General features: G+C 39.3%; 4 protein-coding genes across 8 annotated transcripts; 2 read left to right on the top strand and 2 right to left on the bottom strand.

Moving 5' to 3' along the window:
- The first annotated feature begins 12,221 nt into the window (after nucleotides 1-12,221).
- Nucleotides 12,222-57,348, top strand: wwk (anoctamin 8 white walker). Its single transcript, XM_028316123.1, has 24 exons — nucleotides 12,222-12,340; nucleotides 13,482-13,587; nucleotides 18,867-19,005; nucleotides 19,739-19,855; nucleotides 20,126-20,232; nucleotides 20,306-20,409; nucleotides 20,478-20,559; nucleotides 20,952-21,104; nucleotides 22,604-22,721; nucleotides 23,370-23,425; nucleotides 24,371-24,445; nucleotides 25,345-25,477; nucleotides 25,899-26,068; nucleotides 27,478-27,675; nucleotides 30,789-30,920; nucleotides 41,836-41,967; nucleotides 42,697-42,771; nucleotides 42,965-42,971; nucleotides 43,588-43,660; nucleotides 46,189-46,279; nucleotides 47,212-47,337; nucleotides 50,491-50,605; nucleotides 51,228-51,364; nucleotides 52,585-57,348. Exons 1-24 carry the CDS (start codon nucleotides 12,225-12,227, stop codon nucleotides 52,675-52,677), a joined length of 2,655 nt encoding a protein of 884 aa, XP_028171924.1. The 5' UTR covers nucleotides 12,222-12,224; the 3' UTR covers nucleotides 52,678-57,348.
- Nucleotides 57,349-57,680: 332 nt separating this feature from the next.
- LOC114361160 (uncharacterized) lies at nucleotides 57,681-64,153 on the bottom strand. The gene is made up of 3 exons (XM_028316125.1): nucleotides 63,914-64,153; nucleotides 58,728-62,368; nucleotides 57,681-58,048 (listed from the first exon to the last, which is right to left on the bottom strand). Exon 2 carries the CDS (start codon nucleotides 62,332-62,334, stop codon nucleotides 58,759-58,761), a length of 3,576 nt encoding a protein of 1,191 aa, XP_028171926.1. The 5' UTR covers nucleotides 62,335-62,368; nucleotides 63,914-64,153; the 3' UTR covers nucleotides 57,681-58,048; nucleotides 58,728-58,758.
- A 1,233-nt stretch (nucleotides 64,154-65,386) lies between these two features.
- Nucleotides 65,387-71,214, bottom strand: LOC114361136 (uncharacterized). Of its 3 annotated transcripts, none has more exons than XM_028316083.1 (3): nucleotides 70,646-71,214; nucleotides 69,863-69,982; nucleotides 65,387-69,289 (listed from the first exon to the last, which is right to left on the bottom strand). In XM_028316083.1, exons 2-3 carry the CDS (start codon nucleotides 69,972-69,974, stop codon nucleotides 65,631-65,633), a joined length of 3,771 nt encoding a protein of 1,256 aa, XP_028171884.1. In that variant the 5' UTR covers nucleotides 69,975-69,982; nucleotides 70,646-71,214; the 3' UTR covers nucleotides 65,387-65,630. The 3 variants fall into 3 exon arrangements, with proteins under 3 accessions (XP_028171884.1, XP_028171885.1, XP_028171886.1); XM_028316084.1 differs by lacking the exon at nucleotides 70,646-71,214 and adding an exon at nucleotides 70,070-70,591; XM_028316085.1 differs by lacking the exon at nucleotides 70,646-71,214 and adding an exon at nucleotides 70,083-70,591.
- A 176-nt stretch (nucleotides 71,215-71,390) lies between these two features.
- LOC114361138 (regulation of nuclear pre-mRNA domain-containing protein 2) lies at nucleotides 71,391-92,918 on the top strand. Of its 3 annotated transcripts, none has more exons than XM_028316088.1 (15): nucleotides 71,391-72,033; nucleotides 72,359-72,506; nucleotides 72,818-72,947; nucleotides 73,396-73,571; nucleotides 75,301-75,475; nucleotides 78,815-78,955; nucleotides 81,665-81,784; nucleotides 82,496-82,621; nucleotides 82,874-82,938; nucleotides 83,948-84,061; nucleotides 85,579-85,660; nucleotides 86,222-86,314; nucleotides 88,201-88,301; nucleotides 90,238-90,319; nucleotides 92,150-92,918. In XM_028316088.1, exons 1-15 carry the CDS (start codon nucleotides 71,747-71,749, stop codon nucleotides 92,668-92,670), a joined length of 2,361 nt encoding a protein of 786 aa, XP_028171889.1. In that variant the 5' UTR covers nucleotides 71,391-71,746; the 3' UTR covers nucleotides 92,671-92,918. The 3 variants fall into 3 exon arrangements, with proteins under 3 accessions (XP_028171889.1, XP_028171888.1, XP_028171887.1); XM_028316087.1 differs by having other exon boundaries at nucleotides 82,493-82,621; XM_028316086.1 differs by having other exon boundaries at nucleotides 82,484-82,621.
- The last annotated feature ends 37,465 nt before the right edge of the window (nucleotides 92,919-130,383 follow it).

Genomic DNA, 130,383 nt, shown 5'->3' with positions numbered 1-130,383 from the left:
CGATAACCGGTGTATTTTGTATGGATTTGACAGATTTTTGTCGTTTGTTAAAGTCAAAGTAAGATGGTGCAATTTAATTTGTCACAAACATTTTTTTTTTTATTATGAGTTCTGCAACTTGGCAATCTGTGTTAACACAATAAGCCATTCACATGAGGTATCTTGATCTTGTCTTGACAGCAGAAGGAATTCCTATGAATCCCTTTCATCTGGTATCACCAAATCTCACTGCAAGTGTGGGAACACTATGCCGTTTCAATCTGGAGCGTGTGATACTTCCTGTGCCCACCAGTTTCGATGCCAGTTCATTGTTCGTTCGTTTCAGCCAAATGACGTCAACTGCTGGACAAAGGCCTCCTCCAAGGTTTTCCACAATGCACGGTCCTGCGCTGCCCGCATCCAGGCTCTTCCCGCGACCTTTACGAGATCGTCGGTCCACCTAGTAGGAGGCCTGCCCACGCTACGTCTTCCAGCCCGTGGTCGCCACTCGAGAACTTTTCTGCCCCAACGGCCATCGTCTCTACGAGCTATGTGCCCCGCCCACTGCCAGTTCATTGACGTGGTTGATATTCTCGTCTGATAGCTTGCGGTGTATTTAGCGATCTCTTGTTTGACGGTGTCGAGCTTCAGGTCACAAACCTTGATAAAGAGAAACATTGTGATTGTCGGCAGGTGCGTGTCGGCGGCGGCGGCGCTGTGNAGGTGTGAGATAGGAATAGGTGTTTGATGTATTACGTAATTTAAACTCTATTTGTACACAGGTAAGGTTTTGAATATTTTAATTTTTGTTCTCTCTCATCCAGCTCACTCCTTGTTGACTAGCCGGTAAAAAACCAGTTTTTATTCTTCCGACAGGTTTGTTTTGGTTTGTTGTCACGCGTCCGTGATAATTGCATAAATAAAAAATAGAAAAAAAATTGTAAATATTTTTATGAAATTGATATCTTTTAAATACGCCAACTTTTAAGTTGACAGTCCTAAGCCTGTTGAAGTATGAAGGGAGGATATCAATCAATCAACAACCAGCAAAAACATTATTATTAAATTTCAAATTGCATTATTAATACTACGAGTGGATCTTTTCAAAGAAAATTGTATTTTAATACGTGGATTAGTCCGCACTAGTCGCGTCAAGTATGGTAAATTACTACGTACTAAGTGGAACAGGTATTTGGATCACGTATTAATAAATACTTGGAATAGGTGCACCTAGTATCAAATTTACCTAGTATAACCCATCTCTAAGTGGACCTCTTGCAGAGACTATGGGCGTCTTCAGCTTTCTCGCACTTCTGATTTGAAGGCGCCTTAACGACCTGGTGAATGACGTAACAATACGTCACCAGCTCACCTCCAGCTGCTTGTAGTGCTGCTCCTGCTGCTGGGCCGCGTGCAGGTGCTGCATGATGTCCATCTGCGACTTGAACTGCTGCTGGTGCGCCGCCTCCAAGCTCTGCTGGAGGTGCTGGATCACCTCCAGCTGCATACACAGCCTTGGGAGCGGCGAGTGGAGGCCTAATTGGAGACTGAATGATCTGATGATCATCTAATGAGGTCTTCATGGCTGGCGAAACTATCGGCAACAGGAGTAGACTATGTCCATCTGGATTTGGACCATACCCACACGTAAAGTCCGGTCGCCGAGCAGATAGAATTTCGTCCAACAATGACCCCAAGCTACCCGACCGAGTAATTATATTGCTGTCATGCCCGCACGCTCACTGCGGTCGCCCGTCGCACAGTCGCGACAGCAATATAATTACGCGCGAGCGATAAGGATGGGTAGCTTGGGGTCATTGGACGAAATTCTATCTGCTCGGCGACCGAACTTTAGTAGATGTCGTAAGAAGCGACTTGGGGAGAAATATGCGAACATCAAGTGGATAGAGAGTTTTCCTCCTGGAGTGGAGAGGAGACTATGGGCGTCTTCAGCTTTCTCACGCTTCTAATTTGAAGGCGCAATGACCTGGTGATAATGACGTAACAATGTTTCATCGACGACATCGTAAAGGTAGCAGGGAAGCGCTGGACGCAGGCCGCTACCAATCGATCAACGTGGAAAGCATTGGGGGAGGCCTATGTTCAGCAGTGGACGTCCTATCGCTGAAATGATGATGATGATGATGAATGCTTCACCAGCTCACCTCCAGCTGCTTGTAGTGCTGCTCCTGCTGCTGNGTGAGTCTTCTATCAAGATGCATACCCAAATATCTGGCATCTTCGGCCTGAGGAATTTCCTCGTTATAGAGTTTTATTGGGGGACAAGTCTGCCTTCTCAGGGTGAAGGTCACATGGACAGATTTTCCTTGATTGACCTTAATACGCCATTTATCCAGCCATTCCTCCACCTTATGGATGTGGGTTTGTATGTTGGCTGACGCCGTGCCGGGATCCTCGTGAACTGACAGAAGGGCTGTGTCATCTGCATAGGTGGCAGTTATAGTATCAGCATATATAGGAAGATCCGCGGTAAAAAGCAAGTACAGGACTGGTCCCAATATACTCCCTTGTGGTACTCCTGAGAGTATTTCATTTAGATGAGTAACTTCGCTATTGAATTTCACCTCAAAGCATCTACCGTATAGATATGACCGAAGAATCGGAAAGAATGAGTGAGGCAGCAGTTTTTTAAGTTTGAAAAGAAGTCCTTCGTGCCACACTCTGTCGAATGCCTGGCTGATGTCCAGGAAGACAGCAGAGCAGTATTGTTTGCATTCTAGCGCTCGACTTATAGTATCCGTAATACGGTGTATCTGCTCGATGGTTCCATGTTGCTCTCGGAAACCAAACTGGTGGGGAGGAATAACTTCCGGTAGATGAGGGCGCATCCTGTTTAGCAATATTTTTTCGAGGAGTTTACCCAACACAGGGAGCAGGCTTATGGGTCTGTAGGAGCTTGCTTCGTGGAGAGGTTTGCCTGGTTTGGGTATCATTATAACCTGCGCAATTTTCCACTGAGCGGGGTACACCGCTAGTCTTAGACAGGCATTGAAGATGGCCGCGACGTGGGTAATGCCCTTTCTGGGCAGCTGCTTTAGTAGTTGTGCGTCGATTGAGTCGTAGCCTGGCGTTTTTCCCTTCTGTAGTCTCAGAATCTCCCGCCATAGTTCGTTAGGGCTTACACTTTTTAGTGGTAAGCTCATCTGTAGTGGTGCGTCTAGGTATTCAGAGAATTCTTTGTCGTGTCCAAGGTTTTTGCTTGGTAGGGGGATGAAAATAGTTTTTAGGTGCTCAGCGTACACTTGGGCCTTTTCAAGTTCTGTTTTTGCCCACTTGCCATCTGGCGCTTTTATGGGTGGTATGTGTTCTTTCGGTCGTTTAAGCTTTTTTGTTATCTTCCATAGTGAATAGTTAGTATCTTTGTTAGGAGTGACTTCAGCCAGTTGCTTTTGTAGACGCTCGTTTGCTGCCTGGGAGATCATGTGTTTGAGTTCCTCAGAGGCCTTGTTGAAAGCTTTTTTGTCACAGGGGTATTTTGTAGAATGCCATTTTTTTCGTAGCAGTCTTCTTTCATTAACCTTATCTTTTATGAGTTTGGAGTAGCGGGCATATAGTAGAGAGTAGAGGGCAAATACAGAATCAAAATATCAGAATCCATCAAATTGAATTTGCCATTGAACAACACAGATAGCGTTGAAACAGCTATAGAAACTCTTAATAAGCTTATTCACTTAGCTGTCAAAGAGTCTACACCCTTTCTAAGTCCGAAAGCAACACAAAATGCCCGCTACTCCAAACTCATAAAAGATAAGGTTAAAAAATTACACAAATTAAATTGTCGCTCTTGCTTTTAACTGGAGGAGTAAAGTAAAGCGGGTGATTTACTTCTCAAGCAATATCTTTCGTTATATCTTGTTGAGGAAGTTCCCGGGAAACTAGAATAAAAAAAACATTCTCTCGCCTTTCGCTATATCAAGCTCTACTCTCTACTATTACTACCTTACTCAGAATTCAAATAAAACTACGATAGTGGAACTGAATGTTCATGGCGTGAGAAGAGAATACAATACAATCTTGAACGCTTACGATATTATTTTGCCACAATCGCTCACGTCTGTCTTTGGGGTCGAAAGAGAGGGAGAAAAAGAGCTAAACGTACACAATCGTTTTGCAAAGTAAACCATGGATTCTTCAGAGTAATGACACGTTCAAAACGGCTAAGATATGAACCTACTTTACGTTATCCTTCTTTGTATAGACAGCATGTTTCCTCATGGAGCGTCAGGGTTCGTTACCCTCATACTAATCCATACATCTACCCATAAATAATGTTACAACTTGAATGAGAATGGGGTTACGTTCCCTTTTATTGCCGTATAAAGTTTGCAACTTAAGAACCAGTTGTTATTTTACATAATAAAGTCTTATCTAGAATTAGCAGGTAAAATCTGTGCTGAAAGTTCATGCAAGCGTAGTAAATCGGATAAAGATTTACGAGCACTTATTTGATCCAATCTGTATAAAAAAACATAGGTTTGTGAATGAATCCAAAGCCCCAATGTCCTCGGGTGCCAGTTGATTGATTGAATCAGAATCGAGTGAGATTTTCTACATGACGTACCTTTCGTGAAGTCTACAACTCCCTAGACTCCTTCAGTCAGCCTTTCTAGCTACCTTTATTTTTTTTTTATCCACAACGAGGAAGCTTTTGGCCTGTATCTCACCTGATGGTAAGTGACGATCAGGCCGAAGGTGGAAGCGAGCTTCACCCGGAAACCTCAACCTTATCGCTTACTAGCTTCTGCCCTCGGCTTCGTTCTCAAGGATTTCGATAAAAAGTACTGTAACTAACTACAGTATTTTGTGCTATTCTGATGAATAATTTACAAAGTTTTATCAAACTCGTTAGTCGTTTGTCTTGTAGTTTTTGCGCGAAGGAGCCTTCACAAACATCTATCCATCTTCACAAACTATCGCGTTTATAATGCAGACATGCATGATGATGATGATGATGATGATCAATCTTAGTCGTCCACATTTTGACTCGCAACAAAATACTCCTTATAAGGCTTAATATTTTGCAAATCTGAAAGTTTTTTGTACCAAGAGCAAAATGCTAAATCGCGGACCAACAGAACGACTTACCAAAACTATAAAAGTCCCTTGATGTTTTACTACGCAACCTTAAAACATTAACCTTGTGCGTTTTACTCTGAAATAAGGTTGAGGACCCATGGGAGCCATTATTCTACACTTAGTGCGGACGGGTCGCCCTGGTAATATGAATCTATGAATTCTGGATAATCCCTACGGACTTGGCTACAAAGGGAGGACAAGTTGAAGGTACGGACGACAGCCTGCACATCAAGCTAAATACATGGGCATCTTATCTCGTTGTAATACAGGCTATTTTGCTACAAAAATGTATAGTCTGATGTAGGGTAAACCAGAGAGTGATTGCCCACTGGTAGTGATTGCCCGCTTTAAGAATAATATTGTCAGGTGCTGACTTTGAATCACTCTAGTTATATTTTAATTTACTAAGTAAATGGCTCCGAGATCAATGTACAGTAGATTTAAAATTTACAATAGGAAACACTAAAAAAAAATATTTATGGCGGATTTTGTCAAGACGGGTGAAAATGTTACTCAAACAGGTTAAGACTTTAACAATTTTACTAAGGAATTACTTGCTTAGAGGTTAAATTTTTTTGCAAGTTATTTAATATTCAAGTAATGGTGTATAGTCATGATGAAATTATAAGTGTTTTCTCCATTATCAATGAAAATAACTGATAAAATTTGATTTCTAACGGTCATTTTAACGGTGGGTAATCACTGCACGTAAATCTGTATATTTTTAGTTATTGCCCACCATCATTTCAGTTATTGCCATATGTTAATGTATAGTTATTGCCCAGGGCAATTATTATTAGAGTGTTGCCACCATGCAGTAGTAGTGTTTAAGTTACTCATTGCTAGACTTGTTTTGCAATTTACAGGCATAAATATTGAAATGGCTTTTAATGTTTCATTTTCAGTATGCCAAAGACTCCAAAAGTTCAATATAGCATAGAAAATTTGCAAAAAGCGATCGAAGCTGTTCAAGATGTATCCAACAATTTATCTACAAGATAAATTGCTGAAAAATATGGTTTGGCTTGAAAAAATTGATAAAAATTCAAACGCAAATACAAAAAATGAAAATCCTACGTTAAATCTACTAGTGAAAATGTTAATTGTAAGGAAATAGATGCAACTTTATGGAAGAATAACCAACAGCTAATTGAACATTCTGAGCAACCACTTGAACTGATATCAAAGAAGATAAAAAAATAAATACATATAAAATTCAAATATTTGCGTCATCTATGTTTTGAAGTAGATGATTCTGTCTCTACCGATTCTGACTCATCAACATCAGCTCAAGAAATATTTGATAATATAAGGCCAAACGCAATTTATTTTGAAATTATTATGAAATTTTGAAGACTGTACTTCTAGAATTTGTTTAATGTTTTGTTTTGTTTATTTAAAGCCTATTTTGTCATTTTAAAATTGATTATTTTGTTTTAAGATACTGGGCAATTACTGTGCTTTGATGTGGGCAATTAGTGTAAGTAATGGGCAATGACTGTACTTTTTGGAGGATTTTAAATTTATTTCAATATTTTCTAAGTTACGTAAGTTTTAACTGAAAACTGTTAATATTCTATTTAACAGTTTATTGAGTTATAAGAAAAAAGTCATAAATGGTCGATAATTAAAATACTTTCTTTAATTTTTCATCTCAATGTGTTTGAAATCTTTAAGTGGGCAATAGCTATACGGTTTACCCTACCTACTCGTATTAGATAGACGGAATCACAGAATCGAATGAAATCAAATTGCTGGGTCTACGTTTTAAATGACCAAGGGCAAGGCCAAAGCCAACAGTCTGATTTGACTTTCATTGGGTTAATTAAGAAAATTAATCATTTAAGAGCTTAAAACCTCCTAAAGTGACTGTAGGTTCTTTCTACAAGGCTTCTTAAAAGACAATAGTGACTGAGTTTCTTGCGCTGCTTCTTCTCAGCACTGGTCCATTTATTGTCCCGAAGCAATGGCAGGGTTAATACTGGGACGTGTAAAAGTGCTTTTTAAAAGCCTATTTGCAAAAATAAATTAGTTTTATTAGTTTTTTAAGATATATAGTCATTATGTCGATTAAGACGATTTTAATTTATAGTGGGTTCTGCCCCCGGATTCTTTTTGTCAAGTCTTGTTTATGGTCGTAATTTGGCAGTTTGCAGAAGGAAAGACGCCCTTTCACATCGCCACAATATTTTTGGTGTATAGCAATAAATCCACGTCGTCATAATTATGTTTCCGACGAATGATAAAATAGCGTGCTATATCATGTAGAATTATCGTAAATATGTACCATATGAAACCATTATGCCAAAAGCCATTTGAAAATATTCTTTGAAACCTTCAAACAAACTTGGCATGCCTTTTCGAATTCTAGAACATAAATTGTAACAAAAATAGAAAGCCCAGTTTAGTTCGCGTGACTTCTAGCCAAATTCGGTAAACAATTTAGATGTTGATTCGACTGAATTTACCGGCTCAATAACTGAAGGTTGTGTAAAATTGCTAATATATCACCATGTTTCTTTAGTAATAGAAAATTACTAGGCCACACGCAGAAAGCTCGTTAGAGTAAATAGGAGTAAATACCTAACTAATATACCTCTAAAATATTTTTTAATGTCGAGAATTCGTATTATTTAATTATCATTGACGGGTGCTACAATATACCTCAATTTCGAATCTCCTATATTTCGGCACTGTTGCAAGCGCCATTGCATGATCACGGAGCGGAGTAACCAAGAGTAATTGAGGATTAGGCGAGTGAGACTCGAAATTAAGGTACTTACATGGTAGCAATCCCGTCAATAATAATTTTATTATTCTGTTAGTGACCATGAAAGTTTAAAACAATATATTCGTATTATCTACTTGTCCGATTTAGGAATAGGAAAATACATTCTTGAAAAAAGGTTACGCACGAGTGTAACTTCCTTCCAGAGATTGTACGGTTCCCAAGGGGGTATAAACTTCCCGCATTTTTGCCAAACCAGCGCTTTTGGGTAGGTAAGAGCATGCGCCAAGAATCCCTCTCACCACCAAATTACTGGCAATAAAATATGTTAAGATATTGCAGGTACAGTGCCAGAATAAGGTTATTTTTGTTACAAAGTCGCCCCTATTACAACTTACATAAGGTGCTTCTTTTAACCCTGATGTGCCACCATCTGACAGTGTAATGAGTGCACTCGACAAAAGAAAGAGCGTCGCTGCTCCCCTTGGTGCTACACAAAAGTGTACCTAAATAGGTCGACAAACGAGTCAAACGATGTCATTAAGGTCGTGATTCCGCCGGGGTCCTCTTCAAATGGGAAGAACTCCAGTTTAAGTAGGCACTTAGCCAGTTGCGTGGAGTTGGAATACGCAATCCAAGTGGAGTGTGTGAAATGTGTATTGACAGCCTAATGGCACCAGTGGAGCGGGGAATCACCTTTTACATTTCATCAATATAAATTAGAAATCTGTGCAGAACAGCAGACGTAAACAGCTTCCAAAATCTCCACAATATTATGCGTTGTTTCAAAGTTTCTGATGAAAAACATCTTCTTGACCCTGCTGTATGAATAGCGACGCAGAATCTTAGAGACGATGCGTGAGGAGTAAAGCTCATAGCAGACTTATCAACTCGGAAAGAGATCAACACCGTATCGCATTTCACGAGCTGTCATCGCCTTTCGCGCGTGCAGATAAATGTGCGTTGCAGTATTCGCTGGGTGCGAAGTATAAGGTGGGGGAACCACGAAACGATCGCAGCGCGCGTCATGGCCAAAAAAAGGAACTTTCTGTGGCGGACGCTGTCACTTTTTACTAGCGAGATTTACGTTTTTAGTAAAAAAACATGAGTCACGAAGCTTGCTGCGTAGTTAATTGCAAAAACAATGGCAGAAATAGTGATAAAAAATTCTACTCCACAGGCAAGTTGGAAACGAGAACAATGATGTCGTGTGTGATTGGTCGGAATCCAGTTTTTATGATTAATTTGGCCATGTTTAACTGAAAATACATAAAAGGATGGATTAACCGCCTCGAGTTAATATGGTTACGATCCCTCTCCGGGTTCATAAATGTGCGACATTTATGATGCTTCAATGTTAGACTTACTTTGCTGTTTCCCGTACTAAAACAATCAAAATTAAATCAGGAAAGACGAATTTCCCCTACAGATTTTGAACTTTATTTATCTTTACTCGACGCCTTTATATCTTTATTTGACGCCTTCCCCAACGGACTAATATCAAGGGAATTATATCTAATCCGAGCCTTCAACCCTTCACAAGGCGAACGGGCTATTAATGTCAGCCTTTGTTTGTATGAAAGAAGGCGAACCTTTTGTAATAAGTTTCTAGTGCTGCGGCCGAAGACTTGCGGCTACACGCGAGGCCTTTAGTTGAAAGAAAGGGGAATCGATATTGATCCGTACGATATTGGATTTAGAATTTGAAATCATTTATCAAAGAGAAAGAACCAAAGCTCAAGCGACGTTCTCTCCGAACTTCTACTTGCATAGAATTTGGTTAAATTAATGCCCTCTTTCTGGAAGCAGCCCAAATAATTCTGCTGGAATAGCGCACACGGTAAACTAGACTTAGTCCTCAATTAAATTAAATTCCTTAGGTGATTTTCTTGGAGTCAAATTCAGAGGTAACCTTCACCGGGGTTAAGTAATTGAACGATTGAGTAGGTGTGGCAAGAGTGATCACTTTGCCGGCAGGTCGAGTAAACTGACCCATTCATTTAGTCTTTGTGCCCCTGCACAATGAGGATTTATATGGATTACCAAAGTTTAGTTCGCACTTTATAGACCGATGACCACAGGAAGATAGGAAGCAGAGGTTGGATGAACCTGACATTCAGCCACGAGTTTTTATACCTAACTAGTTTTTAATTAAATTGTTTTTTAACTGGCAAGATAATAAAGCTTACATGAATCGTGACGTATTTTGAACGTTCATATTGAAGAAAGAAAAGCCGCAAAGCGACCAGTGTCATCCCAATTTTATTTCTTTGCTCGTCTTCTAAGCTCCGAGGCGCGCGTGTTCACAAAGCGTTTAGTTTATGCTGATAAATTGACTGATTTAGTTCGCCAATCCATAAAACTTGTCATTAAACTCTGGCCATTATGAAGCTAACAGCTGTATATCTCCACAGGCCTCCCAGACAGTATGCTACTATGGCTGCTGCAGAAACTTCGCGGCAGTCGCCCCAGGTTGCGCGTGTGTGTGCGTCAACACGCCAGCTCGCAATGTTCCGCGTTCTACATAACAGCTGATGACGATGTGTGAGTAGACAACGTCTCCACAGCGGGGCTACTCCGGAAAACATTATCCAAAGTTTCGAATGTTACCCCTCTCACACAAAGCGAGATGCCAGCATAAGCGACGGTGACAGACAAACCAGGAACTACGTAAACTGATTCGGAGTAACCCCCGTGGCTCCTCTGATAGTATGCTGCTATGGCTGCTGCAGAAACTTCGCGGCAGTCGCCCCAGGTTGCGCGTGTGTGTGCGTCAACACGCCAGCTCGCAATGTTCCGCGTTCTACATCACAGCTGATGACGATGTGTGAGTAGACAACGTCTCCACAGCGGGGCTACTCCGGAAAACATTATCCAAAGTTTCGAATGTTATCCCTCTCACACAAAGCAAGATGCCAGCATGAGCGATGGTGACAGGTAGACCAGGAACTACGTAAACTGTTTCGCAGTAGTCCCCCTGGTCTTCCAGACAGTATGCTGCTATGGCTGTTGCAGAAACTTCGCGGCAGTCGCCCCAGGTTGCGCGTGTGTGTGCGTCAACACGCCAGCTCGCAATGTTCCGCGTTCTACATAACAGCTGATGACGATGTGTGAGTAGACCACGTTATCCACAGCGGGACTACTCCAAAAAACGTTATCCGAAGTTTCGAATATTGCCATCCCTCTCACACAAAGCGAGATGCCAGCATAAGCGACGGTGACAGACAGACCAGGAACTACGTAAACTGTTTCGGAGTAGTCCCCCTGGTCTTCCAGGTCTGCTATGGCTGCTACAGAAACTTCGCGGCAGCTGGCCGAAGTTACGCGTGTGTGCGTCAACACTAACGAGCAGGGTTCCGCGTTCTACATCACAGCTGATGACGATGTGTGAGTAGACAAAGACAACGTCTCCACAGCGGGGCTACTCCGAAAAACGTTATCCGAAGTTTCGAATGTTGCCATCACTCTCACACAAAGCAAGATGCCAGCATGAGCGATGGTGACCGGTAGACCAGGAACTACGTAAACTGTTTCGCAGTAGTCCCCCTGGTCTTCCAGACAGTATGCTGCTATGGCTGCTGCAGAAACTTTGCGGCAGTCGCCCCAGATTGCGCGTGTGTGTGCGTCAACACGCCAGCTCGCAGTGTTCCGCGTTCTACATTACAGCTGATGATGATGTGTGAGTAGACCACGTTATCCACAGCGGGACTACTCCAAAAAACATCCGAAGTTTCGAATGTTGCCATCACTCTCAAACAAAGCGAGATGCCAGCATAAGCGACGGTGACAGGTAGACCAGGAACTACGTAAACTGTTTCGCAGTAGTCCCCCTGGTCTTCCAGGTCTGCTATGGCTGCTGNCTATGGCTGCTGCAGAAACTTCGCGGCAGTCGCCCCAGGTTGCGCGTGTGTGTGCGTCAACACGCCAGCTCGCAATGTTCCGCGTTCTACATAACAGCTGATGACGATGTGTGAGTAGACAACGTCTCCACAGCGGGGCTACTCCGGAAAACATTATCCAAAGTTTCGAATGTTACCCCTCTCACACAAAGCGAGATGCCAGCATAAGCGACGGTGACAGACAAACCAGGAACTACGTAAACTGATTCGGAGTAACCCCCGTGGCTCCTCTGATAGTATGCTGCTATGGCTGCTGCAGAAACTTCGCGGCAGTCGCCCCAGGTTGCGCGTGTGTGTGCGTCAACACGCCAGCTCGCAATGTTCCGCGTTCTACATCACAGCTGATGACGATGTGTGAGTAGACAACGTCTCCACAGCGGGGCTACTCCGGAAAACATTATCCAAAGTTTCGAATGTTATCCCTCTCACACAAAGCAAGATGCCAGCATGAGCGATGGTGACAGGTAGACCAGGAACTACGTAAACTGTTTCGCAGTAGTCCCCCTGGTCTTCCAGACAGTATGCTGCTATGGCTGTTGCAGAAACTTCGCGGCAGTCGCCCCAGGTTGCGCGTGTGTGTGCGTCAACACGCCAGCTCGCAATGTTCCGCGTTCTACATAACAGCTGATGACGATGTGTGAGTAGACCACGTTATCCACAGCGGGACTACTCCAAAAAACGTTATCCGAAGTTTCGAATATTGCCATCCCTCTCACACAAAGCGAGATGCCAGCATAAGCGACGGTGACAGACAGACCAGGAACTACGTAAACTGTTTCGGAGTAGTCCCCCTGGTCTTCCAGGTCTGCTATGGCTGCTACAGAAACTTCGCGGCAGCTGGCCGAAGTTACGCGTGTGTGCGTCAACACTAACGAGCAGGGTTCCGCGTTCTACATCACAGCTGATGACGATGTGTGAGTAGACAAAGACAACGTCTCCACAGCGGGGCTACTCCGAAAAACGTTATCCGAAGTTTCGAATGTTGCCATCACTCTCACACAAAGCAAGATGCCAGCATGAGCGATGGTGACCGGTAGACCAGGACCTACGTAAACTGTTTCGCAGTAGTCCCCCTGGTCTTCCAGACAGTATGCTGCTATGGCTGCTGCAGAAACTTTGCGGCAGTCGCCCCAGATTGCGCGTGTGTGTGCGTCAACACGCCAGCTCGCAGTGTTCCGCGTTCTACATTACAGCTGATGATGATGTGTGAGTAGACCACGTTATCCACAGCGGGACTACTCCAAAAAACATCCGAAGTTTCGAATGTTGCCATCACTCTCAAACAAAGCGAGATGCCAGCATAAGCGACGGTGACAGGTAGACCAGGAACTACGTAAACTGTTTCGCAGTAGTCCCCCTGGTCTTCCAGGTCTGCTATGGCTGCTGCAGAAACTTTGCGGCAGCTGGCCGAAGTTACGCGTGTGTGCGTCAACACTAGCGAGCAGTGTTTCGCGTTCTACATAACAGCTGATGATGATGTGTGAGTAGATCTGAGCCTGCATCCAGCGCCTTCTTGCTACCTTTACGAGGTCGTCGGTCCACCTATTCATTCATTGATAGCTGACTGAAAAGACTGTTTTAAGATTACATGCCATGTCACACTTATCGAAGCTCGATTCGCCACTAAAGTCTATAAACATGGAGCATGGAACTACCTGTATAGGACCAGGTACTCCTGAACTTTAAAGTAAGGTAATAAAGTTCAGAATTCGATGGTAGTACAGAGTGAAGACATCGCCTAGGTTTCTAAAACTTATGTTATCAATTTCTTATTGCAGGCTGTTGCAAACCGCGGAAGAAGTGCATCTGCCCAAACTCCTCAAGCCTGAGTTTGGAGGTGGCTACAAGGAGTTCACAGTTCGCGACATGCACTGTTTCCAAAAGGTAACAACTATTTGCTAGATCTATTATAAACTCTTTTGTTCGATTTCAATAGATCAATGTCCTTCAATGGTCATGATAAAAAATTGCTAGCAAAAAGCGTAATTTACTTTTTTAACTCCCATTTTGTTTGTTGCTTAATGCATTGGTAACTACGCAATCAAATAAAAAAAATGTTATGAAAATAATGAGGAGCAAATACTTACCGTACTGAATTGAATAAATCAAATCACATTTCATAAATGAAAATGCACAAAATATTTAATACAATACATAAATGTACAGAGACGCAAAGATCTGTTCAATATTTCGAAATCTACGTATTACCAAATGAAAACGATCAAAAAGCTTTCGAAGCAAATTACGAATTTATCCAATAATATTATTATATTTTCCTCACAAATGTATAACATAACAACAGAATAAAACCTGCATTATCAATTTCCTAACCGAGGTTGAATTTCCCACACACCACCCCAGGGAAATGCGCCAGACATAAATGGTTATTACGCTTGAATATTTTATGACACTTGCAGAGGAATATAATGGTTTTCACTATTGCTGGAGGTGCTATTAGGGCTCAATTTAAAGATTATCTGGGCAGGCTTAATGAGTTTATTATCCAGTAGTAGAAGCCCGAATGTAGCTTATTTAAACTACAATAAAAAAGAAAGAGATTTTTGTAAATTAGTCAAGGGTAATCTCCTGAAACACGAGTTTTATTTACCCAAACGGGAAAGCTATTGGCCTAAGCTGCATTTCACCTGATAGAAAGTGATGATTAAACATTAAGGAAATCTCTAGTACAAGGGATAGGATTTGAAAAAGAAAAGCAAATTATTCTAGATGAAGAAAATGTTTTTAAGACTACATTTACATCACAACATAAGGTGCGATTGCGGTCAATTACGTTCTTTGTTCGGCTTAAAAAAGTAACCATCATAATTCAAGTTGTTTACATAGATTTTAGCAGGTTTTATCCTTGGCAATTAATTAACTAACCAAAGAAAGTAAAACCAACGAAAAACAACTTCAAGCTGAAACATAAACGCCGAATACGGTAATGTTGAACACTCAGCGTCAATCAGAGGTTAAATCAGGTCAAACAAATAGCTGTAATGGCCGTAGTTATTTCTGGAGAGTCTACTGCAGGTTATTTGCCCGAAATTGAGATAAGCATTTGTACAGTCTGCTTTGAGTATTAGATATAATCAGATTAATCTCAAAGTGGAAACTAATTTGATATTAAATTGACAGTAATTAGCGCTACAAACTTTAATATTCACGAAATAAAAACAGTATTCTTCTTCTTTTGTGCCGTTCCCATTTTAGCCGGGCTAGAATGCGCGCCGTATATACTTTATCAACGTCAAAATGTATAGGCAAAATCGATAAAATTACTTGATAACCGCTTATCGCGGCGTGCATCCTAGGCCTACAGGTCGCCCTACTCTTTCTAAACAAAAAAAACCGGCCAAGTGCGAGTCGGACTCGCGCACCGAGGGTTCCGTACAAACCTGCAAGGTTTACAAAGTTCGTTCATTACGACAATCGAGTCATAACTATTTTTTTTTTTCACGGGTTAAAGGCAATTAGATCTAAGTATTTGATATGAATTTCAACTTGATAGCTCTACGCGTTCATGAGGAAAAAAGTAATAAGTTTATATTTATTAAAAAATATATATTTTGTAATGTAACTAAAAATTTAAGGTTTTCGGAATTTTTCCTTTATGTGTGCTATAAAACGTTGCTTCATGCCAAATTTCAAGATTCTAGGTCGACTGGAAGTACCCTTTAGGTTTTGATTCCCTTGCGAGTACTTGCGAGTTTCAAAATATGCAGCTTAAATTGCTGTTTCTTTTGATTGCGTTGACATAGAAGTTTGATTTTGTTACAGCTTAAAGGTATTATAGACCTGAGTATTTGGTATGAATTTCAATTTAATACCTCTACGCGTCTATGAGGAAATGGGTAGTAAGTTTAAAATTATTAAAAAAATATATATTATGTGATGTAACTAAAAATTTATGGTTTTCGTAATTTTTCCTTTATCTATGCTATAAGACGTTGCTTCGTACCAAATTTCAAGATTCTGAGTTCACGGGAAGCACCCTGTAGGTTTTGATTCCCTTGCAAGTGTCGAAAATTTGCGGCATAAACGGCCATATCTTTTGATTGCGTTGGCTTAGAAGTTTGATTTTTTCACAGCTTCAAGGGACAGTAGACCTGAGTAATTGATATAAATTTCAGCTTCATACCTCCACGCGTTCCTGAGAAAAAGGGTCTTGACAGACGGACGGACGGACAACAAAGTGATCCTATAAGGGTTCCGTTTTTTCCTTTTGAGGTACGGAACCCTAAAAATGATTCACTTTTACGTTTTAGTATTTTTCGTTAATTCATGTATTAATTTATTTAAATATCTACGCAATCTTTAATAAATTTCTAATGCACTAACGATTTAAGGGCCATTGGCATCTCTCGGCCTTACAACGTCAATATTATTCTATACCGACTGTACCTACGACCTGCGTGACTCCATGGCGTGACCTCCTGAAATAGCTCATTAAGGCGATTAGAGTCCTCAATGACCTTGGGCGTTTGACCTTCACGCCGCGAGCAACACCCGCGTACCCCGCACCAAAAACTCCGATTTGACACCGATCAAAAATACACGGGCATAGGTAGATACAGAATAGAAGCTCTTTCTTCATACATTACTGCCTATTATTTTAAACTTAAATTGATGAACCTTGATGTCGGTGTCATTTAACTCAGGCGTAAAGGTATTTAATAAAAATAACAAAATCCATGAACATTTTGTACGGGATAAAATTTTATTTTATTTTTCGTAAATTTGGCGCGATACGCCACGCTTGAGTAGAATTTTTACTCAAATGTGACGTCACGCGACATTTCAACTCAATATAATACTGTAATTATTCGATTATGGAAAAAAATAAAAAATATGAGTCTAATATTTTCTAATTATCTGTCTGACGGACTAAATAGAATTTCGATTTCATTACCCAGTCATCATCCCTATTGGAACGCATTAGTACCTACCTAGTATTGTCTATGGCCTAAAAAAGCAAATGTTTCTGCTTTTGTCTATCACTTATGAAGAATAAACTGAAAATGTATTTGTCTTTTTATTAGAAATCCTTCATCAATGAGGGCTATCGTTTTTATACTTAACAGTTGGCACCCCTGGCGATTGACAGGACCTTACTCTACAGTGGCGCCATCTTGATGAGTGCAAATGCGATAGTCCCGCTACCACTTTAGCGCTCACAAGTTGGCGCCACTGTCTTCGCTACTAGCAAGTGACAGGACCTTACTCTACAGTGGCGCTAACTGGTGAGCGCTAAAACGATAGCCCTCATTGATTGAGTTCAAATTTCGGATATACGTGTAATTCGGGTGACAATGCAATATTGTGATGACATGGAGCTGATCTGATGGTAGAGCTGGAATGCCAGTGGCCCCATAGCAACTCCGGGAATAAACGATATTATTNCTCAATATAATACTGTATTTATTGACGTGGTTTTCGTTCAAATTTCGGATATAGGTGCATGTAATTCGGGTGACAATGCAATATTGTGATGACATGGAGCTGATCTGATGGTAGAGCTGGAATGCCAGTGGCCCCATAGCAACTCCGGGAATAAACGATTCCATCGAGTTTAGGCTCGTTTGATTCGTATTTATTTATTATTATCTATACTTATAATAAATCTGTAGAGAGGTCAATTCTGTACATGAAATATATTTTCAAAATAACTATCAGGGGGTAATTAGTGATCGATACTGATGCCAAAAATACAATCAGTAAAATTTTTGTCTGTCTGTATGTTCCTTATAGAAACAAAAACTGAAAAAAACTTTTACTGGGGTCAAAATTGGACGTTAGGGAGACCATGGCGAGGCCTATCGATGGTTGAAGAATTATCCATTGTTTTTGGGACACCCTGTATAAGCAAGTACCTAATNTCTGACTGCACGTACTCTATGAACAATTCTGACATAAAATCTATTGTCGAACAAAAGCTGGGTTGCACCATCTTACTTCAACTTTGACAAGCGTCAAAAGTCTGTCTAACTCCATACAAAAAACACCGGTTATCGCCAAAGCTACGGTCAAAGTTAGGTCACGTCAGGTGGTGCAACTTAGCCAAAGAAAAAATTCATTTTGATCGCTAATGTCAGTTTGTAGCGAGTGACACAACCTCCCCGTCTGAAGGCCAGCGGCCGACTGCCGCCCGCACCCCGCGAAGGCCCCCTCAACAGCAAAACGTTCGGAATTTATCAAAAGTAAAATTTATGAATGAAAGTAATGTTCGATTGAAAAACGCAACGTGTCATTTAAAGATTAAAGAATTCCCAATCTATTCGTGCAAAAATCTTTTAAATTAACACAGCCGTTTTGGAGGAGTAGGGAATTTAAGTAAAAAATCGATGTCCCGCATTTATTTTTTTAATCCAAAACAAAGAGACTTAGCGAAAATTCAAACGTCACAAATGTAGTCCTTGAACTGTTGTATAACATATATTTTTTTCAACTATTTCTGTCCAGCAGTAAAAGAGGAGTAGGCTTTACAAAATGCCCATTTGGCGCGGATTGAGGACACAAATCGCCTTAATTCAGCGTTGTAGGGCGGTGTAAGTTTCAGTGGCTCGGCTTGGCATGCAACTGTGTCAGTAGGAATCGCTTGAGATGCCAAATTGTTAGAGCTAATTCGGTTCATGAAGAAAATAGGCTTTTACGAATAATAATCTCTAATATTGCATGTAGGTAGGGATTACGGAATGGATTGTATGAAGCTATGATAATATCGGACTTGGTAGAAACTAGGTATTTTGATATTTTTTAGAACTGTATTTCACTGAGGTAAAGTGGCAACTGCTTATAAAAATAAATAATGGATATCTCACTTCTAAACTTAAATCTAAAGGAACTGAAATTCTGCTACCCTGTATACAAAGTTATTATTATAAATAATTAGGGCACTTGTACTTAATTAAAAGTCTACCACAAAATTGATTGTGAAATACAGTTGCATGGCGATCGAATTCAGCAAAAGCTCTGTCTAAATAGAATTACGTGCAGGGTATTGGTGAACCTGAACGTTTTCGCTGTATTTCTTTTCTAACTTATGCAACTCTAAAAGTAAGCATATCGAATAATACCCCTCAAATGAGATACTTTTCAGCTTTCGAAACCATTTGAATTATGTGCGATCCCCGTGTTATTAATGCTTTTTCCCATTTGCCCAGGGTTCCTCAGCGGCCGAGCTACTAAACTCACAAGAGCGTGGGGCGTTGGTGAAACATGTATTGGAGTCGGCGCGCGCAGAACCGGGCGATGAGCATGCTTTGGAACCGGCGCTGACGCTGCGGCCTGGACAGAGCATCGGTTGGTTTGCACCTTATTACTACGTAGTTAAGGCACAGAATGGTTTAAACGGAAGGGTCACTTCGCATTTTAAGAAATTGCGACTCTCAGGACTACGGAATAAAGTGCAATTTAGTTATAGGGCTCTGGGCGACGAGATGGGTTAAAGCATCGGTTGGTTCACATTTAGAGTAGTTTGCACCTTATTACTTGGTTGTTAAAGCACAGAATATTTGGAGCGTCAAGAAAGTTATTTCGAAAACACATTCAAAGGAAAAGCGAGTCTCAGTGCTATGCAATAAAGTGCAATTTGCTTAGAGCGCGTTGGTGTAACACGTATTGGAATCGGCACGCTCCAAACCGGGCTTTGGAACCAGCGCTTACGCTGCGGCCTGGACGGACAGAGCATCGGTTGGTTTAGATTGAGAGTATATTAGAAAAATCCTTCCTTCCTTTTCATCCAACAGACTGAACCAAGGCATTTTAAGATTTTGAACAAAGGCCTGCTGGAAAAATGCCTCCTCAAAGAATTTCCACAAAAACTAGCTGTCCGTATCCAGGCGGTTCCCGCAACCTTCAACATGGCGTCGGTCTACTTCTTCCGTAGTGCAGTTGCCACAAAATGTCTACCTTAATGGCCATCCCTTTTTCGCGCTGTATCTTGCTCATTGCTATTTGAGAAAAATATTTATTTCACACAAATAACAAAAGAAGTGGCACTTTTTTTAAATTTATGTATATTTTTCTTCATCAGTGCCAGCATGCGTGAGCAGAGGTGTGGTGGCCAGTATGTTCCCACTTCACGAACGGAACGCGCTGGAAAACCTTAGGAAGAAGTGGGTCAAGACTTTCTTCTCTCCACAACCTTTAGGTGAGAGCTGTTTAACCCTTCAATCCCTGCGAATCCTGCTTGGGGTTTGATGGGTTAAAATTTAGTTTGATCCATCTGAGTCATACGCTACACACTATTTAATATGTGTACGATCCGTATACAAAAAATGGTTAAGAAGGTTTTAATAAAATACCAACACCACTTATGTATTTACCCTACATTTTTTGAGCAAATAAATAATTTGAATTTTAACCCTATCACTACTAATATTATAAAATTACAAATCAAAACATTTTGTATGTATTTCAGATGAAATTAGCGAATACTTTGGAGTAAAAATAGCGATGTACTTTGCTTGGCTCGGACATTACACACAATCGTTAACAGTACCTGCAGTAGTTGGTTTTATTTTTTGGGTGAGTAATGAAATTTACAGGATTTTCGCACTTGGTCCTTCGAGCCGGATGTTTTAATTATTTTATGTTTCAGATTTGGTTGGGCACAGCAAATGAAAACTGGAAGGATATAGCTTATGTATTATTCTCACTGTTTAATGTGCTGTGGGCTTGTGTTTATTTGGAGACGTGGAAAAGGTAGCTTTTTTAACGCAGACATTACATTGTTAGAAAGGAGCGTAGTTATTAATGAGTTTTGTTTTCAGATACTCCAACGCTTTGGCTTACAAGTGGGGCACATTGGACCAAAGAGATGACTTGCTTGTTGAGCCTCGACCCCTTTTCGAGGTAATTTTGTTTGTATTTATTATGACATTATAATTACATATATCAACTTCGTAGTTGAAAGATCATCACTATCTTCCACCACTAACCAGACGGAGGTTAACATACCATTGTTACATTGTCGGCATTCCAGCTCAAGCGTTTCGCTGTCTTTTTTTATAATGCGAACAGCTAGGGGCGAATTCGATGCCAGCTGCTGTCTTTACCGAACACTATTATCCGGGCCTTTTCAAGGCAAGAGTGAATAGGGCAAGTACGTACCATCCTAGACTGCATCTCACTTAACATCAGGTGCGATTGCGGTCAAATACCTGCCTTGTTTTGCATAAAAAAAGATCTTTGCGTACGTCTGATATCGGAGTGACTTTGTATGGTATGTACTTATTTATTTACAGGGTGAAATGGGTACAAGCCCTGTAACAGGGAGGCCAGAGCCCCAATACGCTGCGTGGCGACGACGCGTGTGGCGCCACTGTGTGTCGTTGCCAGTGATGCTAGTATGCCTTAGTGTGGCCACTGTGGCCACCTTCGCCTTTCTGCGGGCTCAGGTAAGAAACATTCAAATTCTTTAGTATGTAGCGTAGGTCCTTTCTTGGGAAAAACAGGTAGACTGGTGCTTAGAAATCGTGGAAGAAACTCAAATATGGAACGCACCTTATTCCAAAATATCTCACCTTCCTCTTCCTCAAGCTTAGAATGACCACCGCTGAACTGGCTTGTCGCCACGTTCGCACTGCGCTCAGGTGAGTTGATACAGTGTGAAATGGGTACAAGCCTTGTAACAGAGAGGCCGGAGCCCCAATACGCTGCGTGGCGCCACTGTGTGTCGTTACCAGTGATGCTAGTATGCCTTAGTGTGGCCACTGTGGCTACCTTCGCGTTTTTGCGGGCTCAGGTAAGAAACATTCAAATTCTATAAATAAAGTATGTGTTTTTGGCCAAACTTAATGACGATAGTCCCGTGGAGGTTTGTGCTATTATTATGAACAGTGTTGAAGGTCTTATTAATAGGTAAATTAATACTGTAAACTGTTTGTATACCTATTACAAATAAATAAATAAATAGGTACAGCCTAGATACTTAAGCTCGTTTTCACCATCAATCTCTGATTTTTATGTGACGCCTATGGTAACACATAACAGGAATTTCGTTTTCATATGGGTCACTTAAAAATTAAGGATTGACAGTGAAAACGGGCATTAAACACATCTCAAATATAGCTTGCCCTACCACCACTTCGGGACAACATATCGGCTGGTGCTGGGAAGAAATGGCGGATGAAACTCAAACATGGAATGCACTTTGTTCCAAAATACCTCACATTCCTCCTTCTTAGATAACAAAAGAAACACTGCTGAACAAAGCTTACGTCATATCTAGTCATAGTCGGCCGTTTGGTGTAGTGGTTCGAAACGGACTACTATTCCGGAGGTAGCGGGTTCGATTCCCGCACAGTACAAACATTTGTGTTCATAAACATATTTGTATTGGACTGGGTGTTTTCTATGTATAATAAGTATGTATTTACAAAAAAAAAGTATTTAAGTATGTTTATATCCGTTGTCTAGTACCCATAGTACAAGCTTTGCTTATTTTGGGACTAGAAGCGCAGTGTTAAATGTCCAAGGATATTTATTATTATTATTATTTATTATATGATCGAGTTGAAAATCTAACCTAATTTTATTGAGTAGTATTAGGCCACGCCCACTCTACTCAGGAATTGGTAAAAGGCGACTAAGATATAAATAAGCGAACAGCAGACATCCCCAACCTGTGTTGCCAACTTTTTTTTTTAAAGATTATTCGTTAAAGTGTACTGAGTGTGTAGTTAGATTCTTTCCGGGAACTTCATCCTCCATTTGACCCTGGTAAAATAGGGTTCCGCACCTGCAGTGACATTTTCGAATAGAGAGAAAAAAGGATTTGTAATGTTTAGATGTTGTTACATCTTATCTCCTATGGCCAACAGGCCATAACCCTAAAATGTAGGACATGCAAATACTCAAATCTATTTTGTTTGTAATTTGTGAATTTTGTTCCCAGGATTGGTGGGAAACTAGGATAGTATATTTCACGTGGATACCACGGGCATTTCTAGCCATAATTATCGCAGTCGAGGAAGAAGTGTACGCCCGGATAGCAAGATGGCTCAACGATAAAGGTAACAAGTCATAAATAATAATTTTTCAACTTTTTGGTTTTAATTTTAACATCTTGACTATCTTTGTGAGAAAATTTTGAACTCTTTAGTGTGAGTTTAGTGTGATAAATTAATACAATATTAATGAAGACACCAGTTTATGTGTTGAATTTACGTAGTTTTTATGATGTATGGATTTTTGTATAGTTTTATAACTAAAGTTACTCATACACATTCTATTATTTACTTCAAAACTTTGTTTCCTTGCCACTATCCAAATGATATGATGTGTATGGGTAGCTTTTTATTAGGTATCCTGTAATGTCTCTGAATTAAAAAATAAATTCACAATTTATTCATAAAAGAATAACGTAATACTTTTTCTGCATGAAGAATAGTTACTGTCTTATAGTTAAACTAGCACATACCTTAAATAATAGAGTATGTTTCTAAATTAAAATATTAAATAGATTATTATCAGTATACATAAAAACCTAGTTTAATAAATAGACCACATATCGTAGTTATATGTTTAATACGTATAGTAGATGATAATACTATAGTGCCTTATATTTTCTCTTTACTGCTTACCAAACGGGACTGGATTATAAACAACTTCGAATTGTATTAAAATGGTAACGAAAAATCATGATCTCCCGCCATTCGCAGAAAACTATCGTCTCGAGACAAAGTATGAAAATCACCTGATTGTGAAAATTGCATTGGTTTGTATTTAAAAGCTGCCATAGACTAACACCATGCTCAGAGCTAAGCTTCAATCACGCTTTGCATACCATAGACAAAAGGAAAAAGGTTTTTAACCGACACATGGTAATCTATGGACATAACTTAAAAGCACTATGATGTATCTTGCAACTGCACGCGGTTTTGTTTTGCTTGCATGCAAAATAAAATGTTGAATAATAAAATAATGCGAATAAAACACAGACACCCGCATTGATACAGTTAACTCATATTTTATAACTATAGAAATTATTAGCTAAATAAATAGGTACTGTTGTTAGTTTTTGTAAGGGCAGTATAACACTGATGATTTGCAAGCGAGATTCAGAGCGAGTCGAGTCTCCCGAATGATTTGTCATTTAAATAGTGGATTTTTAATATTTTTCATAAAACCTGCTATTTGCTATGAGTGGATGATTTTTTCCATTATCAGCTGATCAACTGAAAGAACCATAATATTGCTGATTCATACGAATCTAAAATTATCCTTATAAAATACCTTCCTTTAAGTATTCGAAACTACATTTTAAGCATCCCAATGAGAAGCCATACATTTATAACTTCTCGCTCTCAGTCGATTAAAACTCGCTTGCAAAACTGTTAGTGTGTTAAAGAACTAGGTTGATGTTGTCATGATTATGTATTAAAGCATTTTCGTCGCACACTTAGTGACGTACACAACATTATCTAAATCACGTACACATTTATTATGCATCGCTTCTTCGTTAATGTATTGAAATAAATAAAATTAAAACGATAAATAAATATTATATTGCTTTTCGAATTTGATGTTAATTTGCAAACACTTAACCAACTGATAGAGTTATAAAACAACTGTAAAATCATCTTAGAACTCATCGATTCATTCATCACTTTACTTACCTATAAATATTATTTATTTAAACAAATTGTTTTTTCGTTTTCAGTTTCAATTCGTGAACTCTTTTATGAGCTTGTTCTACATCGCGTTTTATATTCAGGATATGGATAAGTTAAAAGAGGTATGTAAATGTACTAATTTCAGTATGAGAATTTGAGTTACTATAATATCTATAAAAGTATACGTTTTTGTAGCACAATAGCGCCTGTTCGTTCGTTCGTTTCAGCCGAATGACGTCCACTGCTGGACAAAGGGACAAGGTTTTCCACAATGAACGGTCCTGCGCTGTCCGCATCCAGGCTCTTCCCGCGACCTTCATCAGATCGTCGGTCCACCTAGTAGGAGGCCTGCCCACGCTACGTCTTCCAGCCCGTGGTCGCCACTCGACAACTTTTCTGCCCCAACGGCCATCGTCTCTACGAGCTATGTGCCCCGCCCACTGCCACTTGATTTTAGCAATTCTGCGAGCTATATCGGTCACTTTGGTTCTCCTGCGGATCTCATTTCTGATTCGATCACGCAGGGAAACTCCGAGCATAGCCCGCTCCATCGCCCTTTGATAAAAGCGGCTGTTATAAAAATATAAGTGACCACAATGTTAGGCCCGGTTTCCACCAAAGCTGAAAGATGTCTTTGAATAACCAATCTGTGGTGGAATCGTGTAAAGCAATCGTAATCATTTGACAGTTCATAACATACGATTATTCTGTCAAACGCTTTGTTTATCTGACTTTATCGTACCTTAAGAACTGTCAAATGATTACGATTGCTTTACACAATTCCACCGCTGATCTCGTCATTTCTCCGCTCAGCTTAGGTTTGGAAATCTGATTGGTTATTCAACCAAATCGCCTCCGCTTTGGTGGAAAGAGGGCCTTAAACCTTGATGTGCCATCTTGTTTACACGTTTGAACGCCTGCTTAAAAGAATCGATAGCGAAAATGTGTATTATCTAGTTGTATTACGTGCATTTTTTCATCAAAACTGTAATTTAATACATGTTTGTTGTATTTCTTTCAGCAACTAGCAGTGTTGCTAATAACGCGACAAGTGATAGGAAATCTGAAGGAATCGGCTTTGCCGTATCTTATTGAGAATTTGAGGTTGGCGAAGATTTGTATCGACGTTTTCGGAGCCTTAAGTCCCAGTAAAGGTAAGCAAATATAGCACCAACGAATTCAATAGTGGCGTAAATCGGTGTATTTTGAAATATTAACTTTGTTCTTAGTCATCATATCTTTGCTACATAATGATACTGTCCTTTTCACATTAGAGACCAAATTCGTTCGCGAATCACCTAGCAGTCATACGTCCGAAACACGCATGTAAAAATACACTATCCTTTCATCGCTTCTATTTTCTGAAGAAGTTCGCGTGAACAGAACAGTGCCGAAATATCGGAAACTCAAAATTAAGGTACATGGTAGCAATCCCTTCAATAATAAGTTCATCTAATTAAAGTACATTTTCCCTTATTAATCAATCATCCTTCATTGTAACTTTAATATGTAAACGGTATGATGAAACAAAAAAAAGCAATCAAGTTTGTCAACTTTATACCCAAACCTTTTCAGTGCCAACATCAGCACAGCTAACAGAGATGTTCGACAAAAAAACGGACTCTTCAGGAGACGCGCCCGAGAATAGTCTGATCAACGGCACCGACCCTGATCGAAGGGATTCTGAACCCATCGTCGGGCAGAAGGTCATACATCAGGCCGAGCTGGAGTCGCAGCTGTTTAAGGTGACGGGAATATTCCCTCTTCTCGTTCCCACCACATACAGATATGTAAGAAGACCGATTCGTCCGGAGACGCGCCTGAGAATAGTCTGATTAACGGCACCGACCCTGATCGAAGGGACTCTGAACCCATCGTCGGGCAGAAGGTCATCCATCAAGCCGAGCTGGAGTCGCAGCTGTTTAAGGTAACGGGAATATTCCTACATAATATAGAGATGTAAGAAGACCGATTCGTCCAGAGACGCGCCTGAAAACAGCCTGATTAACGCCACCGACCCTGATCGAAGGAACTCTGAACCCATCGTCGGGCAGAAGGTCATCCATCAGGCCGAGCTGGAGTCGCAGCTGTTTAAGGTAACTGGAATATTCCCACCTTTCGTTACCATCACATACAGAGATGTAAGAAGACCGCTTCGTCTGGAGACGCGCCTGAAAACAGCCTGATCAACGGCACCGACCCTGATCGAAGGGACTCTGAACCCATCGTCGGGCAGAAGGTCATCCATCAGGCCGAGCTGGAGTCGCAGCTGTTTAAGGTAACGGGAATATTCCCACCTCTCGTTCTCACCACATAGAGATATGTAAGAAGACCGCTTCGTCTGGAGACGCGCCCGAGAATAGTCTGATCAACGGCACCGACCCTGATCGAAGGGACTCTGAACCCATCGTCGGGCAGAAGGTCATTCATCAGGCCGAGCTCGAGTCGCAGTTGTTTAAGGTAACTGAAATATTCCCACCTCTCGTTTTCACCATATACAGAGACTAGCTTTCCTCCCGCGGCTTCGCGCGCGTGGACTACATTATCTACATATTTTACGGAACCCTATTTTCTTCCAAAATAAAATTTAGCCTATGTTACTCGTGGATAATATAGCTTTCGAATGGTGAAAGAATTTTAAAAAACGGTCCAGTAATTTTTGAGCATATTCATTACAACCAAACAAACAAACAAAGTTATAATATTAGTGTAGATGTAAGAAGACCCATTTGTCCGGAGACGCGCCTGAGAATAGTCTGATCAACGGCACTGACCTGATTGAAGGGACTCTGAGCTCATCATCAGGCAGAAGGTCATCCATCAGGCCGAGCTCGAGTTGCAGCTGTTAAAAGTAAGATCTTGTACAGGAAAACCCACCTTATCGTCATCGTTTTAAAGACCTCATCTGCTGGACAAAGGCCTCAAAGATCCTAAGCTCTCACATCCAGGTCCTTCCCGCGACCTTCATTAGCAAAAATTGCAAAAAAAACAATACACTGCTGTCAGCCATAATGTAAGGATGTTGTTTTTTAATTTTATTTCCTGAACTACGCACTTAGATGCTTGATAAGTTAAACTTGTTCATGGTTGGTTGTTATTTACAGTTTGTGTCATAGCTGGGTCGATAATGCCTACCTCTTTTATTTGTCCACAGTACGAAGGCACTTTCGCGGAGTACCTCGAAATGCTGACGCAACTCGGCCACGTAGTTCTCTTCTCATCTGCCTTTCCCTTGGCGGCGCTGTGCGCTCTACTTAACAACGCGGCGGAGGTGCGAGCGGACGCGTTCAAACTGTGCCACGTGGCGCAGCGGCCCTTCGGCGAGCGGATCAGCAACATCGGCAGCTGGCAGGTCAGTGGCCGGTGACGTCACACGCTGAACACGCGGCGGAGTGCGAGCGGACGCGTTCTAACTGTGCCACGTGGCGCAGCGGCCCTTCGGCGAGCGGATCAGCAACATAGGCAGCTGGCAGGTCAGTGGCCGGTGACGTCACACGCGGCGGAGTGCGAGCGGACGCGTTCAAACTGTGCCACGTGGCGCAGCGGCCCTTCGGCGAGCGGATCAGCAACATAGGCAGCTGGCAGGTCAGTGGCCGGTGACGTCACACGCGGCGGAGTGCGAGCGGACGCGTTCAAACTGTGCCACGTGGCGCAGCGGCCCTTCGGCGAGCGGATCAGCAACATCGGCAGCTGGCAGGTCAGTGGCCGGTGACGTCACACGCTGAACACGCGGCGGAGTGCGAGCGGACGCGTTCAAACTGTGCCACGTGACGTCACACGGTAAAATACGCACTTGAAGTCACTTATAGGGGTCCTATATTTATGATGTCACTTGTAGGTTATGTTCACACAGCTTATGACCGCAGTCTGTGGAGGAACACTATCAGTGGTCGCGATCCTTATCAGTGAGGGACCGAGGAAGAAAAGAAGAGAGTAGGTTATGTGTTGATTTTAAATGGAATATTATCAGTAAACGAAAATGTGCCGTTTCTTATTGAATTATAGACTATTTTGGCTCCATGACTGTTTCGATAAAGATTTGTAAATAGTTTCCGAATCCCTATTGTTTATGTTAGTCTGGTCTGTGAGCACGTAGAATTTTGTCCAATGACCCCAAGCTACCCATCCTTATCGCTCGCGCGTAATTATGTTGTTGTTGCTCTCGCACACTCACTGCGGGCGCCCGTCGCACAGTCGCGACAGCAATACAGTGTGAGTCACGTTAAAGTGTACATATGAAAATAGATGAAATTAGACCTATTTTTATCGACAAAAAAGAGGTCAAAAAATTTTTGAGTTTTTTTTTAAATTTTTTATAGATTTTTTTTTCTTCCAGTTACTTATTGTAAAGAAAACATAATAACTTTTAAACTAAGCGGTATATCTTAAAAAAATAAAAACAGTAATAATGCTAAATAACAGGCAATACTAAAAAAATACATAAAATACACAAAAAAGGCCAACAAATAATAAAAAAATTATACTTTTTGAAAAAAATCCGCTTAAAAATTCGTGTTTTTTTGGTTATTTGATAAATTTCTCTAAAAAATGCCCCTATAACCGGTAGTTTTTATTACTTTGTATTATTCTCTATCGTATTACCTTCGTAAAACGAAAAATCGCATGTCTCTATCCCTATCACAACGTTTGCAATGATCGTTTGAACTAAGCATCTCCGGGCGCGCCATTCAACGCTTCGTTAACAACAAAACTGAAAATGGCTCTAGATTTGTAATTTTGATAAAGACAAGTTAGATTTGAAATAAAAACAAAAGATTTCGAAGTAAAATAAGCATTTTAGTTAAAATTTAAATTGTCTCTACCTGTAGCGGAGAATAATGTTGTGGCAGGCCTTTGTTCAAACGATCATAACAAATGTTGTGATAGGTATAGAGACATGTTATTTTTGGTTTTACAAAGATAATACGATAGAAAATAATACAAAGTAATAAAAACCACCGGTTATAGGGGCATTTTTTGGAGAAATTTATAAAATAACCAAAAAAACACGAATTTTTAAGCAGATTTTTTTCAAAAAGTATCATTTTTTATTATTTGTTGGCATTTTTTGTGTATTTTATGTATTTTTTTAGTATCGCCTGTTATTTAGCATTATTACTGTTTTTATTTTATCAGGATATACCGCTTAGTTTAAAAGTTATTACGTTTTCTTTACAATAAGTAATTCAAAGAAAAAAAATTCTATAAAAAATTAAAAAAAAATCTCAAAAAATTTTTGACCTCTTTTTTGTCGATAAAAATAGGTCTAGTTTCATCTATTTTCATATGTACACTTTAACGTGACTCACACTGTATAATAGACAGTTTGACACCATACCCCAATAATTCTGAACCACAACTGTTTTAAAAAGACCTTACATTCAGGTCTTAAAAACTTAATTCATCTTAAATTACCTGTAAATTACGATTTTTGTTCGCATTGTAATTGAAAAGAGTAGTTTGATTGAGTTGACAAAATAGTGACGTCACTTGCTTGTAATGCCATACAAAATCTATGGGAGAGTTTCGTTTTGACAGTTTTAAAAAGTACGTCAATGAGGGCTATCGTTTTAGCGCTCACCAGTTGGCGCCACTGTAGAGTAAGGTCCTGTCACTTGCTAGTAGCGAAGACAGTGGCGCCGGCTGGTGAGCGCTAAAGTGGTAGGAGGACTATCGCATTTGCACTCATCAAGATGGCGCCACTGTAGAGTGAGGTCCTGTCAATCGCCAGGGGTGCCAACTGTTAAGTATAAAAACGATAGCCCTCATTGAGTGGTGGTGTCAACATGTCTATTACGCGCGACCGATAAGGATGGGTAGCTTGGGGTCATTGGACAAAATTCTACGTGCTCACAGACCGTGCTAGAAGTTTTTTTTTTCCCCTTTTTATATCTGCAATCGACTTAGGTCATAATCAGATGTTTTGTCTTGCTTTTTTGTTTGTGTTCATGAGGAGGGGTATTCCAGTAAATTCTCTCCCTCGGTTTTTACTAATTCACGTAGCAATCTAGTCCAGCCTTCCAATATTCAGTCCAAGCCACTAGCATCTTTGGTCCAACTGTAATATTTGCCATCTTTTCAGTCTTGTGGTGGTCTTGTGGGTTTGTTCCACAATTTCTCTAGCAAGTTGGTTTGTGTGATGTTTTAGCCTTTCCTTATATTTGGTACAGTATTTGCTCACCTCCTCCCTGACTGTCGGCATCTCCAAGTACTCGTGTATCTCTACATTTCTAGCGAACCATGGTGAATTTGAGATTGCCCTCAGTGTTTTATTCTGAAACCTTTGGAGGATTTCAAGGTTGGAATTACTGGCAGATCCCCAGAGTTGAATCCCATAAGTCCATATAGGCTTTATTATGCATTTATAGACCGGCATTTTGTTGTTTAAACTGAGGGATGATTGTCTCCCAATCAGCTAGCCGTGCTAGAAGTACTCGCAATATTTACGTACCGTTTTGTTTTCAGCACGCAATGGAAGCGATGGTGGGCGTGGCGGTGCTGGTGAACTGCGCGCTCATCGGGCTCTCGGGGCCCGTGCACCGCCTGCTGCCCGGCGCCGCGCCCGCGCACTCCGTGCTGCTCGTCGTGGCGTTGGAGGTCTTGTGCGCTTGTAATAAGAGCTATATTCCCACAGCAAGAAGCCGACGACAGCCAGCGCTCCGTAGCACTAGAGGTCTTTTGCCTTTGCAATATGAGCTATATTGCCATAGCGTGTATCTTACGGTTCGACGCCGCGCCCGGGCGCCCGCGCATTCGGTGCTCCTCATCGTGGCGTTAGAGGTCTTATGGCGTTGTAATATGAGCTATATTCCCATAGCGTGTAGCTTACTGCCAGATACTGCGCTCGTGCACTCCGTGCTCCTCATCATGGTACTGAAGGTCTTAGGACAGTGCAATACGTCCTATATTCCCACAGCGTGTAGCTTACTGCACGACGCCGCGCCCATGCACTCCGTGCTCTTCATTGTGGCCTTAGAGGTCTTGTGCCTTTGCAATACAGTCTATACTTCCACAGCGTGTCATTTCAATACGGCTCATATTCCTACAGCGTGTAGCTTACTGCCAGACGCTGCGCCCGCGCACTCATTAGGGGCATTAGGGGTCTTCTGGCGTTGTAATATGAGCTATATTCCCACAGCATTTAGCCTGTGTCAGCTAGTGCTGCTCTTCGTGGGTCTTATACCCTTGCAATACGGCCCATATTCCTATAGCCCGCAATGAGGCGATGGCGGGCGTGGCGGTGCTGGTGAACTGCGCGCTCATCGGGCTCTCGGGGCCCGTGCACCGCCTGCTGCCCGGCGCCGCGCCCGCGCACTCCGTGCTGCTCGTTCCATCGCCTGGTCGATCGACAAACCGGTCGGGTGTCGGATGTTCTCGGTCACGATCGGTCGCCGCTTCGAGCCGTCCATCCAGGCGATTTCGATCTTCGGCGCGGATCCAGCATCAGCCCAGAACATTCTTCCCATTTGCGGGTCCAGGACTATCGACGTGGGGCTTTCAATACCAGCGGACACAAGCGCTCGTCGGTACCTTCCGTCTGTTCTAGCGACCATCACGCGTCCGCGCGGTTTCGATCCAGTTCTGTCAGTTTCAGTCCAGTACAAGTTATCGCCCATGTAGTCGACGGCCAACGCGGTCGGTTTGGAGTTTCCTTTCATGTTTAAGTCCTGGGCGAATCCTGTCTTCACCTGTCCCTCCAAGGCGTTGACCATGTAGGACCTCTTGATTGTCTTGTCGTAGCTGTCAGCCCAGAACACCATCTCTCTCTTGGGGTCGTAGTCGATGGCCTCTATTCTCTTCTCGGAGGTGATGACGTCGAATTCGTCGTTCTTGTCCTGTACGAAGGCGCGGATTTCGGGCCCGTTGGCGAACATGAGGACCACTTCGCCGTCTGTCGCTTTGCAAACGCCCGAGAGGCTGTCTGCCAATCTGTAAGTAAAATGACATTTTAATTAGCATTTCACAGTCAGTTTATTACGCGTGATCTAAATTACATTATCATTAGCACCTCAATCTGACCCAAAATGTCCTCTCAATTATTTTTGAACTCTAAAGAAAATTAAAGTTAAAATCCTAAATATGTTAAGAGATTTTAGTATGGCCTGTAATGTTGCTTTCCGGCTTCTTCCTCGGCCCGTCACTGATGAGGATCGCGACCACATAGTGTTCCTTCACAGACTGCGGTCACAAACTGTGTGGACCGCCCAATGTAAGTTTCCGCCCACCGTCTTCCTCACCGCGTCTGACCATCTCGTCGGTACCCTGCCCCGAGCACGTCTAATGTTAGTACGGTAATGTTTAGCTGACGGTTTTTATCGTTTAGGATATTTTGTTTCTTTCCATAAGGTGGACCAATACAAGTAGAGCTATACGAGTACTAAAGCCTGGTCCGTGAGCACGTAGAATTTTGTCCAATGACCCCAAGCTACCCATCCTTATTGATCGCGCGTAATTATTGCTGTCGCGACTGTGCGACGGGCGCCCGCAGTGAGTGTGCGAGCGCGACAGCAACATAATTACACGCGAGCGATAAGGATGGGTAGCTTGGGGTCATTGGACAAAATTCTACGTGCTCACGGACCAGGCTTTAGTAAAGGATCGGGTCAAGTGATGATCATCATTAGAGTGCTATACTAACTTGAAGCCTTCTCTACAATCGCAGCTGTAACTTCCATTCAAGTTAGTGCAAAGCTGCGAGCAGTGGTGCGTGCCGTCGGCGCACTCGTCGACGTCGACGCAACGCTTGCTATCCGCGGGCGATATGATCCAGCCCTGGAAGCACGTGCAGATGTACCCGCCGCCGGTGCCGGGGCCGGCGCCGGCCGGGGCCGTCAGGTTCGTGCAGAAGTGCTCGCAGCCGCCTGCAACGAGATAGGGGTATTATTTGACGGTTATAAACGCTTCAGGGGACCTATTAAGACTGGTTACTTCCAGTCAGTTTATGCCTTAAATAAACGTTTGCTTATTATGATCCCTATGCGCCAGAGAGTCAGCAATCACGTGCAGCTTGAATGATTTCTGACCGCAGGTAGTGATGATAACATCACACAAACTTATAGAGTATCAGGATAAAGAAAAGGTTCTCTCTCCCCGGTTTTTGACAATGATAAATAATCTTGCTATTTACTTCTGGAAAATCTCAGGAGTGTAAAAGGTAAACCTCTGACACCTATTGTTAAACCAAAGAAATAAACTTAAATGAAGTAAGAACGTTGGGAAGAGAGGAGGAGGGGAAGAGAGGAAGGGAAGAGACGAGGAGGGGAAGAGAGGAAGGGAAGAGAGGAGGAGGGGAAAAGAGGAGGGGAAGAGAGGAGGAGGGTAAGAGAGGTGGAGGAGAAGAGAGGAGGAGGGTAAGAGAGGTGGAGGAGAAGAGAGGAGGAGGGTAAGAGAGGTGGAGGAGAAGAGATGAGGAGGGGAAGAGAGGTGGAGGAGAAGAGATGAGGAGGGTAAGAGAGGTGGAGNATGGCGGGCGTGGCGGTGCTGGTGAACTGCGCGCTCATCGGGCTCTCGGGGCCCGTGCACCGCCTGCTGCCCGGCGCCGCGCCCGCGCACTCCGTGCTGCTCGTTGTGGCGTTGGAGGTCTTGTGCGCTTGTAATAAGAGCTATATTCCCACAGCAAGAAGCCGACGACAGCCAGCGCTCCTCTTCGTAGCACTAGAGGTCTTGTGCCCTTGCAATAGGGCACCGATTCCCATAGCCTGCTGCCGGCGCCGCGCCCGCGCACTCCGTGCTCCTCATCGTGGCGTTAGAGGTCTTGTGCCCTTACCATACAGTGTATATTCCCACAGCGAGAAGCCTGCGATAGCCAGCGCTCCTCTTCGTGGCACTAGAGGTCTTGTGCCGTTGTAATATGAGCTATATTCCCACAGCGTGTAGCTTACTGCCAGAGGCTGCGCCCGCGCACTCATTAGGGACATTAGAGGTGTTATGCGCTTGCAATACGGCTTATATTCCCACAGCGTGTAGTCTGTGGCAGCCAGTACAACTCTTCGTGGCACTAGAGGTCTTGTAGCGTTGTAATACGGCCTGTATTCCCACAGCGTGTAGCTTACTGCCAGACGCTGCGCCCGCGTACTCATTAGGGACATTAGAGGTCTTGTGGCGTTGTAATATGAGCTATATTCCAACAGCAAGAAGCATGCGGCAGCCAGCGCTCCTCTTTGAGGCACTAAAAGTCTTGTAGCGTTGTAATATTATGAACTATATTCCCACAGTGTGTAGCTTACTGTCAGACGCGGCGCCCGCGCACTCATTAGAGACATGAGAGGTCTTGTGCGCTTGCAATACGGCTTCTATTCTTACAGCGTGTAGCTTATGTCAGCTAGTGCTGCTCTTCGTGGGTCTTATACCGTTGCAATACGGCCCATATTCCTATAGCCCGCAATGAGGCGATGGCGGGCGTGGCAGTGCTGGTGAACTGCGCGCTCATCGGGCTCTCGGGGCCCGTGCACCGCCTGCTGCCCGGCGCCGCGCCCGCGCACTCCGTGCTGCTCGTCGTGGCGTTGGAGGTCTTGTGCGCTTGTAATAAGAGCTATATTCCAACAGCGAGAAGCCTGCGACAGCCAGCGCTCCTCTTTGAGGCACTAGAGGTCTTGTACCTTTGCAATAGGGCGCCTATTCCCATAGCCTGCTGCTGACGCCGCGCCCGCGCACTCCGTGCTGCTCGTCGTGGCGTTGGAGGTCTTGTGCGCTTGTAATAAGAGCTATATTCCCGCAGCGTGTAGCCTGCGGCAGCCAGCGCTCCGTAGCACTAGAGGTCTTTTGCCTTTGCAATATGAGCTATATTGCCATAGCGTGTATCTTACGGTTCGACGCCGCGCCCGGGCGCCCGCGCATTCCGTGCTCCTCATCGTGGCTTTAGAGGTCTTGTGCCTTTGCAATACAGTCTATACTTCCACAGCGTGTCATTGCAATACGGCCCATATTCCTACAGCGTGTAGCTTACAGAGAGACGCTGCGCCCGCGCACTCCGTGCTGCTCATTGTGGCTTTAGAAGACTTGTGGCAGTTGTAATAAGAGCTATGTTCCCACAGCAAGAAGCCTGCGACATGCTGCATGGCCACTGGCCCTGCAGTAATCTTTAGGCGGCGTCGGGCATTAGAGGTCTTGTACAGTTGTAATATGAACTATATTTCCGCAGCGTGTAGCTTACTGTCAGACGCTGCGCCCGCGCACTCTAAGAGACATGAGAGGTCTTGTGCGCTTGCAATACGGCTTCTATTCTTACAGCGTGTAGCTTGTCAGCTAGTGCTGCTCTTTATGGCACTAGGGGTCTTATACCGTTGCAAATCGGCCCATATTCCTATAGCCCGCAATGAGGCGATGGCGGGCGTGGCGGTGCTGGTGAACTGCGCGCTCATCGGGCTCTCGGGGCCCGTGCACCGCCTGCTGCCCGGCGCCGCGCCCGCGCACTCCGTGCTGCTCGTCGTGGCGTTGGAGGTCTTGTGTAGTTGTAATAAGAGCTATATTCCCACAGCGTCAGCCTGCGGCTGCCAATGCTCGTCATCGTGGTCTTGTGGCCTTGCAATACGGTTCATATTTCTATAGCGTGTATCTTACGGTTCGACGCCGCGCCCGGGCGCCCGCGCATTTCGTGCTGCTCGTCGTGGCGTTGGAGGTCTTGTGCGCTTGTAATAAGAGCTATGTTCCAACAGCGAGAAGCCTGCGGCAGCCAGCGCTCCGTAGCACTAGAGGTCTTTTGCCTTTGCAATATGAGCTATATTGCCATAGCGTGTATCTTACGGTTCGACGCCGCGCCCGGGCGCCCGCGCATTCGGTGCTCCTCATCGTGGCGTTAGAGGTCTTATGGCGTTGTAATATGAGCTATATTCCCATAGCGTGTAGCTTACTGCCAGATACTGCGCTCGCGCACTCCGTGCTCCTCATCATGGTACTGAAGGTCTTAGGACAGTGCAATACGTCCTATATTCCCACAGCGTGTAGCTTACTGCCCGACGCCGCGCCCATGCACTCCGTGCTCTTCATTGTGGCCTTAGAGGTCTTGTGCCTTTGCAATACAGTCTATACTTCCACAGCGTGTCATTTCAATACGGCTCATATTCCTACAGCGTGTAGCTTACTGCCAGACGCTGCGCCCGCGCACTCATTAGGGGCATTAGGGGTCTTCTGGCGTTGTAATATGAGCTATATTCCCACAGCATTTAGCCTGTGTCAGCTAGTGCTGCTCTTCGTGGGTCTTATACCGTTGCAATACGGCCCATATTCCTATAGCCCGCAATGAGGCGATGGCGGGCGTGGCGGTGCTGGTGAACTGCGCGCTCATCGGGCTCTCGGGGCCCGTGCACCGCCTGCTGCCCGGCGCCGCGCCCGCGCACTCCGTGCTGCTCGTCGTGGCGTTGGAGGTCTTGTGCGCTTGTAATAAGAGCTATATTCCAACAGCGAGAAGCCTGCGACAGCCAGCGCTCCTCTTTGAGGCACTAGAGGTCTTGTACCTTTGCAATAGGGCGCCTATTCCCATAGCCTGCTGCTGACGCCGCGCCCGCGCACTCCGTGCTGCTCGTCGTGGCGTTGGAGGTCTTGTGCGCTTGTAATAAGAGCTATATTCCCACAGCGTGTAGCCTGCGGCAGCCAGCGCTCCGTAGCACTAGAGGTCTTTTGCCTTTGCAATATGAGCTATATTGCCATAGCGTGTATCTTACGGTTCGACGCCGCGCCCGGGCGCCCGCGCATTCCGTGCTCCTCATCGTGGCTTTAGAGGTCTTGTGCCTTTGCAATACAGTCTATACTTCCACAGCGTGCCATTACAATACGGCCCATATTCCTACAGCGTGTAGCTTACTGCCAGACGCTGCGTCCGTGCACTCATTAGGGACATAAGAGGTCTTGTGGCGTTGTAATATGAGCTATATTCCAACAGCGTGTAGCCTGCGGCAGCCAGCGCTCCGTAGCACTAGAGGTCTTTTGCCTTTGCAATATGAGCTATATTGCCATAGCGTGTATCTTACGGTTCGACGCCGCGCTCGGGCGCCCGCGCATTCGGTGCTCTTCATCGTGGCGTTAAAGGTCTTATGGCGTTGTAATATGAGCTATATTCCCATCGCAAGAAGCTTGCGACAGGCAGCGCTCCTCTTTGAGGCACTAGAGGTCTTGTGCGCTTGCAATACGGCTCATATTCCAACAGCAAGAAGGTTACTGCAGGGCCAGTAAACCGTCTGCTGCCCGGCGCCGCGCCCGCGGACTCCGTGCTGCTCATCGTGGCGTTGGAGGTCTTGTGCACTTGTAATAAGAGCTATATTCCAACAGCAAGAAGCCGGCGACAGCCAGCGCTCCGTAGCACTAGAGGTCTTGTGCCCTTACAATACGGCTCATATTCCAACAGCAAGAAGCTTACTGCGGAGCCAGTACAACGCCTGCTGCCCGGCGCCGCGCCCGCGCACTCCGTGCTGCTCATCGTGGCGTTGGAGGTCTTGTGCAGTTGTAATACAGTGTATATTCCAACAGCGAGAAGCCTGCGACAGCCAGCGCTCCTCTTTGAGGCACTAGAGGTCTTGCGTCCTTGCAATACGGCTTATATTCCCACAGCGTGTCATTGCAATACGGCCCATATTCCTACAGCGTGTAGCTTACTGCCAGATACTGCGCTCGCGTACTCCTCATCGTGCCATTAGGGGTCATGTGCGCTTGCAATACGGTCCATATTACCGTAGCGTGTATCTTACGGTTCGACGCCGCACCGGGCGCCCGCGCATTCGGTGCTCCTCATCGTGGCTTTAGAGGTCTTGTGCCCTTGCAATACGGTCTACAATCCTTCAGCCTGTAGCTTACGGCAGCCAGTGCTCCACATCATAGCATTAGAGGTCTTGTGCGCTTGCAATACGGTGTACAGTTTCTTAAGCAGTGGTTAATCTTTTATTGTTTCACTGTATGTTTTCCAAACAAAATAAAATAAAAATAATATTCCTACAGCGAGAAACTTAATGCAAGGCCGGCGCACTCCGTGCTGCTCATCGTGGCAAAACACAAACAGAATTCAGCGCACCTCACCGCTAATCCACGCTAAATTAGTCAGTGTATGCGTGCGCGCCGCATACGTATTGGCGCGCTCACATACAAACCGCGCTCGGGCGTTGTTATTAGACACAATCATATCAGATCACAGTGCCACTGTGTTCCAACTAGTGCCGTGATTGCAGCACGTGATCCTGTTCATTAGTGCTACTGTTGAGATTTACTGTCGCGTCTATTAGATACGACTTCTTTAGATTCTTATCCCGCATTGACCGTTCGATTGTGTTCCAACTATTGCTGTCGCGACTGAGCGACGGGCGCCCGCAGTGAGTGTGCGAGCGCGACAGCAACATAATTACACGCGAGCGATAAGGATGGGTAGCTTGGGGTCATTGGACAAAATTCTACGTGCTCACGGACCAGGCTTTAGTGACGTTCCTTGCAGCATGTGATCCTGGTGATCATTGACGTAGCGCAATTCTCTCAGGCTTTTGTCAGGCAGCCTACCGCTTGATATCATCGTTATATCGTATTGACATCCATTAAAGCACGTGATCCTGGTGACAGTGCTACCTTTTAGAGGATTTTGTCGCGTCTATTAGACACTTCTTTAGATTCTTATCTCGCACTTGACCGTTCGATTGTGTTCCAACTATTGCTGTCGCGACTGTGCGACGGGCGCCCGCAGTGAGTGTGCGAGCGCGACAGCAACATAATTACACGCGAGCGATAAGGATGGGTAGCTTGGGGTCATTGGACAAAATTCTACGTAGCGCAATGTCAATGACATCTCTCAGGCTTTTGTCAGGCAGTCCCCACAGTGACATTATATTCCAACTAGTGATGTCCATTGCAGCACGTGATCCTGGTGGTGGTGCTGGCGCTGCGCATGGCCATCCCGGAGATCCCGGCGTGGCTGGCCACCGAGATGGCCAAGGTCGAGTTCCAGAGAAGGGAGGCCATTAAGAACGCGCACGCGCCGCTGTTGTTCACTGTTCCATTGTGTTCCATAGCACGACAGATTAAAAAGCTTAAGTAGCAATAAGCAGGAAACTGACGGCCGATGAGGCAGCAAGGTTCTGGAGAAGGCCATGAAGCGTCAAGCGCAGCGTAGGACGTCCACCCACAAGATGGACAGACGACCTTATAAAGGTAGCAGGAAGGCGCTGCATGTGGAATGCTACCAACCGGTCAATCTGACATAATGTCACGTGATAGAGCATACAAGATTGAAGCTTATCTGAAGTCTCGCTGACGTATGACGTCACAAAAACACCCTCCCGAGTCGTTCCCATACCTCAGACAATGGCCCAGTTATGCGCTACAACACCTCTAATAGCTAGATCTATAGTATGGTCTGTGAACACGTAGAATTTTGTCCAACGACCCCAAGCCACCCATCCTTATCGCTCGCGCGTAATTATATTGCTGTCGCGACTGTGCGACGGGCGCCCGCAGTGAGTGTGCGAGCGCAACAGCAACATAATTACGCGCGAGCGATAAGGATGGGTAGCTTGGGGTCATTGGACAAAATTCAACGTGCTCACGGACCAGGCTTTAATGACGTTCCTTGCAGCATGTGATCCTGGTGATCATTGACGCAGCGCAATGTCAATGACATCTCTTAGGCTTTTATCAGGCAGTCGTCTCTCTTGATTTGACAGTGACATTATGTCCCAAATAGTGATGTTCCTTTCAGCACGTGATCCTGGTGGTGGTGCTGGCGCTGCGCATGGCCATCCCGGAGATCCCGGCGTGGCTGGCCACCGAGATGGCCAAGGTCGAGTTCCAGAGAAGGGAGGCCATTAAGAACGCGCACGCGCCGCTTTTGTTGACTGTTTCATTGAATTCCAGCTAGTGACGTCTATTAGAGCACGTTTACCTGATGACAGTGTTATTGTTACGCTTTTTTCGCCATTATAGCCTCGTATCCACTCGAGTAGGCTCATTCTGCCTCAAGATGTCACGATGGCAGAGGGTCGAAGCACGTGGCGGATCAAAAATCTGGCTTGGTCCGCCGTGGCGACGTAATATCCTTCGCGGCGAGTTGTGCCTCAAGATGAGGCAACGTCACTATTTGAGCAGACGTGGCTCGAGACTGCCTGCCTCTAATGCAGAGCTATTAGAGACAATCAAATCTCGCTTGATTTGACTGTTTTGATTAATACTACTGTTAAGATTTACTGTCGCGTCTATTAGACACTTCTTTAGATTCTTATCTCGCACTTGACCGTTCGATTGTGTTCCAACTAGTGGCGTGGTTGCAGCACGTGATCCTGGTGGTGGTGCTGGCGCTGCGCATGGCCATCCCGGAGATCCCGGCGTGGCTGGCCACCGAGATGGCCAAGGTCGAGTTCCAGAGAAGGGAGGCCATTAAGAACGCGCACGCGCCGTTATTGTTGACTGTTCCATTGTGTTCCATAGCACGACGGATTAATAAGCTTAATTAGCAATAAGCAGGAAACTGACGTCCGATGAGGCAGCGTAGGACGTCCACCCACAAGGTGGACAGACGACCTTATAAAGGTAGCAGGAAGGCGCTACATGCGGAATGCTACCAACCGGTCAATCTAACATAATATGACGTGACAGAGCATACAAGGCTGAAGCACATCTGAAGTCTCCCTGACGTAAGACGTCACAAAAACACCCGTGTCGCTCCCATACCTCAGACACAGGCCCAGTTATGCGCTACAACACCTCTAATAGCTAGATCTATAGTATGGTCTGTGAGCACGTAGAATTTTGTCCAATGACCCCAAGCTACCCATCCTTATCGCTCGCGCGTAATTATATTGCTGTCGCGACTGAGCGACGGGCGTCCGCAGTGAGTGTGCGAGCGCGACAGCAACACGGACCAGGCTTTAGTGACGTTCCTTGCAGCATGTGATCCTGGTGATCATCGTAGCGCAATGTCAATGACATCTCTCAGGCTTTTGTCAGGCAGTCCCCACAGTGACATTATGTTCCAAATAGTGATGTCCTTGCAGCACGTGATCCTGGTGATCATCGTAGCGCGATGGCAATGACATCTCTAAGGTTTTTGTCAGGCAGTCTCCACAGGGACGTTATGTTCCAACTAGTGACGTTATTACAGCATGTGATCCTGGTGATCATCGTAGCGCGATGTCAATGACATCTCTCAGGCTTTTGTCAGGCAGTCTTCACAGTGACATTATGTTCCAAATAGTGATGTCCTTGCAGCACGTGATCCTGGTGATCATTGACGTAGCGCAATGTCAATGACATCTCTCAGGCTTTTGTCAGGCAGTCTTCACAGTGACATTGTGTTCCAAATAGTGATGTCCATTGCAGCACGTGATCCTGGTGATCATCGTAGCGCGATGGCAATGACATCTCTCAGGCTTTTGTCAGGCAGTGTTCACAGTGACATTGTGTTCCAACTAGTGGCGTGATTGCAGCACGTGATCCTGGTGATCATTGACGCAGCGCAATGTCAACGACATCTCTTAGGCTTTTATCAGGCAGTCGTCTCTCTTGATTTGACAGTGACATTATGTTCCAACTAGTGATGTCCTTGCAGCACGTGATCCTGGTGGTGGTGCTGGCGCTGCGCATGGCCATCCCGGAGATCCCGGCGTGGCTGGCCACCGAGATGGCCAAGGTCGAGTTCCAGAGAAGGGAGGCCATTAAGAATGCCCACGCGCCGCTGTTGGTAAGTTGCTGTTCTACACTAATATTAAAATAGGAAAGATTTAATTGTTTGTAATGAATAAACTCCGAATAAACTGGCCTTATTTGAAAATATCTTTCACATTTAGACTAGGCGCAGGCTAGCGATTTTTAGTTGGCCGATAGTTGTGCCCGATTTTAAATTGTATGAAGAATCAGCCAAATCGAATCGGCGTAATGTGCGCACTTCCATGCCCATACTGATCAACTGCCCGACTAAACTATCGGCCGACGAAAAATCAATGGTCTGCGCGTAGGCTTAGAATCTTACATTTTTTCTGATGAAAATTAGCGGTACAAAGTTAGCCGAGTCAGCTAGTACTTATTTAATTCTATGAGAACTTGTTCAGACACGCATAATAACCGCGTGGTTTCTGTTTGTTGACTTTTCATTTCTGATTTCATTATTAACATACGTAAGTAGTTGTCGTTAAAAGAATTTAAATGTTTAAATTTTGTACATTTTATCAACAAACCAAAATTTTGAACAGTACCATATTTTGATTTTAATATTTAAAACCAACTGAAATCCAAATGAGAATTAGCTGGCCAAAATGCTGTCTAGTTATTATTTGAAATAGGTCTTTACTTATAATTTCATTTTATTTTGCATTTTTCTCAGTAACGACAACTCAAATTTTATAAAACTGTCTGTGTAGATTGAACACTTTAATACACTTGTATCTGAGTTAGTAACGTATTGCTTCCGCAGTCGGAGTGCGCGAGTTCAGATGACGTGCGAACGCCGGCACGCAGCACGCCACGTGCTACGCCCACCACGCCACGGGTCGCGCGCGCGCCGCCGCACGCGGAACACAGGTCCGTATTACATTGGAGATAGAGCTTAGAATCGCTTGCAGTACTCTCCGATTCTACGGATACAGAGCAGAATTGGGCCACTTGACACTTTTCCCGTGGATGCTTGAAGGTACTAAAGGACAAATATGACAACCACGTCGCGCGCGAATCGCCGCGTACAGAACACAGGTCCTTATTACGTTAGAAGTAGAGCTCAGAATAGCTTGCAGTACTCTGCAATTCTACGTATACAGAGTAGAATTGGACCACCCTCATTCTTGCAGTGGATGTCGTGATGCTACTAAGAGAAATATGACGCGCGTCGCGCGCTTGCCGCCATACGGAACACAGGTCCGTATTGCGTCATAAATAGAGCTCAGAGTGGGTTGCAGTACTCTGCGATTCTACAGAATGAGACCACCCCCACTTGCGAGTTTAGAGCCGCTTACAGAGTAGAACAGGAACACCGGGTATTCTTACCACGGATGTCGTGATAGGCGACTAAGGGGCATATTATATGTAGCTGGGCAAGGATGCACGCCACGATAAAATCTCATCGAGGTATTTATCAAACATTAATCGTTTAAAATCAATATAATACCACGATACAATTTCATAGTGGCGCATCTTAGGCCAGCGTAAATAGTGTGAACCAAATCATTTGCAGAGGGCCTGCTCTGCAGTGGAGCCTAATTGACCTGATTATAATAGTAAAAGGCATGGTCGCAAGTAGAAATTACAGCTAAACTATGTTAAAAGAAAAGTAAGCCAATTATACATTTTTACAGCTCTGGCCCGACGACAGATCGTCCGAAATCGCCTATGGCTCCTGGCAACAAAATCAACATTGGAAAAATACCAGAAATTCCGCCTTTCAGGTCAGTCGGTCTTTATAGCGCAATTTGTTAACCCTTAACTCGATTGATTACACAAAAATAATCAAGCCTAGAATAGCAAAAGCACTAGATCGCCACAATATTCCAAATTAACAATTTTTAGCAAACTTATTGGCAAACCTTCGTATAAAAAGTGATTTACAAATCGCCTAGTAAAATTTCTTTTTTTACTAGAGTTTGAAGAACACTATAATAATTGGATTTTAAAACAAAAATTGTCAACAGATTAAAAAATCGAGGGACTGGAGTGGTGACACCTATGAGGTTAACACCATCACTAATATTTAGTACTCCCCTTTAAATGTCCCCAATATTTCTTAGGCGCATGATTTTCAGGTTTTACATAGATCTGTTGAAATTTTGAGAACCAATTTTGCCTGAATACTAGAGTGTATTTATAGATTGGATAGATTTGTCAGTTATAATTTTAAAGCATGAGAAATGATAGGATGTTATGGTTCATTATGTTGAAGATTTAGCAAAAAACTGTGAATGAAATATGAATACTAGATGGCGCTGTATACTCATAGTTAACTGTCAAAATGAATATTTTGAAAAATAGTTGCTCAAGTAATAATGAACTTAACCGGATTTAATTAAGGAAACAAATCATTAAATCTAAACGTTAGAAAAATCCCTATCTAGAGAGTAGAGACCCGAATAGATTTGCTCTTAAAATGAGGGTTTTCGCGAATGAAAGATCCGCTAGATGGCGGGACGTGGATGTGGGGTCTGACTGCTGCGTGATTGGTGGATTTTGACATATCTGTCAATGTCATGTCAAAAATAACCAGGCATGCAGCATTTGGACCTCGCGTCTACGTATTGCCATCTGGCGGATTTTTCATACGCGAAAACCCTCATTGGCCTGATTGGCTCATGAATATTTTCATCGTGTTAATATACCTTTAATAGCGCCATCTAGTAATATTTGAAATCTACGCCCTATTTGTATTTATGCATAAAAATTAAAAATCATACATCATAGAATTATGTGTGCATGCATGATAGCTGAAATCATGCACGGTGAACGGTAGTTAACGCGCCATGTGCCAAGACAAATGCAACCCTGTTACCATACATGAAAGTCCAGTTTTTAATTCGAGCCAGTGAATACAATTTCAGCTGTCTCTTTCTATTGGCAGAAATGTTATTTTGGAAATATGCTTTGGTAATCTGTGGAGACTAGTTCGAATAACATTTTACTGACTTGAATCAAAAACTATAGTGCTGCCTACACATGTTTCTCAAACTGTATTCCTAATATTGATCCGTGATCTATTTTTAGAAAGAAATTAAAGCCATGTATTATCAAAAAAATCAAAATCAAAATCAAAAATATTTATTCAGTTTAGACCACAAGTGGCACTTATGAACGTCAATAGAAAATAATAAAAAAGAAAAGGTAGCCCTTATGGGGCACTTTACATGTCTCCTTATCTTTTGGGCCCTACCAGCGCTTCGTACGCTGTGGACGGCCAAGTTTCAGAAACCTGTGTTTATGGTAAACTTGTTTCACACTAGTCATAAACAGTTTATCAACAAATGTTGCCTAATGAATACATGGCTTTAAACTCCGTAAGAAATATTTAATTTTATTAATTACAGTTTGAGAAACCATGTGAATGTCGTAGTCGAAAATGGCATAGATTTTAATTTGGTTAAATTCTTTTGTTTTCAGTTAATTTGGCACAAGTATTGCCTGGATGGGTGTGTAGATTTGAGTTCGTTAAATAAATATTTAATTAACTCAATATTTTTACTTAATATCTTGAAGTAATAACGATGTTGTGCTTGCTTTAATTTATTTTTGTTTGTTTTGTGATTGTTTTTTGCAATTTATTATTTGTAGATGTGTTTTATTTAATATTTGTTTTTGTTAATATCTGCTATCAAGATAATTCCTTTAATAAATCTTTGTTAATATTTTAATTAAAGAATTTTCTATGAAACTAGTTATTTGTTATTGAAAAAAACCCCTATGTTCGAAAAACAATAGAACATCGAAGCCAAGGTAATTTTATTTTATTTCTTATTTATCTTTTTCACTCTCTGTTTCTTCTTATTTTTATTCTACTTTATAAACAAGAAGTTGTATAATAAACTTCTCTTTCTCACGACATAGCCTCTTTTTTGTGTCTCATATTATTTTAAACCTAGTGTGTAATCTTACGAGTAGGTATGACGAGAGATGGTAATTTTTTTTTATTCATTCAGTAAGCAAAAGTACCTTTCTTTGTTAAAAGGGAAAGGAAAAAAGACAGACTGCTTAATGAATTACCAAACAGATCATAATGATGCTTTTGTACGAGTATTCAGACAGAAAGAGAGTTTTTTTATTAGAAAATAATATAACAGCTTGTTTATAAAACCCTTCTCTTATTTATACGCCTATTCTATCCACACATCGTTTTTACTACCGCACAGTACTGTAAATAGTGGCTTCTCTATCATTCTTCAGCGTGGCACGTGACGTCATTTCGTGGTGATAACTTGAGGGTGTCTTTCAGGCCTAAAGCGGCGTCCATAACGGAACCGGTCACAACTGGGTCTTTGCAAATGCTGCAGGATGTTAGCCCTACTAAGCCTATACGACGCAAGGTAAGTCTAGGAATTTATTCTATATTTTTGTCCAGTGATCTTTTTATTGTTTTTGGTCCATTGAGCAAACGGGTGTCCCATACAGTTGCCTAAACGCAGTCTCCATTCAAGAGTCTACCTTTCTATTAGTTTTGCGACAGACTGCCACCGGCCGGTCCTTGTGGAAATCCTTGGGGGAGGCCTTTGTCCAGCGGTGGATGTTCTGTGGATGAAATGTTGATGACGATGAAATGGAGACGACCCTCTTCTGCAGGAGGCAAATGAATCTAGAATACTAAATACAGATCTTGGATGACGAATATCGTATCTAGTCCGTAAACTACCATAAAAATTATATGACTACTCCGAACCGTAATTCCATGGATTCGGACCAGACGTAGCAAGAAACCGCTGATGAAGGAATGATGTTATGTTGTTAAAATACAAGGTAGTACCTGGTGCTTCGCTGCCCTTGCGTGGCGTGCAAAGGCGTTTAGACTGTCCCTGAATGTTGGACTGAGATTAGAATTGTTTTGACCTGATGGTTTTGATTGTCATTAAAGGAGGTGGTACCGGGTGCTCCGCTATCGCTCCTCGGAGTGAGAGGCCTCCGGGACGAGCCGCTGCACCGCTCGGCGCACTGCATCCCGCACCCCGCACAGCACCGCCCGCTGGTCAACCCCACGCTGCAGGTGAGGGGTTGATGTTACTATAGGGGTGAGGGGTTGATGTTACTATAGGAGGTGGTACCGGGTGCTCCGCTATCCCTGCTTGGTGTGAGACCGCCCGCTGGTCAACCCCACGCTGCACGTGAGGGGTTGATGTTACTATAGGGGTGAGGGGTTGATGTTACTATAGGAGGTGGTACCGGGTGCTCCGCTATCCCTGCTTGGTGTGAGACCGCCCGCTGGTCAACCCCACGCTGCAGGTGAGGGGTTGATCTACTATAGGAGGTGGTACCGGGTGCTCCGCTATCGCTCCTCGGAGTGAGAGGCCTCCGCGACGAGCCACTGCACCGCTCGGCGCACTGCATCCCGCACCCCGCACAGCACCGCCCGCTGGTCAACCCCACGCTGCAGGTAGGATAGTGTTGCCAGACTTGAGTGAAAACCTCCTTAAAACAAGTTAATAATAATTATAATAATAATAAATTATTTATTTTCTCCCATACAAAACAAGCTTAATACTAACATTAATAAATACTTAAGTATATTTATACATAGATATGCTATAATGTTGTATATGGGAGACTGGTACCCAAACTAGGAAAGACCTGTGTCTTGGGCTACCAGGCTTCATCCCTACCAAGTAACAAAGAAAGAAATATGTATACCTACATTAGCAAGTCTGCGATATAATGCGTGCCTAAAACAAAATAAAAATTTCAAAAAAATGTCCATTAGAAATTTCACACAGTGATATTGTGTTAGTGTGATATTGTGTGTGAGTGTGATATTAAATGTGAGTGTGAAATTGTGTGTGAGTGTATAATTATTATGTGCGAGTGTATTTGTTGAGTATGAATGATTCATTTATTTAGCAATTAATTTCTCCGTCTCCAAATAATCCAACGACTGTAGCCAATCTTGGACAATTTTTTTACAGTGGAATTTCGTTTTTGAATAAATATTCAAATACATATTGGCCTTATTGTACTGCCTTCCTCCTTGATAAGTAAAAGACCTTCTGAATAAATTAGTCCTGCCCTTCGCTGGATCACATACCATGTAATGTCTCCTAGTATTAGCACGTACATGATCCTCGTCGTAATGTAGAAGACCATGTTGTTTCATTATAGTGGCTAGTAAGTAGGCTTGTCGCACTGTTAGGACATTACATTCCTTGTACAGCTCCTTTGTTGGGTATAATCGGGGTTTGTTATGGCTGACCTTGAGTATTAGCCTTTGGGCTCTCTCTAGAGTAATCAAGTGCGACTTAGCTGCACATCCCCACACCGTAATACCATACGAAACGATCGAGTGACAGAGCGCCAAGTAAATGTTTCTCATAAGATTTTTGTCGACAGTTTGTCTTAATTGTTTAAAAATATATGTTAGCTTCCTAACCTTCTGAGAAACACCCACAATATGCGGTTCGAATGTCAATCTGTCATCGACAATGACACCAAGGTACCTAATAGTGTCAGTTCTAGCTAAAGTAGGACAAGCACATGCTGTGAGTGGCGGAAACGCGCAAGAATGAGCCACAATCTTGCCATCACAATCAGGGGGATGTCCCCCAACAGAGAAAGGCATAAATTTGGTTTTAGCAGCGTTAAGAGTCAGATGATTTGCTGCAAGCCAGTGACATATCCTGTTGAAACCACGTTGTGCTGCATCGAAAACTTCCTGCCAGGATTTCCCAAAGAAAGTGAGCGCAGTATCGTCTGCATAAGAAGTGATCTTGCAGTTCGATATATTAAGGCCACTTAACTCATTTATGTAAGTCAAAAACAGAGTAGGCCCCAATATACTGCCCTGCGGGACGCCACAAACAATAGGTTTCTCTGAGCTCAGGCAGTCTCCTATTCTTACGCACTGGTTGCGATTGAGAAGATAGTCCTTGAGAAGATGTAATTGAGCTCCTCGAACCCCAAAACCAGTCTCTAGCATCTCCAGAAGCTTAGGAAACGAGACTGTGTCAAACGCCTTGGCCAAATCAATAAAAATTGTCAAGCATTTCAACTTTTTGTCTAGTTTATCTACAATGAAATCAGTCAAATCATGAATGGCATCACTTGTCGATTTACCCGACCTAAAACCGTACTGCGAGGCCGACAAAAGATTATTGTGTTCAAGAAATCGAGTCAAGCGTTTGTTAATGATTTTTCCAAAATTTTTGACAGTACCGGAAGGATAGAAATTGGACGGTAATTATTGACACAATCTCGCTCCCCGCCCTTATGAATAGGGATCACTATGGATTTCTTCAAGGCAGTCGGAAACACACCCTCCAAAAAGCAACGGTTGAATAAATTGGTCAGCACAGGGACCAAAACAGATCTAACGCACCTTATAACCCCAGACGTCAGGCCATCCCAGCCCGGAGAGCAATCAGATTTCAGTGCCAATATTATACTCTCAACTTCGCTCAAAGTCGTTTCGTACAGGGCAAAGGAGTTTTTAGGACCTGCAGAACATGAAGGTAGAGGAGTTATGTTTTTAGGCATTTTATTATACAGTTCTGATCCAATAGTTGCAAAAAAGGTATTGATATTATTCAACGTTTGAAGATTGTTCTCACTGTTAGCCAGCAGTTCATCGTTTGAATGAGTCTTATTACGTAGATTAGCAATATTCTTAATAGTATTCCATAGTAGTTTATTGTTACCTTTAGCTGAATTAAAACAAGCTACAAAGAACTGTGGTTTTCTGAACAAAGAAAAATAAAATAAAAATAAACCTGAGGAAAGAATATGTGGGCTCCTCGATCCTGGAGAGACTCGAGGGGCCTCTGTGGTCTAGTGTTAAGACCACGTGCTTCAGACGCAGAGGTCCCGGGTTCGATTCCCAGTGGGGGCAGATTTTTCTGTTCAGTTTGGTTGGTGGTAGGGCTTGTTCTAGCTACCACCATCTTACCTAAGTCTGTCGCCATAACAACAATATTAACAGCATTGTTGTGTTCCAGCAGTTAGAGGTAAGATAGCCAGTTCCTCCGTGGTTGAGGATTCCGAGTAAAGCTCGCTTTCACCTTGGGCCTGATCATCACTTACCATCAGGTGAGATATAGGCCAAGAGCTTCCTCGTAGTGGATAAAAAAAATCTATAGCCTGAGGAGATGCTGATGAGTTAGAACAATAACTTGCTGCTTCGTCCTATTTTTCTCCTGGGGATACCATCGGGTTTTAATATGTAGGCCCTGCCCTTCTAGCTGGGAGAGTCCCACATTAACCAAGCATTACTCCTGACTGAAAAGAAGAAAAGTTGTCAAACTTGGTTACAAAAATTCGGAGACAAGAACATAACCCTCCTTCCAGGACAAAGGGGTAAATTCAAGATTACATTTAACCCCTAACCAAGCTCAGGAAAAATATTTTCATTTATTTTCAACCGTATCTTCACTGTATAAAGTTCAAATTAATGTGGGATCTATTCCACCACTGCCTGGTCACTCACCAGAGCTTGTTATTTTTGTTAGAATCTGTTTTTTAAATGGTTAACTACTAAAGTACTAAAATAGAAATAATGTATGGTATGTATTCTTTACAATAACATGACAAATGTCAATTACAGGAGCTGTCAGGCAGCGTGAGCGCGGGTGGTTCTGAGCCGGACTTGAACGCGGTACCTTCCACAATCGACATCAGTGCTACTTCCAGTGAGGACGACAAGCCTAAGGATAAAGGAAGTGAGTTTTTATTTTGATAACACTTATGAAAAAGGAGCCTCCAGCTAAGATTAATAAGATTTGGTCCGTAGCCATCGATAAGAATCGAAAATAGCTGAGAATGCGTTTCATGCAGGCCGCTACCATCAAGGCAAAAATATGGAAATCAATGGGGGAAGCTTATTCCCACGTTCATTCCCATGAACAGCCTCAGGAGCCCTCTCCTGAAGCTGAAATGATGATGATGACGAATCGAACAGGCAACCCTCTAATCGGCAATCCGATCACGACACTGTTGAGCTATATTGTCAAAGGTGGCCGCGAGGTTCCGGTAGAATCGAACCACTCTCTTCTGTCATAAGAAAATTGGTCTCGATCACCTCCGGCCACTGGACTACTGTTAAGTAGTGAACTCATTGCTAACAAGCACATTTTTCTTAATTCGATTCGTTCACTACAAAGTAATATTATTTGTAAAACACATATGAGGTGGAATTGTGTAAAGCAATCGTTATCATTTGACAGTTCATAACGTACGATTATTCTGTCAAACGCTTTGTTTAACTGACTTTATCGTACGATATGAACTGTCAAATGATTACGATTGCTTTACACAATTCCACCTCTGATTATTCTTTCCCAGGTCGGTCGCGCGCCAAAGCTGCACTAGTAAAGCGCGTGCGTTCAGTGGCAGTGTTCTCTCTTGGACTGCGTAAAGCGCGTGAAGCACATGCAGCAGCTGAAAGGCCCGCTCGCACGCCCGCTACGCCCGATAAGCAGGTACAGTGTGATATGAACCTTATTGAATTGTCATAAGGTAGTAAAATGCGTACACTTAGTGACAGTGTTCTCGTTTGGACTATGAAGCCCACGCTAAGGCTGAAAGGCCCGCTCGCACGCCCGATAAGCAGGTACAGTGTGATATAGAACCCTATTCGCTTGCCATAAGGTTAGTTGTACAGTGGCAGTGTTCTCCCTTGGACTGCGTAAGGCGCGTGAAGCACATGCAGCAGCTGAAAGGCCCGCTCGCACTCCCGCTACGACCGATAAGCAGGTACAATGTTATATGAACCTTATTGACTTGTCATAAGGTAGTAAAACGCGTACACTTAGTGACAGTGTTCTCGTTTGGACTATGAAGCCCACGCTGAACTGAAAGGCCCGCTCGCACGCCCGATAAGCAGGTACAGTGTGATATAGAACCCTATTCGCTTGCCATAAGGTTAGTTGTACAGTGGCAGTGTTCTCTCTCGGACTGCGTAAAGCGCATGAAGCCCACGCAACAACCAAGAGCTATGCCTGACAAGCAGGTACAGTGTGATATGAAAATTATTGACTATTTAAATGGCGTGGCGTAAAGCGCGTGCGCTCAGTGAAGATGCATGAATGTGGGCAAATTAAACAAAACAAGATTGCATTGAATTCTCTCAAAAGACACCTCATCTTATATCAATAATTCGTCACTCATTATTCGAATTCTTTCACATTTAACATGACACTGGCTAAAATACAAACTGTACAAAGCCATAGAGAAAAAGAAGATAGGATAATGTGAATCTAAGGCCCGCCAACCCGCCATACACGGACAGCTTGAGCAGTTAGTCAGTGATCAACATACAAGGACCACTCTTTTAGTCAAGAGTCAACAGCTCGAAGTTGCCAGTGATAACTGCTCGAGCAGTTGGTATTAACTGCTCAACAAATCACAAGCGCGCGCGCCGTGGAATGAAGAAAGTGGGCGGAGGTAACTGCGGAAAGCTGTCGACAGCTCGAGCAATCAGTGTATGGCTGGCGACTGCTTGACCGCACGATGAAAATTCACCGTGCTGTCGACCGCCCGAATCAGTTGCAACCGCTCGAGCGGTTCGTGTATGTGCGTCCATAGAACTCTGCAGTTCACTGTGCAGTCGCAGCTTGAAGCTGTCGACCCTGACTGCTTTAAGCGGTCCGTGTATTGTCGGCCTAAACTGCAATAAAACAAAATGTTCTTTTGTTCACAGGCCCCGCCCGCGCCGATGCTAGGCGGCGAACTGTCCCTCATTCCCATCGAGCAACTCATACAAGTGGAGGACGTCAAGCCACGCCCCACGTAAACTTTTATATGTATCTCTACCACAAACTACGTATGTATTAAAATTACCTAGTATGTTCTGTTATTCGAAGAAAATAATTTACTTCTTTCACGAAGGATAAACACTTTAATACAGCTGGAAATGGTAACCACGCCCCCCGTAAAATTTTGTATCTGTCTTCTACCACAGACTACGTATGTTATGATGCAGTCATATTAGAAGGAGCCAGCATATTAAAGAAAATAATTTACCTCTTTCTGATTGTTGACAACTGGATCGTATACGTGTTCGCTAACCCTTGAATTAAAATGTGTTTATTATTTAATGCTGGCAACGCCAGAATAAAATGTAGCATGTGGCAATTACTACACCACTGAAGGCAATTACTATACTGGTAAAACTGAAATAAAAATAGAACCGACGTCTATTTAAGGCATGGACTAATCTTAGATAGAGTAGATTGTAAAATGTACTAAACATTTTTTATTGTCGCTGTTGGTTGTATTTGTAGCTAAACGTAATGTACCAAAGAGTTTATCTATATTTGTTTAACTTAGGTAATAGCTTTTTTCTAGTTAATACGAAGAAGTTTTTAGAAATGAAAGAAAAGTTGAGAAGTTCTACTGTTGAAATTTGGGATTAACAATTTTTACAGTGTTGGTCCTACCAATGGTTTTTTGTGTTATTTTTTGTCAGCTATCGTTATGATAACAAATATTTGACAGTTCTATGTGATAAAGAATGAGAAGTATGTCATAATTCGGTTATGATGTGGCTTTTGAATATTTTCTACGATTTCGACGTGTTTTTTGAATGTTGAAGTTTTTCGTTTATCATCAAAATCGTTGTTATTTCAAGCTTGTCATTGAAGCAATCATCCGACAATAATTTCACTTTGTATTGATTTGCATATGTTTGGCCAGTTTGGGATGGCGTATGACCAGCTCCATCTGGCCAGACTGTAAATAAACTAGTAGGTAGTTAACTAATATCTTACCACTAGAGATGTGCTGATCCCGGGAATATTTTAGACACAGAAAACACTGTGCTATGCCTCAACTATTCAAACTTATTTCGCAGAGTGAGTTGGGTATTTTCTACATTTTACGTCACTGTCCACAGTTATTGTTTTTAAAGTTGTTAAAAAACAACGAATCAAATGTAAAATAAAGAGCATATTTTCAGCTTACTAAATGAACTACAAAGTTATTGAGGTGACGCAAAAATTGCTTAAGATTCAGTCAAACCATCAGCCGACGTGCAGCGATGGCGATCAATGCATTTAACACTCGTATTCACAAACGATTCCTGCTTAAGTGAAGCAGCAAATCGAACGCACAGCGTTGAATAGAGCTCTGCGATTGGTTAGTGTGTCACCCTGTGGGTCTACGCGCACTGCGATGAGACCTCATAGTAATGTTTGTGAATACGGGCGTAAGTCTGGTCGCCATCGCTGCACGCCGGCTGATCGCGTGTGATCGCGTTGGTTTGGCCGAACCTTTAGTCCTGAATATTCCCAGTCTATGGTAACATTCCCAGGAATATTCGCAACTCTAATAATGTTCCCGGTAACGACCTATCTCTATACCACTATCTTTCTTAACACGGCTAGATTTTCACTTTCCCTCATCTTATAGGCTAAGGTTCATCAGGTTACATGACATAACTATGTGTTCTTTTAGAAACACTCAATCAGAACTTGTAAAAGGAAATTAAAACAACTAAAAACATAACCCTCTTTCTGGCGCAGTCGGATAATAAGATGTGATTAACGATATCGCAAAATATGTATACAGGGTGTCCCAAAAAGTAGTGTCAGCCGAAGCCCAGAGGTTCGGGTTGCCCTAGTGATGCTCTACTTCTGGGTTTCGGCTTGACACTGCTTTTTGGGACACCCTGTATTTTCTATATCGCCGCCTCGGATCGTTTTCTAATATCACGTGACCCGTAAATTTAAAATGTTCGGCTTTATTTTTATGTCGACAGAAAAGTAGTCCGTTGAGTTTACATGTTTTCATGTGTGTATGTCGCATACACTGTGGAAATAACCTTGTATGACCAGAAAGGAGGTGATCTGGAGTTAAAATATTAAAAAAAAAACTTTTTGTATGGAAACCATACACGCAAAAAAACTTGTATGACCAGAAAGGAGGTGATCTTGTTAAAATGTTTAAAAAAACTTTGTATGGAACCCATACATACCCAAAATAAATTCGATTTCATAGCCACCAATTAGTGTCTTTCATTGATTTATAAAATGATGTCATGTAGCCTAATGATTATCATGATGTTACGAAATTTTAGAAGTGAAGACGTTAAAAATCCCACGAATATGTATAATACGGGAATTTTTAAAGTGAAACAATGCGTTCTCATTTCTAGAATATCGACATTAGAAATTGTTATACAATTAAAAAATAGTTTAGTAAAATATTGGCGCAAACCTATTCGCAAAGAGGCAGCTCCTATACTCAAAATAATGTACGTCGTTTTTAAACGTTGCCATCGCTTTAATAATTTCTTAAAAATGCTATATTTTCTGAATTCTGTTTATATTGCTCAATCGAATCTGTACTATACAAATTCAGTCAATTACTATACATAGTCTTAAATTGTTGCATAAAATGGTATTGAGGGCTCCAATTGGTAAATCAGTGAAGCAATAAGCATTTTCTTAATTATTATTGAGTTTGATTCTGATATACTAATTCAAACTAGAAAATATTAAAATCAAAACTTTTTTTAGCGTGGCCTGTTTATAGGTCGCGTAGCAAAAGTTGAATCGAAAACGGCACTCATACTAATTTATAAATTTTGAATACAGAACACACAACACATAATCGTTCAAATATCGAGTAGCACTAGCTCCCTCGATCTTGTTGAATGTGTGCAAGAGAGATAGAAAGCACTTTTCAGTTAGAAAGACATCAGCACGACTAGCGTATACAGTACAGATACAATAATATTTGCTTGTGTTAATCGTCTCAACTCGCGCTGCGCGACCTATAACACGATTACAAGTAAAACGTCATTAAATATTCGTACGTATGTATCAAAATCAAGCTCAATATTTATTTATACCTATTAAATTATTTTAAGTAAACGAAAAAGGGAACGAACAGAAAGTTGAATTAAATTATCAGTATTTGAATTTGTGAATAACGAACTATTTTTTTTACTTTTAGTGTGTATTTAATATTTGTAAGTTATTTCTTAGATTTAGTTATATTATTATTAGTCGTATTAATAGTTATTTGAGGGAACTCAATAGTTTGTGGATAAGCATATTATGACTTAGTTTTATTGTATTTGCCATTTATGTGTCTTTTAGTAGGTATAAACACTGAATTAGCCAACTTGTATAGCTATACTAAAGAATATTTTAACAATGTTATTCATAACATGACAAAAGGATGTTAATTTTTCAGTTGTGAGGAACAAAATATTTTTTATTTATGAGAATTTTGTTTCTCTGGTTAACTACAAAACAAGTATTCTGATCCTGAGAGAAATGTAATGTTATTAGTCTTTAAGCTAGTTTTAGTTTGAATCCAACATTTAGTATCCAGGTACCCGATAATACAGTTTTATTCCCCCTTTTTCTAAACAGTCACATAAGATGCTATAAGATCTTTGTAACAGTATACTTAGACACAAGAACATAGCAAAAGCACATTAATATTGTTCTTAACTTTTTATCTCAATTTTGATCTATGGTTTATAGATCTACTTTTTGGCTACTTTGGGTGTCATGAACTATTTATCGTTGACTATAACTACCAATAAAACCGATTTAACAAAATCTCTCTTCAAACTCAGCATCTTCTTCATATGTGATTGATCAGTTTTTTTAATTCGATATGATATGGCCATGATAATTATACCAAAACCGGTGTTGTTGTTTAACTATAGTTATTTATACGATAGGATACCCAGCTTAATAATTCGAGAGCAATAATTAAAATCGGTTTGTTATATAAATTATGTAACTGTCTTAGTGTTAAAATATTAGTTGCTATATCGTGATGTTATCTTCTGTAAATTATCTATTCTTTAGCCAAGGTTTTTACACTAAGAGAAAGGAAAACGGGCATGTGTTGAACTGGATATCCATAGATAGTACTAAATATACCCTAAAGCTGCTTTGAAAAATTTAATAACTAAATTCAGTAAAAAAAGCTGGCAAAGCGTCCGAAACTCTTTCGGTATTGTGGAATACAATAACCAGTTGATGCGTGCACTTTATCCCTTCTTATTACAAGTACAGTATGTAAAATACACCATACAAATACCTTATCCAAATGGGATGCTGTTATGAGACCAAACTCGAAATAGTAAACGACCGATCAGTTGTAACATCTTTGAGTATGATTAGATTAGAGATATCTTTGATTTTTTTTAGAGTAAATAAAGTTATATTTAAGAACAGAATCATCCCATTCGGATCGTTTCAGCCAGGATTTTTGCATACTGTTTTAAACAGGCCTTCTGCCATCTATGTAGAACATGATAATACAATTTTGGAGCTACTTACCTACATTCTCGACCCTATGATTCTTGGCTGTTGAACTAAAAACAAATGTTGTGTGATAAAAATTTGTATGGACGCTTCGTTCTAGCATTGTCGTAGCAGATCGAATATTTGTTGTTACGTACTTATTTTTTATACGAGGTATTGATGAACGTTGCATTTTGAGTAGATAATAAATTAAGTTCGCATATTTTTAAATTGTTTTATTTTGAAGAACGTTTCTAACTTTTTTGTTTTTTGTGCAGCCTCAATTCTTAGGAAGTGAAAAAATACAAATGATGTTTCTAACTATTTTTGGTCGCAAATAAAAAACAGGATAATATAAAAAACAGGATAATTTAAAATAAAGAATATATTTTTAAAACAAGTACACAGACTTTACAGACTGTTACGTATTGTGTAGTAAAGTATAAAAAACATTTCAAAAATAAAGATTTTACAATCTAAATATCAGCTTAACTATACTTAACATTAATCTGTTTGTATCCTCTCATCAATAGAAACGGGCACATTTAAAATATGCATTATTATACAAATCTCATAAAAAGGTTGAACTGTCTCAGAATCTTCAACATTAGGAACTTCTAAATCAAATAGGTTACTTGTATATCTTAAACAGAAGGCTAACCTAGTACAATATAAAACATACATAGCGACATAATATTTAATAAAGTTAACAATAATTTTGTGCAACTATGTGTAAAAAAAGTTATCAAACTACAAAATATCATCGTTTGTTTACTATACTTATCAACTACATAATTCAACAATTAACGATTAGATGTAGATTTTTGAAGGCACCGCAAAAGTGTTTTCATACACTTAAAATAAAGTTACTTGTACTGTAAATAAATATACATACAGGGTGGAAACGTTAAGTGATCTCACGCGATTATTTCTAAACTATACAAGATATCGAAAAACTGATTACTGATTCTGAAAGTGCTTCACAAGCTCTTTCAAACGGTACCAATAATAGGTTAAATAAGAAACTGGATCTGTCCGAAAATTCAATGTTTCCAGCTTCCATACATTTAGTAAAACCACAAAATATTAAAAACTGTACAAGATATTCAAAAACTGGTTACTGATCCTGAAAGTGCTTCACGAGCTCTATCCAACAATACCAATAATAGGTTACAAAATAAACTGGATCCATCCAAAAATTCAATGTTTCCAGCTTCCATACATTTAGTACAGCCACAGTCATGGCACTCAAGTCTTGATAAATTATAGCAAGTAAAGCCTAAAACCAATGTTTTCCATGAATAATTTTAAATAGGAATGAAATTTACGAGTTCCTTTTTAGTGTTTATTATTTAATAAAAAAATAATACTTCTAATATTGTTTGGCTGGCATACATTTCATATGGAGGCTGAAAACACTTAATTTTCGGATAGATCCAGTTAATTCTGTAACCTATTATTGGTACCGTTGGATAGAGCTCGTGAAGGACTTTCAAGATCAGTAACTAGTTTTCCGATATCTTGTATAGTTTAGAAATAATCGAATGAGATCACTTAACGTTTCCACCCTGTATAAAAATATAATACTGTTTGGAAAAAGTGGCTTATTCATATCGCCTTCTCTTACAATCATCGCTAAACTTTGAAGACATACAACATTGGATTTCAAGCTCAGGTTTTTCTTTAAGAGTTTTGTACACAGATTGATAAAAACTCAAATTGCATTTCGGGTCTAAAGGCAGTATTTCCAAGGCCAAGAGACTAGTTTCATTTGTATTCAATTCTAACAATCCGCGGGCAGTCAACACCAAAATATCATGGTCTGCCACCTCGACGCCATTTAAACGTAGATGCATTTGAATATTTCGGGCATTACTGTTAATATAAACAGCCAAATGACTTACAAAGTGCGCGAAATATTTCGCATTGTTTACGGCTTCTTTTACTAAATTACCAATTTGTCTCCCGAATTCTCCAGAAGCTTTTTCAACCATCTCCACTCCATTTGTGTCAGGGTTCACTTGAACTTCTTTGATCACTCGCCGTGTTGTTATAATGATTCGCAACTTCCATTGAAAACAATATATTTCGTGTAATGGCAAACTGGTCTCCAAAGTCGTTAAAATCGCTTCGAACACAGGCAAAGCATTTACAAATGACGTGGTATCCGAAAGGAGAGCACAAGTGTTTGGTATCGGTACAAATCTGGGCGTATCCAAATTATACACAAATTCTTTGAGCATCCGTCTGTACACGTAAATATCGCAGGCAACGTCATTCCAACGTTTCAATATTTCAGTTACAATCAGTTTGGTCATTTCAATACTTACAGATAAATCAGTTTCATCTTTCGTAAAATATTCAATGTAATGCGCAAGCAGTTCCCATTTAGCAAGATACAAGTACTGAAACTTTTGAACATTTGCAGTATTTGCTTCACATTGGTTAAACATAGAATTCAGGTACTCCATAACGATACCCTTCACAGTATCTTTTTTCATGTAATATATTTTATCATCGATTTGTTTTATTATGTTCGTTTTACGTGTTACATTCTGTTCGGTATCTATAAATACCTTAACTGCTGTCCAAAGGGCATCGTAAAATTCACCCACGAACTCAGCAGATAGTTTATAAGTTCTATAGAGTGAAAACAAATCGTCGTCATCGGTATCGTTAAGATCTAACGTCAAAAACTTTAAGATATCGTACAACTCTTTTTCAGGATCATTTGCAGTTTTCTCAAATATATTCTTGTATATGACACTTCTAATAGACACATTTTTAGTGCTTTTCCAAGCATTCAAAAGAAGTTTCTTCAAATTTTCAGCACTAAAGCATTTAAAAGCTAACCTTAAGCCGTGTTTTTGGGTTGAAACAGGAGAATTTATTAGAGATTCGACGAATTTCAAGCATGTAGGATTGGGTAGATTCATGAATAGCCGGTTAAACATTGGCAAGCAGTAGTGGACATAATCGCCCTTTATGTACTTCAAGATGTTAGCAAGAGGCACTAGCGGCCGTGAGTAGCTGACATAGCGACAAATTGCTTCCTGCTTTTTCAATAAACCCGCGTCTATATGCTCATGATCGATTTTCGCATTTTCTGGTGCATTTTCTTCCATGAAACGAATTTTATGTTTCTCATCGCTTAGTTGGAATATTCCGTACACGGCAGAATGTATTCCCCTACGCTGATTCTTCTCGACGCTTTCAGAGAGCAAATCAGTATAAAATTTGAGGAATGTTTGTCCAACATCTTCTGAAAAGTATACTTTCAACTTTTTTAATAAATTGTTCGTTTTATAGGTCCAGGATTCATTAATTGCTTGCTTTATTTCCGGTAACTTATCAATCGCTAGTTTTGAATCTTCTTTGAGACACTTTATTAAATCACTTTCTGTTAATTCTTTATCTGACCTCTGGAGTATTTGCTGATACCTGTAACTATCTTTATCCTGTTTCGTAAATTCTATTATATTGTCAGGAATGTCAGCTCTAGTTTTTTCAAACAAAGCCATAAGTTCCAACAGAAAATGCAAGCAGGTTACTAATTTATCATCTTTACTGCCTGGTTGAAATTTAATAATTCTATTCAAATAAAAATTAAAAATGTAATCATACACTTTTAGTTTAGTTTCTTTGTCTATATTTTCGATGTGTTTTTTAATGGAGTAAATAGGCATGGACAATTCCATAAAATGTACTAATACATCAGGCATTTCTTTGTCATTGATTATATTAAATAACATGGCAACAATTTTGAAATCAGGATTACCACCATCTGCATCAAAAGCCTTCATGCTGTTACAAATTTTAGTGAATGCTGTCCAGCACCTATCTTCAAACTTAAATACATTATGATGACTCGTAATGTTCAGTAAAAACATTGTTTTGTTAGTTTTATTTTCATTAACATGCCTTTCATAATAATATTGCAACAGTTTTTCAACTTCGACATTATTTGTTGCAGACTGTACTAAAACTTTGAGAAGATCAGATCGTTTAGTCTTATCAGTTGTAGTCTGGATTAGCTTTTTAATTTCATCAAATGCTTTAGTAAAGTTAACGAATTTGTACCAAATAAAGTTTCTACCACTACCAAAAATTTCATTTCCGCTGGCAATGTGGCGCATAGCCCAAGCTTCCCTTTCATCCAACGTCATAAGGCTATAATACTTTTCAACGTAAAATTCTTTACACATCTCAAACTCTTCATTGTGATATTTATCTGCAAATATCTTCTTGGCAAAAGCATATCTTTCGTTCTCAGGAACAACATTGATTATCTGCCTGAACTTTATTTGATGACGATTGCTCCAAAATTCAGACACTTTTGCTGGCAGCAGAAAAATGGCGAAAAACTCAACTTCATTCAATGAACTATGCCTAAGTAATTTCCCAACATTGAGTATATTCACATACAAGTCTGGTTTCGCCATTATCCGGTTTTTGTGTTTTATAGCAATGTGCTTAGTTATTTTTAAGCTTAACGTAAAACGATTTTTCGATTCGTCAACATGTTTCTCCAGCAAGTCTAAGTACTGAACATCAGATACCGAGTACAAATAACTGAATTTCTCAAAAGCATCATTTTTATTCCAACATGAACTCCGTAAGTACTCTTCAAACAGTGTAAAAGAGTTACCAATGAACATTTTCCAGTACTCAGTGTCGTTTCGTTCAATCTCAGAAATATTTTCTTGCATTAACTCCAATTTGAATGATTCAGATGTGAATTTTAGGAATTTATATCCAAGAGCATCCAATTTAATTTTTTTGCAATAACGGTAGAAATCAGCTGCACGGTTCTCATTTCTCATGTTCATGTATAACGCTGTCAGTAAATGCTTTTTCATTTTTAATGACATAAATGGGAATATGTTGTAGTGCAAATAATCAGTGTTCATGATAGTAGCGAATTCATCATCATAGAGCCAACAACATTTTTTGAGCACTCTGGATATGTAAAGAGAGTCACCCGATTTCAATGTTTCGATTATAAATTCAGTGTTTTTATACTTAGCAGCAACATCAATTTTGAATAGTCTATCAGCATCTGAAGTTTCTGTTTCAGCTTCAATCTCCTTGAATGGGACATTTTTGGAAACAGTTTCGTTGACTTGAATGTTTAGTTCGTGCTGGCGCTTCGGCAAGTTACTTCCTGATAGTTTCACCATGATGAATATATCGCCAGCTAATAGATGCTTGCACCTGTAAGATAAATGTTGAATTTCAAGAAACAAGGTATTAACTGGTATTTAAAATTGTACAGAATTGGAAGATTAATGAGTTTTTATTATCGTACTGAGTTTGTCTAATCTAAATCTACGAAATTATTAATAAAGCAAAGTCTTAACTCACACAGATAATCACATACCATGCAGAAAATGAGTAATGGTTTTTTTTTAAATATATGACGTCACTACTTTTATTCTAATTTTACACACTAAAATCTATTTTTTTTTTTACTAAAATAAAATCTTATAGCCAAAACAATCGGTATGACATCATTGTCATAGAAAATGTAGGATGAATCATTTAAAGGGGCGGATATTCTAGCAAATTATTATTGTCAATTATTTTAATTTAATTAGCTCTAATCGATGGCTCCTACGTATAAAGGCGAAACTGCCGCTTACGCCTTTTTCCAATTATTTAAGCAATGATTTCCCTTTGCTCTAATCTATAACATCAGCAAGAAAAAAAAATTTTTTTTCCATTAGATACAAAATAAAATTTTAGGCAAATAGGCGTATGTGCAAAAATACGCCACGTATAAAGCCCGATCATTCGATTCTCCCATCTATTCGAGTAGTTGCTTACATAAATATATATTTTTTATAATCTTAATCTTAAATAAAGCCATGAAAATATTTAGCAAATTGTTTTATTTATAAATTATGACACATTATATAGTTATTTAATTTTTAGCGTTAAGAGTCGCATCTCAAACTAATTTGAAAATTATAAATAACTTGAAAAAAACGAACTGCCTAAGGCATCGTGGGTTCAATTCCCGCCTTAGGCAGTTCGATTTTTTCAATTTATTTATAATTTTTAAAAATATGACACATTATGTTAAAAGACCTAACTAAATCTCGAACACAGTATATGGGCGTATTTGCGTTAAAACGTAATAACGATACATTAAACAACTTTTTCTAACTGATTTATTATTGATAATAGCACATGATAACAATAAAACAATTACATGCATAAATAAAGAGGGTAATCGCTTAAAATAATTATATTTACGTTGTCATTTAAGTCTCTTTACGTTGAACAATAAATAAAATAAAAGGGCCAATGTGTAAAATCTCAAAATATACAAAAAAAATATAAAAATTGATAACAGCAGTAGCAAAAGCATTACATGTTAAGACTAAATGTGAAATTTCATTAAATTCGTTTTAGTAGGTCAGAAGATATGACCGAAAAATATGGTTCTGGCTACTTAAATGGCTCTCCTGTAAAATCTATTTTTTTCACTTACGCCAGTATACGTAGGAGCCATCGTAATACATTTATCTACTTTACAAGTTACCACCGTCTTATCATCAAACTAAACATTTAGAGATTGTGGCAAAATACTGCTCAAGATGTCACAATGTTTTGTATTGATGCACCATTGTCCTGAGATGGTCTGAGAAGGAACCTACCTACATTTAAAACAAAATAAGAATCTAGATTAGTTTTCTAGTAATGTACATAAATCATTATCATCATATCATAAAGATTTAAAATTAGTTACCATACCTGAATTTTATTTATAAATACGATGGTGGCTGCAGTTTTTTGCCGGTATTATGTGTCGTACTAAGGTTATGCATTGACCTCGTCTCCTATGAAAAATCTTCAATTTCAGTTCATGGTTATTTTGTGGTAAGATTTCCTATTTAGTTGGACTTGGAATTTGAATTTCTAACTCGATTACTCGACCAAGGACCAAACTCACTCCAAAAGAAGTACACAAAAAAAACTACCAATTACCATAGAGAAAAGTAATACATAGGAAATAGAGAACCCTCTCTGTCAAATTTTTGAACCTACTAATTGACAGCCTGGTGTTAAATTCCCTGTACTTAACCTACGTACATAACGCTCACATACATACATANTATTGTTTTGTGATTAGTAGATTGAATTTAGTAAAAACTACTTAAATAATTTCGAAACTTTAATAATCATAATGATCTGTTACTTTAATTTCGGGCGGGCGAAGTCGTGGGCAAAAGCTGGTTTAATACAATATAATTTTTATTTCAAATCAAACTGACTGAAAATGACAATTTGACTAGTTTTTGACCAATTTGACCGTAAATGACGTTCAGTCAAATTCAATCAGTTTTTTCAATTTTAACACTTGGCCATCGACGTCCTTTCGGCACATTCGCGACACCCCTGACTTTTGCATACCGAGCGCATACCGTGATTTGAATTTCGAAAGAAAGATCTCGTTTCGTCTGTTTATATGAAGTTACAATACTGTATGATATTATTACCGTGGTTGTATGGAAGTTTCCACACCCTGAAAACTACCTTGACGACAAAATTGACAATTAAATATTGTCACTGTCAAATTTGACAACATTTCAGGTAAGTGTCACTTGGTGTCACTAGTGGTGTGAAATGAAATCGTTGTAATGCAACAACTATAAGAACGATTTTTGTTGAAATATCGATTTTTATAGTGACTGGTTAAAACTTAAAATCTTAAATTAGTTATCAAAAGAGTAAGAAAAACATTTCTCATACTGAAAAATATGTAGGATTCTCAATACATTATTTCTTACTTCATTACTATAAGCTCGGTCGGAAGGTGGAGTTCTGTGTTGTGGTTGTGGCTTAGGTTGTGGGGCATTAGTGGGGTGATGATATCATTAAAAAAAATTATGACTCACAAAGCCATAATATCTAGATATTATACGGCTTTGTGAGTCATAATTTTTTTTAGCGGCTAGCCGCCAGGCTTTTAAAATATTTTAGTAGCGCCTGATTTTAGTATAAATAATTTCTCTCACTGAATTGTACATTACATTATGATTATAGGTTTATCGCTAGTTATCAAATCGTTAAAAATGATAATAAAACAGGGATAACAGAATAGGTAGATAAGGTACAAAAATACATATAACGTGATGTGACGTAGGTGGGAGGCCTCCCACTCAAGCACATAATCAGCAGGAGGCAATGAAAAGAACGGGAAGGGATGAAATAAATAAGATAATGTAGTGCAATAATTGTTTTATTCATAATTAATAAGAACATTACCTTTATTGTACTATCACAGTTAGAGTCCGATCGATCAAGTGACACTTCACTGGGAGGTTCTAGGTTCGATTCCCACCCAGGGAGAAATACATCACCACTAACCCCACTGTGATGAATACCTACCTACATACAACCTGTGCCATCTATTGGTGATCTGAGAAACTACTTTAGCCTTAACCATTAGATAGCCCTAAAAAAATAATTAAAATATATCAAGACCAGAAAAAAAGCCGTCTTCATCTGTACTGTCAGTTTTAATACTGTCACGTATTGTATTGCACACTTTTCGAAATCTTTGATGTAAAACATACAGCACTTCCTGATAAGAACATTTTTGAAGTTTTTCGATGGCAAACAAGAAGCTACCACTTGGACTTTCATGTGGTAGTAACTGTACTGCTAGCAAGAAAGTTGCGGGGAGTTCATTTTCTATTAATCCCGAAGCAACTGTTATCATGATTTCGTCCAAATATCTTACTATATCTATATAGTTATTAATTATTTTTAAATAATATTTAAAGACTTCTAAAATCTGTTTTATATTGTCTTCTACTATTTCCTTTAAAGTTAACGAGAATGACACAACGTATACCTCATTTGCATACTTTGAAATAGCTTTAGCCAATTCGTGACTGTATACCTTAAAAGCGTCAATTATAACGTTGTGAAGATCTTTTACATCATAGCGATGAGTTTTTTTGCTTGCTTGTATAAAGCTGCTCTTACACTTTCCTATTACTTGTCTGCTAATTATTGCTAGTTGTAAATCCCACCTCAATTTGTATGTATCGTATAACGGTAACGATGATTTAACCAAAGCCAGAAAATCTTCGAAAATAGGAACCGCATCTTCAAAATGCTGGACATTATGTTTAAAACTGGCTTCCTCCAGATAACAGAAGAAATCACAAAGTAGTTTTTGGTACAAGAAATCATCATAAATTACTTTATCCCAATTTTCTATGCTGTTTTCTATAACACTGCGAGATAGTAGCATACTTTCGTCAAGGGAATATTCAGGACGAGTGTGATGTATGACGTATCGGGCTACAAGCTTCCATTTTTCTTTACAAAGTTGTGATATCTCATCTTCAGCATACGTTATCTTTAGTTTATTTTCTTTTATCATCATATTCATGTGCTGTTCGATTATCTTGCTTACAAAACTTTTCTTAACAACATCAAGTATATTTTGTATGTGATGTATCACCTTCTGTTTGCGCCCTATATTCGGTTGTTTATCTTCAAAGGAATTAACTGCATCCCATACGGCTTCAATATAGTCACCCAGTAAATCATCGGGTAATTTTTTTGATACAACGAGATCAAATACTTCATTTTCATCGGTTTGACGTAAACCTGAAGTGAATTTTAATAGCATATCCAAAAGCATTCGGTTTTTTGTGTCTGCTACTTTATTTAAAATTGTTTCATAAATGACGCTTCTCGTAGACTTGTTCTTAGTGCTTGTCCATATATTTGTGATAACTTTAATTAAGCTCTGTGCAGTGCAGCATTCAAAGGCTAGTTGGATTGCATGTTTGTGTCTTGATACTGGAGTATCAAGAAGCAACTGCAATAACTCTAGACATATCGGTGAGGGGAAGATCGCGAAGTACGTTTTAAGAATATGTAGATAATATTTATCAGAACAGCCTTTCATATACTTAACCATGATGGCAGGGGGCACATGTGGACGCGAAATGCAAGCGTTCATACAAATAGCTCTTTGTATGCGCAGTTGATCAATGTTATCATTTTTTAGTCCGTCTTTTTTATTTGCCGGTGCATGTTTTCCCATTATTTCCAATATGGCGTTTTCATCACCTAATTTCAAAATACCACGTACACCAGCGTGCACTGTCCGCTTGTTTTTATTTTCACTGACGAGGTCTTCAAACATAGCTAGATAGACCTTGGTAACATCTTCTGAAAAATATATCATAATTTTATCAAGAAATTTATCAAGCTTTATTGAAGCATTCTCATATTTGTTTTTAATTTCTGTTACTTTAGAGATAACAAGTGTCTTGTCCTCTTTGAGATCTTGCAAAAGTTGTCTGCCTGAGAGTATTTTTAGTGACAATTTAGGGATGATTTTCAATTGTTCGTCTGATTTTGCTACGTTTGAAATTGCATCGTAAAATATGGTAATTGCACTTTTTATAACAGCAAAAACTGGCTTTGCTTCTGCAGCTTCATCCTTTGAATTCCGATGACGATGGCATTTATTATCAGCTTGTTTGACATAAAAATCATAGAAGAAGTCAAGTATTTTTTTATAATTCTCATATCCTACATTTTCTATGTGGTCGTCGACAGAGTTCAAGTCAAATTCTTCAAGGAAATATTTCATCAATTCATCAGGAAACGGTTTTTCATGTAGTATGTGGTATAAAACGATCATAGTTTTATAACTTTTGAAATAATTAATGTTAGTTGCATCATTTGAACTATAGAGATTCACACTAAGCAATATTTTATAAAAAGTAGCCCAGCAATCATCATCAAACTCAAACACGTTGTGGTGTGATATGACTTTCTTTAGAAAGTCATTACAAGTTCTTAATTCATCTAAATGAACTTTATTATAATAATCGAAGAGCAACTGCAAATCCTGATTATTTTTAGCCGATTCTAATAAAACTATGCACATGTCAGTGCGTTGTTCTGTATCATCAGTAACGTCGATAAGTTTCTTTATTTCTGGGAAAGCTAATTCGAATTCAATAAATCTATACCAGCGATACTCATTTCCTAGGCCGAGAATTATATCTTGACGTTTTAAATGACTTAAAGCCCATTCTTGCTTCTCCGAAGGATTCATAAATTTGTAATATTCCATATCATAAAACCCTCTATGCATTTCGAACTCACCAAGAGGGTAAATCTTAGCGACAAAATTTTTCAAAAATGGTAAGAAATTCTCATTTCCAATAATATCAAATATGGGCTTGTGAGCCTCATGCCATTTACAATCCCAAAATCTGTAGGGACTGAAAAATACATCAGCATAAATTTTCGCGTCATCAATCGTACTATGCTTTATAAAAGCTTCTGTATCAAGAATATAATAATAAACGTGTGGCTTTGCAAGCACTCTGTCCTTATTATATTTCATGATGCTATTAGATATCTTCGCGCCAAATTTAGCAGTAATAAAATTTACTTTTAATATAAGCCACTTTTCTATAACATCTAAATACTTTTCTTTAGATACTGTATAGTACAAATATTTAACGTTGAAAACAGTTTTACGTCTTATGCTTTTATAATAAATATTTAGCAATGCATCTAAAACTTCAAATGACTTCCCGATCAGTAATTTGAAGTATTTAAACTTTTTTTCTAATTCAATTACAGTGTATCCCTCCAATTTTGGTAAGGTTTCTAGTTTGAATGCTACTGATGTATTTATGAGACAGTTGAATGCTGTGAATAGCATTTTTTCTTGCATACAAACATTATAGAACTGGACAGCACGATCTGGGTTCTTGATATATTTGGCTGTAGTTTTCAAAATTTTCTTCTTCACTCTCATTGAGGTGACAGAAAATATGTTTTCGTAAAGATATTCTGGGTTCAAAACGTCAGAATACTGGTCTTTAAATAACCATTTGCATTTTCTTAGCGCTCGTGCCGTGTAGAATTCATCTCCAGATTTAAGCGTTTCAATAATGTAGTCAACATTTTTATATTTTGCAGCGAGATCAATTTTAAATAAACGGTCAATCTTCGTATTTTCTGGTATACATTTTGCAATTTCAAAATTCACTTGTTGAGAAAAAGCGTCATTGACCTTCTTGTTGAGAGCGCGTTGTCTGCTACCCAAGTTGTCAGTAGCAAGGGTCAACTGTTTATCTGTAACCAAACAGTAGGTAAATAAATAATGAATTTCTAACAATATGGCGTTCGATTATCATTATGACTCATTGAACATAAAAAAAAACTGGCAAGAACCATCTGTCCCCCGTCCCATAATGCAGTTGTTTTGACACTACAGTTAAAACACAAGACTAACAAATAAACCAAAACGTGATGGTAACCATTATCCCTATCTGTCTTATTAAGGGTTAAGCCTTCAGCTCCATGCTTTTATTAAGTTGCCAAGTAGCTACTTGTTTCAAAGCTGTTAAGTCTAAAAGACCTCATATTCCTATTTATAGTATAGAAGTTGTTCCTACAAACTTCCGACTTGTAAGGCAAAACAAAAGGTGCTCGCTAATTTATTTAATAATAATATGGCCTCAAATTTAATTATCTACATTACGACGACATACCTACCAAGTCCATGAAAAAAATACTCTAATCTTTTATCATAGATAAGTGTGGGTATTTAATTATCACTAGGTATTTGAAATAAGTAGGTACAAGGGATCCGGCCCAGATTTGCAAGGGTGCAAAAGATAAAATATTTTTTTAAACAAACCTTACCTGTTTGCATTTTGTAATCTTGGTTTGTTCTGCTTTCTTTTTCTGATGCAGGTAGATCATCATCATCTTGATTATTTTGATTATGACGCTCCAAGCTGGCACTTTGTGACATTTTCAAGACTGGAAAAAATAAAGCATTAAAATATGGACTTACTTTTTATTTCCATTTTAATTAATTTTGGGGGACGGGCACATCTGTGTGCTTACACTAAACACGCACGGTAGCATTTTATTTCTCAATAATGTACTATCACCAACGTGTTATCTGCCCATTGCCAGCCATGTCATTTCGTTCTATCGCAAAGAATCACCATTTGATTAGAGCGAGAGCAAAAACGGAAATGGATAGTTAACAGTGTGGCCGTGTGTAAATGTAAACTTTAGTACCTATCTCATTTATAATTTCTTATTAGGTAGGTTTTAAACTCAAAATCGTGAGGTTCGATCTTCGCGCCATCTGTTGACATCAACGCGAATGCTGAGTGTTATAATAAAGTTTTTGAGTAAATGATGGGCGTTTAAAAGGTTAATTAATCCAGCCATTAGTCCATTTTAGTCTATTTCCCTCAGATAAGTAAGTTACATTTACTTATGGGGGCAACCACGGGGGTCAATTATTATGCTAAATTACACAATAATGTGAAATACCTAAATGGTGAAACAATTTTCACCATTGTGTTTTATACTATTCAAAGACACAACAACTGTTTTTTTTTGTGAAATTAAAATTTGATTAGGTACCTACCAATGTACCTACATTATTAAATTTTAAATTATATTTACCTTGTTTTAAGTTCAATTTCGTTGATAGCCAATATAAAGTTTGTCCCGCCCGGTTTGTTGACAGTATTCGACTGTATGAAGAGAATTAATTAATACCTAACGACCTAACTCCGTAAATTCAATATAAATCCAACCGTAATCAAATCCAAGCAAAGACTAAATTGTAAATAAATAAAAGCCCCAAGCCAAGGTCCTACCTATTTAAAGCTCTGTCGAGTAAGCTGTTTTGTAGCCAGCGGATTTCTACAGCTAAACATGATTTTATTCAACAAAATTATTATTGTCTACTTGTGTGCTGTAACCTGCTGTAACACATTAATCAAAACCCTTAAAGAAGGAATATTAACTTTATGTCAAAAGCGCATTATGCTCTTTAGTCCAAATATTAATATTTTTTTTGATAAAAAGTTCTTTAAAATGGATTTACCACGCGCCTGATGATCTCGGTCATTTTTTTTTTCATTTACTTGCTAGAGATGTGACGTAGAAAAATTTTCGTATAATCGATTAATCGAATAATCTGGTATTGATTAAATTACTCAGAGAGAAGATTATTATTCTATAAAGATCAGTTTTTGCTCATTTAAGCGGGATATTTCGGTCGTTTTCTTACATTTTTTAATGTTACGAAATGCAAATTGATATTTTTATAGCTCCAAAATTGTATTTATTCTCTGTGTGTTAATTAATTAATTATCTGTGCTCAAATAGAAAATGGCGGTTGTTGTCATGGAAAATGTACTTTCGCTTCATAAAATTTTATAGCAAATCGTCGTAAAGTATTGAAAAAGAGGAATTATTTTGTCAGTTATTCGTATTTTCATTACTACATTCTTTACTTATTAGTCAAATTAAGATATTATAGTTTATACTTTAAGTATAGAAATGAAGTTCGTGGTAACCGCGTAAGGCTCGGTTTATTTGTTCACAAAGCGTGATAAGTGTTGGGATTTTGTGTTTATTTTCTGTTAAAATGCGCTTTGAATAATCGTATACCTTACAAACTACTTTGTTACTGTGTATGGATGATATTGTGCGTTACGGTTCTGTGATTTTAAACGTAAAAATGTGCAAGTGTTAATTTGTGTACTTCTGACTAAAATGGGTGAAACAGAAGAATTTAATACCCTGGCGTTCGAAAAGAGGTTGATGCAGCTAAAGGATACTCAGGAGAGTATCCAGTCACTTTCCTCCTGGTGTTTGAAGCAGAGGTCCCACCATAAGAAGATTGTATCAAGTTGGTTGAATGTTTTGAAGAGAGTGAAGGTGGAGCAACGTCTAGTTCTGTTTTACCTAGCGAACGACGTGATACAGTATAGTAAACGTAAAAATTACGAGTTCGTAGAAAGCTGGGGCCTTAATTTGCAAAAGGCTACTCCGTTGGTCAGGTTAGTTTTTGGTTGTAGGTTATGAGTTTACCGTCTAGTTGTTTCATTTAAGTGTAATATGAAATGTGTGCTAACTGAAACTGTCTGTAGGAAATACATGAAATTCTTTATGAAAAAGGTTACACACTTGCTAGATGAAGAAAGCAAGAAGTCTGTATAAAATTTCTTTTAAAATTATAAATATTGGTTACGGGCTATTAAAAAAGTTATTTACGGATTTAGCCGCAGTCTGAATGTCAGTCTTTCCAAATCAATAATAACTTGTAACATTGATAAATTGTATTGTTTCAAAGTAAAAAATATATTCAATAAAATATCGTTACAGGGATGAAAAAGTTCGACCGAAGATCCTTCGGATATTTAAAATCTGGGAGCAGAGGTCGGTGTATGACGATGAGTTCCTTTCCGATCTGACGGGCCTGCTCAGTGCCGGTGCTGTTAAAAAGACTGATGATGACCCTTTGGACTTCCAAGTAAGTAGGCTCATGTTTACGGTAGCATTGGCTTCTTAGAAATAAAATAAAATTATGTCTCAAATGGGATTTGTCATTTGTTGGCTATTCCCAAAGGTCTACGACTATTGTTTTTCTTTATCCTTGGGTCCACAAACTTATCCGAAGTACGATACAAGTCACAAGAGATTTGTATGAAGAATTTAGCTTTTAATTAATTAATTTATGGGAAAGAAAGAAATACTTTTTTGTTTTTAATGTCATGGACCTGTTGGGAATCAAAGTATGAATATACATATGTGTCACTAATAGTGTCTTATTTCTGTTTCCAGCCGCAACAACTTGTAAATAAAATAAAGCAGTGTACAGTGCTTGAGGCGGACACAGATCTGCGATTAAAATTCATCCACGACAGTCACTTGCAGCTCTCTGATGCTGATGCTTTGTTAGCTAATTTAAAAGGTAAGTTGGAAGTAATGACTATAAAATGAAAAAGAATAATATTATTATTACAATGTCTGTCAACTACCTACGACTAAATTATTGACAGTTCATTTGGTTTTAAGCCAGCCGGGCGAAATGTTATTGTAGGGCTTATCATGCAAATACAAAATAAATAAATAAGATTCAATGATAAAAGTTTATCGTTGCGCGCATCCTAAGCCTTAGCACTAGGATACCCGCCGTGGTAAAATTTTATTGATGATTTTAAACGACAAATGTATGGGCTTATCGCATAAAATCGATAAAATGGCATGATAAACGCATATCGCGGCGCGCATCCTACCTAGGCCTAATGGACATGGATTAAGTCCCTTTTTCTTTTTGTTCAAATACACCTCTAAAAGTCAACAAAGCTTTTTTTCAATAAATTATTAATTAGAAATTAATATAAAACTCCTATTTACAGATAGAAGTCATAAAGATGACGTAGAAAAAGAACTGAACGAGGGTATAGCGTGTGTAGAACGCTACACGGCGGCGCTACAAAGAGAGATAGTAGCGCGGGAGGCGCTATTGGCGCTACTCGCTTCAGCTAACCAATACTACTCGACGCAGCGCGGCGAAGTCAAAGTTGTCGCTTATGTGAGTGGTTTTTAGTGATATTAGTCTACAAAAACTATGAAAGTTTAAAATTGATGTCAGTAGAAAGTATTTTGGAAAAGGAAACAATGAAGTGTTCGAACACTAGATGTATCACAAAGAATTGCCATTTGATGAGAGCGAAAAAAAAACTGAAATAGGTAGCTGGACTAGTGCATGTATGATGTGGATTGTAAAAATGCCAAGTGTTAAGGTTTTTCGAAAATTACATTGGATGTGGCAGGTTAGGCAACCAACTAACGGACAAGTCTTCGAATATTTGGTCAGTGACCCGTGTGTGATGTTAAATCCTCCATTTATTTATTCTAAGGCCGCTTTCTGATTTGTCGGCGCGGTAGCGGCGTGACATCTGCACGCTAGGAATACGCGGTACCGAAAGCTTACTAAAATACAGTGTGAGTCACGTTAAAGTGTACATATGAAAATATATGAAACTAGACCTATTTTTATCGATAAAAAAGAGGTCAAAAAATTTTTGAGACTTTTTTTTAATTTTTTATAGAATTTTTATTCTTCCAATTACTTATTGTAAAGAAAACGTAATAACTTTTAAACTAAGCGGTATATCCTGATAAAATAAAAACAGTAATAATGCTAAATAACAGGCGATACTAAAAAAATACATGAAATACCTAGAAAATGCCAACAAATAATAAAAAATGATACTTTTTGAAAAAAATCTGCTTAAAAATTCGTATTTTTTTTGGTTATTTGATAAATTTCTCCAAAAAAATGCCCCTACAACAAGTGGTTTTTATTACTTTTTATTATTCTCTATCGTATTACTTTTGTAAAACCAAAAATCGCATGTCTTTATCCCTATCACAACGTTTGCAATGATCGTTTGAACTAAGCCTCTCCGGGCGCGCCATTCAACGCTTCGTTAACAACGAAACTGAAAGTGACTCTAGATTTGTAATTTTGATAAAGACAAGTTAGATTTTAAATAAAAACAAAAGATTTCGAAGTAAAATAAGCATTTGAGTTAAAATTAAAATTGTCTCTACCTGTAGCGGAGAAAAATGTGGTGGCAGGCCTTTGTTCAAACAATCATAGCAAATGTTGTGATAGGGATAGAGACATGCCATTTTTAGTTTTACAAAAGTAATACGATAGAGAATAATAAAAAGTAATAAAAACCATCTATTATAGGGGCATTTTTTGGAGAAATTTATCAAATAACCAAAAAAAAACTTTTAGAATTTAAAAGCAGATTTTTTTATGTATTTTTTTAGTATCGCCTGTTATTTAGCATTATTACTGTTTTTAATTTATCAGGATATACAGCTTAGTTTAAAAGTTATTAGGTTTTCTTTACAATAAGTAATTGGAAGAAAAAAAAATCTATAAAAAATTAAAAAAAAATCTAAAAAAATTTTGACCTCTTTTTTGTCGATAAAAATAGGTCTAGTTTCATCTATTTTCATATGTACACTTTAACGTGACTCACACTGTATACTCTATGAAGCTTACCGAGCGCCTATATTTCAATGGAGTGTTCCTGATTGAGTCTGTGCCGCGCCAATCGGGAACGCTCCCGTGAAATATAGGCGTTCGGTAAGCTTTCGGCCGCGCCTACAAATCAGAAAGCGGCCTTAATTTGAATAAAAAAAAAAACAGAATTGAGAAACTCCTCTTTTTTGAAGTAATTTTGGTGAAGTCACTGTCACTTAATGAGACTGTCACTTAATTTTTTATCATTCTTCCACAGGCGTACAAAAACTTCGGCGGTCGCGTTCGTCTACTAAAACGTAAACTCGACGAGCTCCTACCTACCCTGCCCGCCGGCGCGCCGTCGCCGCCGCAGCGGGACGAGGACGTTCCGTCGCCGGGGCCCGACGAGGACCTGGAGCTGCCCGCGCCCGACCACGAGCCCGACGCAGACAGTGAGTCACAATAGTACCTATTACGATTGCGTAAGGTGCCTTCTAGCTTGTGTCACCTGATAACTACTACGAGCGACGTTCATTTGTTTCTTGAACTGCCTGCGCCTGATAGCAACGAGAGACGATGACAGTGAGTGCAATGGACCTTATTACGACTTCATAAGGTGCCTTCTAGCTTGATTCACCTGATAGTTACAACGAGCGGCGCGCGACGCTCACTTGTTTCTTGACCCGCCTGCGCTTGACAAGGGAGACGATCACAGTGAGTACATTGAACACTATTGCAACTGCATAAGGTGCCTTCTAGCTTGATTCACCTAATATCTACTAAGAGCGGCGCGCGATGCTCATTTGTTTCTTGACCTGCCGGCGCTTGACAACAAGGGAGAGGACAGTGAGTCGCAATAGACCCTATTGCCACTGCATAAGGTGCCTTCTAGCTTGTGTCACCTGATAACTACTACGAGCGACGCTCATTTGTTTCTTGACCTGCCGGCGCTTGGCAACAAGGGAGATGACAGTGAGTACATTCTTGTTGCAAATTCGCTCTTATTGCAACTACATTAGAGGCTTTAGCAACGAGGGAGACCATGACAGCGAGTACTTTCTCGTTGCAAACTCGCCTCTATCCCAAGCACATAAGAGTGTTGTAAGCAGCGGGACGAGGACGTGCCGTCGCCGGGGCCCGACGAGGACCTGGCGCTGCCCGCGCCCGACCACGAGCCCGACGCAGACAGTGAGTCACAATAGTACCTATTACGATTGCGTAAGGTGCCTTCTAGCTTGTGTCACTTGATAACTACTGCGAGCGACGCGCGACGCTCATTTGTTTCTTGTTTGGTGCAGACAGTGAGTGCGCACCCTATTGCCGCGGCGTAAGGCGCTTTATTGCAGAGCTTAGCGACGAGGGAGACGATGATAGTGAGTCGTCTTTATTGCGGCTGCATAAGGTGCTAAATGTAACTTGTGTCTCTTGGTGACTGCGACGAGCGACGTTCATTTGTTTCTTGAACTGCCTGCGCCCGACCACCAGTCGGGCGACGAAAGTGAGTCGCAATGGACTCTAATTACGACTGCATAAGGTGCCTTGTAGCTTGTGTCATAATTATGGTGCTTGCGACAAGCGACGTTCACTTGTTTCTGGACCGGCCCGCGTGAGTCACGCTGGACTCTATTACAACTGCATAAGGTATAGTAACTTAAGTCACGTGGTACCTACAACGGGCGACGCTCGACTCATTTGTTTTTAGAACTGCCCGCGCCCGACCACGTGTTGGGCGACGATAGTGAGAGACAATGGACCACAGATATAGATATACATAGATAACGCAAGTAGCACGATCTGTATTAAAACCAAGCGTGCCGACTTTTTAATACCTACTGTGACGTCACAGACAACATTTAGTGACGGGAAATCGTAATCGATTCAAAGATGCCGATGCCGCCGCTGCCCCAACGCACCGCTACGATCACAGAAATGGCATCGATTATCTGACAGACGAATGAGATACACAGACGAATGAGATATACAGACGAATGATATTAAACGGAATGTTTAAATAGATAATATTTTCATTGAATTCTAAAAGGCTAATTTTAGACACGATCCCGTATTAATAAAAACTTAAAATATGTTATTATTTACTTTAAATAGTGAATAAAATACATTTTAAGTTTTTATTAAAATATCAATATCTCGACAACGGTGCCTCGTAGATATTTTGTATTGCTCTTATAACATATCCAGCAATATTATGTGATTATTTGGTCACAAAATTCTGTTATTTGTGGCAATGTTTTATAAAAATCATCAAAATCACGTACACTACTTGTATTCATTTCTCTACAATCTACATCATCATCAGCAGATCATTATTTCTTATATGTATGTACACACATTATTATAAATACTTTTACATGAAAATACATATATCTATACTATACTTTTTCTAATTTTCTCTTCCTTGACAACAATAGAGGTTGTTGTGGTGTTTCTTTAATCCATTATCTTCATTTTTTTTAAATCGAAAACTAGGAAAAAAAGTCATAAATAAATACTACAAATACACATTAATTAGAATATTTATTTATATATGAGAGTTATTTTTTAATAATAAATTAGTATCATTCGTCTGTCCGATATCGATAAGAATCGATTTATTGATTAAAGTAGTAGAACGAACAACACTAGTAGCAAAATTTGACAGACGAATGAGAAGTTGCGTGTACAACGAAGTCGAAGCGATGCGCGACAGTGGCGCTTGTCCGTTATACATCGCCTCTAAACACATAACGTCAGATCAAACGCTCAAAACAAACCCGGCAATGTATCGTAAAAAATTGTTTGAATGGTAAGTTATAAGTTTTTAGGTACATTCTTGAAACCAACGCTTGTAATACTTAAAAAATTGTTTTAAAATGAATTAACACTCAATATTATATCAAAATAACTTACCCGTGATAGGAAATATGTCCTTGCCTTTGGGAGCTCGAAGTTTTTGGCTTATTGCAATTAATTATCACACATTGAGGCATTTTTCTAGTTTTCGCGGCCGTCCGCATGCAACAACAGACGCGCGTGGACTGTGAGCAGCGGCAGCTCATTCCGATGATTTATCGGGATCGGGACACGCGAAGTAGGTGCATTCGCGTTATCTAGGTATATCTATATCTGTGCAATGGACCCTATTGCAACTGCATAAGGTGCTTTCTAGCTTGTGTCACCTGATAGCTACTACGACCGGCGCGCGACGCTCACTTGTTTCTTGACCTGCCGGCGCTTGGCAGCAACAAGGGAGACGGATGACAGTGATTGCACACGACCCTATTGCCACTGCATAAGGTGCCATATTGTGCTAGGATTTTATGCAGACGACTAAAGCCTGGTCCGTGAGCACGTAGAATCCCGTCCAATGACCCCAAGCTGCCCATCCTTGTCGCTCGCACGTAATTATGTTGCTGTCGCGCTCGCACACTCACTGCGGGCGCGTGTCGCACAGTCGCGACAGCAATATAATTACGCGCGAGCGATAAGGATGGGTAGCTTGGGGTCATTGGACGGGATTCTACGTGCTCACGGACCAGGATTTATACATTTTTTTTTGCAAACTCGCTAAATAAGTGGCTTGTTACTTGCTAGTGGCTAAGACAGTGGCGCCATCTAGTGAGCATAAATTTCTCTTCTGCTCTTTGAGGTGAACCTTGTGTCCTGTAGTGGGACGTATATTAGCTTACGTCCATAAAAAACATCAATTCAAATAGAGCCTGTGCCCTTAGTAGGACGTTTATTTAAGGGGGCCATAAGAAAGTTTAAGTAACACTCCCCCTGTATTGTTTCAGTATCATACAACATTGACCGCACTTTCAACACGTCGGTCGCAGCAGACGGATCCCTCTACAACCTAGGCCTGTCGTCGTTCCTCAACAACGACAACGCGTTAGCCCTGTTCAACGAGTCAAACGATACCGGGATTAATAGTGGTGAGTTTATTCAATTATTTTTAAATATTAACACTCATATTGATCGTTACATTCACGAAGCGCCCCACCATTCTTCCGCTAATGTTTGAGTGTTATCAGTACACGCTAAATTAAAATAGTAAGACACGGGTCTTAACGCGACGTTTATTAATGAGTTACATTATGTACTCACGTCTTGACGTTTCGGCTGCAGTCTGCTTGTGATCACGGCTGCAGCGTCGCAGCCGAAACGTCAAGCCGTGAGTACATAATGTAACTCATTAATAAACGTCGCGTTAAGAAGACCCGTGACTTACTATTTTAATGAGGGTTTTCGCGAATGAAAGATCCGCTAGATGGCGGGACGTGGATGTGGGGTCTGACTGCTACGTGATTGGTGGATTTTGACATCTGTCAATGTCATGTCAAAAATAACCAATCATGCAGCATTTGGACCTCGCGTCTACGTATTGCCATCTGGCGGATTTTTCATTCGCGAAAACCCTCATTGAAATGGAACGCGAAAGTTTAAAATCTTACACGCTAAATTGTCCATGAGTGCACACGCACACTACAATAATGACGCTCGGATTGCTCGGATCAAACTCCCCGCACCCCGCGCGACCGAGACCAAAAATTGGTGGGACGCGTCCGAGTGGATGAAATGATCAGAGGTGGAATTGTGTAAAGCAATCGTAATCATTTGACAGTTCATAACGTACGATAAAGTTAGTTAAACAAAGCGTTTGACAGAATAATCGTACGTTATGAACTGTCAAATGATTACGATTGCTTTACACAATTCCACCTCTGGTCTAAGAGCTTAACGGTCGAATACTGAAACGCCATTTAAATATTTGACGGCTTCTCAAATAGTTAAGTAGCTCCTAAACTTACATTTCGCATACTCAAAACAATATCTGAGCAGTTCTCAATTTTTAAGCACCTCTCAAATTAAGTTGCACTCAAACGCCACTCAAATGAATTTTCGCATACTGAAACGCCATTCAACGCTAAGCATTACTCAAACAACTGTCAAATCGTCTTAAGCAGCTGTTAAATTTGAGAGTGCTTGCGCGGTATCTTAAATCCTATTCTTATACCTAAATCGACCTAAATAGTGGTAAATAATGTGTGTCATCGTTATCATTTCTTTCGAGCCTCGAGGAAATACCTAGATTCTAATCGCAGGAACGCAATAAGGCTGAACGATATTGAAAAATATTATTATAATGACATGCAATTCCGAGCGAGGTTCTGCGTCCCTAAAGAAACGGTGTTGTTTCTGGATTCATAATTTGGAAGCTCTTTGAAACCCCTCACCAAATGCCATACAACCAGTGGACCAAATATCTACTTATTATAACCCTACTATTCTACGCAACGGGAAGTTATGAACGTGTACTAGGGGATATCTTCCAAATCTAACAGCCAACTGTGCATCGTATAGTGCACGAAGTAACAACCAAAATAGCTGCTATGAAATCGCTTTACATAAACATGCCTATTTCTGAGGATTAAGGGGACATCGCACAGCAGCATTTCCAAGAGTTGTTGATTTGTCAATTTGATGCTCTGTCAGTCAACAATGATAAATGTCAATTGTGGTTACGTTTCGGTCCACGATCGCCACTTAATAGATTTCAACAATAAAAAGTATCACCTTTAAAAATATTTTTTTAATGAAATAAAAATGCAAGCATTTATTTTTTTATATGATAAAGCGAGATTTATATACAGGGTGTTTGGCGCATCGTGTGCCAAAATTATTTGGCGGATAGAATGGGTCATTTCCTATATTTTCAGCCCCCATAACACTACTTTTATATGAATTTTTTTTAGTAATTTCACCAAAATACCCAAATCGCATCATTGAATTTCGATTTAAAAAAAAACTACTAGGCGATTTGGGTATTTTGGTAAAATTACTAAAAATTAATATAAAAGTAGCCGCCTGGCATGGAACGTGTTATGGGGGTTGAAAATATAGGAAATGACCCATTCTATCCGCCAAATCATTTTGGCACACGATGCGCCAAACACCCTGTATAATAGAAACTAAAAATAAACTGTTCTATGTTAAGTTGATTGAGTATATTTCCATAAAAGACAATACATAACCAAACGATGCTGCGTGTAATGGATAAAAGACGTAAAGTTATCATTTGTGTAAATGAAAACATACTTTTTTTGGTAAATGTTGCCATTATGTAAACATTTGAGAGCTGCTTAGCTGATCACGGCTTCAAATCCGTTGAGTAGCGTTTGAGAATACCATTTAAAATTGAAGGATACTTAAATTTAGGAGCCCGTCAGCTGAGTGACAGATTTGAGTAGTGTTTGAGTATTCGGCCGTAATTCAGTCAGTGCCTGAGGTATGTCACGGGCGGGGTGACATTTAACATAGTGATGTGACAAAGCAATATAACTCTGAAGGAGATCTGAAGTCACGCTGACGTTTGACGTTTCAAAAACACCATCTTGTGCCGCTCTCTTACCGCAGGCACTGACTGAGTAAAACGCTAGCATAATTTAAAGAGTGTAAAAACAAAACTAGTAATTCAAGCTAAAGCAATTTAACAATTAGTCCTTATCGTCACCAATAGATGGCGCTGTATAGTTTTGCATCGCGGTAGTGTTTTATTTTTGGTGGTTAAAAAGTTGATACCTCTTGTTTTCGTGTAGCGGTTTCGTAATGCAATAAATTTTAATTGTTTCTGTTTGTTACAGCAAACAAAATAGAAGTGATAAACAACAGACCCTCAGAGAAACAAGACTTCAATATAAACGACTTCCTAAAAACGTTATTACCGAATGAGACGAATACCGTCGCATCGGATAACAACTCAGGTGTGTTTTCATAGTCTCCTTATCCCTGATTAAGAATATTTTCAAAAAAGTTTGAGGATCCATATGAAAACTTCGTAAATTGATTAGGCATTGATACTACATTACGTAATGAGGGTTTTCGCGAATGAAAAATCCGCCAGATGGCAATACGTAGACGCGAGGTCCAAATGCTGCATGATTGGTTATTTTTGACATGACATTGACAGATATGTCAAAATCCACCAATCACGCAGCAGTCAGACCCCACATCTACGTCCCGCCATCTAGCGGATATTTCATTCGCGAAAACTCTCATTGATACGTCATCATGTCACATTAATTGATTAGGCGGTACGGAGTTCGGTGGGCTAGTTAGTTAATAACGTGCTTGAAAGTTAAACGAGTGAACTTGTTAAATCACATGCCCAAGTATTATTATAGTCTTAAGAATTTTTAATGGCCAGTTTCACCAATTTGCTGATAAAGTGCATCGACAGTATATCAGACATACTTTTTGTTACAAAATAGGAACTGTATAAGGTGCCCTAGTATTTTACCTTCACGTGCTGTCGTCTATACCTTACAAACCTATCCATTAGACTAGTGTTGCCGAAAAATCGATTAAGTTTAGAAAATAAAAAAGTTATAAAATATTAATTTTGTTTCTTTCTAATTTCCACATTAAAACTTTCCTTCATAATAATTTAACGTGTCTCCTAGTGGTTTCAGTAGCAAGCGGCACCATGTCTCAGAAGTCTCAAGACACATTACCGGGACTGGACCTCCTTACGCCTGATTCTACTGGGAATCCCCCGCCACCTACGTCATTCTATGGGACCATGGACCATATTGTCATCGGTAAGTAATGTATCTTTCGTGCGATTTTTTAGTAGTTTTAGCCTTTAGGTTTCTTCGGAATTCTAATTCTTAAAAAAAAGAAAGAATGTTTTCTTTGAGTATATTGTTCAAATTGTTATATCTACAAGATAAGAGTACTTTCCCTGCAGGTGGCATTACAAAAATCTACCCTGTCTATTGTGATGCCCAAACAGTTTGAAAAAATTCGTTACAACATTTTTTGACAATACTATGATATTTCTATCTTTTTAGACGATGCGGATCAGCCCTACCAACCCGAAACAAGTAGTCCGTGGAATAGTAGTTCGTGGATGCCGGTGAGTGTAATTTCAAAGGTTAATTTTAATACTATATTTTGTACACATTACTGTATACAGGGTGTTAGGTAAATGGGTATATGAGCTGACACTAGCCCATGTTCATATAACTGGTATGGTGAAGTCAGAAATTTGATATCATCATTTTAATTTTTTAAATTTTCATACAAAATAAATTTTATAAAATCCGATTTGTATGAAAATTTAAATAATTAAAATGAAGATATCAATTTTCTGACTTCACCATACCATTTATATGCATATGTTAACATGGGCTAGTGTCGGCTCATATACCCATTTACCTAACACCCTGTATATATAAAAGAAAATCGCGTTAGTTACTCCACATATAACTCAAGAACGGCTGAACCGATTTAGCTGAAAATTGTCAGGGAGGTAGTTTAGAGCCAGGAGAAGGACATAGGATACTTTTTATCACGTTCGAAATAAAATAAAGTCTGCTTATTTATTGCCATTAAGGCGGAACAAAGTTCGCCGGGTCAGCTAGTTATTAATAATTGACTTGTATTTGAATTGTATCATTTATTGTGTCATAGATTTTTACTAACTATCAATTGTATCTTACCATTATTGTATGCCCATGCGGCGGAACACAGCTGATCTATCATACAAATTTAATGACCTGACTTATTTATGACTACCTGTGATTTCACAATAAACACAATTTGAATTTGAATTTAATCTCATAATACATTTGTTACATAATAGGGTATTTGACACCACCAATCAATTGACGTACTTTTTAAAACTGTCAAAACGACACTCTCCCATAGATTTTGTCCGGCGATACTAGCATGTGACGTCACAATTTTATCAACTCAATGAAACTACTTTTTACAATTATAATGCAACCAAAAATTGTAATTTACAGGTAATTAAAAATTAATTAAGTTTTTAAGACCAGAAAGAAGTGTCTTTTTTAAAAAAGTTGTGGTTTAGAATTATTGGCGAATGGTGTCAAATACCCAATTTAATTTACTGTCTGCAGACGGCGGTCCCGCCGGCAGGCCGCTCGCCGGGCGCGTTATTCGCCGACACGCCGGAATCGCCGCCGCCCGCGCCGCCGCCGCGACCGCCGATCACCTACCCGCCTCTACACCCGGTAAATAGAAAGAAAGAAAGAAAGAAAGAAAGAAAGAAACATTTATTGCCTGGACATCACAAAAGACAAATGAGGTAAAATGAAAAAAAAAAGCAAATAAGACAGAGGTGACATAAAACATACAATGAATGAGCAAGTAAACTAAGCAGTGCCACCCTGTCGCACAGCGATGCCCATCGCAATGGGACCCCACTCAGCATATGCCGTGGCCCCCGGTGAGGGAAGCCACGACGCTGGTTTTCAGTGTGCCCCATGCCGAGTGTGAGTCACGGACACTAACCTATACTGCATAAAATATACATACATAAATAATAATAATAGTGCGCGTATAAATTTTAAGTGTAAATACAGACGTAGTAGAAATACAGACGTATAAAAAAATAACCGCCTTTTTACCGTAAACGACTGTTTCATTTTGTTCTTTTTTTTTCTTTTTTTATCCACAACGAGGAAGCTCTTTGCCTGTATCTCACCTGATGGTAAGTGATGATCAGGCCGAAGGTGGAAGCGAGCTTCACCCGGAATCCTCAACCACGGAGGAACTGGCTATCTTACCTCTTACTGCCGGAACACAACAATGCTGTTAACATTTTTGTTATAGCGACAGACTTAGGTAAGATGGTGGTAGCTAGCCAGGCGGACTTAGAACAAGCCCTACCACCAACCAAACCGAACAGAAAAATCTGTTTGTTCTGTTTTGAATTCAGTTATAAGAGAGTGGAAGTTGGATTTTTTGGTTATAGGTCGCCCAGCAAAAGTTGAGGCGAATAAACTCACACCTGCCGGGCTAGGATGCGCGCTGTGATATACTCTTATCGTCGTCAAAATGTATGGGCAAAACCGATAAAATGGCGCGATAACCGCTTATCGCGGCGTACATGCTAGGCCTACTGGAGTAATATCTTTGCTTGTGTTGATTGCCTCAACTCTTGCTGCTCGACCTATAGCGGGACACGCACTTTGTGGCAGGGCAGGGATGTTATGGATATCCGTAACCGTAACCGAAACTTTCGGATATCCTAAATAAAAACCTTTATAATGCCATCTAGTATAATTTTTTTGTTACTTTTTATTTGATGTAAAGTGTACGGCCATGAATGAACCATGTTGAACAACTACTGCTTGCATTCTAAAGTACAGATATCCGTGTCCGTAACCGGAACTTTCGGATATCCAAAATAAAAAAATATCCATAGCCGTAACCGAAACCGAAACTACATATCCATAACATCCCATACTTTAGCACAAAGTAAGAATATAAAATTACAAAATCGCTTCTCGCTCGGGGCGAATTATTTTTTATGCAGCTCAAAGCAGTTGACTGTAATCACACCTGATGCATTCTAGGATGGTACATACGAGTAACTAGACCTAAATAAGGTCCCTAGATAAAGTCTCCTTTGATATTTTTCTGTTGATAACAAATAATATACCTCTACTATCGTCACGAAGCCACCATGTTTATAATGTTTAATGCCTCATTTTGAAACACCCTGTATAAATAAATATTGTTTCAGAAAGGGCCTCCGCCCGCTGACGTGGACCACAGAGGGATATTACCTCCCCCGCCTCCGCCTCCAGTGTTGCCAATACTTGGTCGTGAGTATAGTTTTATTTCTATGTAGTTGACAGCTTTGGCATACACATTTTATTGCAAAGTAAACCTTATTACAACTGTTCAAGGTATACAATGTTGTTAGTACATTAGGCATGTAACATACTTATTATGAACTGTCAAATGTTGAGCTAATGTATTGTCGGTCACAAACAGGTCAAGTTGTGTGTCAAGATTTTGTACAAATGTATTTGTGCAAATAATTTTGTATTAGTAATCATCGATTTCCATACAGGTATCGCAAAAAATTTGAAGTTTTTGCAAAGATTCTGCATATTATTATAATGGACGACAGTTTCGTTGATGAGTACAATGAGAATATCACAATGAGAGTTCTTGAACATCTTTTCACTTAGTTCAAACATTTGTGCAAATATTTGTAAATAACCTAAATCACAGTTCTCTGCATCTTGATGGGAGCCTGTGATCGACATATTATAAGTAGTTATAAGTATATTTTTACTGTAGAATATCCATTTCTCCAAGTCCATCAATGTCATTTCAAAATGTCAACTAACAGATAGATATAAATGTCAATTTGTCAGACATGGAAGACGTAGATCATCGAATGCTGCCGACGCTGCCGCTGCCGGTGCCAGCGCCTGTGGCGCCACCTCACCACGCGCCCGTGCAAAAAGGTAACTAATAAATAAATATCCTTGGACATTTTACACTGCGCCGCTAGCCATATACATATATATTATACATAGACCCGTCACAGAAATTAAAATTCATCATTTCAATTCTCTGCATAGTAGCAGGCCTGTTCATCTCCGCGAGTTTACATCGAAAACAAAACACGCACAATGGCCCACCTACAGGATACTATTCGACAAGGCCTCACATACGAGCGAACATTGACTCACGCACGCGTATTCTTGTGTATGATGGAAGAAAATAAAGAAAATGGTGTACTAAATACTGTGCAGTATTTAACTGCCTAAATAATAATAAAAACACAGAATGTACTTTTTTAAGTTGCCTCAAGACACTGAGAGGTAAATGAGTAGTTAATATTATTCATGACAATTCATGCTAAATCATGTATTTCCTCCGCCATTTTCCGCAGTTTGGCACCTCACGTCACATCATTTTACCGAAGTCAGCCCTATAGCTTCGGCGCAGTGCTGATCACTGACGTTTGTCAACAAAATGGTGCTTGACTCTTGAGACAAGCTAAATTACACCATATTGTTAATGACATTGAGCATACATTTTTTTAAATACCTTCGCGAAGTAAAACTTCTGTACGTAGTACTTATTATTATTCTGTGATAGTAGTCCGTTCTGAAACACTACACCAAACGGCCGACAAACTATACTATAACTAACGCTTAAAGCTTCCACCACACCAAGCAACGCGTGCAAATCGCCATCGCCGGCGCGATCATAGGCCAATGACAGGTCACGCGGAGTGTCATGGGTCGCGTGACCTGTCATTGGATTGGTTGAAGCTTTACTCACTCAGTGTCTGAGGAGTAAAGCGGCACGAGAGGGTGTTTTTGTAAAGGTGGGTACTGACCAACGTTACGAGGTGTAATGTAACATGATACACAGCGAGCATTCGTGCAGTCAGTACGTCGTATTACGGGGAAACCAACGTACTGACTGCACGAATGCTCGCTGTGTATCATGTTACATTACACCTCGTAACGTTGGTCAGTACCCACCTTAACGTTATACGTCAGAGACACCTCAGATCTCATTCAGATTTATATGCTGTGTCACGTCATAATATGTCAAAATAAACTCTCCCGTGCCACTCCTATACCTCGGGCACAGATTGAGTTAAGCGCTAGACCTGTAATTTACTATGAACTAATAGGCTAGTTGCCTAAAAAATTTTTTTAGTCCGTAATGTTTAATATCAAAAAATATTGGACACGTATATTTTTATTTGTCAATCTAACAAATAATTACATAGTTATGGTGCGTTGAAGTTGCGCACGACGTCACAACGTGAGGCATTTTTAAGCAAGCGTTGACGTCACGGGCCTCTTCTTATGAACTTTGGGGCGCTTTATCTCTTTAAATTTTCATTAGTTTGAAAAAGTGAAAAATACGTGTAGAGTATTTTTTGATAAGTTAACTGACGGACTAATTAAAACTTGCTTTTTGACCCAGGCAACATCCCCATTGCTCAAATGGCGTTGCTAAGCCAGCCGAGTGACAACTGTGTGTCACTTTTTCTTACTTACGCGAATGGACTATTTTAATAATTGTTTTTCAATTCAAATCTAATTCTTTAATCCCCCAATATTTTCAACAGCTTTGCTCAGTTTGCGACTGCGATAATTTATTTATTTATTGGCAAGGTCTAGGCTTGATCATATATTTTGCGAGTTTTGTTTGAATAATTTATTTATAATATTGTTTTAAACTTTCATTGTAACTAATGACCATGAAAGTATGCCCGATCTGTCTGACCATAACATCTCACCCGCAAGTTCCTCAGTTACTCCGTGTCTATGGCGTGGTAGCAATCCCGTCAGTAATAATTAATTTATTCATGTTATGATTTCAGATGTGGACCATAGGAATCTAATATCTCTAACGCACCAACCCGCAATAAGGCCTCCCAATCCCGTCCCGAGACCGGTCAATCCAGTCATAAATTTGGATCAGGTAAGATTTTAATATGCTTAAAGAAAACCCACACTAAAAAAACAACCCAAGGTGGGTTAAATTCAGGATTTTTCTAATGCAAAATTTGACCGCAATCGCACTTGATGTTAAATGAAATGCAGTCCAGGATGGTACATACCTTCCCTGTAAGTGTCTTTCACTCTCGCTTTGGCAAATAATTTGTGGGAAGAGAATTCTTTTAATTATTGCATTACTAGTAATTTGTCACACATTTTTAGGTGTGGGTGCACTACAATAATTAATTTGTTTGTGCTGAATCTTATTATTTCAGGCTTTTCAGGTATATGTTCCGCTTTGTAAAAGAGAAAATCGATGTTATACTCGTACTGCGATCTTCTTATTTAATTAGTTTTTAGACAGCTATACCCTTAGCCCTAAACTTAACTAGGGGAAATTCGGGTATATTGGACCAGGTGCTAAATTGGACTATGTATCTTTAATATTTCGTAAAATATTCTTTAAATTGCTGCAACGGCGACACTCAGTGATACATAATTAATTATTTTACAAATTACATTGATTTATTATCAGTCATATTATAGTTTTTGCCGGCAATTTGGTTGCGGCCCAATGTTGGTTTACCTTTTAACTTGGGACAAACTTGGCCTTCACTGGTTGGGTTTTTATTGGCGGTCAAACTTTCCTGGTTACACAGGAGTTGCAGCGGTGGGAACGAGAATGGGTCTAGTTCAATATATCTGTAGGGGAGACCGAGAAGAGTGGTAACATTGTCGATTTATTTAAATATTTAATGAATTTTATGGAACTTATTAACTACTAGCGAGCTCGTAACAGTGTGTGTATTTTAGTTCAAGTCTCGAGCTAACAAATGGGCACTGCTGCGAGCTGATTGTTAATAATAATAATAAAATAAATGTTTATTTTCTTTTCACAAAGGTTAATAGGTTTCCAAAAATCGGTAATGTCACAACTCTCCTCTGTTACAGCTCACCTCGGTCTCCTCTAGTTAAACACGAAGTTTTTATTGTGTGTGTTCACAAGAACATCACTACGCCGCGTGCCCCGCCGCCCGCGCCCGCGGGGCCCCCGCGCGCGCCGGTCACATCTCTTTTGTTTTTACATCGTTCACATCAGAGCAACTACGCAATTTTAATGTATTTCCTTGTAACAAGATATTCTTGGTAGTAAACCGTTTGAAACACGAAACAGCGTCTCCTTCATCCATAAGAATCCCGAACAGTGTGGTTTGTAACATCTTTAGTGTGGGGATTTTAGGCCTTTTCCTTTAGGTACATTTGACAAGGTAGTACTCCTGTAATGGAGACTAACGCTTGTATTCACAAACATTACTATGAGATCTCACAGTGCGCGTGGACGCACAGGGTGACACGAACCAATTACAGAACTCTATTCAACGCTGTGCGTTCGATTTGCTGCTTCACTTAAGCAAGCATCGTTTGTGAATACCGGCGTAAAATACCTGATGATGATATGTGTATGTGTGTGTGATACTGAGTTTGTTGCGGCGCTTCTTCTCAGCACTTGCCAAATGTTTGTCTCGAAGCGCTGGTAGGGCAAAAAAAGAATGAGACATGTAAATGCTCCTTAAGAGCATTTGACGATATGCAAGTACTAATTTAATTAGTCTAAACCAGTGGTTCTTAACCTTTAAGTCACGAGGGACCGTTTTACCAAATTTCTGTTTTGTCAGGGACCACTTATTTTTTTTTTCAAAATCCTATGAAAGGGGAGGTCGATTTCTCGCCCACTGTGCGCCGTTTGCATTGTGTTGACTCGACTCATCACGTCACGTCACTTGTTTATAACGATGTCTTCGTGGACCACTTGGAATGCCTCCAGGGACCACCAGTGGTCCGCGGACCACCGGTTAAGAACCACTGGTCTAAACAAATAAAGATAATTTTGATTTTGTGCTAAGCTAGCGAATGTTCAGGATTACAGAGTGCCGCCGATGCTGCCTCCGACCGACATTGTGGAGAGCGTCGATATGGACCTCTCGGAGGACGAGGACCAACGTATGTTATTTTATATTTATAAAAAAAACATATTTATGTAATAATTTCACTTTGGTGGTTACTTTTTTATTTGTGGAAATGCCATGTTTCATAAAATAACACTGGTCAACAAAATTTTAAATTTGTCGTGCCACACGGACTTTTTTGATATTTTTTAGTTTAATTGGTGATTGTAAGAAAATACCAACTGTTAAAAAAAATTTGCTAGACAAGGATTTTATTCTATTGATGAGTAATTTGAAATATTAGGAAAAAACGCAGATCTCGTAAATCAAAAGTTATTTTTTTTTATAAACGACTTAATAATCTTAGATTTTCTTGAATATTTAGCTTCTGGTTGGTCTCTTTTAATTATCCAGCAGTAATCTGCTAACATGTTTGGGCTCCATTTGCCCTGGTACCGATTTTCCATATTAGAAATGTCCTGATGGAACCTCTCACTGTGCTCGTCGCTGACAGCCCCTAAATTGTCAGAAAAAATCCAGGTGCGAGTCTAAAAAATAGATCTTAAGTGACATGTTGCAACCCAATGCTTGATATGACAATAATAGCTCTCTAACCCACTCTCTGTAGCTGCCACTCTTGTGTTTTCCCAAAAAATTTGCAACAACATTTTTAAAATCCTTCCATGCAGATTTTTCTAAATCGCTTAATTTTTATTGAAATCTTGAATCTTTTATTAACTCCCTAATATGAGGGGCAGCAAAAATACCCTCTTTTATCTTTGCATCACTTATTTTAGGGACAAGACATTGACCTGAAGTGGACGGTTGTGTATTGTCGTTCTCAACAGACGTAGTTGCAACTGGTATTAGTTCTGGCAATTTTTTTACAATGAGAGGCTGGTCTTATATCTGAAGATAAGTTATGGTAAATAACTGTGTTTTTAATCTTGTAATTTATACCTTTTATGTCAGTGAGACAAAAATAGCAATCAGAAACGTGATCTCGCTGTTTAGTCCATATCATGGGTACAGCAAACGGCATAGGTCGTGCACCTTCGTTCCAGATATGAGGGTCGTTATGCAACAGACCTAAGGGGCCCAGGATTTGTCTTGATGGGCGGCAGAAAAACCAAAACAAGGGTGATAACACTCCAACACAAGATTCGTAAAATTTCTTCGTTGTTTTTTTAATGTAAGTTCTCCGCAGACATAGCAAAAAGAGTAAGGATCATTATTACACTTCCTCGACATGTTCACAGGGTTAATAAATCCAAAACAATGTTCAAATTCAACAACAAATAATTTTATAACAATTTACTTGTAAGCATTTCTGTTAATTTACTGCCCTAGTACTAGTTATGAGTATTACCATATCACAACAAACATGAGGCTAATTGACATAAGACAACTGTGTTTTAATAATGAGGGTGGATTGGTAAAACAAAATTAGCTATCAAAGTTCGTGTGGCAAAACCAGTGTTGACCAGTGTAATTATTAATTTAGTTTTCCATATTCAATATTGAAGTAACAATTCCGTCACTATCAGATTTTGTCGTCGTCTTCATTCTTATTCTTAGGCCCAGAACACACGGTGAAACGCAACTGCAACGAAACTGCAACTTCTAGTTACTTTTGAGTTGCATCTAAGTTTCGGCCATAGATTCCGTTGAGAGACCACACATGACGCGACCAGTTTGACCAGTTCAAATCGGTTTCAAACTGGTCGCGTCATGTGTGGTCTCTCAACGGACGCTATGACAGAAACTTAGATGCAACTCAAAAGTAACTAGAAGTTGCAGTTGCGTTTCACTGTGTGTTCTGGGTCTTAGGGTTATTTTTGTTGTCTTTCTGTCAATTTGATGACAAAACTAATTTCAATTACAGAAAGTGGCTACCAACAAAAGCCGGAATTGGCTAGACGACACAGTTTCAACAACAACAAAGTGCTAGTGGGGGGCGACAACGGCAAAACGAACCACAAGGAGCACAACAACCTCATACAAATCAACAGCACGGACTACGACAGAAAACCGCACTCCGCGCCCGTTCGTCCATTATCCAACCCGTTCGAAAACATGTCGACTATCGAAAACTTCAACATGCCGTTCCAGAATAACCCCCCGAGAGAACCGGACAGAGAGGAAAACTCGAACGACAGCGCGTACGAGGAAGACTTGCGGAGTCGAGGTATGGAGAAAGACGTGCGGAATCCGTCCCCTCCGGTGTTTGAAGAGGGCGATTGGCAGAATTCTAGCCCCCGGCCGTTCCTAAACCAACGGTTCCCGCGGAATTGGGGGCCCCGGACTAACTTCCGGCCCGCGGGCCCCGGCTTCGGGCCGCAATTCTGGCGCGCGGGGCCCCGGCCGCCGCGGTGGGGCCCACCGCGCCCCCAGCGGTTTTGGTGATACGTGATTAGTGATATTGTACCTTATTACGTTTGGCTGTTTTGACTGTAGCTGACGTTTTGTGGAAACAACATGTTGACAGTGAATTCGTTTGATACTCATTTGAAAAGTAGCACCTCGTGATAAGTAAAAGGTGTATTTAGATACACAGCAAAAGCCAAGAGGCCCGTGTCTCATAAACTAAAGTCCGGTCGCCGAGCACGTAGAATTTCGTCCAATGACCCCAAGCTACCCATCCTTATCGCTCGTGCGTAATTATATTGCTGTCGTGCTCGCACACTCACTGCGACATGAGCGATAAGGATGGGTAGCTTGGGGTCATTGGACGAAATTCTACGTGCTCGGTGACCAGACTTTATTAGCAGAACGATATACGCCACGTAGCAATGTAAATGTACTTTTATTGGTTCGTTTCGACTTTGCAGTATTACACAGAGTTTTCATACGGCAACAAATACATGATTTGCTTGAAATAGAGCTACTCTATAACACCGTTTTGGTGTTTTCGAGTCTATCTTTGTCGCTCTTCCTCGCTACTAGTGAAAGAGAAGAAAGATTCGAAAATACTAAAATGGTTTATTTTAGGGAGACCCTTTTTGTGTTTTCGAGTCTTTGTGTCTTTGTTGCTCTTGCTAGCAACTATTGAAAGGAATACATCAGAAAATGCTAAAACGGTTAATATAAAATATGACATTGAGCATTTTTATAAACAACAGTCATTTGTTAACGTTTATCTCGAGCGCTCGTCAATTGTTGCCAGATGAATCGCCTTAATGAAAGAACCTTTTGCTCAATCTGAGATCGGAAAGTCGACGATTTTTCATTAGTGGACTGGAAATTTAATTTAATATTGACGTAATATCTCACGTGCGGCTATAGTAGAAAAACTATTGGTGACTATGAGGTAAAATAACTCTACGATATACAAAGTGAATTAGCATTTTAAATACAAGTTTACATATCGGTATACTTGTTGGCAACCGGCGACAATAGACGATGTATGTGGCTTGTGACATCCTGTATACGTGCTGAGTGTGACGTGCTAATTTTGGGACACCCTGTATAAGTTAGAGGGCACTGAAACGTTATTTTAAAATAGAACTATCAGACACTTTACTAAGTGACTTAACAGACAATTTTGAAAAATAACGGATACATGCGGCTGAACCATTTAAGAACCTAGTAAGGGACACTTTTGCAGATTTTCGTTTTTTGTCATAAATCACCTTAGAATTAAGGTCTCCACAGGATGTGAAGACAGAAATCGCTCTATTACACTTAACACCGGAGAAACGCGTTGCTAAAAACCTAGTAAGTCCAATTCAAATCTGCAAAAACCATTATCAAAACCTAGCAAGTTACAATGACCATTTAAAACCTAGTAAGTGCATGGACTTACTAGGTTTCAAAATGGTCAATGTGACTTACTAGAGGTAAAATGCTACTGTAATTTAAATATTATTTCGAGTTCTGTTGGCTGACACTCGGTAACCATATCAAAATCTGGGGACTACATGAGTACTGATTCATATTCGATTTTGATTTTGATGAGGCACTTTTGTCAAAAAAATAATTTTAGTGTTAGTAAAGAGCATAAAACTTGCAATTTTTAACTAAATATATTCTTTTATTCCATAAAGTATACTTTAGTAACTAATCTTTAATATAAATATCGGAAGTTATCCAAATCTTTAAGCATCTTAGCAGGGCAAATGAAAATGCGTTTTTTCGCTCTCCTGTAAAATTTGCTCCGCTGCACTTACTAGGTTCTTAAATGGTTCAGCCGCATGTTTTAAATAAGTTTACGCTTGTCTTAGCTTAATCGGGTGAACATAGCTAGTTCAAAATTAAATATCAAAATATTGTTTTGAACTCAAATTCCACGGAAAGTTACTTTATTGTACATAATTATTAAAACTGATAAACTATTGTAAATAAAAGAAGTCATATGTTGTCAAAAGATCTGTAAAATATCAACAGAATTATGAAGTAAAGTCGTTGATGCAGAAATCCATAGCATGTTTTCTTTTATCAAAACGAAGTTCTACAGTCAAAAGTTGAGGTAGAAATACATTTTCACGAAGTGAAATAATAAATTGGTAGATATTTCTTCTGGATTCTAATAGAAGGTAATGTAAGTAAGATTTCCAGCTGTATTTTAAGTCCTATAAGTAATTCAAATAACTAACTTTAACTGTTTTCTTCATTTGGTCTTTTAGATAATTTAATTTTGAGTAATATTATTCATTGACTAAATGTATTTCTACCTCTTATCTTTCAAATGAAATTCAAAACAATTTTTTAACATTTTTGGCCACAGTAATTTCAGTGGTTTTAAAAGTTGTTGAGAATTTTTGAAAGATAGAGTTAATAATAGAGTCTGATGTTGTTGTTTTAATATGAGTGTATGTAAAAAGGTTTATTCGAAATATTTCAAGCTGCAAGTTTTTGTAGTTTGTATTTTATTGTACGATACAAACATACGTTAATGTTTACTTATATTTTCCTTCTAGTCTGTAATCATTTTTGAAGCAACTTGATTGTTTTATTAGTATTTAGCATTTAGAGGACAATGGCAATATATTGATACTTTGAACTTTATTGGCTTTGTTTTAAGGTCGAAAAGCCTTGCTCTTTAAATGCTTTATAAGACAATATTGAATGACTGCAATGTCGCAGAAGTATCTAATTTTTAGAATGTAATAATATTGCAGCTTTGTAATAAGTTACTTTTAAAATGTAATTAAAACGATCAAGTTGTATTGTGTAAGTATGAAGTAGAAACTCGCTTATGTCTCGTATTATAAAGGTTGACAGTAAAATAGGTCTTTTGCTTATAATAATAAAGCTTAATAGTAATATTGTATGTTATTTTGTCATCAGTCGCGTTAGATAGACATACATAATATGAGTTTCAGAATACGATTAAAATTTAATATAATATATGTCATATAATCATTTGGCTAGTCTTAGTACCCTTTTACTATCATATTCATTGGCTAATAGGAAAACCATTAAAATTCAAAATTTATCAAAAATGATCATTTCGGCTATTTAAACCTTAGTCTCTGCTAACAGATTAGAACCCTCTACTAATTAGAAACAGAATACCTACACATGTATTCTGTTTTTAGGAAATAATGAAAATGTCAATACATTACCAAAATTTCAGTTCCACTAAAATCCATGTTACAAGACAGGTGGAGGATAGTTTTTCTGTAAATCATTCAATAACACACATAAAATATACAAAAGTTTCATGAATTCCATTGGAAATCTATCGGAAAAAGAAAGAATGGAAGACGAATGAAATTCGAAATTCGTACAATGAACCCAAGCTACCCATCCTTTTCACTCGCGTCATATTGCTGTCACGCTCGCACACTCACTGCAGCCTCCCGTCGCACAGTCGCGACAGCAATATAATTATGCGCGAGCGATAAGGATGGGTAGCTAGAGGTCATTGTACAAAATTCTATCTGCTCAGCGACCGGACTTTAGTAGAATATCAGAATAGAAGGCACTATAAAGTGAATATTTAAAGATAGCATAACTTTATGGACCACTTGCGTAGTTCGCACTCGTTAGATTAAATTAGTTAATTATGAGGCTGACAAAAGTGACCGAGTTTTGTTCCACCATTTCTCTTCAGCACCAGCCTGTATTTTGCCCCAAAGCTTGGTGGCAAGGTTAGCTGTATTTGGGCTTAATACTATTAAAGGATTTACTTAAGACAATAGCAAATCAACAAAAAACAAAAAATAGGCGAGTCCTGCGTTGATAAAAACTCCAATTGATGCCAAAGGTACTCTAGTTAGAGAATCATCTTTATAGAATACATCTGGATTTTATTACTTAAGTCCCAAGCTATTTTAATGCCACGTTAAGGAATAAATTGATTCACAATTCAAGTAAATAACGCGGTGGACCTATTAGTCTGACGTCATTAAAAAGAACAGAAGTCAGGGTATTGCATACGTAATAATGCACGAGTCCGCTTAAGTCATATGACGTCACGATAAAATGCATGGCACATGGTCGCACCTGAAATTGGCTGGAAGCTGTAAAAAACCATTTCCGAAGTCAAACATCTTCACTTCCGGTCAGAATTTAAGGTTTTGTTTTGATTACGACCCACGTGACATCATTTAGCCTTTGAAGATAGTAACAGAATAATAATAAGTACCTACACAGTTCATATTTAAAATGGCCAGAACTATCTACCTAGTCATTAAAAAAGGGCAAGGAGAAATACAGGCTGGAATTTTGTAATGCCATCTGGAGGGAAAGTAGGTACCTACTCTTACTGTAGATAGAAAATTTACTCAAAGAAAACATTCCTTTATTTTTGAATCGAACCATTTAAAATGTGTTAAAAATAGCACAATGTATTTTTATTGCATTGATCGCCAGGGTTAAGTATAAGGATGAAATCTCTAACCAACTTGATAAATCAAAAGAAATGAAAACCATGAAATCTTAAATTATTTCCAGAAAATTGTATGGTATGGCTGTGATTTTTTCGGAAATCTTGAAATACAGTTTCCTTCCCTTTCAAAAATAAAGGAATGTTTTCTTTGAGTTTTCCCCTCTAGGTGGCATTACAAAATTCCACCCTGTATATCCAGTGGATCTTTGGCACCGTCCTCCCTCACTCATTCCATTATTGTTAGACGCAACTTAAACGGATTTGAAAAAGTTGTCTTTCTACGCGATAGATTATTATGAGGCTCATCATCATCCATCAAAGCGAATCAAGAGAAAATATTGTACATAAAATACCTGCATTATGCCCGAGCGAAGCCGGGGCTGGTCGCTAGTATACATACTATTACATGTAATGTAATATTATTCATGCCGAGTTTTAACGAGTTCTTTGAAGGCTAGGCTCAAAGTTGAAAAGCTACGCCCTACTGGTAAATTAAAATAGTTTTTTGAAAGTTTTGTTTGCCCAAAGCCTAACTACTCGATAGTTCCGACCTAGGTTTCTATGGAAATAGGCCGAACTTTGTTTTGGCGGAAAAAGTTCCAAAAGTTACCTAAATTCAAATTGGCGTTTTTTATTCTCGATTGAACGGAAATGAAGGAGAATATCAATGTCATAATAATTATGAACTTATTGCAATAAATTAGGCTTTTTTTCATAGAGCCCAGTAAAACCTTTAACCCTACCAGTGCTTTGGGACATTAATATAGGCCAGTGCTGGGAAGGAGTGTTACATAGACACTAGGTCACTATTAACAGCCTATTTTTCCAGGGTCAATAGTTTTGATTTAGCTTTAGTGAACTAGACGGTTTGTTTATGTAGGTAGTTTTATTTTGGTTCAAAAGGTCTTGCCACATTAGTGCGAAAGTCTAGTTCGAAAATAAAATTGGTAGAATCTTGATATAAAGTTAGCGCAAAAGTTGATTAGTCTCTATATTAAAATATCATTTCAGACTTTTTGAACTTACGTAAGTATGTTAGTAGGTATTTGGTATTATCAACTAGTTTTAACCTCTGTAGGCCTAGGATGCGCGCCGCGATAAGCGTTTATCACGCCATTTTATCGATTTTACGCGATTAGGCCATACATTTGTCGTCTAAAATAATCGATAAGATTTTATCACGGCGCACATCCCAGCCCGGCTGGTTTCACCCGGATGGAGTTCAGTAAGAATTCATTATTCAAGATCAACGCATTTATTTTATTCCTTACCACAAACAAAAGCCCTCACATCACTAACATGACATCAAGGGTTTATTTTATTGGACAACTATCTTTTGCCCGCGGCTTCACCCGCGTGTAATTTAGTTTGTCACAGATCGTCATAAATTATAGCCTATATGTTATTCTGGGTTATAAACAATAATACTGTAAAGTTTCATCAAAATCCGTTCAGTGGTTTTTGCTTGAAAGAGTAACAAACATGTTCACATCCAAACAAACTTTCACATTTATAATATTAGTAGGATATTGAAATATAAAACTAGCAGAATCACTTGGGAACCCCCTTTGAAAAAGGTACCATGCTGTAAAGCTATTATGTAAGAAAGATATCCATTACTTTATTTTACTGTCAACTTTGATTTTGTCGAGGCATAAATATAGCGAGTTTCTTTTTTTTTTCGTTTCTATACCTACATTATTAAGGTACGAATACTAAAAATTAACGACAGCAAAGCACATTCAACTAAACATTTGCATCTTATGTAGTTGTCGTTAGTGTGATTTTGCTACAAAAATGTTTAGTTTGATGTCGACTGTACGTACAGCAGCGTCAAATAGTTCAGTGTTCCGCAAAGGATGTGCATTATCCCAGCAATTTTTTTTATAAATGTTGTGCTTTAGAGATTCGAGAGTATAGCAGATAATTATTCCATAGTGAGCAGATATTTGTCCACTAATAGCAATATTCGTTCAAATTATAATCTGTGGACCGTGTTCATTAGATGGTGTGCCTTGGAAAAATAAAATTATCTTATAAACTTATTTTTTGTAAGTAAGTAAGGGTAAGACAACAAAAAATTTCGTTTTCCTAGAACAAAAAAATTGCGGAACATTGAATTAGTTCGTTACACCCAAAATAACCGAAAAGTTAATAACAGAGGGCCTAGTATGAGTTTTCATCAAAATCAAAATGTATGACGGATTGCACAGCGCCCCTAGCGGGAAACGTTCTAAAACTAAAATTTTCATACATTTTTTAAACTCTCACTTGTAAACTCTCACTCAGCCCACATAACCTTATTTCAATTGTAACAAAGGCGTGTGAAATTTTCGGCTACTTTGGGTGTCTATTTGACGCTGACTGTACAAGACTAAAAACGCTTCTTATGCCCGTTTTCACCATCATTCCCTAATTTTTAAGTGATCCCTATGGTAACATATAACAGGAATTTTGTTTTCAAAGGGGTCACTTAATAATTAGGGATTGATGGTGAAAACGGGCATTAGTTTCTTAATAATTTGCATAGCTAAGTGATTTTCAGAAATTGTGAGTTTACGCAGGTTATATGAAAACTGCATCCAAAGTTCAAACTCTACAGTCGTCAAATTGGATGTCCTCACGTCGAGTTGGTAATTTGGTAAGTAATGTAAATAAGTATGGTTTTTTCCACAGGATTCTAAGCGGTATATCCGGTGACTACAGCATGACCATTTTCCCCCCACATTTCTCCCCTCATCAAGTTCCTTTTTGTGTCAAAACATAAGTATAATAGTGTGAACACCATCTTGGTTACTTTCTCCTTCCCCCACCCGCTCGACGCCCATACTTCGGTGTGCTTCGTCTTGGTCAATTTTCCGAAGTTTTGTGCTGTAAAAGCAAACCTGCATCTAACCTGATGGAAAGTCATGATCAGGCTGAAGATGAAAGCGAGATTCATCTTCCTTTTCGCCATAATATCATCATCATTATTTCAGCTACAGGACGTCCACTGCTGAACGTAGGCCTCCCCCAATGATTTCCAGATAAGATTATTATAACTTACCTCTTAACTCGGTCAGTGCTTGATGTAGGTAGGTGGTAGCGGCACGGGACGGGTTTTTAAGACGTCAAAAGTCAGCGAGACTTCAGTTATGCTTCAGATTTGTATGCTTTGTCACGTCTTTATGTCAATGTCACCCTTCCCGTATCGCTCCCATATAGATGACCCACGCTGAACTGTTCCACCAAACTCCAGTATTTTGGAACTATACTGAACTGTCCTATCCATGACATTGACAGTGGGGCGCCACCGTCAATACCGATTTGCTGGTTCCGATTTTTGCCATGTTGAAAACCATATAGTTGAACGATGGTAGCGCCCCTGTCATTGAGTTCGGTGGGACAGTTCAGCGTGGGTCATCCATATGCTTCAGATTTGTATGCTTTATCACGTTTTATGTCAATGTCACCCTTCCTGTATCGCTCCCACATAGACGACCCACGCTGAACTGTCCCACCAAACTCAATGACAGGGGGGCGCTACCATCGTTCAACTATATGGTTTACAACATGGCAAAAATCGGAACCAGCAATCCGGTATTGACGGTGGCGTCCCACTGTCAATGTCATGGATAGGACAGTTCTGTATTTTGGAACTATACCCTCAGGTACTGACTGAATCAAGCGCTAGTTCTATAGTACAGATGAATTATTATTTCTTTGTTCAATCCTTTATTTAGGTAATTTCATTCTGTGACCTTCTGAGCAGTACTCAGCACTTAAACAAAAGCTTATGCTTCAATATTAGTCACAGGCACCATCATTAATCGCGGGTAGATCGAAGTTTCCAACTCTGCTGACATAATAGAGATCCGCGATACTCCGCGACCGCTTCGCTTTAATTACGTCGCCAGATTCTGAATGGGTTTCTTCCTTCTAAAGAATTATCATGTAATAATAATAAATATCTTTGGACAATTTCACACAGCGCCATCTAGCCTCAAAGTAAGCAACTAATATTTCTTTGTTCAACCCAACTAATTCGAAACTCAGTGTCACAAGTTCACACATAAAGTATTCAAAATATGTGCTCATTATCCACTGCGGTATCGTTACTCAACGTTCGAATAATCTTTAGTACTACGCAAGCAATGTAAACTGTTTACATTGTGACGTCGCTGCTGTCATCATTACTGTCGCGAGCAATGTGTTCTTTTTTTGGGCATATTGCTGCGACACCGGCCCCGCCCCCTTATCACAGTCATCTCCTTTAGTTTCTGTGATCTGTGTCTGTAACCTTCCTATAGGTCGGCGGTCAAACACCATCATTAATTGCGGGTAGATCGAAGTTTCCAACTCTGCTGACATAATAGAGATCCGCGATACTCCGCGACCGTTTCGCTTTAATTAGTACGTCGCCAGTTTCTGAATGGGTTCCGTCTGAAGTTCAGCGTCACTCCGCTAGTCATTTATTGTTTTATGCTTTGAAATGCTGAAGGGAAGTAAATACAAAGGAGATACTGCAGTCTGTGTCGAGACTTTGCCAATCTTTAAAATAATCTTTAACGGTTGAACAACTTTAGTCCGTGATATAAAACGAGTCAATGATGAATGAGCCTGTTATTGGTTGCATTTCTTTAATCCATATCCAGCCCGCTACTGCCATCAATACGGCCCGCGACATCTTAAGACTAAGCCTATCTTTGAATAGGTGGGCAGAAAAATTAAAAATTATCCTTGCAACATACCGAAAAAAAATATTATGGCCCCAATACAAGGCTTTAAAGTTTGGAGACCCCTGCTTTAGTGGATAAATTCATTATAATGAGGGCTATCGTTTTTATACTTAACAGTTGGCACCCCTGGCGATTGACAGGACCTTAGTCTACAGTGCCAGTGGCGCCATCTTGAGTGCAATTGCGATAGTCCTCCTACCACTTTCGCGCTCACCAGTTGGTGCCACTGTCTTCGCTACTAGCAAGTGACAGGACCTTACTCTACAGTGGCGCTAATTGGTGAGCGCTAAAACGATAGCCCTCATTAGGTATTTTGTCCTGAAACTTTCTTCACATCACTGGTAGGGTTAGAAGAAGTGAGGATAATATAAAACAATGCATTCAAGCCAGTGATTGACTGCAAATGCAAACTCACTACGTGCTAACTATCTAGTTTCTAGTCCAAAACTTGGTGTCTTAGCTCCACTGTTGCCCAACTTTGTGAATGGGGTGGCTAACTTCAGCAAAATAGCGTTAGTATATTTAGGGTCCGAGTACTTCATTAAATTGTGAGTGTGTGTGGAATAGTTTTGGGGAACTGTACCTACTTATTACGTTCAACGGTAATGTACCTACTCTTTCGTTACTAAGGAATGATGAATGAGAGCATATCAAGTTTAACGTGGCATCTAAGTAGTGACGTGCTGTTCACTAGACAAAACAATTCACCTAACATTAAAGAGAGGACTATCGAATCTATGCGAAAATATCTTTAGTAAAATTATTTAGATTATGCAAAAGTTGTTGTTAGTTCGTAAATATAGGCAAAAGTTGTAAGATTGATACACAGTCGTCATATTTAGCAGTTTTCTTCAATACTATCTGTCCTTGATGAAAGTCATCATAGACCTCGCATTCTCTCCATTTATCTATTCACAGATCCTACTGAACACTTTCCCTTTATTTCTAGTAGGGTAATATCCTACTTATTACTTACCTTCCTAAACATTCAAGATCACCGTATACCGTCGGCACTGCAAAGACGCAATGAGATTAAACGTGCCCGGTATAGTTCTCGCTGTAAACAGTTGTTGGACTTTCGCGAACTTGCGCCAGCGACTGTGACGTCACTATTTAGATTGTGGGGCCATGAAACGAGCGACGTTTAGCTTATTACGATTCACTACTTAAAAAAATAGTAACATAGGAGGGGTCTGTCGCATAACGGGAAATTCGCAAAACATGTTTTATTTCGACGCAGGATAGGTCAGCGGCAGAATGGGCACTTCGCAAAACATGTTTTATTCCGGTGAACTAGGCTTTTTCTTCGAAACTCCTATAAAATATTTTACGGTTGCACTCGTTCTTTGTCGTCCTTCTCTCTCTCTCCTAGTAACCAACTTACTTGGGATATCCAGCAGATTACTTGGAGAAATACTAAAAACCTGAATTTAACTAACTACGAGTGGATGGAAAGTATATCTACGAAGGTAGCAGTTTTAGTGGCTCCAAACTAATTAATCCCACCAAAAACATTCTGTAAAAAACTAGCCAAGTCTCGATGGAGCTGCTTGTTTATCTCTAAAAAGTAATGAAATCTATACAAAGTCGTGCCAAGTCTATGGTTCTTTACTGCGATTTCTTTTTTATTATAGTTAATGTTGTGTGACTTGGCCGTTGAAGGGTACAAAACCAGGTGCTCCATGACACCATTGCACCAATCTGTTGCCAGAACCACTACCCATTGACGATGGAAAATTGCCACTTGGAAAACGTTGATTTAATAACCAGTGAATTGTAGGCTTAATAAAGCTGCGTATTTCAATAATACTTATGCATAATTATTGATTATCTTAATAAAGATTGTTCAACGGCCAAGTCACACAACATTAACTATAATAAAAAAGAAATCGCAGTAAAGAACCATAGACTTGGCACGACTTTGTCTAGATTTCATTACTTTTTAGAGATAAACAAGCAGCTCCATCGAGACTTGGCTAGTTTTTTATTTTGTGAATTAAATTGCTAAAATCTTTTTATAGTCGTGAAAGAAAAGTGGTTCACAATGTGTTAAAGTATTTGTCGAAGAGAAATACTAAGGGTTCGGACAATATTTTCATTGAATAATGTTTCCGACAAAGGTTGTCAAATTGACTGTCATGTTTATCGTATAGTACAGTCCACTATGAAAATTAGCTGTGGTTTGTTTCAACTACCTATTTTAAAATTTTCTGTCACTTTCTAAGTGTTGAATTTTATGGAATTGGGAAAGAAGTACCGAGTTTGAAGCGTTCATGACCAAACATTGCAGTTGAATATTCAAGTTCTGAATTTGATTATTGATGAATAATAAAATTAATCCTACTAGCTCGATTGATGGTTTCATTTAATTTATTTAAACCAGGTTACCTATAATAATATTTTTTGGTTAATTTATGAAAATATCAAATTAGCCCGTAATCCTGAATCCTGATACATAAAGTTAGCCTATTAATTTAACACAGGTACGACTGTACTCAGTGTTGCACTATCAAATGCGATTGACGCGCCTCTATGCCAGGGTTTTTATGTTCCTGGTCAGGCTATACTGTAATAATTTAATATGTTGGGCCAAATAAAATATTTTCTTTCTTTCTTTCTTATTAAGTGCCGATTGCGAGCTTGCAGTTGGGAACTCGTTTTTTAGGGAAATTTAAGTAGAACTTTAAATAGAAGGTTTACTTAGAATAACACTAGTTCTTTTTAAAATAAGCTCAGTTCAACACAGGGCAATTATTGTTGTTACTTGTTACCGCACAAAATTGATTAACTGAATTTACTAAAAGCTCCAATTTAGTTAGTTAAGTGATTACCTAAAATCTACTAGAATGTGATTCAAATGGTTCAAATTCAGTCTATAATTGAAATGGCTCAATTAATCCTGAAGTAGTTACGGTCAATCTTAGTACCAAGTACAAACCTACATGAGGGTCAAGGCTTGGGTCTAGATTAGTTTTGCTGGGCATTTTCCTAAGTCTTGATTGGGCCATTGTGCGTGACTTGGACTTTGGTCTAACTAGAATTACTCTTAAAACAAAACCGTTCTTTATTTTAAGAATGGCAACATTTATTTAAAACTAGCTGTGCCCGCGACTTCGTACGCGTGAAAACCCGTTTTCGCAACATTTTTCATTGTTACTCTGCTCCTATTGATCGTAGCGTGATGTTGTATAGCCTATAGCCTTCTTCGATAAATGGGCTTCCTAGAACTGAAATAATTTTTCAAATCGGACCAGTAGTTCAAGTAAACAAACAAACAAACAAATTCTTCAGCTTTATAATATTAGTATAGATGCCCGTGTAATATCCTTGGTCTTTCTCTCTCTCTGATCTTTTCGTTTAATCAAGTCGGTTAAAATACCTATATTTGTTACCAGCATCATTAAAAACAAAATTAGCTCATCAAAAATTCATCCGAAACAACTCATCGATGAAAAATTACGCTACAACCCATTTCCTAGACAATTTAAATGAAAAACGAGGAATTATTTCCTCTTTTTCATTTGTAAAAAAGCTACATCCCTTTGAGGTCGTTAATCTTCCGGCAACAAAGAATTAACTGGGAAGAAAAGCGAAAAATAATAGCTTGATAAAAATAACACTTAGCAAAGAATTTACTGGCCTAATCTGGGAAAATAATTTAAAGGCCGTACGTGTTCTGGCCGAAGACGAAATCTTAAAACTTTTTTGGATATATAATAATAAATATATAATAAATAACTTTATTGTGTCTTTAACAATTCTCATGGTATCTTAACGAAAAAAGATATGAACATCACTATTGATGATTTAATATGTATTGTCTATGACACTTTTTGAAATTCGAATCAACAGAAAGGAATCATGAAACAACAGATAGAATACGGACACGAAATAAAATTACCTACATTGATAAATTATAATAGAAAGGTAACGACAGACCTACAGCTGGCAGTTATGTACTATCGGGGACTCTTCCGCCTGACCACTTTGTAGAAATTTTAGCGTAAGCGCATCGCTCCGGTCACGTGCTCACCCCGTCTCTAATTGGTTACGCATTTTACTATATTTTTACTACGACCAATAAGAGACAATCAGGGCTTAGGTTGCAATACGAAATACCATTGTGCACTTTATTGTCATACGGTTAAGGTTTAAAACGAAATGTTTCTTTTTCTTCAATCTTTCTTAGTTTTAGGCTGAGTTGCGCCACCTAACTTTGACCGTAGCTATAACGGTAACCGGTGCTTTTTGTATGGAGTTTAACAGATTTTTGACGTTTGTCAAAGTTAAAGTAAGATGGTGCAACTCAGCTTTAGAATTTTAATAATAGAATTTGGTTACAAACAAATAGATAATATGTTTTTTTTTAATATTGTATTTTTATACGAGGTCTGTCTGCTTTTTGCTTTGGCGAACTGTCGACATTTATTCTCTCCTTTGTTTTTTGTGCAGTTTTGTGATCCCTAACCGATTGATTTTGTTTTGTGTTGACCCGTGCTAGTAATTGGACTGTTTGATTGCCTTTTTATTGACCTCCGCGCGATTACTGAATCATGGCCTCTCAAAATAATTCTTAATTATTCTTATATTTAATTACAAACTTATCTATCTATACATTGTTAACTGTTTAAGTATTATTTAGTTTGAAGTTTAATTTTTATTGATTTAAAACCTTGTGTAAAGACACTTAATGTGCAATAAAAAAATAATTTGAAATAAAACTAACTTAATATTATAATATGTATTTATAATAACCAATGACCTGGATCATTGCTACCTAGTTACAATATTTGTATTAAATTGTAATAACGTAGATAAGTGTTTCTTTTAAACGGAAAACAAAAGTTGCTAATGTATTAAAAATAAATAGAAACCTATTATAGGTTTTTATTTACATTCAAGGATTTAAGAATGTTATTATGTAGCCAGATCTTACAATAATTGTTTTTAAGCCACAAATATTCCTTAACTATTTCCTAATTAATTCAATAACATATAGTTTATAAATTATAAGTTCCAAATAAATTAAATACCTATTAAACAAGTAAAATTCGAAAGTGACTGTATGATTTTGCATTTCTCGCCTTAACTAGCTAAACTAATATCATGAGATTTACAATCTTAATATCAACAATAATTATAGAAAGAGCTACTTTTTTCTCAGGAAATTGCACAGTTACCTCGGAATGTGCGATAGCAATTTTGTGACCCGAGCGGGCAATCGCTAGTTCAATTTTTACACGAAGCCCCATATAATATTTTGTAGCGATTCTTTATTGGGTTTCAAATTTGCTAAAATGCGACGTTGCCAAACGAGCGCTACGGATGCGGGTAAGCTAAGCAATACTCAATCCTAAACGCTTTACATAGAGCTTGGTTTGCTAGGGCAAACATCTACAGTGGTGCGCCGACGCTGCTTAGACCCGAAAGATGAATGAATGGGGGCGTAGCTTAATCGAGCGTGTGTGTGCAAACAATTTAGGCCCTTAAGGTGTCAAGGCGTCCGAGTCCTCGATAGTACCTTAAAGGTAGATACAGAGTTTTTAATCCCAGTGTGTGCAATATCTACGAAGGGAAATGTGCTCCGCAATACCGAGAGCCTTTTCGATCCTTTTTGGCCCAATTCATATTGGCAACTACGAGCGAATCTGCGAATAATTTTCAGCAAAATGAGAATCGGTTAGGTACCTGTTTTTCGGAATTTCCACTGTGAACCATTTTGACTTTGACTTTGGTGGTCAATGTAAACAGAATCGTAAAACAAACACGATTGCGACCTCAACCAACGGGACTGTTTCGGCTTGTCCTATAGATCAAGTGCAATCAAAAAACGTGAATATGGACAGACAATAAATTTCTGATATCGAAGTCTTGACTGTCAAAAATAAATGGCGCTTATGAGACACTTTACGTAGACCTTACCTTAACAAACATTCTACACAATTAATTTACGCGGTCTTATGGCCTGAAAGCGACCTCTCGAGCTATTAGCATAGCATTATCAGCACATTAGTTAGACCATAAATTTTTGTTGCAAAATAGCACCTGTTACAACCACCCAAGATCGCGCATTGTTAAGCTTGATGTGCCCTAGTAGTTATGTTGGTTCAAAAAGTTTTGCTTATTTGGATAGTTTTCGCATAAGAGCTTTGCGGCTTTCTTAGCTATGATTAATTAATATCAAGTCATGTGGAGGACCTCGTTTCTTCCTTTCGGTAAAAAAACTTGTTTTTCTTATCCTTTTTGCGATTAAATGGTGTGGAGGAAGTTGATAAGTGGTTTCCTAGAGCTGTTTTGGATCAAGCGGGGAAAAAATGTAGTTCGCCAGATGTCGCTTAGTTAGGGTTACTTGAGACTATCCATAATTTGATATTGTTACAAATATACCTAACCTACCCGTTTAGGGATTCGAGTGGTTTGATTTTAGATGAAAGCTGGACTTTATGGATAATTTAAAACCAGCGCAGAGATTGATAGTTGCTTACGTGATATTGGCATAGGTACTTGGTTACATATCGCCTTAGGTAAGGGTGAAGAATAGGCGGGGATAGTCCCACATAACCCACTGGCCGTCCCCATCGACCAGTGGGTATGCGCAAAGCATTTCCCGACGTAAAAAAAGGGTGAAGAAGACGAGATTCGTAGTGTCAATATCAAAATAGCTAAGAGGCACAACTCAGTTGGTGAAAAAAGAAACGTAACATGTTTTTCGGCCAGTAGTCGAACTGTAGAAGAAAAATATGTGTTGTTTTCGGCCAACACTCGTACTTCACTGGCCAGAACCTCAAGTAAGTAATTAGTGTCTGAAAAACACTTAAATTTCAGGGTTAATGTGTTTTTGCGACACGCATAATGACCGAAAGGTGAAAAGGGTGCGAATGTTGGCTAATAAACATCTTTGGGGTCTCCGGGGTCATTTTTATTGCATTATTGCCGGCGATTTTTAAGGGCGGTGATTCACGCCGTAATTATCGTTGGGAATGTTTTAACGCGCTCGTTATCTCTGTCTGCCTTTTAATGTTTCACTTGATAAGGTAATAAGTATTATCTTTGTTTACGCTGGTAATTTAAAAGGGTTAACGTTGAGGGTCTTTTTTTGCAGATCCGATTCCGAAAATTCTTATACCGATCTGGGGGCACGGCAGTGCCCCCGCCAAGTCGAGCGCGAAGCAAACACTGCCGTACCATCCTTTACTGGAACCATTTCGCCGCATTTTCAGGCCCCTATTTGAGAACCTCTGGATAAGACCAGAACACAGAAATTTTCGTCATCTAGTAAGCTATAATCACATACTTAAAATCCAAAATTTCAAGTCTGTAGGTCATTTAGTTCCGAAGTTAAGCGAAAGCAAAGTTTCGCATTTACGACACTCACTCACTCACTGATGATCATCAAAATAGAACTAGTACTTCCCATAAACTCAGAGAGCTGAAATTTGGTACAGAGTTAGGTTTTCGCTTTGTAAGATCAAGATTAGGATGTGACGTTATGTTACGTAGGTAGGTACCGCAGCAAAGTTGGAGCTTTTGTATGTTGATGATAGGTATTACGAATATGGTTGAACAGAGGTTGTTATATGGGTGACTTCGAAATACATATAAAAGAAATTCAGTGTAGATTATGTGTAAGTATAAGTATTTATGTAGAGGATACTACAAATATCATAGCTACTTAAATAAGTTTGTAAGAGGTAGGTAGATTCATCCACATTTCTCGCTTCTTGCATAGTTTGAACTTTCTTGTTTCTCGACAAACTTTTAACTTACTAGGTAATTTAGACACCTAGGTATCTAATACGCAGAATTGTGTAATCTTTTAATCCCACCAAAAACATTCTGTAAAAAACTAGCCAAGTCTCGATGGAGTTGCTTGTTTGTCTCTAAAAAGTAATGAAATCTAGACAAAGTCGTGCCAAGTCTATGGTTCCTTACTGCGATGTCTTTATTATTATAGTTAATGTTGTGTGACTTGGCCGTTGAAGGGTGACAAAACCAGGTGCTCCATGACACCATTGCACCAATCTGTCGCCAGAACCGCTACCCATTGACGATGGAAAATTGCCACTTTCGAAACGTTGATTCAACAATAACCAGTCAATTGTAGGTTTAGTAAAGCTGCGTATTTATAATACTTATGTATGATTATCTTAATAAAGATTGTTCAACGGCCAAGTCACACAACATTAACTATAATAATAAAGACATCGCAGTAAGGAACCATAGACTTGGCACGACTTTGTCTAGATTTCATTACTTTTTAGAGACAAACAAGCAACTCCATCGAGACTTGGCTAGTTTTTTACAGAATGTTTTTGGTGGGATTAAAAGATTACACAATTCTGCGTATTAGATACCTAGGTGTCTAAATTACCTAGTAAGTTAAAAGTTTGTCGAGAAACAAGAAAGTTCAAACTATGCAAGAAGCGAGAAATGTGGATGAATCTACCTACCTCTTACAAACTTATTTAAGTAGCTATGATATTTGTAGTATCCTCTACATAAATACTTATACTTACACATAATCTACACTGAATTTCTTTTATATGTATTTCGAAGTCACCCATATAACAACCTCTGTTCAACCATATTCGTAATACCTATCATCAACATACAAAAGCTCCAACTTTGCTGCGGTACCTACCTACGTAACATAACGTCACATCCTAATCTTGATCTTACAAAGCGAAAATCGACCAAATAGCTTAATGCTTGCTTACATTTCCATCGGGCATGGTTTATTAAGGCCTTCCTTTGAGCACACCTGTGGCCTGGACTCAGCAATTCAAAACATTCCAATTTGGACGAAGGCGGCGGGCACAAAGAAAAATGAAATGAATATCTGGTGCGGCCACAAATAGCGCCTTTGGAGCGGGTTTGCTTGGCATTTTATTTCTGTAACCCTTTTTCGTGTGCTGAATCATTCAATCAGGGCTAACCCTTATCACTATTAAGTGCTGGGTTCAGGTTTTGTGTAAACAGGCTGGAAATTCCGCAAATAGTTTCGTCTTTCACACCATTTGGTTAGTTGACACCAATAATTCCAAGTCACAAGTTTTTCGAAAAAAATAAGTGGATTCTCAAGATTTTTCTACCTCAACAGATATCAGTTCTACGAGCTATATGTGCCTTTCCCACATGATGGATAAAAAAGCATTTATTACTTCATTTGCCTCTATTATATTAAAAAGGGTCGTTCTTCTGCAGTGGAGACTGGATGATGGTGGAAGAACATTTAATCTTTATTCAATTTCAAACTCAATAAAGTTACAAATTAAACATGAAATCGTCAAAAAAGCCATCCCCCACTGAATTCAAAATTTTGTACAAGCGGCCGACATTCGATGTTGCCTTCAATTAAAAAATCTCCCGCCAAATTGGGTAAAAACTCCAACAATCGGACAGTAGTCCCGAAAATTCTCTTACAATATCACCACCCGGAAACGGAAAGGTTTTAAGGGCGGCTCTTGAAAAGAGCTTTTGTTGGAAATATTATTGTGAGAAGGAATTTGGTTCCTACCTCTTTTGCTAATGGTAACAATGCCCACGTTTCGTTGTAAGTAAGGTAGGTATACATTGCTCATTGTGCGTCGGGATCTTTAATTCTAAGTAGGTACGTGATAGAGAACTTGAATTAACATGATAATTGTGGAATTGAAAGAGAATCCTGAATTTGTTGTTAAGGTGTGTTTAAATTGTGATCTCAAGAATCGTCGGTTAAGTTCTATCACCACGTAAGTATTTTTTTTGGCGGTTTTGCCATTTTGATGCCATTCGCTTGAGAATGAAAAGACGCGTCGCCGTTTCGTCCAATCTCCTGAAAAGTTGCGAAAAATTACTTACGTGGTGATAGAACTTATACGACGAAATGTGTTTTTTTTTTTGGTGAAATTCTGTGGCGTCAAAACAGCGCTTAGATCGCACACTCACTGCGGGCGCGCGTCACACAGTCGCGACAGCAACATAATTACGCGCGAGCGATAGGGATGGGTAGCTTGGGGTCATTGGACGGGATTCTACGTGCTCACGGACCAGGCTTTACCTAAGTGTTCCAACCTAAGGGTTTTCAATTTTTCAGCGACTTTGTGTAGCTTTAGCCGCTGAAAAACTGAAAACCTGTAAGCGCATTTACACTAAGCCTCAGCGCCACCACGGTGGCACGGTACTACTTGAACTAGATTTCCTTAGATTTGTATGGGGCAATACATAGTACATACTACGCCGTGTTGGGGCGTAGTAAGTATAAAGGTAAACGCGCTAAGGCAGTTCGTTTTGCTCCTTGCAGACGCTGATGTCATTATCTAAGTTTCCTGGTATTTTATAGAAATCAATTGTTGGGTTGGTGGTATCATCTACCCTATTGAATGGAAACGAGACGTTTTCACGCCATCTGTTTTTCAGAGACCACTGTGAATCGCACCCTTAACAATTCATCACCTCCGATTGTTCTATCAAAATAAAAAGTCTTAATAACAGGATGGTTGAAATGAAACAAGAAACTCTTAAAATGTACAAGGAACTTGAAAGGCGGATTTGCAAAAGAGAAAAAATAATTAAGAATGTTAATTACACTTTTATCGCGATTAAATTCTTCTGAAGTTATGAATGTTTTACAACAAATTAATTGGTCTGGTCTTGTTCAAAGTGTTGGCGGAATTGTTTTTAAACTGAAAACTCGTTCATATTGATCCAGTAGGATTTTATAGTCGACTAGCGGCCGCCCGCGACTTCGTACGCCTGGATCCCGTTTTACCCTCTTAGGGGTGGAGTTTCGTAAAATCCGTTCTTAGTGAGCATCTACGTTCTAAAAGGAACTCCCATTCAAGAGACTCCTAGCACTAGTAGTTTCTGAGATGTCGTGATGAGTGAGTGAGTCAGTCAGTCAATCAGTGACCTTTCGCTTTTACAAATATAGAAGATTTTAAAAGAAGCACAAATTAATACTTCCCAGGATCTATTTAAGAGAAGAAATCTAGAGTAGGTAAGTACCAGGCTTGGTGAAGCAAATGGAATGTATAGCATTTTGCCCTGGAATTTGACCCACTAATAGGCTTTGGTGGGGCAAACCCCATTATCCTGGAAGGATTTGATAAGGCTAACCTCATCATGGATCATCATCCTCCCTACTATCCTTGAGGTATTATACTATCCTGAATCTCTTTGGATTATTACCTACTCACTTGTAATGTTATATTATTTTAAGTAACTATATTTGATTATTACCTATTATTTACATTGGGTTAATTTTTTAAGCACAATTACATTTTACTTTTTGATACTCTACAATTTACATACTAGAAGTATGTATGAGATAAGTACCAATAAGCTTTAAAACCCATGTTTTGCGTACAGTCACGTTCAAAGCTTGTACAAAATATCACCTTGTCATTCAAATCTTCCTTTGAAAAGTTAAATTCGCTTTAAACAACTTATTTTTAGAATACATAAAAGCTAAATTAAGTCTTGTTGGACAAGTTGCTTATTCTATTCAAACTTCTGTAGTTTATTATAAAGTTTCATAAATAGGTGTCATAGGACAAAGCAAATTAGCATAAGGACTTGTTATTCACACCTCACTTTAAGACTGGAATCAGCATATTCAGCGCAAAATATAGGGCTGTTGCAAATATTTCGAAAAAACTATAAAATAGGTACTTTCTTATTTAATTTCCCCGGAGGGCCAGTTCGGCCTTATTCCATATTTGGGATTAATGAACTTTTTAGTTCATTATTCGCCATTATAAGCTCCAATTGGCGCTTATATTTAACGGGGAATAGTGGAATAAGCCCCAGTTCGGCTTAGTGGCCAGTAAGTATTTGAATACTTTTAAGACTCTTTGAGTCTTTGAAATTCATCGGTAATTTAATTGTTTTTTGTCTGCTTTATTTTTAGACTCACGCATATTATCGAATTTGGCTTTCCTCATCTGTTGTTGTTGTTATCTATAAACGCTAAATTGTTCTAAAGAATCTATTTCCAAAAGTATTACTATGTAACTTATGTATGGCTAGCTCGTCCATTAAAACCATAAGTAATTGGTTTTTCCTACTAGGTAAGTAATGAGCTTCAAGAAGTCTAGTTAAACTAGCTCATGACATGACAATTTAGCTAAACCCTCCACTTAAGTTCGCGTTTTATTATTTAGGCTTTGAGGCAACCCTACAGACCTATGGAAACTTTCCCGACTGAATTATTTCGTCTAATTATCACAATAATAAGGGTTCTTTTAATTGCCGCTGCTTATAACTTTTATGAATTTCCCCTTCACTTTGTAAGGTGTAAAGTGGAATGCTTATTAACATCTTCTTTGTTTCTTTGTTCAAACTGGGAACAAGAAAGTTAAGCAAAAAGGGGATAAGATTTTCATAAGCTTACAACCGGTGCTTTTTTATTTCCAGCAGTAAACTCCATCTGGGGAAGTGAAAAGGTTGTATTAAAATGGGGTAAGTAGGTATACTTATTCCAAATTGTAAGACTGCCTTAGGAATCACCTATTGTTGTGATGGATGAACCAGTGTATTTTGGTATATCAAGCTAACTAAACATAGGTGCACCTTATGTACTTAATGTGTGCTGTTAGTTAGACAAAAATATCTTAGGGAGTCTGTTGAGCTGACCACTAAGTAGGTATTTCTCTCTGCTAACCACAGCCAGCAGGGAATAGTGGTACATGTTTCTTGCAAAATCGTACTTACCTAATATAATTAATCTCTAATGCCACAGTGTTTGGCTTGATGGGCCAACGTGTCGTCGTTTTTAGTTCGGCTACATAATTTTGATAGGTACAATAATAATAATAATAACCCGTGAGGTCTTCTTTTTCAACACCGGAACAAGTTCCGAGAGTCCAAAAGACAAAAATGAAAATAATAATAATAAATATCCTTGGACATTTTACACTACGCCAGGTACAAGGAATGAATATTAAGCGATATAAACGATTTAATGTCAATTTTAGTCAATATGTTCGTGAGATTGCCCTATTTATAGTCCTGATAATCTTAATTAACACATTTTCTATTAAAGAACACGTGTTGTGAATGCCAATAATTTAGAAAACTGAATGTCTTCACCCTCAACAAAAAGGGCATTAAGAAAATACGTACAAGGTCCAAGTAATTTGGTCACCAAGCGTCGAGTGTTAAATCTACTTAACTAGGTATGTCAGGACAGCTGGTATCAACGACTTTTTCGTCCAAGGGCCCTTATTGCAAATGATAAATGACACTTCTTCGAAACGGGTATGAGATTCCAGTAAGTTCCGAGGAAATAGTAAATTATAGGACTTGTGAAAATTCTGCGGATGAATTATTGAAAGATTTTTTTATCATCCCCCCATTCATCAATAAAATCGGATTTATCTTCCTTTTATCTCCGTTCTTTTCAATTTTCTCCGTTCTTTTCAATTTTATTAAGTTATTATTAAGCCTACCTAGATTAAGTTATGCTATCGCATTAGGTTTTAAGTACCTGTAAAGATAGTGATAATGTGTGTGGAAATAAATAAATAAATAAATAAATAAATTTGCTTTAGATAATGCCTTTGTGGAAGCTATTGGGAATAAAAGTAGGTAGGCCTACTCAAAAGTCTAATCAAAGTTAGGACTTAGATATTTTTAAGAGTTTAAAATAGTTTTTGACTAGGTAGATACAGTTCTGTTTAGGTGAATTAAAAAAATAGTTCTGTTTGACTTGAATTAAAAAATAGGATTTTAACTAAGAATTTATTTTTCTTTAATACCTATTCAGAATCACACCTACAGCTGTTATGGTTATTTTTTATCAGATTTAAAAAAAAACAAGATATAAGGGAATAATAGGCATATCACTAAGGCTGGCTGGCACCATCTTACTTTAACTTTAACAAACATCAAAAATCTGTCAAAATCCATACAAAAATATCGTACAACTTTATTGTTACGGTTAAAGTTATGTGGTGCAACTCAGCCTTAATAAAGTATCCATCAAAGTCATCCAAACATCTCAAAAAACCAAAGGTCTAACTCCATTCGAGAACTCAATTTATCTAATTCGACTTTGTTAAAAATCTGTTCTGTGAATTTTGTATGGAGTTAGCAATTGGGGGACATTTCAGTTAGCAAATTAAATCACGTAGCTAAAAGAAATTCTCGTTCGTTTTCTGACTTCGTTAATCTCACTTTGAAGATTGGGAATTGATTCGGGTGCGTTGCATCTTAACGCCATTACTCACTGGGGTATAATTAATCTAATCTTAGGTAACTTTGGATGTATATTATGTAAATCTAAATACATATTTTTGTACACAAGTAGGTACAGACGACAGCACATCAGACCCGTTTCCTCGTGGTCCTAGGTACTAATTTGTACTACTAGCAGGACCTCCAGGATGGCTAGTTCCTCGTGGTCCTTTTTGTGAATTTGTATTTTTCTAAAATATTAGAATGTGGAGGACAGATTAAAATGTTTGTTACAATGAGCCTTGTGATTTAAACTTTTCGATGTTTGTCACTTTGGTTCTACGTTTATCGACGTATAATTATATTCACGAAACCGTTAACAGAAAAATAGAAAATTAATTAGATAGAGCAGTTGTTTCAGTGTCAATTTGATCAATACCTTTAAAGAACAACTAAATAATGATGTGTTTGCTCGTAATAGGTTTAACAATGAGTAACGAAAGCTCCCTAATGGGGATGTTGCCTGGGTCAAAAAGCAAGAGTTTTAATTAGTCCGTCACTTAACTTATCAAAAAATACACTACACGTATTTTTCACTTTTTCAAACTAATGAAAATTTAAAGAGATAAAGCGCCCCAAAGTTCATAAGAAGAGGCCCGTGACGTCAACGCTTGCTTAAAAATGCCGCACGTTGTGACGTCGTGCGCAACTTCAACGCACCATAACTATGTAATTATTTGTTAGATTTACAAATAAAAATATATGTGTCCAATATTTTTTGATATTAAACATTACGGACTAAAAAATTTTTTTTAGGCAACTAGCCTATTGATCCTAAAACTTTAGATTACGTCCATTACGAGTAAAGCTAAGCTAATGTAACCTTCAATTTGGTCTACCTTCAAAATGGCCCCGAACTTTTAACTTTGATATGGCGGTTGAAACCGGAAGTCGATAGTTTGGTTGTTTCTAACGCCGATATCCTGTGGGATTGTATTTTCCCTTGTCAAAAACAGATATAAACTTACTCGAGTTTTAATACGTAGGTAAAGCCCGGTCTGTGAGCACGTATAATGTTGCGACGGGCGCCCGCAGTGAGTGTGCGAGCGCGACAGCAACATAATTACGTGAGAGCGATAATGATGGGTAGCTTGGGGTCATTGGACAAAATTCTACGTGCTCGCAGACCAGACTATAGGTACAGAAAGACGACGGTAATTCTAAATACTTTAGTATTTTATGTCGTAGAAATAGGTTCTATTTTTCAATAAACATGTAAAGCCGGATGTGCTCTGGCGACTACTTTAGATACAGAAGATGGCACGTGTGGTGTGCATACTGTAGCGTCTTATGTAGGTAGTTTTGAAATGCCTTTGCCACAAAAATGTTAGTACCTATTTATATGTATGTAACGCAAAGATACCCGCCTAAACTTGGGACTATACTGGACTAGAGTGGAAGATAGAGCGCAGTGGAGAGAGCTGGAGGACTCGAAAGCAAAATTCGAAAAAAATGGGTTTCAATATTTAAAGTAACGCATGTGTTGTTGACTGTAACAGCTTTGTTACATAGTAAAAATTTGACAGTACTCATTTACAGACATTTATTTTTGTTATTTATTCTCGAAGTTTCACAACATATTTCCGCCTCTATCGATAGTTTAGCGACCCTAAGGCTGTAGATTCGGGTCGGTTTCCGTTAAAGGCCTTTTTGGTGTACGTAAGCAAATATTTACGAAGTTTGGATGTTAGTCTTTTGACCTCTGTAGCCTCTAGGGAGGGACAATGTTAGAAGTAAGTAAAATATGTTAGTCTTGTTTCTGTAGGCTTCCCTTTTTGTGTTATCTTTGCCAATTTGATCGCTTTTCCGTTGTAACGTTGGGACATGACGTTCGGATCAAATTTCCAAAGAGTTTCATTCATAGTAAAAGGAAAGACGTTTTTAGGAAAAGGTGTTTTGTTGGTTGTTGATTCTTACATGTCAATTTATACTTAAGAAACTACGTTAAAACACAGTGAAATTCTTTGAGAAAAATCATGTTGTAGATTTTAGTTGATTAGAGTGAAACTTCACGTTTTGAAGCTACTAAATATTAGCTGAATAACGAGTGATTAATTCCTTGTAGACGGTGAATCTTTAGTTATTTTCATCATCATCATCATTAGGTCATTAATAGTCTCCTCTGCAGGACGACCCTCTATTATTTACCAGAGGCAAATGAAAAATTTGTCTTAAACTCTCCATGCCTGGCCAGACGGGTTGAGGAGGCCTGATGATCGCATATTTCTCCCTTAAACGCCTTTTACGACGTCTACTTTAACTTAATTTAGCATAAATATAACCTTATTTCACTAAACAAACTAATAAACCATGGCCATACCCTCCGCCGACGCTATGGGATGCGTGAACAAATCCTGGTCTAAATATTCCATTGAAACCTCACCCTGCCTTTGAATTTCCAATTCCCAGTGTCCTTTCTTTAGTAAGCCGGACCAATCGCCCGGACTTGCCCAATTGACACAGTTTTCCAACTGACTGCGTCGCATTTTTCAAACCTTCGTCAGTTCACCTAATGGATAGATCAAACGTCTAGTACGTGTGAAGAATCAGCGGACCTTGAAGGGTGAGGCTTTAAATAAATTATGTACAAATGTGACCAATGTTAGGAGAGGAAGACAACATTTTTGTATTAAAAGTAATGTTAGAGGCTAGTCAATATCGACGTCATATACTTACGTTGTAAGTACGTAATGTTGTTAGGTCCCTTGATAATCAAATCAAATCAAATCAAATCATTTATTTGTAAAACTTAGTACTTTATACCTAAGTAAGTGTGCAACATTGAAGACTTTGTGCTTGGTCGATAAGTAAGTAGGTACCTACTCTACGCACGAAGGCAAAGTAGGTACTTACTGTTTACTGTTAGTTTGCAGGCTACTCCAAGAAGAAAAACGCAACATAGTTCCGATATAGCAAAATCAATAAAAAATAGCGTTGTCTTGTTAACTACCTAATACGATATCGTCTCTTAACTGTGTGTACCAGGCATTAAGTTTCCATTTCAACTAAATTATCACACTTTCGAGATCCCCTCGACCCTCAACCCTTGTGGCATATTGCCAAACACGACGGTATTAAGCCCTGAACATCCCAACCTTTAAACAAACACTGTGATCACATTCACAATCCAATTAACCTACAAAATTAGCCACTTTGATGACAGAATTCTCAAATCTCCTGGAAGATTACACACAATCTTTGTATGGGCGCTCATGTGCCTCTAACACCATCAAAATAAGACGGCCTTTCATTTCATTCACCCTAGCATGAATTCGTACTATATGGAGGTCTGCCACAGTTGAAGTTAGTGAGACAACTCATTTGATACAAATTCAAATATAAAATTATTTAATCTTTAGAAGACTTATCCTGACGCGTACGGTGTAGCTACATGTGATAGAGATTATTGTCCAAAGGACTCCTATTTTTTTGTGTTTCGTCTATGTGGTATGGATTTTGGAACACTGGCGTAAGCACAGAATAATAGTGGTAGTGCCTATGTAAACTGTGGAATTTTCTTTGTCATAATCTAATAACGATTTTAGTACCTTTTTTTACGAGAGTACTCGTATGAAGTCTTTCATTTAGTAGTTCTAGTACGGCTAAGTATTCATGTAGTAAGGTCCCTATTACTAAAATTAAGTAAAATTTTATAATGCTAACAGTTTGGGACTCGAATTCGCGGCCTGCTGCTGTCTTTCCCAACACTAAATATAATCCGGGCCTCTTTAAAGCGATAGTAAATAGGCACTAATAAGGACAGTTATGTACCATCCCAGACTACCTCTTACTTCACATATGGTGTGATTGCTGTTAAATACCTGCCTTGTACACTCTTGCCAGATTGGTCGTGGTCGCCACACCTGGTTTGGTGGCAAGCTTCACAATCCGTCAAAATCAAAAAATCAAAATCAAAATTATCTTTATTTGTTTAGACTAATTAAATTAGTTCTAGCAAATCGTCAAATGCTCTTAAGGAGCCTATACATGTCTCATTCTTTTTTTGCCCTACCAGCGTTTCGAGACAAACATTTGGCAAGTGCTGAGAAGAAGCGCCGCAACAAACTCAGTCACCATTCCTCCCTCATTGCAGCCTTTCTTGTACACTCATAGAGTGGATCATTGAGTGCAGTTTTGACATGCGGTGCCTTGTTCTACATTAAAAAAATGTTCTTACTGATCTCCCTGAGCTTAGACACGGTAGGCCACATTACGTACGCTCGAGTGCACAGGCCCGGGACAAACGCTCATCATGAATCGGGTTAGGTCGGTGAGAGACTTCCACTCTCAACATCCCAACTAATATTATAAATGCGAAAGTAACTCTGTCTGTCTGTCTGTCTGTCTGTCTGTCTGTCTGTCTGTCTGTTACGCTTTCCCGCTTAAACCTCGCAACCGATTTTGATGAAATTTGGCATAGAGATAGTTTGAATCCCGGGAAAGAACATAGGATAGTTTTTATCCCGGTTTTTAAAACAGGGACGCGCGCGATAAAGTTTTTCTGTGACAGACAAAATTCCACGCGGGCGAAGCCGCGGGCGGAAAGCTAGTTATTATTTGTTTACACGTGGGTGTCTGGAATGGCGCGGTAAAAATCGCTGTTTATCTGCTTCATCTTTATTGCTTACAGCCAAAGCACACGATGCTTGCGGCGGTGCGACGCCGTAGCGGTGTCGCTGCGTCGTCAGGCCGATTCACACATATCAGTGAAGTCACAGTTCAGGCTCAGTACCGGCACAGTGCGAAATATTCTTTCATACAGTTTCTATGAACGCATCCCCACTTTGTCAGTGTCAGTGACGACAAAGTGCTCTCAGTGTCAGTGCCGACACCGGCAATCACGGATGTATAGATGACCCACGCTGAACTGTCCTGCCAAACTCAATGACAGGGGGGCGCTACCATCGTTCAACTTTATGGTTTCCAACATGGCAAAAATCGGAACCAGCGATTCGGTATTGATGGTGGCGCCCCGCTGTCAATGTCATCGATAGTACAGTTCTGTATTTTGGAAATATATTCGTTGACGACGATATTTTTTGTCGGATCACGGACGCGCCACGGCATCAAAAGCAAAATAACTTACTTCATTGTTTCTGAACAAGAATATTACAACAGCTCTCTGACATTTTAAAATATTCAAAATATTTCACTGACCCAACACTGTAGCACTGATACTGAACTGAGCGGACTCTGTGACGGAACTGTGGCTTCACTGTTATGTGTGAATCGAGCTTTACATAGAAATATCTGACGGTCACACGACGAACGATGCGCGGTACGGCGAAATCTTTGCAGCGCGGCGCCGCAACGCATCGTGTGTTTGGCTCTAAGACTATTATTTGGCGCAGAGCTTGAAAAATTCAATTTATGCCAAAGATCGCAGTTATATTATTATGTATAGAAGCCTCCCCTACTAATGCTACAGGGAGTGGAGTAAGTCGTTTTAACTTGTCACCTTTCTCTCCGAGTTATTCTCAATTTGTCACTCATTTTATCACAAAAAAGCATGTAAAGTCGTCACACTTCATACCTACACACCTATTAACATACTCGTATATTTTCATCGTGGCAAATTCACTAAGATGGTTTTATGTATTTTAAAATCTGAAGTAAATTTATTATGATATTTTTACGACCCATTAGCCGACTGTAAAACTTAATTAGTTTTTAATGTAGAGCTCATAAAATCTTTGATTTAAAATTGAGAAGGTAATTACTCAAGTAGGTATAATGAAAAGTCGTGATAAAAATATTTAAGTATCTTTTTTGTTTGTAAGTCTCATAAATTTTCATATTATTTAATTATATTATTTGACCACATATAGACGATAAAATTATAGCAGTACCTAAGGTGTATCAGTAATTGAACAAATATTTGGATTTAAAGATATTCTTAAGATTAATTCGGGGCAGACTCTTCGAATTCAGTGTCCCTTTCAGGTTTAATTTTATTCTCATTATGTTTTCAAGCTGGTTGAACATTTAGTCAGTGTCAAATAAATTGTTTACAATTATAGATTGGTTAATGACAAATTATATCCTACCAAACCAACCAAAACCATAATTATGACTTGCAAGCACTATGAAAAAAATATCAGATGTACGCCCGTATTCACACACGATGCTTGCTTAAGTGGAGCAGCAAATCGCACGCACAGCGTTGAATAGAGCTCTACAATTGGTTCATAGTAATGTTTGTGATTAAGGGCGGTAGAATCAAGCTTTTAACTCTACACCACCTTAGTTCTAGACCTCAGTCAAAATATTAATATTATGTGCATTGGCATAGATCATTTGGTTCCCAAAAGGGGGGGGGGGGGCGCCGCCCAGGGGTGGCGCAAAGACCTTTAAAGGGGGGCGCGGGCCATCTGTGTACTTAAGTATAAAAAACCTGCGACCGCTGAGAGAATGCATTCCAGACTGCTCGCGATACGACCAATAAATAATCTTGACTGGAGGAGGCACGGAAATTTTAGTATGGTCGAGGGCGCGTCTCAAATAAGTTTGGGAACCAATGGTATAGATAGAGCGAGCTATAAACAGTTTAAATAGTACACGTGTGAAACCTTCACACGTGTGTTTCGCCATGAAAAATAATAACAATAGAAACTACGTTTCATACAAGTTGATTTATGGTGACTCCGCCACGCCATTTATAATATTTGACACAAGCGAATTTATATTTTGATGAAAACTGAATCTATAAAAAGTTACCTGTAGAAAAGCTACATATTGGATACAAAGGTTTATTGTGCTGGTAAAATTAAAGTTGATATTAGTTTGTTATTTGAAAGTTACAATAATAATATTTCAATTACTAACAACACAAGGTCTAGCTGTTTTTCTAGGAAAACTTGTTTACTTACATGGGATTTCATGAAGCCATGTTGATATGATTTCAGTTTCTATAACTTACCTACTGGGATATTTTTTGAAATATTAAAAGTAAAATAGTAAGACACGGGTCTTAACGCGACGTTTATTAATGAGTTACATTATGTATTCACAGCTTGACGTTTCGGCTGCGATGCTGCAGCCGTGGTCACAAGCAGACATTTTAATTGAAATGGAAAGCGAAAGTTTAAAATCTTATTATACCTATTAAAAGTAATTTTAATTAAAATTAAAGGGGATTGTAATAGATACATTGTAACAAAACAACCTTTTTTAATTAATCCCTATTATCAGATGTAAGGAAATGACTAAGTTAAAATGTCTAAAATGTTTGGCTTCCCACGGATTCGGAGTTCATGCGTGAGTGGGGCCTCCGCGGCCCACCGCAAAATGTAAAAAGTTTTTTGTAAGGGGAAATTCAATTATTTCTGCCTATGGCTTAGTACAAGTGCGCAAATTGAACAGCCAGGTTATTTTGTCATGTAAAACCAGTATTCTACCTACTTACCTATACTTTACGAATAAGTATTGATTGCTTTCCACGATGGCCGGTTGGTGGCGTCCTGCATCCAGCGCCTTCCTACTTACCTTTATGAGGTCGTCGTTTATGGAAATCATTGGGGGAGGCCTATTTTCAGCAGTGGACGTCCTGTGGCTGAAATGATGATAATGAAGGAAACTATGACGAATCAAGGAACTGATTCGCGTAAATGTATAAGTGCGTAATTTATGTGTAATAATAGATAGGTACTATGATTGGCACTCAAGTTTAAAAATATAACCAAAATAGTCATGTTTTCAAGTAAAATTAACGGAAATTGCATTCCTTCCAAAGCATACATTGCATGCAAGCATGTTTATTCCTAAATCGGTTAGGTTGCTGGCTTGAATCAATCAGGTTATTCGAGCATAACATCCTTCAGAGAGCATGTTAACCCAATAACGGTTTGGATTGTTCCATGCCAAACGCCTATGGCGACAAAACGTTGAGAGAATCCTCAAACGCCTATCGGAGACAACTACCTATTGAGAGGAAGAAAATGGACTGTTTGCTATATTTGTGCTACCATTTACAGTATGGTCTGTTGTTCGAATGTTAAGTTCATTTTCCTCTGTGCTTTTGAATAAATTGCTGTAAGCTAAAAGCGCTGTAAGTAATGACTTTGACTTTAACTTCGGAACTCATAATTTTGTTCAATTGAGAGGAACACAATAGAGGGATATCAATAGGCCCATTTTTATTAGGACCGTAGTTTTATTTTACTGACATATTGACAAAATGTTTGCAAAGATACTCGTACACAAAAACTATGCGTGGGAGGTCAGTGGGCCACACATAACATTGTGCAAAGTTTTTCAAGAGTTCTTTCGCGATATATTGTAGGTACTCATCAACAAAACTGTCGTCCATTATGTGCGTTATTTTCGCAGAATTAGTTCCAAAAATATTTGCAGAACGTGTAAAACTTTCCTACAATATTTGTACAAACATGTGTGAAAAAACAAGTAAGGTATGCTACGCGTAGCGTCGGGTAGCATTAAACGGGGATTTTTGAAGGAAAGTTCAGAATCCCCCATTGATGGGGCAAGTTCACTCAGTTCATAATTCGGGCTTCTTCAAGGAGAGAGTGAATAGGCACTTACTTACAGGCTAGAAATGTACCATCTTAGACTGCATCTCGCTCGCTTAACGTAAGGTGTGATTGCGGTCAAATACCTACCTGTTTTGTTCTACAAGATTTTAAAAACTTTCGCTAACTAAAATAGAGAAAAACATGGGTCTCAACGCGTCATTTTTTGCTTGTTTTACGCGAGTATGCTTGTGACCACGGCTGCAAAATAGCAGCAGAAACGTAAAGCTGTGAGTACCTATACAGGGTGTTACTTTGCATTCTTGCCATATTTACAGAGGTTACTATATTACTGATACTGAACACAAATTCGTAAAAAAATAATGCCCGAAAAATTTTTTTTTTAATCTTGAGTATTTTATTTTATCGACAATCTGTTAAACACATCACTAATTATCGTAACGCATGCACATCACTTGTTGGCGATGCGATAAAGACTTTTTTACTTTTTATTGTATTTTTAAATATCTTTTGCAATCTATTGTCTTTAAAATGTCTTTTTGACACTTGTAAAAAACTGAGAAATCCATCAATCACAAATCACGTTATAAAAAATACAAAAATGTCTGAAGTGTATTCAAACAACGAATAATTTAATCAAAATGGTGCTTGGAGTGTCTGCAAGACGTCTTAGACGAAATGCTTGATGACGTACCCTTAGCGTTACATCAAATGCTCTATCTACTACCAGCACGATGGTGCTCCCCCACAATAAGGACGTCAAGTGCGCGAATAATACGTTTGGTGAACAGTGGATTGGACGAGTGGTCCAGTAGCTTGGCCACCACGATCCTCGGACCTGATACCAATGGATTTTTGGAGTGACTTGAAACGATTGGTATGCGCAGAAGAGATAAACAGTGTAAACGCGTTACATGAAAGGATTGTTTTAGTGAAACTGTTAGACAAAACGTTTATGTGTTGCGAAAACTAAAGCGAAAAACCTACGCTTCGCCGTGCTAGACTGTGCCTTCATCAGAACGGAGGACACTTTGAACACTTGCTTCGCAGTACATAAACTTTGTAAGTAGGAACTTATAAATAAATAATTAATTGTGAATAAGGTGATTTCATTTCATACTTAATTTATTAATTTGTAAAAATAGGGTACAAAGTTAAAATTAATTAAAACCCTAATAATTATTACGTATTTTTGACGGTCCTAAGCCCGTAAAGTAGAAAGGAAAATCTGAAATCAACTGAAGAGTATTTTAAAATAATTATTATGACTGGATAAAAAGGCTGGTACCCAGAGCCATAAAACAACAGATTATTAAGAACTAGGCCACGCCTACTAGGTTTATTCCACTTGCGCCTGTAGAACGTGCGAGACACAATGGGTTTATTCCAATTTGTACTGAAAAACCAAATTTACTAAAATCTTAGTGTATTTTCTTTATGGGAGTCTCTTGTTTATCTTAAATAATAGGTATTGTTCCCTTCTTTTATCTCTGTGAATATGGCAAGAATGCAAAGTAACACGGTGTATAATAATATGTAACTCATATAAAAGACGTCGCGTTGAGGAGATTTGCTTTATTTAATTGATCTGCTTGAATTGTAAGACCTAAATGCTAATGTGGTGAAGCAATGCAAAAATTTGGAATGACCTGCCACCACCGGTTTGCGCCGCATTGGATCTTACGCTACCGACCTTCCGCAAAAGATGTCGCAATTGGCTGCTTCAAGAGCAATCTCTGGCACTGGCTAATTATAAGTTCACATAGCAATTTGTAATTTTAGGAAATTGGAATATTATGTATAAATTAATATTTATTTACTTATGTATATCTTGGCTGTGGCAGAATAACAGGGTTTGTGGGTCTCCTGCAATCACTGAGTCATAGACCTTTTTGTCTCTTATGATTTTTTGTATCTGTGAAAAACTGTAAATGAAACCTGTTTTGAGACAAATAAATACTTTCTACTCTATTCTATTCAATAAAGTATTGAGTATTGACCCGTTTATCTATTTTGGTTTGGGGTTTGGGAATAACCCCATTTAACTTTTACGACTCAGAATGATACAAAATATTATTTAACGTAGTGAAATTGAATCTACAACGTTCGCTTCTGAAAAAATCTAATATCAGGTTTTGCGTTATTCAATTGAGCTGTTTTCCAAGAATATACGAGTAGGTACCTACACTCCGTACGTGGAAAATTCGAAATTACATTTAGGTTTAATTTCTCGCGTATTGAATTTTTGTATCTTTGTGTTTTGTACCGAAATAATAAATTTGGTTGTGCTAATTTTTAAATAAGAGTAGGTACCCATATAATCTAGAAGGTATTTTTTTAATAAAGCTAAATAGGACAACGAACACAGATATAGTATATCTATATCTGTGACAACGAATGTTTTGTTCGCCGTTTGTTTTGACCAAATGAGAGACATCCATATTGATGTATTTAAATATTGACAATAAGGTAGGTACCGTTAATAATATCTTATCCAATGTCAACAATTATTAAATTGACTGTGATACATTACGTCCCGATCAACCCTTGACCGAGACCCCCAATATTCATATTACTTCTACTTTGATAGTTATTTTTCTTTTTCAGCCATTAGATACAACTGTTCTAATTACAAACCCGAGGTTCCGATTATTTTCATACTTTTTAACAATTTTTCCTCTCAAATTTTCCACCGTTCATCCCGAAATTTTCCGCTGCAGTCCTTATAGGTAACATGACACTATCTCCACCCATCTACACTGCCGTGGAAATTCAATTCGTCCCATGTGATGGCACCAGCCCACTTAGCACACCAATTAATCTGACTACAAATTCTATTAGAGAACAGCTCTTTGAAGAGAGGCTCTAACGATGGCCCCGATTTAAATCGAATTTTCTTCGACCTATTAGTGTGGCAGGTAAGGCTTAGTAAGGGAATAATTTAGATTCGACGACATTTGCAATTTAAACTGATGATTTGTAGCAATAATGAATCTCTAGGGTAAACGTTTATGCCTCGCCGTTTACAAAGTGTACATTTATTAGCTTTCCACCCGCGGCTTCGCCCGTGTGAAATTTTGTCTGTCACAGAAAAACTTTATCGCGCGCGTCCCTGTTTGAAAAACCGGGATAAAAACTATTCTATGTCCTTTCCCTGGACTCAAAAATAATCTATGCCAAATTTCATCAAAATCGGTTAAGTGGTTTAGGCGTTAAAGCGACGCAGACAGAGTTAGTTTCGCATTTATAAATATTAGTAAGGATTTCTCATAATGATGTTGAAAGTGTATATTTGGAGAAACAAATTTTGTCCAAAATAAAAATATTGCTCGTATTTATAGTAAGTTTAAATAAATAAAGTTAACGTAGTATTCTGTTAGTTATAGCATACTTACGCCCGTATTCACAAACATTACTATGAGGTCTCACAGTGCGCGTGGATGCACAGGGTGACACACGAACCTATCACAGACTCACAGATCTCTATTCTACGCTGTGCGTTCGATTTGCTGCTTCACTTAAGCAAGCATCGTTTGTGAATACGGGTGTTAGTGATGTACCCAGGATACATTTTTCGTAAAAGCATTCACTAAAAGTTCAGTTGATGTACACACTGAACGCTGTGGGGCTCATCGCCCTAAATTTTCTAGATATTTTCTCGACAGTTAAAGACTTAAGTAATAACTAGAGTTGAATAACACCCTTTTTGTTATTTCCCCCCAAATTCAGCTCATAGTAAATAAACAGCTCGGTGCAGTTCAAATATTGGTTCAAAACTCCTCTTTTGCATATCAAAGAATACTTCACAAAATTAAATGTTTGTTCAACGAACGGAAATATAAGCTTGAATTCTCGCTATCTGGACTCGTCATCGCTTTTGCTGTAACTAAACTAACATTCAGAATAAACGCCAATTTGTACCAGCCCTCCGTTAGTGGTACAAAACAAGTGTTAACGCCACAGCACGAATAGAACCGTCTACCCAGCATAAATGAGATCTATTTAAAGGTGCTATAGTTTTGGACATTAGACGGCTATATCCGGAAGTGTTAGTTCGCTGGACTCAGAAGTGAAATAACGTATTGGACTGCCGATTGCAAAGCCAATAGTTCGATATCCATCAATTGCGGTACTACTGCATTGTAGTCCTTTGGGTGAAACGATAATTTCACTAGAAAATTCGCTTCTTGATAAAGGTAGAAACAGCAGGCCTATCTGTCCCTCTTGGGTACTCTGGGCATATGTCCAGGGTCCCAAGGTCGAGAGATCCTGTCTGCTCAAGAAAATGTCAATCCTTTGAATAGGTTTGCTCTATTTACGATGGCTTTTTTTAGATAAAAAGGGTCCTCTTGATCCTTAAATGCCCAGGGTCCCTTGGAGGCTAAAGACGTCCCTGGACAAAGGCCTCCCCCGATACCAAATTATATATGGTCAAATCACGTCCACTGTTGAACAAAAGCCCCCAAGGATTTCCATAACATTTCCATTTGGCTGAAACGAACATTTGGTATTAAAACTCGCTGGCTGTAAAACCTCGTGCTGTGCCAAAGCCCGATCGCAATCGATATAATCGCGTGCTCGCCACACCTGTACCAAAGAATGCCCTAATTTGGCGTGAAATCGAATTGCTGTATCGTTTCTAGTAATCGCCGAGCGGAACGTTCCGGAATTTGGCTTCTTGAGTTTGTTTCGCTAATGGCCTGTTTGGTTAAGTGTGGGCTGTCTTAATGCGCCGTTTTGGCAATCGGAGTTTCGATTGCTTTGTTAGTTTTCGCTGTAGGTAGGGGAGAGCGAGGAGAGTTGTAATAGAGGAGTTCAGTCTTCTTCTTCTTTTCGTGTCGACAACAAACCTACACAATGTCAGCCCAAAACTCCGCCACAAGTGGCGTTGTAAGCAGTATTCATCAAATCCTCCTGAGTGCAGTTGCTCGGGCACTCAGGGCACGACATCAGGTGCTTCATCGAATGGTGAACAAAACCGCACCTGGCCTCTATGCTTAGGAGTCTCAGTAGTAACAGAGAACTCAGTCACTTCTTAAGCCTTTCAAACAAAAACACTCATAGGTAGCGGAGACTTGTAACAGAGGTGAGTTGTTACAACGCCGATTTCTCTGCACCTATGACTTATCGAGCTAGCTACTTCGTGAATTTATTGATAGATAGATAGATAAAACGTTTATTTGCATAACAGAAACACACATTACAAACAGAAAGTACCAAAAGTAGGACAAAATAGTACCCTCAGGACAATATGACATGGTATGGTAAGACAGATATAAAAAGAAAAAAAAATCATTATGACATACAATATAGGTACACACTTTATACAGAAATGTGTGTCGCAGCAATGCAAAACGGCAATAGCTCAGTAATTGGTTTACTTAAAAGCAAACCACTGATTTTCAGCTATAGCCTAAGGACGAAAGAACGCGCGTAACACGTCAACGTGACGGTTGGGGTGTGGTGAGTTTAAGTACATAAATATAACTAAATAGATTAAGATATTGATATTTCTCTTTTGTCTTTCCACAGTTTACGTGAAATTGTTAGCTCTCTGTCATAGGTACAGATAAATTGCCGTTGCAAGATCTCACCTCTGTCACAAGTCTCCTCGGTCTCCCCTACGTGTGTTTCTGTTTGGAAGGTCGTGGCATAAAAAGTGGCTGAGGTAGATTGGTGCTTCACGCCTACTGTAGATATCTGATTACGCAAGTTGCAGGGTCATGAACTAGTTTCCGAAAGCTGATGGCATCAACATTTAATTTGTATTTATGTGGCTATCTGTGCAACTTATACCTTCTTAAGGTTTAAGTCCAGTTGGATCTTTCGTAGGGACTTAATTGTAATTCGTCCTTTTATA

This window comes from Ostrinia furnacalis, unplaced genomic scaffold (genome assembly GCF_004193835.3).
Source record: "Ostrinia furnacalis isolate ACB-3 unplaced genomic scaffold, ASM419383v2 OfSCF5438, whole genome shotgun sequence".
Taxonomy (NCBI): Eukaryota; Metazoa; Arthropoda; class Insecta; order Lepidoptera; family Crambidae; genus Ostrinia; species Ostrinia furnacalis.
The sequence above is the reverse complement of the archived record's forward strand: the minus strand, read 5'-3'. Positions and strand labels throughout refer to the sequence as shown.

Excerpts from the sequence above, each read along its gene's own strand:
- wwk (XM_028316123.1), top strand. The coding sequence starts at position 12,225 with ATGCTGCTATGGCTGTTGCAGAAACTTCGCGGCAGTCGCCCCAGGTTG. Across the intron at positions 43,661-46,188 it reads CCAGAAATTCCGCCTTTCAG|GCCTAAAGCGGCGTCCATAA; the intron begins GTCAGTCGGTCT and ends GGTGTCTTTCAG. Across the intron at positions 46,280-47,211 it reads CTAAGCCTATACGACGCAAG|GTGGTACCGGGTGCTCCGCT; the intron begins GTAAGTCTAGGA and ends CTACTATAGGAG.
- LOC114361136 (XM_028316083.1), bottom strand. The coding sequence starts at position 69,974 with ATGTCACAAAGTGCCAGCTTGGAGCGTCATAATCAAAATAATCAAGAT. Across the intron at positions 69,290-69,862 it reads AGATTACAAAATGCAAACAG|ATAAACAGTTGACCCTTGCT; the intron begins GTAAGGTTTGTT and ends GTTTGGTTACAG.
- LOC114361138 (XM_028316086.1), top strand. The coding sequence starts at position 71,747 with ATGGGTGAAACAGAAGAATTTAATACCCTGGCGTTCGAAAAGAGGTTG. Across the intron at positions 72,948-73,395 it reads TTTGTTAGCTAATTTAAAAG|ATAGAAGTCATAAAGATGAC; the intron begins GTAAGTTGGAAG and ends TCCTATTTACAG. Across the intron at positions 82,622-82,873 it reads CATGGACCATATTGTCATCG|ACGATGCGGATCAGCCCTAC; the intron begins GTAAGTAATGTA and ends CTATCTTTTTAG.
- LOC114361160 (XM_028316125.1), bottom strand. The coding sequence starts at position 62,334 with ATGGTGAAACTATCAGGAAGTAACTTGCCGAAGCGCCAGCACGAACTA.